Below are 111,296 nucleotides of genomic sequence, written 5' to 3' on the forward strand. Positions count from 1 at the left end.
AAAAATCAACATTATGTATGACACCGCTCATGGTTGAAACTCACTTGATCCATATGTTGTAAGTGTTGCCAAGAAGACTGGCACTAGAGACGAGTTGAAATAATAGAAACATATTTCTGTACAGTCAGGTGTATACAAATATAAAGTGTATGAGTAAAATTACATGTAATTGCACCAATATGGAAATTATAAAGATCAAAAATACTAATTCAAAATTGTATATACTTTCTGTTCGGTAATTTGTCTTAGTTTCAGCAAAAAGAAAAGAAAATATTGCAATCCCATCACTTTCCATCAATCTCCTAACTCGCGCTTTTATTTTGAAGTCGGGAAAACGGCGAAAAACCAAACCGGAAATATTCATGTTAGAAGATGTTGGTTATTGGAGCTCACGAAACATAGATATCCTTTCCCACGTCGACAGAAACGTTGCCAAAACCAATGAAGCAAGGGCTTCTGGGATTGTAGTTTTAAAAACAAAAATGGATGGTAGAAGCAGAACGAGCTCGCTTAATACTGTACACTGGATTTCCCATCGTATTTCTGGGTAAATGTGTATAATTTACTTAAAAGTACTGTAAAAGTGGCATAGATGTGCACTTGCATGATGTATTATGGTATGGTTGGTGATATGCTTGAGGATAAAGACTATTATTAACATCACAGGTGTATTCAATCAGTCTATTACAATCAGGTGCGTAATGCGTAGCCCCGGAGGGCGGGCTTAACAGGACTACGTCATAGTTTAACACAGAAAAAACATAATAGGTTCACACAGTGAAAGCATAGCAGACTCTCTATTGAGCATGTCACATACAGGCAGATAGAGCGGCATCAGACTCGTACATGACGGTGTCCTGTCAGATAGTGTTCCCTTGCGAGATAATGTTTCTCTCAGTTAAGAACATTTTTAATTTCCCATTCTATTTATAACAATCTGGCTTTAGACCTGGACATAGCACAATGTCAGCTGAATTATTGTGCTGCCTTATTCATAGACCTCTCCAAGGCTTTCAACACAGTCAATCATTACCTACTTATCCAGATGTTATCTGAGATAGGTCTCGACCAGGCTTCATGTAGATGGTTGGAAAACTCACGTATGCAATGTACAGTGCATTCGGAAAGTATTCAGACACCTTCACTTTTTCCACATTTTGTTATGCTACAGCCTTATTCACATTTACATAAGTAATCAGACCCTTTGCTATGACACTCGAAATTGAGCTCATGTGCATCCTATTTCCATTGATCATCCTTGAGATGTTTCTACGACTTGATTGGAGTCTACCTGTGGTAAATTCAATTAATTGGACATGATTTGGAATGGCACACACCTGTCTATATAAGGTCCCACAGTTGACAGTGCATGTCAGAGCAAAAATCAGGCCATGAGGTCGAAGGAATTGTCTGTAGACCTCCGAGACAGGATTGTGTCGAGGCACAGATCTGGGGAAGGGTACAAAAAAATGTCTGCAGTATTGAAGGTGCCCACGAATACAGTGGCCTCCATCATTCTTAAATGGAAGAAGTTTGGAACCACTAAGACTCTTCCTAGAGCTGGCCGTCTGGCCAAACTGAGCAATAGGGAGAGATGGGCCATCATCAGGGAGGTGACCAAGAACCCAATGGTCACTCTGACAGAGCTCCAGAGTTCCTCTATGGAGATGGGAGAACCTTCCAGAAGGACAACCATCTCTGCAGCACTCCACCAATCAGGCCTTTATGGCAGAGTGGCCAGACGGAAGCCACTCCTCAGTAAAAAAGCACATGACAGCCCGCTTGGAGTTTGCCAAAAGGCACCTAACCCTAACCCAAGATTGAAGTCTTTGGCCTGAATGCCAAGCGTCACGTTTGGAGAAAACCAGGCACTGCTCATCACCTGGGCAATACCATTCCTACGGTGAAGCATGGTGGTGGCAGCATCATGCTGTGGGGATGTTTTTCAGCGGCAGGGACTGGGAGACTAGTCAGGATCGAGGGAAAGATGAACAGAGCAAAGCACAGAGAGATCCTTGATGAAAACCTGCTCCAGAGCGCTCAGGACCTCAGACTGGGGCGAAGGTTGACCTTCCAACAGGACAACGACCCGAAGCACACAGCCAAGACAACGTGCCAAGATGATGATGTGGAGAGAGTCACTGTCCTCTTCACGCGACCTCCCCACTGGGGTCCCCCAGGGCTCCGTCCTAGGGCCCTTACTGTTCTCCCTTTATACCAAATCTCTTGGCTCTGTAATTTCCTCACATGGTTTCTCCTAACACTGCTACGTTGATGACACTTTCTCTCTTGTTGTTGGCAAGCCTAAGGTTTTGGATATTTTTATAATCGTTTCTTTATGATTTCTCAGCCCAATAATGGCTTCCTTGACTTGCAGTGACAACTCTTTGGTCTTCATGTTGACAGACACCAATAGCAGACTCCAAAGGAAAACGTGAAGGCTAGAATCAATACTAGATATTGACAGCTCTTTTATGCCTGGACAAATGATGTGACAGACACAGCTGACTAACCAGAAACACCTGTCAAGCCGATTTTCCAATACCATAACTTTCGGATTCAGATATTAAATCAAGATGTTTATTAAATGAAGCTTGTATTCATTCAGGCAAGACACTGAGTCGACCAGCGCAGCTGTCCGTCAAGTGACGGACCCTCAGGTGATAGACAGCTGATTCACACATATGCAAAACATCCATCACGTGTTGAGGGACAAGGTTTAAAAGTAGCCGTGTTACGCAACCCTCCACCATGGTTAAACAGTGTGACGCCACTGGCTATGAGAGTAATAGATGTCAGTCGTCCCATCCACCGCCCCCAGCCTCTACCTGCTCGTTCGCTCTGTATTTACCCTACCTATAGGGGCGGGGGTAATGTAAGCTACTCAATTTAGTGTGTATAAAGTGCATTGGCAACAGTAGACCTATGAAGTATGTCAAAGAAGATCCACAAGCCAGGTGTTTAGGCTACTGTAGATACAATAATGTATCCATCCCTGCTCTCCCAATTCACTTTGTTCCTCTAATGAGTTTTCCAGCAGAGCTCTCACCCATTGATAATTAAAGGATAAGGTCTCACCAAATATGTTCTGCCAATTAATTGCATCATTTGTAATTAGGGAATAGTCTATAGGTCAGGGCATGGTCAGCTCTAAAATGAAGTCAAAACAGCAATATTTTTGATAAAAGAAACTGTATTTACAATATGCTTTTTAATCACCATACACAAGTTATCAAATTCCCCACAGAAACTAAAACAAATAAGAATACCTTTTGTCCCTTATTTAAGCTAAATAGTTAATAGATCTTTTTTTCTGGAAAGGCCGTACAAGGATAAGACCAGTTTTATTTAAAAATAATTTGCAAAAATGATACATGTCTTGACAGTAATAAATTCATTCATGTAAAGTGCATGCAGAATCTAGGTGAAAATATTCAGTGAAATCATAACATTACCCAGAGTAGGTTGGGATGGAATAAAATCCCTATTCAATAGATCTTGCACTGGATGAATCATTTAAGGCACACACCCAAAAAAACACAGGTAGTGAATCAAACACATTAGAAACTTAACATTGCATGAGATCAGGGGGTTAAAAGAGATCCTCTCCCTCCCACACCCTGAAAGACTGACTGACAAACCAATAAACATGTGACAGAAACAGAACAGGAAGCGCTAGATAGTAATGTCACAAACATCCAGTAGGTGGAGCTACTCACTCTCGTGATATATTGTGCCCTGCATAAGTAAATGTGTATAGAATGCTGCTCGTCCTCAGCAGTTTGTCTTTTAGTGTGCAGAGCTTAAAGAAGAAGAAATGCTTAACTGTCCCATTACTTTCACAGGGCATACCTCTTCCTGGAAAATACCTTTTGTAACCCAGTGATAAATACAATTTACAATCAATTAGCACCAGCAAGACCTATACAATCTACCAAACATGGAATGTGCTTTACACTAACTGATGCTCTCCACTATAAGGCCAAAAATGCTTTATTTCAAATAAAAGAGACAAACCAGAGGTAAAAGTGACCTTTGAATAGAAGTGCCACAAACAGTACAAACAATGCCTTTGTAATATCATAAAATAAAATGTTAAAGCAGCAAACCTAATCAAAAACGGCATTGTACTGAATCTGATACATAAGTCAAAATCAAAAGCACTTTGAAGAATAATTTTAATATCACCTTAGGAACTAGTGTTTTGTCACAAGGTCTCACCTGTAAAATCCCATCAAAACAGACCAAAAGGAAGTGGTCCAATGCAATAACCTGTGGGTTTTAAGTTGGTTTCTATAAGCTATCCAAAATCAGTAACTGAACAGCTTCTGAAGTTATAACACTAAATCAACAGTCAATAACTTTAAATTAATCATTAAAAGTACAATTAATTCAATCAATATGCAACTGAACTGTACCGAGGAGACACAACTCAGATAGTGGTATTGCATTGAAAAAAAGGATTGCCTCAACAATTCCATGTTAAAATGACACGCATAGGTCAAGCTCTGGTTTCCTATGAATAACTTCAAACCCACAGTTCTGATTTCACTAGCTTCAAAATCACAGGAAACATCTTTGAATGTAATTGATTGTGGCGCAAGTCCCATTAGCCAAGCTCCAGTGCACAGGTAAGCATGCTGTTCATGTCCTGGCATCTTGTTGGTTTCGGGAGTCACCTTCGAAGGCCAGGTTGTCGTAATGGGGCTGGATCTCCACCTGGATTGACCCAGGGTCAGGGTGCTGAATCGCTGCAAAAAGAACATACAGATTGATAAGTAATTGGTACATACATTTTTGGACTTTCAAATGAATTATATATAGCCATTGATTCTTGAAGAATATAACTTATAAATGCACCCTGAGCTTAGTTCACCTGTCTTAACCTATCAGAACCCAAAAGTTGTTTTACTCTATTGTTGGAAAACAATGCAATTCTAAATTACAGATTACACCTTTGAGCTACAGCAACAGACACAGAAACTGTCACCATCAGTTTTTGATAAATATAGTAAAAAGACAAACTATAAGCTTGCATTAACTGCCTGACTGTCAATATTAACTAATTACTCATACAGAGGTCAATGGAAATAGGCATGTTAAACAGAAAAAATAAAGATTGAAAGAACATGCTACAGCACCAGCTATTAGTGATACTGGTTATCTGAGTAGACCTTAAATCAAGTAACCAAATAAGCCAAGCAAAAAATGATCTGAAGAAATTAGTAACAGGAATATCCAGCCACTAGGCCTACATTTCAGACAAGGACACCAGAATTTGTACAGTAGTTGCAGTGAGTTCCAAGCATATTATCAAGCTGATGGGATCTTCCCAAGTACCCGCAAAAGAGGCGACTAGATTGAGCTGAAGTAGCCTGTGGTCTCTTGTGTGAAGAATAGTGGTAGCTGCATCAAGCATGGGTATGTTTGTCACTGGCAGGGACTGGGGAGTTTGTCAGGATCAAGAGAAAGTTGTGAAATTTGCTCAGTTTGTAATGACAACCTGATTCACAGTGTGTAATTGATTCCTATGCAAATCAGAGACCCTATTAAAAAACATTATTAACATTAACAAGATATTAATTCCAAAATTCCATGAACTATTATCCTTGCATTAAGATGGACTCAATTCAACTTATTGTGTGATTTGTTGATGACATTTTTGCATTTTAGCTAATTTTAAGAGTGTCAGCAAAGGGTATTTCAATTTTAATAAATTTACTGAAACTTCAAAAAACGTGTTTTCGCTTTGTCATTCTGGGGTATTGTGTGTGGATTGATGGCAAATGCTTTTAATTTAATCCATTTTAAATTGAGTCTATAACACAACATGTGGAAAAAGTGAAGGGGTCTGAATACTTTCCGAAGGCACTGTAGAGTGCTGTATGTTGGTCTACTGTACTTCAAACAACATGTTCACCACTGGACAGGTTGCTTAGGATTCAAAGCTTCTCTCAAACAGATATATTTCTATTTATACACAAACCTAGGTTGGAATTTGTTTACAAGTTCTATCATCTACAAAAACATTCTGTACATAATAAACCACTAAACGTACACTGGCCGTCTCCAGGACTGTTTCCTGTATCTACTACATACTGATTATCTCCCAGATTGCTTCTTGTTATTTTCCTCCCGGCTTTGATGCGTGTGCGCAAAAGAGCCTTCCAATGGGGATGGAACAGAGGAACAGAGGAACAGTGGAAGAATGGAAGAGCGTTTACAGCGAGTCCCTTCCTTCCTCCCCTCCCCCCCCCCCCCCCCCTCTCTCTCTCTCTGTCTCTCTCTCTCACTCTCTTTCTTTCTCTCTCTGTATCAGTATTTCCCTCAGCTTTTTTTGGTTTTAAGCATTAGCGTGGAAGCCACCAAATCAGCATCCAGGATTGACTTTTAGGACCAACCAAGGTTTTAGGTGTGGTACATCAGATCTACACCAATGGAACAATGACCTGCATATTATTCTGTATGCAGCCTGACCTCCATAGGTTTGTATCATTACTCTGAAGAGTCTGAATTAGGCTTCTAATTACGAACAGTAGTAAACTACTATGTGGTGTGGCAGCACATTCATTACCTACTCACTCAGAGGTTGTCTAAAATAGGCCTGGATCAGGCTTCATGTAGCTGGTTTGAAAATTATTTATTTAAATGGGCAAAAGGCAGTGTGTATTTACAGGTGTTGTTAAATCGGGTTTTCTGGAAATAAAAAAGGTTGTCCCACAAGGATCAATTCTTGGTCTGGCCCTTTTTATTATTTACATTAACAATATTGTGTTATTGTAAATAATTGTAACCTGCACCTGTATACCCGATGACACTGTTGTATTTGCCATTGCCTCCACAATTGACCAGGCTCTTTGTGAGCTACAGTTTGCTTTTATTGTCCTACAGAAAGCATTTGTTGAACTGAAATTGGTACTTAATGCTGGAAAAACCAAGCATATGTTACTTTCCAAATCAAAGAAAAATGTATCTGATGATTTATGCATATACAGTGCCCTGCACAAGTAATGGAACAAGTGAAGCATTTTTTCTTCTTTTGGCTCCAAAAGTTTGGATTTCAAATCAAACCATTACTATGAGATTGTAAGCTTTTATTTATGGATATCTGTACATTGGTTTCACCACTCAGAAATTACACACTTTTTATACACAGTCCCCTCCACCCCCTATTTCAGGGCGCCAAAAGTAATGTTTAGTATTTGGTCAACAACCCTTTGCATGCAATAACTACCTGAAATCTGTTACCCATTGACCCCACCAGATGCTGGGTATTTTCTCCATACATTTTTGATTTTTCGGCCTTTCTTGAATTTCATCGACACCTCTTTGATCCTTATGTTGACAGGCACCAATAACAAACTCCAAAGGTAAAAGACAAAGATATCAACAGCTCTCTCATGCCTGCACAATACATATCTTTTTATAGCCAAAAGAAGAAAAAAATGCTTCACTGTCCCACTACACTATGTACATTGGGTGGTGCTCCCATTGAGCGTGTCCCACCTGGGCATTTGCTTAGACAAAGAGTTTACATTTAGAAAACATATGGAGGAGTAGTAAAAAGCTAAGATTTAAGGTGGGCTTCTTTCATAAGAATATATCTTGCTCCCCTCCTTCGCACCCTTCACTGGCTCCCGGTAGCAGCTTGCATCAGATTCAAGACCCTGGTGCTCGCGTACCGGGCGGCAAAGGGAACAGCCCCTCCCTACTTGCAAGCAATGGTCAGCCCCCAAACCCCTGCCTGATCACTCTGCTCTTCCACCTCGGCTGGCCGCCTGGCACTCTGTTCAGTCGCGCTACTTGGTCACTGCTTTTCACTGTCCTGGCGCCCCGCTGGTCGAACGAACTTCCCACTGCTGTCATGACTGCAAAGTCACTACCTACCTTCCGCCGTAGATTGAAGACCCATCTCTTAAGGCTACATCTTAACTGTCCCTCCTAAAGACCTCTTAATCGCCACTACCCCCCTGTACAAGTTTCTCTCCTGTAATTCTTCCTTCTTCTAGCATTGTGACTGCCAACAGCCCCTGGTCCTCCCATAGATTACTTTTTCTTATGATGACTGATTGGATAGATGATTTACTTACTGAAACAAATATTTGTTGTAAGTCACTTTGACTAAAGGCATCTGCAAAATGCCATATATGTAAATATACAGTGCCTATAGAAAGTCATCATACCCTGTGAAATCTTAACCTTTTGTCACATTACACCCTGGAAATTAAAATAAATCAAATTTTATTTATCTTTTTTGAGCTGTATGTACACATTATAACCCTCATCATCAAAGTGAAAATAAAAAAATAAAAAATTCTGGACAATTATTGAAAATTTGCTCAGGTGCAACCAATCAACTTCCAGATCAAACACCAGGCTAATTGCCCCCCACCTGACATCAATTGTAGTGGTTTTGATTACTTCAGAATAAAATATGCGATGGTTGGAAAAGTACTTTCAAAAGGCCTCAGGGATAAAGTCGTAGGAAGGCACAAGTTAGGTGAAGGCTACAAAAAGATTTCAAAGGCTTTAGCTATCCCTCTGAGTACCGTTCAGAGCATCATTAAGAAGTGGAAGGCATATGGCACCACCAACACCTTGCCTAGATCGAGCCAGGAGGACATTCATCAGAGAAGCTACCAAGAGGCCAAAGGCAACTTTGAAGGACTTACAAGTCTTTATGGCTGGGACTGGTCTGTCTGTGCATGTGACAACAATCTCACAAGCTTTACACAAAGCTGGCCTGTATGGCAGGGTAGCAAGAAAGAAGCCTTTTCTGAAAAAGTGCCACACTCAGTCTTGTTTGTGCTATGCAAAAACACACCTGGAAGATTCTGTTGCCATGTGGAAAAAGGTTTTATGGTCAGACGAGACTAAGATTGAACTTTTTGGACTGAACTCCAAGCACTATGTTTGGCGAAAACCAAACACAGCACACCCCCCAAAACACACCATACCTACTGTGAAGCATGGTGGTGGCAACATTATGTTGTGGGGATGTTTCTCTTCAGTGGGGACTGGGCAATTGGTCAGGATTGAAGGGAAAATGGATGCTGCCAAGTACACCCAAATTCTTAAGGACAACCTGCATCCCTCTGCTAGACAGCTGAAGATGAGCAGGTCATTCACCTTCCAACGCGACAACGATCCTAAACATACCGCCAAAAGAACAACGCAGTGGCTTAAGGATAGAAAGGTGAATGTCCTTGAGTGGCCAAGTCAGAGCCCTGACTTAAATCCGATAGAAAATCTGTGGATGGACTTGAAGAGAGCAGTCCATCGCCGCTCACCACGGAATTTTACTGAACTCTAACAATTCTGCAAGGAAGAATGGGCAAATATTCTCCAATCTAGGTGTGCAAAGCTAGTAGAGACATATCCAAACAGATTGATGGCTGTAATTGCAGCAAAAGGTGGCTCTACAAAAGTATTAAATCAGGGGACTGATGACTTTTCCAACCCTGTTATTCTTGTTTTTCATTTTTTATAAATTTTCAGAACTGTTGCCTTTTTTTCATTAGTTTGATGTTGTATGGCTAAATTTGTACATAAAGCTGGAAAAAGTTTTTTGTTTTTTTTAATGGGTTTTGATTTCAGGCTGTACGACAAATATAGTAACTATTTCAAAGGGGTATGATGATTTTCTATAGGCACTGTAAATATCTTGCCTTTCCCTGAACAGCAGAAAGTGGATTGTGTGATAAATCTTGATGCCAGTGCTTGATTATGGTGATACCTACCAAAATGGGTGAAGCCCACAGATCGCATCGCTCACCGGTCCCACAGATCGACTGGCCCATACAGCCCTGCAGCTAAATCTAAATTTTCGTTAAAACATGGAGTAAATAAAATACTGTAATGTAATCTTGTTTTGTGTACACTTTTTTAAATCATAATGTCATTGCCTATTTGGGAGGTGCTGTGAATCAAACGGAATTTGTTTAATGAAGAACTGTACTGTTCTAGGGGAGTGCGATCATTCCAATTGTTTTTCTCCAGTGGCTAGATAAATTGTCACACTTTTGTTTGTTAATGGGATGTGATTACGAATGCCAAATACGCTACAATCCGCCCCCCAATTCTATTGAAATGTATTTGAGAAGATTGGGCAGGCCTAATACAGTACATGTTCATATTTGGAGTTTGTAATTACAAGTATATGGGGGCTATAATAACAGTCATATAAAGAGTCAAGTCAAGTGAAAGTTTATTGGTCATCGCAACGTCGTCGCAGTAGTGGCTCGGCTCTAAACTTCGACCTACTGTACTTTATCAAAAGATCGGCTGGACCTCGTTAAAGTCCCGTAGATCTCTTTATTACTTCGTGTTTACAAAGCCCTAACCCTAACTCCCGTTTTACCTAACCTTGTTATTGAAATATAAGAACATAAATTAACCAACTCTGAGAACAAGTTAGGTAATTCCTGAGGTTCCTCGGTTTTCCGAATTGGGTAAATCAGCTTTTAGTTGTGGTGCACTTCACTGCTGGAACTATCTACGCAAGACATTACAGTTGGTTGTTCTGGTACCCCTCGGGCAATTTAAATGTTTACGTTGATAACGGTGTTGTGGTTTTATATGATGTATTGATTTTGTACTGTATTGTATATTTAATGTGTTGTTTTGAGATTGTATTTTTATTTTGGACAGGGTGCACCTGCAAAAGAGGTCTTGGTCTCAATGCGTGTCCCCTGTATAAATAAAGGTTCAATACATACAATTCAACAGCAGCCAGTCACAGCACTTGAATGCTAACGAACGTGAACGTTCTAAGCTGCTGCATCAAAACATTTAGTTTTTTAGTCTTCTCTGAGATTGTAAGAATGAATATCTGAACACAACGCAGGATCCTAACATTATATGGTCAGGGTGTGATTTGTGGAGTGGAAAAGTAGGGAAAGGTAGTGGAAAAGTAGAGGAAGGTATGGGGGGTCAGGGTTTTGAGCTTTATGGCAGGTGACCTTTTGTTAGGCAACTAGGTATCAGTTATATGGTCTCATAGGTTACTATCTCTCCCTGATATTCATTCATGGTGCAATACCTAAATGATGTGCCTGCCCTCTCAGCCAGGCAGCCGCATTGATCGTTTTGGTCCGTATTTATTCTTAAAAATGTCAGTGAGAACCAACCCCTGGTAGAGTCCCGTCGGATCCGAGCTTAATCAAAGCTGTACAGCCGGAGCACAGCCTCCCTTCACACATATCTTGCCCTGTTTATAATGTCTAGCCTATTGCATGAAATGTGTTTTCGAATAGGCCACTGTAAAACAATAAAAGGACAGTAACAACTTCTGTATTGAAGGAATCTTGTACTTGTGCATCAGGCAGCAGAGCAAGTCCCTGCTCCAGCTGTGTGGTCTGAGCCAAGAACTGAGCTTTCCCATCAGCTCTTGCAGTGTTTTATCCTTTGATGCATCACCCAGTCTGAAGCAGGATACAAAGCATTTACATCTTCATGTCATACCAACCCGTATGTTAATTGGTTTAATAGTTCTTGGTCACACTTAACCTGATCACTCACCATCACTAGTCTAAATCTTGCACCACATTGTGTCCCGTTTAATTCTTGAATTATAATAATGATTATTATTGTGCCACAAAGCCCAATTATTAAAGTAAACTAATTTCATTTAGATTTTTAGAAAGTGCAAAGAAAAGGCTACAAATCATTACCGTAACAGTTATTTCTGTTCATTTCATTCAATATACGTGTTTCCATTCTTTGTAGCCTTATTGCTGTGTTTCCCAGAGATCTACGTCTTGTCTGTTTCAAAAGTAGAAGTAATTCTTTAGACTATATTGGATATATGGTGGCTTGTTCGTTCTAGTAGCCTACAGTTGGCTATGGTGTATTTTGTGAGTTTTTGCAGTTGAAAATGCTCACTCCCATTTAACACTCCTTCTTGTCATTCTGCTCTGGAAAGTGTGTTGGTGACTCATACAGCATGTGGATGATAAATCCACTGGAGCTGATGGGGGTAGGCCTTCTGTATGACTAAAAATAGCTTTAATTTATATAGGCTTAGATGTGCACAAGTTATTTTACGTTAACAACAAAAGATAATTGCATTTTTATAATTAACATTACTTAATTTATGCTGTTAAGCAATTAGGCCTTTTCATATGAATGTGTGTGTTTCAGCATGTGAACAAGCCTAACCTTTATGGGGGTAGGTAGTTGTGTCAATATCATATCGATTGTTGATATCATTAATAAACAGATGTTATGCAAAGATTTATTTTCGTTTTTGTGGGGAGGGATGCCTTGGAAAATCACTGTAAAGGGGTGCCATGGTTTAGAAATGTTTGGGAATTGCTGTCTTAGATACGTGATTTGATAACACGTTCAGGGATGGAAATTTCAAATATTTGAAATGTCCTCAAATATTCAGTCAAGCAAGCGAGCAAGTTTAAAAAACAACAACTAGTGTCTCCTCCTCTCCTGGTGAACTGTGATCATGTGCCTTCGCCTGAATGTTCCATCCATGTTAATCTATTATTCTTCTTGTGAATTGAGAGATTTAAAAATGAAATCTCAAGATTAGGTTCAAATCTACACACCATAACCGAGTGAAATTTTAATGTAATTGAGATAAGACCTGTATTATGGACAGATTGACAAATATAACCTTATATTTTGTATCATATTGAATTAATATGAAAGCGTCTGTAGTCCGGACATCAAACATTTGGTCGTAGGACTTCGCCCATATTATTTGCCACGAGAGTTCTCTCATGTTATTGTTGTGGTTGCATATTTCCCCCCCTCTGCCGACGCGGAGGCAGCGTGAGAGACTATGTACGATGTTATCGCGAGGCTACAGACCCAGCACCCCAGTGAGACTACAGACCCAGCACCCCAGTGAGACTACAGACCCAGCACCCCAGTGAGACTACAGACCCAGCACCCCAGTGCATTCATTGTAATCTCCAGGGATTTTAACCATGTAACCCTGACAAAAACACGGGCAACGTTCTCCCAGTTTATGAAGTGCCCCACTAGGGAGAACAAAACACTGGACCCGTTATATGCTAATGTGAAGGACGCCTACATCTCTACAGCACTTCCCCCCCCCCCCCCCCGGGCAGATCGGACCACAACCTAGTTCACCTCAAGCTCATGTATGAGCCTCTAATCCAGCAGCACTCTGTGACCACTACGACTGTGAGGAGATGGACACAGGAGGCTGATGAGGCTCTGCAGGACTGTTTTGAGACAACAGACTGGGATGTTCTCTGTGAGTCACATGGGGAGGACATTGATGGTCTTTCACATTGCATCTCGGACTACATTAACTTCCGTGTGGCGAACACCATACCTACTAGGAGGGTGTGGTGTTTTCCCAACAACAAGCCTTGGGTTACAAGTGACTAAAAGCCCTTCTCAAGGACAAGAAGAGAGCCTTCAGGTCTGGTGACAAGGAAGAACTGAAGCGGGTGCAGAGGAAGCTCAAGGAGAAGCTGAAGGAGAGCAGGGACACCTACAAGATGGAGGACAGCCTGCAGGACAGCAACACAAGAGAGGTATGGAGCAGTGTGAGGAAGATCACCAGGTACAAGCAGGCTAACGACCAAGCGGTGGCTGGAGATCAGGACAGGGCCAACGAGTTGAACCAGTTCTTCAACAGGTTTGACTCAGGGGGCTCATTGTCTCCCCCTCACCCTAGCTCCACCAAGGACTCTCCACTCTGTCCTCCTTCTCCTCCCTCCAGCTCCTCCAGCCCTGCTCAGCTACCGGACCAGCCCCCCTCCCCTCCCCTGTCTGGACTCATTCACACCTCTCACCTACCTCTTTGTCTCATCCAGTACTCTCCCGTCCCTCTCCAGCCTCTCTGACTCCATTCACACCTCCCCTCCATTCCCCTCTTCCTCCAGCCCCACCATTTCCTCACTTCACAACTCTTCAGCACGCCCCATTATTTTGCCCCCCGACACCACTGCCACAGCCAACTCCCCCCCCCCCACCACCCCCCGCTCCAGTGTCCTGAACAGTACGGTTCACGTGAAGAGAGAGCTGAGGAAACGGAAGACATCAGGAAGGCTGAGGGCCCGAGCCCGAGGGTGCTCAAAGTCTGCGCGGACCAGCTGTGTGGAGTACTCCAGTACCTCTTTAACCTGAGCCTCAGTCTGGAAAAGGTCCCATCAATGTGGAAAACATCTTGCCTGGTACCGGTACCAAAGAAAAGAATCCCCAGTGTTCTGAATGACTATAGACCGGTAGCCTTGGCATCCCACATCATGAAGACCATGGAAAGACTGGTGCTAGCACACAAGGCCCCTGGTAAAGACATCCTTGGACCCCCTGCAGTTTGCCTACCAGGCAGACATTGGTGTGGATGATGTCATCATCTACCTGCTACACAGAGCTCACTCCCATTTAGATAAGGTTGACAGCACTGTGAGGGTCATGTTCTTTGACTTCTCCAGTGCATTTAAGGTGGTCCAGAGCTACAAGTACCTGGGGGTGCACCTGGACAATAAACATCTTCACCCCCACTACAAGTTTCTCTCCTGTTAATAATAATTTAAACAAAATATCTTCTAACATTGTGACTGCCAATGGCTCCTGGTCTAAGCATTGATTACTTTATCTTATGATGGCTGAAGTATAGATGATTCACTTACTTAAACAAATGTATCTGTTGTAAGTCGCTTTGGATAAAGGCGTCTGCTAAATACCATAAATGTAATGTAAATGTAACTGGACTGGACTGGTAACACAGATGTCCTGTAAAAGAGGGGCCAGAGCTGGCTTTATTTCCTGAGGAGGCTCAGGTCATTTGGCATGTGCAGGACTCTGCTGAACATGTTCTACCAGTCAGTGGTGGCCAGCACAGTGCTGTACGTGGTGGTATGCTGGGGGGGCAGCATCAAGGAAGGTGGCACCAAGAAGTTGAACAAGCTTATTAGGAAAGCTGGTTCTGTCCTCTGTGTCACCCTGGACACTGTGGAGGAGGTGGCCAATAGGAGGATGAGGACCAAACTCCTGGCCATCATGGACAATCCCTCCCATCCCCTACATGTCACTGTGGCAGAGCAGAGAAGCTCCTTTAGCAACAGATTATTACAACCACGTTGCACTAATAAGCGCTATACGAGATCTTTTCTGCCTGTCACAATGCCGCAAAGACAACTCCTCCTCCGGCTGGCTCTATCGGGGTGATCAGTCAGGCTGGGGGATGTTAAATCATACTGGACTGTTCTTATTGTATATAATGTTTCAGATGTCTATTTTATTCTAATATTCTATTATCACTTTATTTTATTGTTGTTGTTTGTGATGTGAGCTGCTGTAACGCCTTCATTTCCCCTAAAGTACCAATCTATCCATCTTATGTAAAAATTCATAGAATTATTTTGTGTTCACTCATTTGTTGTTCAGCATAGTATACTGATTCAAATATCAGCTATCAAATCTAATTCATCATTGATTCTATTTAATAAGATATTCTTTTACTTTAGCTGATGTTTTTTTGGTTGCCGTGTTATCGTTTAAAAATCGAAATCGTGATACTTAAGCTGGTATCAGTATCGAAGTCAAAATGTTGGTATCATGACAACACAAGACCACAGGGGTTGTTGCATCTTGGCCCAATTTGCATTTGATTCATCAGCAGCCCAATGGCAGTATTATTTGAAAGCAATCAATTAATGTTCATTTTTGTAAATCACACAATAACACATCAAATACATTTGAATAGAGGCATAAATGAGGACATTTGTTTTGTAAATACATCTGCGTGCGACAGTCGAAACATTCAAAGACACTCTTGCCTCCACCTGGTGGTGGTTTTCAGCAGCACTTCACACGTCTTCACAACGACTATCTGCCTCAGTAGCGGCATTGAGGTAGCCCACCGATGCAATGACAACATGCATATTTCAAACAGTGACCTACTGTAATTAGCCAATGGCCCAATAAAGGAGAAGCAGGTCTTACTCTGATATGTGGGGTTCTCCTCTGCCGGGCTGCTGTGCTCCTCGGTGCCCTGGACGGAGGCGTAGCCTGAGGAGGCCGTCTCACTGTGGGAGTCATCTGGGATGCTGGGGTACGACCCAAAGTCTGGAGGCATGGTCACCTGGTGACTGGGCTCCTCAATGTCAGGCTGCTGATCAGGGGGATACAGGGGAGGGGGATTAAGTAATGTGTGTTTGTGACTGGAAGCTAAAAGCATTTCTTGAGTGCATTATGCAAGGTATACATACCTCTACTCCCAGGGCTTTAAGGATGTCACATTTACACATTGGACAGGTCCTGTGCTCCAGAAGCCAGGGCTCAATACAGGTTTTGTGGAAGAAATGACTGGAAAGTAAAAAAAAAACACAAGTGTTATGACACTCACAAAACAAATAAACTAGAACTACTTCATTTGTTTTAAAAACAATTAGTTCTACAAGTTGTGTGTGTGTGGGACATACTTGCAGGTGAGAATGGACAATACGTCCCCAGGTTTGTAAGCATCAATACAGACTGCACAGGTGTCGGCATCAGGCCCAGTCTCCTGTTTTAAAAACAAACATCCGTGAGACACTGGTATATACAGTGCCTTCAGAAAGTATTCAGACCCCTTAACTTTTTCCACATTTTGTTGTGTTATAGACTCAATCTAAGCAAAGACCTACGTGGTGCACAATTACTATTAACACATCCATACATGATGAGAGGTGACAATGTAGTTTACCTGATCTCCTTGTTTCACGGTCCGAACCTGCAACTGACGAATGGCTTTTTTGGCCTCTGCTTTCAGCTGTTTCTGTTTGAGTAGAGAGAATGTGTTTATGATTAGATGGTGTCCAGGTTGGTATCTCAATCAAATTACATTATACTGCACATGTTCCTCTGAAAACACAAGAACATCAAAACACGTTCAGCAGATCACCAAAAAATAATAATAAAAAAAATGTCGGTAAAGAATGCAACGTAAACAATATCGGGAAAACACACCAACAATTTAATAATTTACCACAGAATCATAATCTTGGAACCCAGAATCTCAGATTCTGGGGGCACAGAAAGTAAATACTGGGACAGGAAGTTATTAGCATGTCTCACACACAACTGTACATGGAGTCAGCCAAATAGGTTTTCAATGCCATCATTTCACAGATGTAAATTGAATGCACAGGCTGAAATCCCCCGCCTCCATTTGAAGCACATACTCAACTCCTCTTTATTCGTCGATGGAATCAGTGGCGCTGGTCAAATTCACTGGATGCATCCAGTGATGTCTCCCCGCCCCACTTGCATTACAGTTTGCAATAAAATTTGGCCCCGTCTCAATTGTTAAACTCGATTCCTTGCGTCATTTACATTTACGGCATTTAGCAGACGCCTTTATCCAAAGCGACGTACAACAATACATTTGTTCAAGTAATCTCCTCCGTCCTCCACTCGCATCCTTCTCAAAATGCATTGGAGGAGAATATCCAAGTGGAGAACGGAGAAAAGGACTTGAGGAATCCAGTTTCTAAAAACTGAAAAAGAGCCTAATCATTTCATAGCATAGAGCGGGGACCAGGAAAATCATATGCAATGACGTCAAGTTTAAGACCTATTCCCTGTAAAGACATTGGTGATCTGGTAGAAGAGTGTTCAGTAGAGCAGTCCTCATGTGTGTAATTAAGCTTCTCCTCTGAGAACACATACTGGAAACACTATATCAGCTTATGTAGGATGTCAAAACACGAGATTTGCATTAGGGGATTTGGTATTGAGCATAACCCTGTGGACAGTGTGCTGGCTCTCTTCTACAACTACAATTTAAGATAAAAATCATGTTTTGGACATATACATGTACACAGCATTAGATCCTGCTCACACTTGAACATTGAAAATGCAACATTTGATGCTGCTCCTCTCAAACTCCCCCATGGCAACATTACAAAATAATATGCTCAAAGGTACACAGGAAGACAGGTTACGCAATGGGATTTAGGATACACAGGGAGACAACATTTGCTATTGGGACTCGCTGGAGAATAGCGTTTTCTGAGAGATACAAGGAGTTGTTTTTTTTGGATCTAAGACTATACTGTACATTGCACAGGTAGTTGGGTACAGATGTCTGAACAACAATTGTTGACTTCATGACCAGGAAAACAATGGTGTCTTCATGTTCAGTTGTGTGAAAGTTGTTAGTCCATTTTGTTTGTTGGCGATGCAGATTTGTGGGAGAAAGTGGCTGTCATTCAAATTAACAGTGGGAGCAGAGAGTGAGTTTTGCATATGATCACAGCTAGAACAATGGTGCCCTGTGCCCCTGGGCATAAGGTCCTCACTCAGTGGGCGAAGTCAGTTCTGCTATCACTGCTCAGCTACCCACTCAAAAACACTTTTCTGTGTCTGTCTGCCTCCCTGCAGCAAGCCTTGAAGAATCAGCCACACGTGAAGAGGCCCTTCAACCAACACCACAAAGCTTCACTACTGCAGTAATAATGAAGCACAGGAGATGAGGAAAACATTTGGCTCATTGTTAATAAGTTAACAGAGCACGCCCACAAGCCCTTTTCATTCCCTGTAGTCAAGGTTTTCCCCATTGCCGTAATAAACAGTGAAAACATTACTGTAAACTTGACAGTGGTTTGAACTTGCATAACCAACAAGAGATATAATCAGATAAAGTGGAAATACTGGTTACACAGCAAACCTGGCCCATAGCAAACATTACTCCATAATGTAGGCTAATAGTTAAGTTACACTCAACATTGGACCCAATGTCAAATTGTCTTTGTACAAACTTTTGACTCTCAAGAGGAATAAATATACTTCATTCTCTCTGAATTTTTATAGAAAGGGGACAAGAGGGAGAACATTTTAACAACGCGTTTGAATGACAGAATACCATGGCAAAGTGTGCAATCTGTCTCCATCTGACAGGATTCCATCACAAGTCAGGATTGTTACCGGTAACAACCTAAGACCCCAAAGGCAGCAGCATACAGCATTTAGTTTTCATCTGACTACCTCTGTGTACAACTCAGGAAACTTGACACACACCCAAAGCTTCTTCAGTGTTCTTTAATATAGCCAAATTCTTAGAACACACATGGAAGGTATGGTTGTGTACATTGTGTTCTATTATGGGACAAAAGTGGACCTGTTCAAAAGACATTCCATTCCTAAAGAACTGGTGTCACTGTCAAACAAGTCTTGCTAGAATGTCTTGAAGCGAAACTGTCTGGTTGTTTCGGTTTACCAGAAATAAAAACGAGTCATGACAACCATATCTCATACCAGCTTCCTCCATGATCTTGAATAGCAGAAGAATTCTGCAACAGGAATGTGTGTAACTGGTTTGACAAGTACTGTTTAACAGTGGAGTAAACAATTGGCATCTTTGTTCCACAGTGTGGAGGCTGACCTGTTTGCGATTTTGTAGGCGAACACTGTTGAGGCGACGGGCTGAGTAGAAGATGAAGTAGCCCACAGTGGCTGCTGTGACCACAAAGAAGGAGATGGACACAAAGAAGACAGAGTAGTGGCTCATCCAGGGACCATGCTGCTGTCCCACCTCGATGGTCATGGTGACAGAAACACCTTGCTTGACCAGGTTAACAATCTCCATGCCCCGTATGTGACCGATCATGATGGCAACCGTTTCCCCCGTTCCTGTAAACAGCAGGGAAAAAGCATGAGGAGAGACATCACACTAAACAGACAAATGTACAAGTTAGGCCTGAAAATGACCCTCTCAAAATGACTAATCAATCCATGTGTACATCCAATGGGAGAAGGAATATTATATTGTGATATCATTTTCTGGTATAGCAATGCAAAAGGTGTATAGCACATGTATACAGCAATTGTAAACAATACTCAATAGAAATACTCCATTACACATTGTTGACATGTAAGGGGTGCAATGCTTTGATTAACCAGTCTCAATATGTATCAGGTCTTCATGTCTTCCATAGACATGTTTACAACCACTTCCCTTCTGTTTAATCAAACTAGAAATTATTAATTTGCAACGAGAGCCAAATGATTATGTACTCTGCAGCTCACTAAAGGGCAAAATATTACAGGTTTAACTGCAGTTGGTGCAGTTAAACACGAAGCTCGTTTAATCTATTTCACTGGTGGGCAACTACTGTAGCTACTGCTAGTTTGAGGGGCTTGCTATTGATTGTCAACAAAATAATTACTTAATGTCTTTACTTAATGTAATTACTTAATGTAAATATGGGCAAGGGGGGAAGACCAGTAGACGATGTAGCCTACCTTTAAGATAAATGATACTAACATCCAGTATGGAGTTAACTGGAAATACATCATGGTTATTTGATGTAGGCTATTACTGGATATCAAAATGTTTGAGCAGTGGCCTAATAGATAGTAGATTTATTACTTTAATGAAAGTCATAGGCTACCATCTGAATAACTGAAATCTACTGATTCACTATAATATAAGTCAGTGTTCCACACAGGATAGTTATATTCAAATAACTTATCTTAACCACCATCAGTTTTTTCAAGCACAAAATCATGGTTGAAAACACACATGAACACATGTTGAGCCAGACGCTCTCTTGGCCTATTGCTCTGTAGAGCGAATAGTTATTTGTAGTTCAAAATACTGTACCTGGGTGGGACATTTGGATGAATCTATTTTCTGTACCAAGATCGTTAAAGATCACGACAGCAACAGCCCCATGACTTGTCGCAACATTGATCTTTTCCGAGAAAGTACATCCATGGCCTCGTTGAATTAAGGCGATCCACCCTGTTGACTCACTGGGCACGTCATAAAAGGTGTCGCTTTCGCAACTATAAAGAGGCTCAGGTAAATGCACTATCCCCTTCACCCTAACTTTAGGCGAATCTTGTCCATACAATCCGATTTCCTCTTGCCGCCATACAGTTTCGTTGTTGTCTGGGTCAACAAACGAGACATTCACGTAGGCTGTACATATATACGTCGCTTGTGCAAAATGTAAACTCGATACCTGAAGACTTGAAACAACAAACAGCCATGAGAACAGACACCGCTTCACTAAAGCTTCCATAGTCCTGCTAACGACGCGGCCGTGGGACCTCCGCGTCCAGCAACCGATACGAATATTAGATAGTAAGACTAAACAAATTAAAAAGTTGTAGCCTATTACTACATCGACTTTATAATGTTAATGTCGCTGACAGGTGAACTAGTTAGGACAGATTCTCTTCTTCAATGAGGTCAAATGGAGTAATACCCTCCCACCTCGTTCTTAAAGGAGAAGCACATCATTATGTTCCATGTCAACAAACGCCCCGACGCAGAGTAATGGTTTTCGTATACAGTAGGCCTACGAGGAAATTCAACACCCAAACGTTGACCAAACACGCTTGAAAGCCCATATCAAAGCCTCCTTAAAGGCATATATAATCTCTGCCCATATGCGCACAATTCGTGTCCTGCTTTTGTGTTCAAGCCTACAGGCCAAGAACCCTCTGGGCTGGGACACTGATTGGCATCAGTGGTGCGGACAATTAACCGGATGGCGCAAATCTGCTTTGTCATCAAAAACAAACAGTAAATATAGCTCCAAGCAGCGATGACCCGGGAGATGTTATGAGATATCTCGTTTTCGTAATAACTAGTGGAGTTGGAGACCGAACAAGTGTGCTCATAGAAACACACTCCTTGTAGACAGCAAAGATAGTACGTTGTCAAGCAGTGTGTGCGAGCAAGAGAAGTACTACTCTCTGTATGGGTACATACCTGCCGACAAAAGTCAACATGAATACAATTTGTGTTCAAATAGTTGTTGCGTGTTTATTACAATTCATTCACTGCCCTCGCGATTATCCTCTGGCGTTTAGGCTATGATGAGCGTCATGATCAGATTTAATCTAACAACAAACAGAGACTGTTCAACTTCAGAGTCCAAACAAAAGTATTATATTTTCACCTGCAGGGGGAGGTGTTCCCAACCATGATTGATTCTCTTGGAGTAGCTGGTGGAAGCTTGTGTTGGATGGTGTATAGAATGACTGTCAAAGATCACTAACATTTGATTCACACTCTACTGTGTCTCAGATGGAGGCAGATGATAGTTAATTTAGATAGTTTGAGCAGTCCTAACCCTAACCCCACTGAACCTGATAATATGATTCAGGTCTAAAATAACAATGCAATGTTATTATTAAAAATAATACAAATTCATTTTGTGATCAAAACCGGCAATTGTTGAGTTATATTCATAATTTCAGTGTTGAACATGTTACCTCAGTTTCAACCGCTAGTCGTCGCTGTTTCAAACCTGTCGTTCTACATATCCACTGTACTCAGTCTATCCAGAATAAATGGAAGAAAGAGAGAAGTCTGTGTCCTGGGCTTTCACTCCTGTACGGCTAGCTGATTACAACTTAACATTTGGTGATGATTAAGCATGTTGGAGAGAGGGTCATGATGAACAAGCGTGGAGCATGTGGAGACTCAGCACCAAAGTGACACGCCCTCAAGGGAAATTAATTTCATTCGAGCTCTTCCCCAGTTCCAAACTAATAACTTTTTGTTGTTGTACAAATATCACACAAACATGCCCTGCGTAATGGGACAGAGACAAATGTTTTCTTCTTTTGGCTCTATACTCCAAATGTTTGGATTTGAAATCAAACAATGACTATTTTAGGGTATGTGTACATGTTGGTTTCACCATTCAGAAATTACACTTTTTACACATAGTCCCCTTATTTCACCAAATGTAATGGGACAGATTCATATAATGTTAAAATTAAGCATTCATGTTTAATATTTCGTCAACAATCCTTTGCATGCAATAACTGCCTGAAGTCTGTGACCCATTGACCCCACCAGACGCTGGGTATCTACTCTGGTGATGCTCTGTCAAGCCAGTAATGCAGCCATCTTCAGTCGTTGTTTATTTTTAGGTATTTTTGCCAGGAAATGAAAAGCACGTTCAACAGGATTTAAATCTGATCTGATTGACTTGGCCAGTCACTTTTTGGCTCTAAAACACTTCCTAGTTGCTTTGGCAGGATGTTTTGGGTCATAGTCTTACTGTTATGAAGCACCATCCAATGAATTTGGAGGCATTTGCTAATACTCGAGCAGACAAGATGTTTCTGTACACCTCAGAATACAGTCTGCTGCTCAACTATGAGCTACTGAACTCAATAACTTAAGTTCTAGTGGCAGCAATACATGACCTAACATTAACACCCCCCACCATGTTTCACAGATGAGGTGGTATGCTGTAAATCTTAGAAGAAGAAGAATTCCTACAATTACATTATGGTTTCGACACTTTGGGCTTGAACCCCTAATAATGAATAGTTTACCTTTCAGAGTTTGGAGAACATAACAGAGAGAAAATCATCTCTCCAACAGGCAGCACATTCCTGATGCAATTAATGACAACAACAATCACTCTCCTTAATCACTAATCCTTAGTGACTTCACTATCCAGGATGCATATATTAGTTGCGATTATGCCTATTTTGTGAAGAATAACAAAAAGGAAAAGAAATAAGAAATTAAATTGTGTTACTTCTGCTGTGATTTAAAAGCAGAACACTTAGCACAACACAAGACTTCTACTTTGCATTCCATGTAAATAAAAACAAATCTTTCATACTCTCATATGCAGCTGGCCAGTGTGAACTAGTGCTACAGTACCTACTGTATTGTTAATATGCATGTATAGAAAGACCATAGCTGTAGTAGCAAAAAATAAGTAAATAGTTACCATGGTGACCCATGGGGGTAACATCATTGCCTGTGCCAGGAAGGTTGTAAATGACCACACCAGAAGCTCCACTTTCAGCGGCAGCTTTGATCTTCTCATAAAAGGTGCAGTTCCCCCTTTGAATAAGGGCTATCCATGGCTTTTCTGAACTGTTAATCCAAGTCTGGGGACCACAGGCCAGGGGATCCATCACAGGAAGAGCAACCTCTCCTGAGGTCCAGGTTACAGGAGAGTGGAGCCCATATAATCCACAATCACAACTCTGAGAAACTGTTCGGTTTTCATTCATGTTCCAGTAACTTGTTTCAACAGTAGCCGTCCAAAATAGTATGTTTGCCCCAGCAGGTTGAGCAATTATCAGGCAGAGAAATGTAAGAAAGCCGACGGCATGTATTCTTATATTTTCCATTTTCCTCTTACAACACACTCGCAACGCCCGTGGTTTGGAAATACGCAGTCTTCCTGGTTGAGAGCAGCCTAGAGAGCTGTACTGCAGGTAGTAAACTGACACCTCCCTTCTCAGTAACCTAAACCTACGTCAGTGCAGCCAGTCACTGTTATCTTAGTGGACCTTGCTCACTAGCTGAGAGTTTGTTTAACAGGTTTGCCTGAATGAGCCAGTCTTGGAAACCGATTACACCGCACACTATTGTTGACCTGACATATGATCAATGATGTTTGAGACATTGATGATGTATCTTTATTAGCTAAGCCCAGTGCTGTTAAAGGTGCCTTGAGGAAGGTTCTACCAGGATGTGAAAACAAGCATTGTCAACAAACACATCAGAAATGTTAATAACATTTTTACTGCCATAAAAGGTACAAGATAATGCACGATATGCTATAAAGTTACATTATGGAGGGATTTTGCCTCTGGGGGTGCTCTTAAGCCAAAAGGGGTCTTGGAAATCGACAGAAATAATAAAGGTTATATGAGGCGATAAAACATACACTCAAGCAAACATTTGATTTTTAAAGGTAGACTCCGGGATACAATGTCACGCCCGTGAAAACAGAAGACATTGTCGTGAACAAGAGCGAACGAGTGAGTGTCCACTTGTTTCACTCCCCTTTGTCCTGCCAATCTCATTCAACCCGACAGTGTGATCCTTTCCTCCCTTCTCTGAAATGTCTTTGGTTTGGATTTAGATTTTTAACAAAACAGTTAACAGTTGCAACATTCAGCTCCATTTCTCTAGTCTGTTGCATCTCTGCTTGTTTGAAAGCCTCTGGCAGCGTCGGCCCGCTGGTTTTTTCTAAGATGTCATATCCCAGAGATTGCTTTTAACAATTAGCAATTCAACTTCTATCATGTTTCTTTTACTCCAGATATGCGACATGCCTAAAATTCAACATTTTCCAAGCAAAATGTATATTGTTTTATTGTTAGTTGTGTTCAATACTAGTTCCCAGTCTATCAAACTAAACTAAACATCACAGTTTGTTTTTTTTAAAGACAAAATTTGCCTCCATACACTATCTTAAAAACTAAGTTTCAGTACCACATATTTTGTCTTTACATTACTTGAGTAAATTTGTCAGATTAATCATGTAACCAAAGAACAAATTCATTTCAGACTTGCAACATTTATACCAAAACAATGTCTGTCATTTTATACACCTTGTTAATGAGAACCTCCACTTTCTCTCCTCCCAGATGACAGCAGTCAAGGACGCACACAAAATGTGTGTCTTTCAGCTCTTCTGCGGTTCCTAAAATTTCCTCTGAAAGAACACAAATGAAAAGTCACTTTTTATTCACATCTATGTATCCACTTCTTAGTATTTCAGTTGGCTGAAATAAAAAACAAACATTATGAACACCTCCTAAAAGCAGTGTCTAGACCAGGGGTGCCCACACTTTTTCGGCTTGCGAGCTACTTTCAAAATGACCAGGTACATTAAAAAATGCTAAATATATATTGCGAAATATATACATGCGAATGCATGGTGACACGTGACCCGTAGAAGAGAAGCGATCTCAGACTGGCCGCATTGTACGTCAATCAAGTGGCGCACTCACACTGGCTCAATTGCCTCGTACCGTGCTGAAGCACAAATGTCCGTCGTAAAAATAAATAAATAAATAAATAATGTCACGCGATCGACCCGCACTACTCTCGCGATCGACCGGTCGATCGTAATCGACGTATTGGGCACCCCTGGTCTAGACTCTCAACCTCATCTCCCACTGAGAGATGAGACAACAGGGGAGTCTAATAGGGGAGTAAGAGATCAAGTTTGATTTGATCCGGTCCCCTTCACCACCGTGTGTTACCTGGTTCAGGGAGAGCCTCACTCTGGCCCAGAGGGTCGCTGAGGGGGCAGAGGAAGCCTGCCGACAGGCAGGACAGGAGTGTGTTGTCATGGGGGTCCTGAAGTAGACCTAAAGACCTGGGGTCCTCAGACGACAACACCGGGACAAACGCAGCATCTATAGCCAGTTTCTGGTTTATACCTGCCAGAGTAAGAGAAGGACAAGTGTGAGTGTGGCCATTGCAGGTGCTGTACAAATAATACAATAAGTAATACAAAAATTGCACATTAATTCTATTACTATTTAAACAAAAGAACATAGTGAGGGCAGTAAAATGAAATAAATCCAGAAGACAAGCATTGAAGAAACAACAACTTTTACCTAATATTGTGACTCTATAGTATCCTTGGCAGGGTACTGGTGAGTTGGTGTCTGCGGTGGGCTCTGGTATCCACCGGGCAGGATGGAGGTTACTCTGCTGCAGGAGACGGTTCCTGTCATCAAATGTGAATCTTTGAGAATGGCTCTCTGGGAACACACCACCTGAAAGCAGATGTTCTGACAGTTCCCGTCTCTGCACGGGCCAAGAGCTGCTTTCCCAAGATGATCCGTCACCGTCTGGAACTCTCTCTCCTGGAGCACTGTCGCTCTTCGGAGTATCTTGGAAATAAAAACATCACTCAATTGTCACTTGTGCTCTAACAAAAGTACTACAAGGATCTTAGCATCATAGAAGACGTGTACAGTGGAAGATAACAGTACATACAGTACTGTGGATCTTATGCACCATCCATTGTTTCAGCCATTGAAGAAATAAGATGGCATTTGTGGTGAGAGTGCGTTCATGTGGCATGGTGCTGTTACCTACCAGCGGAAACTTGCTTTTGAATGGATCTGGTTTGCTCCAAGTTTCCTTCAAGTGGGCCATCTTCCTCAGATTCAGAATCAATCTCCTCTTCTTGCTCCACTAGTTCATCTTCTGCATCGTGATGCCCAGCCATTCTGTGAACAGAGAGAGGTCCCCTCACTATATCCTGAGCTACTGGTTCCCTGGTGAGCACCAAGCTACGTTCTGTGATCATATGAGTCCCATTATCCATCAAATCTAACTCAACCCCTCTCAAGTGACAATGACCTGGGATGGTAGAACATTGGAAGTTCAGTCATTACCTTTTTGCTTGCATCCTAGCACGAGTGATGTAGTATCGCTTGACCTCCCTGAAGGAACAGTGAAGTAAAAATGTCATGAGTTTGTAAAACATGCACATATACAATTGCTAATGCGCTATATATTCAACGTTTTATGATTGTCTTCTTTCAAATTGAAGCATTCTCTATTTCACATCAGCTAAGAGGAGGTGAGCAAGTAGTACCAGGTGAAGGACACCACTCCTGTTGAGATAAAAACTCACCTCTCTTTGGGACGTTTCCTTTTGGGTCTGCGAGGCGAGCGCTCCTCACCGGAGGCCTCTATCATCTCTGCAGTGCTCTGATCCCTGACCGGGTCTGGCCCAGGAACAACAGTCATACCCACAGACGTCGCTGTCTGCTGCAGGGGAGAAATGATTACATTTCACACCCAAATTCACATCCTCATATACTTTGGAAAAGACATGTTGAAATAACATGAAGCTGTAGGCTACTTGTACTACTGTAAAGGTCGATTGATTCCCACCTGTTCCTGGTCCGACAGCTCCTCTTCTGGACATCTCAAGTACTGCACAGCCATGATCTGTCCTTGAATAGCCAACCGTTTATGCTCACGATAGTGCAAGGACTCCAGCTCCCTTTTCAGGTCATTTGCCGCAACTAGGGGAACTAGAGCTGAGAGATAAAAAAAAAAAAAAACATTTTAAAAAGTCTAACCATCTAACTCATGACTGCTTAACAAATAGGGTAGTATAAAAGTACAGGAAACCTTTAACCAGGTTCATTTCTCTCACCTGAGCCATCGGCCACTGACTGTGTGAAGATCTGAGGGGCATGAGGGAAGCAATAGTGGCCGCCAACAACAGTCTTTCTCAGCATGACACTTTCCTTTAGAGTCTTGGTCCACTGGATGAAGCTCTTCACCCTGGGGTCGGACACGTACGGCTGGCCTCTGTGAAACCCTGCGGACACATTGCTATAATAAAAACATGAATCATCTGTGTTTACTAATCTTACAGTGTGTTGCTTCATAGATCACTTTAATTACACAGTTTTGTAGTGTTTAACCCAAATGTCTTTGCATATGGTAGATGGATACTTGGAAAGCAAGTATAACAACAGCACTTACCTGTCGTGAATATCTGTGTTTCACAACTGCTGGTGAGGTAGGGCAGTGAGCCTTCAACCTGACACATTCTCATCTGAGTGCAAAGCAGGTATGTCACTGCGATGGGGAGAAGTGTGAGAGGGTGTATAAAAAAATAAAATAAAACAAAAAAGATTAGTATCCCAACTGATATTCTATTATATAAACCTGATCACAATTTCAGAAATAAAGCTTCAGTTTCAACAGTATCAGTTGATGAAAAGAAACACATTAGGTTTTCCACTTTGCTGGTAACCACGTAAATAGAGTGACCTCTTGTATTGTTTGAGGATATAATCAAAGGATTAGAGAATCATTTACTTGGGCATATCCCATTGAATATTTCTGGTTGTGACGAAGCAAAAATCTCCAAGACAAAAGGAAGGTTGGATGTTCCATCCACAGCGTGGACCCAGCGATAAGTCCAGTATTTTTCTGGGTCTGAAACAGAGGAACATGATGCCCAGTGATTCTACTGAGCTAACACAGTTGTTATTTATTAACCGTAGCCTAGCAAGTTGTTGCATATCAACAGTTGTTGCAGTTGATATTTTGTTGTTATCTGTTGGGCTTTGCACAATACTAATGAAGTCGGGTCCTATAATGTTTTTACTGAAGCATACAGTAGAGAAGGATGTTACATGTTTAGCATTTACATCTGTTCTACTTAATATAAATAACAGTGACAATGATTAAAATAATCATAATAATCCATTCCATTTTGGGCTCATCCAGATGTCCTTGGAGTCCTTTTAATCTGAAGTCTAGGTGTCATTTGAAGCCTTTGATTTGTTATGATAAGAACAGGACCTCTTACCCGTATTCCCTTTACTCTTAACTCTCTCAACACGACCAACGAAGGTCACCAATCCAATGACATCACAAGACGCATTGTTGGCCAAATTCTCCAACTCCGAGCTGGAAGGAAGAAATGCTGTAAGAAGCTAGTAATGAAAGAATAAGGCAGATGATAAATACTTATTTACTTAGCATACCAGCATATACTTAATGCTGGAAAGAAATTAGTTTTTCTATCAGGAAAACCCTATCATCAACTAAATGTGCTTGTGAATTTACCGGGTTGTGAACTGGTAGGAAACCTCAGGCAATCCCCACTGAGATGACACCCTCTTGGGTGGAACTACAGTAATGGCCGCAGTTGGATTCCTGGGATTCAGGCAGATTTCTGCAAGGTATTGCCAAATAAAAACTCAAAATGGCAAATTAAGTTTCACAAAGTAGTGCATAGTGAAACATTTGATCAAACATGGCTGTATACATACAGTACACAATCACCAGTTCTGAATAACTAGGTTCAGTTCAGTACCTACTGTGTGAAAGGTTTTCATCCTGTGGTCGTCCATACGAGGCCGAGACCTGTGTGGATAGCTGTGCTTGAGGGTGTAGTTCTGGAGGTAGAGCACTGTTCCAACACTTAGTCTCTGATACCACTCTGGACACAGCTCATTCCACAGAACGAGGGACATGGTGCCACTCTGGTCCGCTACCTCAAAGTATGCCTGCATGGGGTATGGGGCATTTAGGAATGGACATACGGAGGATCAATCCTGTCACTTCAAATACAGACACATTTTCGAAAAACAAGATTACATATATGGTGGTTGGGTTGAATAGTTTGATGGAAGTCAGGAGGAAGAACTTTAGTATTGGAAAAGTAGGCTGCACTGTTTAGGCTTAATAGAAAGTAGAAGGGGAGGCTTTCACCATCACCAACATATGTTGCAGTGTGTCAGCTGCATGCATTATGCTTAAGAGAATCACTCTTATGTTACGGGTATTATGGATGATATACTTATGCTTCACCTGGTAAGGGTAATCAATCTTGTGTCCAATTCTTCCATAATACCGTAACCTGGATTTATGCATTACCCTCACTAAGAGGGGGAGAGGTCGAAATGTGCTTCCGAATGATGACTCCAGGTCACACAGGAGGGCAATCTTTGACACTATTGAAGGAGGACAATATATTTGATAAATGTTTCAGTTGTAGTTTGAAGTAAACTAATCAAAATTAACAAATATAAATGGTAATCTTACCGTCCAGAACAACGTCTGCTGGGGGAATATCTGGTACCCAAAATGTCCCTTCAGGATCCTCATTATTCCAAAGAGACAGGTAGTGTTTTCGACCAGCGTGAAGGGGGACATCGTTTTGCAATGCCATGGCATTTCCAATGCTATCCTTTGAAAGAATAGGCAGAGATTCTAGGTCCTTTGCCTTCCGCAAAATATCAGATTCTACTCCTGAACCACAGTCAATGCTCTCGATGCAAACACAACCCTGGCCTAGTCTCATTTCATTGTAAACAAACGAGCACTGTCTTAGATGAATATCAATTCCACTCCGAAGAAGGTTCTTGTGGACCAGGTGGTTTAAACTACGATCGAGAATGCACTTGGCTTGACAGACCCCATCAGTCACTGTCAAGTCGTATCTATAGCTATTAACAACCTGCTGTTGTTGTCCAACAACATACTGATGCTCCAATAAGTATCTCTGAAGTGCAATGACAGCAACTGGATCAGCTTTGTCAATTTTAAGTTTAAGTTTTTTTTCCGCAAAAAATTGCTCCAGCGTAGAATGTAAAAACGAAGTCTGAGTACTTGGTGACAATGAACATGACGACATATTTAGTAGTACTACCGATCATAAATTACATGGCGCGCAACGTAAAGTACTTATTATTATTAGCTAGCTAGCTAGCTAGCTGTGTTCGGAGACAGAGAACGTTATATCTCAGCTAACTACTCACATTGGCGATTAATTAAAATGTCCTCTTACACATCGATTTACGAGGGATACAGCATCACATACTTTTGTCTTAATAATTTCTGATAGCCCATTTAGAAATCTACGAGAATCTTGCTAGTTCGCTATTCTTCCCGGGCTAGGATCCAGATTGATCTGTGTTCTCTGAGCTACAATAGTGGAACTCCGCCCATGTACATTTTTGTAAATGAGGATTTCTTCAAAATAAGAGCACCCAAATTAAACTTTATTTTGCATTTAAACATGGTGAATAGGGGTCAAGGAACCACAATAATAGGCTAATCATCTTAACAAATATATATAAATCATAACCATATAATATTTGGTATAGTATTCCCCCAGAAGGGTTTGTAATTATCCTAAATATTATATGCTAATGTGAAGGACGCCAACATCTCTACAGCACTCCACCCCCTGGGCAGATCGGACCACAACCTAGTCCAACTCAAGCCCATGTTTGAGCCTCTAGTCCAGCAGCACTCTGTGACCGCTAGGACTGTGAGGAGATGGACACAGGAGGCTGATGATGCTCTGCAGGACTGTTTTGAGGACTGGGAAGTTCTCTGTGAGTCACATGAGGAGGACATTGATGGTCTTTCACATTGCATCTTGGACTACTGTAATTTCTGTGTGGAGAACACCTACCTACTTGGAGGGGGCGGTGCTTTCCCAGCAAAAAGCCTTGGATTAGTGACCTTAAGTGACCTAAAGGCCCTCCTCAACGACAAGAAGAGAGCCTTCAAGTCTGGTGACAAGGAAGAACTGCAGAGGAAGCTCAAGGAGAAGCTGAAGGAGAGCAGGGACACCTACAGGCGGAAGATGGAGAACAGCTTGCAGGACAACAATACAATGGAGGTGTGGAGCAGCGAGAGGAAGATTACCGGCTACAAGCAGGCTAATGTCCCGCAAGTGGCTGGGGATCTGGACAAGGCCAACAAGTTGAACCAGTTCTTCAACAGGGTTACCTAACTTTACCTGTAGTGTAGTTGCTGTCCAGCCGAAAGCCTTCAGCAAAACGTCCATTCACTTAGAAAGAATAAACAATCAGAACTAAATAAAGTGGAAACTCATCTACTGTTGGGAAATCAGCACAGCCTAAACTTTTTCCCATGTAGACTCAGTGAAACCAATGATCTTAATAAACTGACAAAAATGTTACATACTTTATGGAACAAAACACCACATTCACACATGATGTTTGTTTAAACATTTTAGAGCATTTACTCACAAATCATTTTGCATTTATTCAAATATTTTTTACGAATACAAATCACAAGGCGTTTGTTTGTGGATAGTGAATTATAAGTACAAATCAAGAGGTGTTTGTTTGTGGATAGTGAATTCTATTTGTGCTTTGTGTTTTTTGTTCACAGATCATGGTACACATTTGTGAATTGTGCTCTATTTATTCACAGGTAAGGGTAAGACAATGGTCTGTGCAATTTGTACGCTGTTCTTGCCCGGGTTGACACACAGAATAAAGAACAAAGTCCATCAAATGTATATGTTTTTACAAATATGTATTTTCTAAGATAACACATGATAGATTTATTTATAAATAATTGAACTCAACTATAACAGAATGAATATCCAAGCAGTTTCAGAATGTAAACTTGTTTTTATTAATTTCTTTTAAACAATTTCAACAATATGTTAAAGCTTATTTTTGATGGTATATACAGAGAAAAAAAACAAGCCATACAATATCATTGACTGTGCAACACCAACTTGCTGAACTCCAAAAAAGAAAAGCTTCACCTCCCCCATTAAGACACTTCAATAATCTGTTACAAAATACTTCTGTTTGTTTAACTTTAAAAGCATTATATATATATATATATATTATATATATATATATATATATATATATATATATATATATATATATATTTACCATTTTATAAAATAAACAACTATATAATCTAAACATTTTTTTTACATTCTATAACACAATATTTTCAATGAGTTTTCTGCAATGCAATGGCAGAAATGGCCGTCATGTACCAGGTTTAGCTTTCGTTCACACTATACTGCAGCAAATGCTATTCAGTATCCATTGATTGTCCACCCAATATACTGCAAAAACACACACAAACCTTTAAAAGATCATAAATGCAGAAATGTCACATGATGCTTTCAAAAAGAAATGACACGATGGAAAGTCCATACACATAAAATAAAAAGAGTCTGAAAAGTGCATCATCTACTGCTGGGCCGACAGATCCAAGAGAGAAACAGTACCATTTGATCTAGCGTAGCAACCACAATTAACAAACACAAATACACCAAGAAACAACAACATTTGTAAAACTGAAGCAATACACAGCAAACACGCAATGGCTCTCCTCATGATTTAAAAATATTTTTAAAAATATCTGTGGATTAAGGACAATTGAGTTACCACCTCTGATTTAACATGGGAGAAGGCTCGTCTACAATAAAATCTTTATATAGCATTGGGGACTAAACCAAAGTCAGAGTTCTGATAACATGGATTAAAGTAATTCAATGAGCTTGAGAATTACATTTATACATGTTCCTTCTACCAGCTTCACAAGGCAGTTTACCACGATTGGGCATTGAGCACATTGGAACAAGGACCGACAACTTCTTTTTGAATGACACAGATTCGTGGAGGCCAAAACTAAGAGACATTTTTGCTGACAAATCAACAGCCAGGGTTAAAAAAATGATGCAATGTTGTGCACAAAAAACTGCATGAGGGCTTGAACAGAGGTCACTGTTGTGTATTTAAGGTAATCACAAACTCACACAACTGTGATGTTGAATCAATGTTTATATAATTTGAAAAAAGATGGTAAGATTGGTCTGACCTAGCAAGAGGACAACAGAAGAACTGTAGTACAGAATCTAAAATGGCCCCCTTTTTCTTAATGCCAGCCTTTAGAGTGGATGAATCATTCTAACAAAGTCTTTAGGAGATTTACCTCAGTAAAGATACTGCTGATATTCATGGTTGAAGGAATGTTAAAGATATTTCCATACAAAAATATTTCTATTGAATTCACATAGTACATTGGCTTATACAACTATATCTCTTCTGTACACGAGTAGATATCTGTCTAAAGACATAATTTAAACAGTATAAATTAACATTCTTATTCTTTTCAAAACTGACATTGCACATCGTAAAGGGTAAACCGGCACGTACTGTAAGTATTCTAGAACTTCAAAGCATCTCTTCAACCAATATGAACAGCACCAATCTTCATGAGAGTGACTGTGAAAGATGAAGTAGTAGCAACTTAACGTCCACTCCAGGGATCGCTACTGTAGGACATGAGAAAAGATTTTCATAAACGCTTTACAACTCAAACAAGTTTATAAATCACTGCAAAATGTATTGCAACATCCACTTCATGTCAATGGGCTCACTTATGTTTTTTTTATTAGAATTCCAATGTCTCGTTCCATTTTGTATGGCTAGAGACTGGGAGTCTTGTAGTGTAGAGGGAAATTAGACAAACTAAGGCCTGGTTGTTGGAAATTGTGCCGTGTTACACAGTAGCAATTTCCCATTCAAATATATTACAACGGCCAATGATCTTCAAATGGACGACTTAGGTGACTTAAGTTGGAAATATGTTCTACTGTTATTTTGGGAAAGCGTGTATAAGAGTGAATAGGGGAAATACTATTTGAAATGGTCAGTTTGATTGTCGTTTACATTCCAAAGTAATTTGTCTCTGGTTAGTATTTTGTTCATACACAGCATTCCTGAAGTCACTAGAGTGTAAGGAAACAATAACAAACACATGAATGCACGAGCCCAGAACAAAACAAGTTGTGCCGACCTGCAAAGTGACCTGCCTACTAAATAACAAAACTGTAACCAGCAAATGATGAACAACACGTTGTTACTGTAATACTGAGAAGATTGTTGCCACAAATAACCTGAGAATTTTTTTTATGAATGTATGACAATATATTAGATTAAATTATGTCTTCTTATTCATTGCAGCATCTGTTATACTTGATTAAAAAAAAAGTGTGCCATTCGCAGTTTATGCTTGAGAGCTAGTTAAGGCATTAAGACCTCCAGCTCACTGTTTTGTCTGTAAATGCCTGGATAAAAACATACATACCCAATACAACATCAAGACAAAACATTAATGACCACTACACTTAGTTTGAAATATATGGTAAACCAACATAAACATGCTTATATGGTCCTAAAAAGGTTTGTTCCAAGAACAAAATACATTGTCCTATGAGACACCATTACAGTGTAGATAACCAACATGACGTGATTTGTGCGAATTGAAAGTGAAAACTGACAAGTTACCCAATACAATCATTAAAGGTGTTTTGAATAATCAAATTGTCATATGTCTGCTAATTAATAACGTTCAGGCCTACCTAGAAAGAAGAAGAAAAAAAAAAGACCTGTACAAAAAGAATATTATGGTATGAGAACATGATCCAATTGCTCCATGACAGGCTTGAATATGAAAAAAACGTGTGTGTTTGTTTAGGAGTAACTATACTGTAGTGTTCAATGGAATGAACTGGCTATGGAGATGGCGATAGTTGAATATGTTTGATGACAATAACTACTGACCCATCTGGGTCTACAGGTTGGTCTATACTGGACTACTGTTGTGTGTTTCTATGTTTCAAAAGGGAATTGTATGGTTAATGCAAAACCTAAACCGTAATTCAGACAGAAGTATTCTCGTGAAATTAAGTGAAACAACGACGCAACCTCAAGGAAGTCAATGCACACTGCATTTTTGAAACAGGACAGATGGTAAGAATACTTTGCAGTCTGTGCACAAGTAGATTCACTGAAGGGAATAATCCATTTCTGTTGGTGAAACGCATCTGCATGAAAACACATAAAAGCACTTTTCTCCTGTCAGTTGTTAGGATCATATCTCGATCCAGCAGTCATGATGACACATGATGAGTAAGTATGGCCCGGGTGCACGAAGTGGGTAACTGATGGGAGTCCCAGCAGCCCTTCAGAACACTGACTCCTCTTCCGTTTCTGGGAGGGCTGTCACCTTGGAGGCTGCCTCTGCCTCTGCCTGTGGATCACTCTCGCATGGAGTACAAAAATCTTTCTGAAAAGGTAGCTCCTCATCAAAAGTAAGGTCACAACAGGCATATTCTAATTTTTCAAGGATTTTCTGCTGTGGAGACAAAGCCACTTTGGCTTCTTATACAGCAAAGAATGCAGCACAACACAATGTCCAATATGCCTCTCTGTCTTTTCTGTATCCCAGAAATTTCCACCAGCACTCTCTCTGAGTCTTCGGGCTACCGAGTGAGCATATTTCGGAAGTCTGAAAGGCTGCCAGTCTGATTTTGGGAATGGTGGTGTTGTTGTCGTTGTTGTTGTTGTTGTTGTTGTTGTTGTTGTTGTTGTGGTTGCTGCTGCTGCGTTTGCGGTTGCTGTTGGATATATCCCACAGTACTTTGATGTGGGACATTCGTGGTGTGGAAGAAAGTCTGAGTGGGTCCACTGTGTAAGAGTCCTTGGGGCTGCATCTATGAACACAAAGAGATTACAGTGTGAATGACAATTAATTCTACAGAGTGAGCCAAAACACCTAAGCCCAAGGACAAATCATCCCTGCTGTTACTAGAAGTACCTGAAAGAACTGCTGGGGCTGCTGCAGCTGTAGGGAGTGTTGGGAGGTCTGCTGCTGACTGTGGTAGGCCGGCTGGGCCTGGTGGGTAATAAAGCTGTTGTGGGGGATCATGATTGGGGATGTAAAAACGGGAGAGGGGACCAGGACAGCATTGCAGTTGACCTGCTGCATGGGGAACGAGGGGGTCATCATCTGCTGTGTATCCAGGGTGTATCTGGGTAGACGTGGACAAAATGAACAGGTCAAGTACGCAGAAACATTTCCTTCCCTGCTTCCATAACAGTGTCAAATATTTGGAACAGGCGTGAAGATGTGATTTGTGACAAAGAGTATAACGTGTAAAAGTAAATAAGTTCACGACAGTAATGAATGCAACCAAACTGTTAATGTATTTCACTGCACACACGACAGAGGTAAATAACAAGTAGAGAATAAACAGAGTGACAACATAAAATGCACAAAAACAGGCACTGGCTCACCCTCACCCACCCACACCCACACATACATACTTGGTTTGCTGGATGCTTGTGCTGCATTGGGAAGCCTGTGAGTTCACACTGCTATCGGATACGATGGTCTGCATCGGCTGGTTGAGCAGCATGCTGGCAGAAAATAAAAGTTATCTGTGACTCTCAGAGCTACAACTCCAACCTTTCTGAAAATGCCTTCTGAACCACGGGGCTGAGACCCCCATGACATATTCCTCTCCAAACAAAGTGGGATACAATGGACAGGACAGATTCTTTCATGACTCAAGGACACTATTCACTCTCCAATGTCATCCTAACCTTTTTTCTTCTTCAAATCTTGCAGTCTTTGATTTCCCTCTTTCAATTTAAATGCATTCCAAAATGTGTTGCTTCCAATCAGGCAAAACTTACAACACCTAAAGTTGTATTTGACAGCTCAGTGTTAAGCAGATACTGACTGAGGTAAAAGTGTTCTTCTCTCATAATGCATATTTATTACGCTTGTTGTTTCTTTTAGATTCACTGACTCAAGCACCATTTTGTGCCATTTAGTTCCAGATAGTTACAGTACAGTGGTGCTGAATTTATCACACAGTTACCACATACTGCGCCTCCATAATTATTGGAAAGAGGAAGTATTTTTTCTTCTTTTAGCTCAATACAAGAGTTTGGATTCGAAATAAACAATTACTATGGGGCCAAAGTAGAGATACTCAGCTGATCTGATTTTCAGATTGGGTTCACCATTTAGAAAGTACAACATTTTTAGAAAGTACAAACACACAATTTCAGGGCTCCAAAAGCATTGGAAAAAATCATATAAATGACTAAAGTACTCATGTTTAGTATTTGGTCGACAATGCTTTGTATACAATAACTGAAGTCTTTGACCCATTGACCGCACCAGACACTGGGTAAATTCTCTGTTGATGCTCTGCAAGGCCTGTGTCATCAGGAAAAGAAATGCATGTTAAATTGGATTTAAATCTGAAGATTGACTTGGCCAGTCAATAACTTGACCTGAAAACTCCCTAGTTGCTATGGTAGTATGTTTGGGGTGATTGTCTTACTGTATGATGAAATGCCATCCAATAAATTTGGAGGTATTTGCTTGCGCTCGAGCAGACAAGATGTTTCTGTACACTTCAGAATACATTCTGCTGCTGCTGTCAGCAGTAATATCATCATATTAAGACAAGTTAGCTAGTTCTTGTGGGACCTACACATGCCCAAACTATAGCACCCCTCCAACATGTTTCACAGATAAGGTGGTATGCTGTATGGTGCAATCACTCTGGTACATTATAATATTCTTCTTCTCCGTCCACAAGACCGTTTTCCAGGATCTCTGCAGGCTTTTTAGGTACTTTTTAGCAAACTGTAACCTGACCATCCTTTTTGAGCATAACTAGTGGTTTGCACCTTGCAGTGAAGCCTCTGTAGTTCTGCTGGTAACGTATTCTTTGGATGGTAGTCTCTAACACATTCACGCCTACCTCCTGCAGAGCGGTCTGTGGGACAGTTGTTTCGGGTTAGGGCATTATTCGGTCATCCACTGTAGAATCTTCCTTGGTATACCAGCCTGTTTGCTATTGCTGAACTCACCAGTGCTTTCTTTCTTTTTAAATTAGGGTTAGGGTTAGTTAAAACTGTTGATTTGATAAGTCTAAGGTTTTGGCTATGTTTCTGATTGATCTTTCTGGTATTTCAGCCTCATAATGGCTTCCTTGACTTTCATCGACTTCTCTTTGGTCCTCATGTTGACAGACATCAATAACAGACTCCAAAAGCAAATGCAAAGCTTAGAATCAATACTAGACAGCTCTTTAATGCCTGCACAAATGATGTGACGGAACACATCTGACTAACCAGAAACACCTGCCAAGCCAATTTTCCAATAGTTTTTGTGCCCTGACTGTATAAAATACTAAAAAATGGTTGTAATTGTATAAAATGTATGAAAAGAGTTGTAATTTCTAAATGGTGAAACCAATCTGAAAGAAGAAAATGAAATTAAATGAAAATGAATGAAATCTGATCATCTCTACTTCATAGTAATTGTATTGATTTCAAATCCAAACTGTTGGGAGTATAGAGCTAAAAGAAGACAACATGCTTCCTCTTTCCAAAACTTATGGAGGGCACCGTATTTACCTAGTTTTTAGCAAAATACTGGTTAAATACCAGCTGAAACAGGGCTGTAAATTAAAAAGGTTACCGGCCATGAAGAACAGACTTACTGTAAATCATATTCTCAAAAATGATTCTGTAACAAAATGTGCCACCAAAGATCAAACCGAGTGGTTTCCCCTAGGTCTCACCGTAGTTGTCCCTCTTGGTTGAACTCTGTGTCCGAGTGTCTTTGGTTTGCGTCCTGCATTGGCCGTGCGTTTGTCTGAGAGAACATCATGGGGTTGCTATAGAAGGGCATGGTCAGGCTTGTGTGAGTCTGCACTGGCAGGCTGACCGCCTGCATCTGGCCACTTCGGATGAGCCTCTGCTGGACCTAAAGCAACAACAGAGACATTAGCCCCAGGTGGATCACAGACATACAAAAAAATAATGCTTTGCATCCTATTAGGCAGGTAACACTATACAGGGTACAGGTCTTCCTTCTGCTAAGCAGTGCATAAGCAGAGCTGAGCTACTGTCCTGTCAGGGGGAGCTGGTGGAGGTAGAAATTTGAATGCACACGTTTGATACCATTCCATGCATTACAAATAAGCAACAATACTGATTTCGACCTCCACCAGTCTCCACTGTGTAGTGTTGTGTCCCTGAGGGGAGGCTGTGTAGTGTTGTGTCCCTAAGGGGAGGCTGTGTAGTGTTGTCTACCTGAGGGGAGGCTGTGCTGTGCTCTCTCATGAGAGAATGAGGGGAGGAGCTGTGGGTTCCACAGAGAGGCTGTTTGGAGTGACCCGAGGTCTGCCTGATCACCCCAGATTGGGACTGCTGGGCCGGCCTGCCTGGACCCTGCTGCTGGACCTGGACCTGGACCTGGGGCTGGGGCTGGGGCTGGGGCTGCTGGACCTGCTGGACCTGCCCAAAGTCACTGTGGATGGGCTGCTGTAACAACATCTACATAGACACACACACAAAGAGAAGTATGAGGCTATAGCCCTCCTCTCAGGCCAGGCTCAGACGGGTCTTTTCAGGGCTTCTGGTACCTGAAGGTTAGCCAGCTGCAGCTTCTCTTTAATGTCGTGCAGCTCCTGCTGCTGAGTTTTGATATCAGCCTGCAGCATGCGTGTCCTCTCCTCCAGCTGCTCCTTCAGCTGATTCATCACACCCAGCTGCGGCTGCTGGATCTGGTATATGGACTGCGGTTGTTGTTGCTGTTGTTGTTGTTGTTGTTGCTGTTGTTGTTGTTGCTGTTGTTGTTGTTGCTGCTGCTGCTGCTGCTGCTAGGAGCACAGGACCCAGAACCATCATTTGAGAGGTAGTTCACAATAACATGGGTCATGGTCTGGAACAAAGCAACACAGCCACAATCCCTAGAGCTAAGGAGGGCTCTAGACTAGTTTAATACAAGCCAAGGTCTTATAGAAATGATAAGTTAGGTACTTGAACAGGTTTGAAGCTGTGAGCAACATACAGTACAGCACACAATTCATTATAATCATTACAGCTAAATAAGCATATCAAACTCTTCTTGTTTCCACGACATGCAGATGAAGGAGGTGCTTTCAGTGGGCCATGTTAGGGGAACTAAATGATTGAGGTTTGTATATTTGGCTTTGCATAGATGTAAAATGTACATAATATAGATAGGCAACAGCGGATGGATCAAAGTTAAGGATAGGCCTAAAGCCATTGCCAAAGTGATTTGATAGAGATTTTGGTGAACTTTTTCTTCTTTGTCCAATTTCTTTCAGTTAAAGTAGCATTTGCATCCAAAATATGATCAACTCCATCTACATTGCTATAATGTGTGGTGTGTAATCATGTGGGATTGCATTCAAACAAATAAATGAAGAAGCAAGCAGGCAAGAGCGAGCTGTCATGCTAATGGGGGACTAGACAAACACTGAGCGGGCAGGTGACAGGGAGGAGAGGAAGATTAAACACCAACCATTGCGGAGTGCTGGCTGCAGGTAGGAGAAAGGGGGAGGCTCAGTTGGGGAGGGCGGTCAAAAGAGTTTTGCCTCCGTACCAAAGTCTACAAGGAAAAGGAAAAAAAACAAAAAACAGACTAGGAGTTCAGCAGGGTCCCTGGGTGATACGTTCAGGCTTTGGTGTTCCTAAAGATATTGTTTTTTAAGTGACTGGTTCAAAAGTGTAATGAGGTGAACTGACCTTTGAACTACTTGGTTGGAGTCTGGCCGAATTCTTCTCCGTCCCAATGGATGCCGAGTGCCGTGATGGTGTGCAACCCTCTGAGTACCTAACAGAGGAGTTTGCTGGGGGCAAAGAGAGTTGAACGGTTATTCAAAAGTTGGAATCTGATTGATAAAGTTAGTGTTGAGGTTGGCCTTAATAATTCTCCCTCTACAGCAAGGAGTCTGGTGAGAGTGGGTGGTGGTTTGTGTTAGGGGGAGAACATGTCATTAGAGGGTTGAGTGTATAGATTTGGTATTGATGTATCTGGGTTAATAGGAGGAAGAGAGTAGTGTGTGTGACTCACATGCAGAGTCGGACAAGGCAGTGTGGGAGGACTTCCGGGAGCTGTGAGAGGAGACTGAGTGTGCCCCACTGATTCTGTCCTGTGGGGGGTCGAGAGTGGGGCAGATGTCCAGGTACACCGCTTGAGCCTGTCACACAGAGCACAGAAGAGCAAGTCATACCCGGAATCTCACATCAGTGGATCAGATCTACTTTTACTACTCAGAGAGCACACCCAAATGCCTGACACCGGCTGCAAACATTAACACATCATCTGCATAACACTCATCTCACTCAGTTTTGATAAAAGTGGCCGTTTAAAAAATATAAGCGAAAATCAAAAGGAGCCAATTAATCCTACGCAACTATCAATTCAACTGTGCGAAATGACTATGCATTTTGATTAAACGTAATATCTTATTTGTAATATGTCTAATGATTGTTTCTCCACATTCTAACTTGTCCCCCGGAGTTCAGGATGATCTCCCAGTCTCCTTTTCCTACCTTTATGGAGGACGAGGCCATCTCGTGCGACGTCTCCGCCAAGCCAAACTCTCTCCTCCTCTCAGCTCGCACTTCAGCATAACTGCAGGTCAGCGAGGCAGAATGATGGAGAAAGAAAGAGAATTGTCAAATGACATCACCTAAAAAAGTCAACCTTTTTCATCCATCCTCCGTCTACAATATGAAATCACAGAAAGTGGATAATTAACTGACTTGGAGAGCAGATGAGGTTCAATAGAGCTACACTCGACAACAATGAGCCCCATTAATGGGGGTGTGAAGTAAACCTTCCTCGCCATTAGGGGGCGTCAGTATATAACAAGCGCATTGAAGAGGAGACAGGCTTACCTGACAACTGTATGCGTGCAGACAATGAACTCAGGCTTGGAGTTCCACTGGTGGTACGTAATGTAATAGTGTGTCTGCAGCCAGATCCACTGCTGACCCTTGGTCAAGAAGCGGTAGTAGCAGGATTTACCCTTTCCAAACTGCATTACTGTGAAGGGAACGCAGGAGGAAACTGTTCAACAGTGCCCTAGTTCATGCGACATGCTACGAGATGTTCATGACATCCTAAATATCAAGGCAAGGGATAACAGGCTTCATGCAGCCTCACAGATCCAGGCTTTTTATGCACACTGAAGTGGAAATAGAAATGTAACTACTGTATAGTGAGATGACCTATTTTTCTGAAATGGCTGCCTGTAGCTTGTGGTAGTGAGGAAGAGCAAGAGAGGGGTTGAGAGAGAGAGAGAGAGAGAAAGAAAGAGTGGAAAGTAGAGAGAGTTGCTTACATTGCTTATGACACTGTGCTATAAGCTCCAAGTCATCCACATGATAGTAATCATAGCCAGAAGTCCCAAGAACCTCAAAGGGCAAGTAACCTATGATTGGTGAAGCCCTGGAAGGAAAGAATGATCAACACATTAGACAATACTGCTTTAAAACAAGAGACTGGTTGAAATGGGACAACTGAGATTTTCAAAACCCCATTGATAAGTTGACCATGTCACCATGATTAAAAGAACCTGCCCATAAGGCCTCACCCTCACACTGACATGGAGTCGCATATCATATCCATACAGACAAAAAGACATACAGTAGGACATCATGAGACAAAATAGCACCTCACTAAACAGAGTAAAGCTGAGGCAAGGATGTTGCTCATGCCTTAAAAATGTGAAAACTTGGCTGTGAAAGCACCATTTGTTGTATAATTACAACTATGATTACGACATGAATTTGGCTCACTTGACACATGTTCATTCATCAATGCCATGCTAAATCCACTAAGCCTAGGCCCCCATAAGCCCAGTTCAGAATGGCATGCAGGTCACTTTCTGGAGGCAGCCATTCTTGAGACCCAGTACAGAGCAGTTTGGCACGGAGCTGTGAGAGTCCAATTATAGCTCAGCGGAGGACAGGACGTACCATTTCCTCCCCTGGTTCTACCTCCTTGCACAGTTACAGTGCACTGCATAAGTAATGGAACAGTGAAGTATGGCTCTATACTCAAAACAGTTGGATTTGAAATGAACCAATTACTATGACATTAAAGTAGAGATTCTCTGCTTGTATTCGAGGGTGTTTGTGTACATATTAGTTTCACCATTTATAAATGACACTTTTTATACATCGTCTCCCTATTTCAGGGCACCAAAAGTAATGGGACAGTTGGCTTGACAGGTGTTCATGATAAGTCAGGTGTGTTCCGTCACATCATTTGTGCAGGCATAAGAGTTTGCCTTTGGAGTCTGATATTGCTGTCTGTCAACATAAGGACTAAAGGGCTGTTAATGAAAGTCAAGGAAGCCATTTTTAGGCCGAAAAATCAGAAAAGAACTATCAGAAATAAAGTTAGGAATTTTCATGAGAGGAGATAGATTTAAGGATTTGGGGTTTCAGTGGGACTGTGAATGAATAAAAAAGTAGATGGGATTTTTTTTCCTCTCCCATGCCTCAACTTCATTGCTATGACAGAGATGCCTATGTAGTACATTGTTCATAGTGCGAAAAAAGTGTCTTGCAATTTTGAATTCCCCCTTCACCTTCCCCCACCCATTTGTTAACGATGGGGTGCGAACTGTCTAAAGGCCCGCTTCAGGTTTTCACCAGGTAATCAAGAGGAATACCAGAAATACAGCATTATATGCAGCTTCAAAGCCAATCTGGGGAGAAGCTGAAATTCCTAAAAGTTAACACTAGCCATGACTCTGAACATGTGTAGGCCATCGTCAATGAAGTAGTTTTCAATCAGGCTTGATGGCAGCCTGAGGGGAAGGAAAATGAATCATTCCTCAGCATCACTGACCTGTGGTCTAAAAACAGGAACTTCCATTCAAGGCTGTGTCTGGATGTGAACTCATCACAAGGATCTTCCACATTACACAAATCCTGGTCAAAGAGAAAAACAAAGGCACATTGAAGAAAAGGCACAAACATGTTATAAGTGAAATTATAAGTGAAACACCCAAACTGAACTAAAGTAACAAAAGGGTAATGTACAGAGGTCATGACCCTGTTTACACTTGACACTTAAAATCAGAGTTCTGTTATCCAAATACGATGATCACATCAGAGTCTGATGACGGTACATGAGTCCACACCTGGTATTAACAATTAAAAATGTGTCTCCTAATGGTCTCCGTGCCCACATTTAATAGGCTGTATGCGCTTTCCGTGGCTGGATTGCGTCCAGACTACGCAGAAATCAGAACACAATGTGAGGTGGTCAGCCAGATCCAAACAATATCAGAGCACAATGAGGACACAATGAGGACACAATGAGGACACAATGTGTCCTTTGTACGTCCATGGCTGTCATTTAAAAGCGAGCTCTGTGTTAGGATGACTTCGCTCGCATTTAAGTGAAGACAGGGCCCAAGATGCTAGACAAAGGCCGTGACCGAAAGCTCATACAGCCTACTGTTCACTAAAAGTATCTACTATACATACTACATACTATTTAGAGCCTACTGTTTAGTAAAATGTGTGCAGTAAGCGACACATTTCAACATACGGCACCTCATTCATACTGAGAAACCGTCACCTGTAGCTCAACCATGTAAATGGTAATTGGTTAAATTTCCTGAATAGTGTGCCGTGAATTAAGTATGACAACCTGGCATTTCATACATTTCAATTTCGATTAATTTTGCGTAATGCAAAACGTTCTGATCTTACATAGATTAGGAGACTATCTCCAAGAAGAATGTCATCACCATTTGGCCCGCTTTTTCAGGGTAATATCCCACAACATAAAACATCTGCATGAACTCAAATCAGCAAAGGTTCAGGGATGAATGTGAACTTACCTTTACAAACTGTGGAGTGACTAATCGTACTGTGGCAACAAGGCAGACCTGCTCTTCCAGTGATGACTGCAGGGTTCTTGGTAATGTCAGCTCAAACCCGTTACAAGAGGATGTAGGCACTGTGAGAGAGAAACAACAGTCACTCCAAATACCCGACCAGGAGATGGATGTAGGCATGTCAACCACAAATCAACAATATCCATTAACCTGGATTGCAATAGTATACAAGCAATATCTGGGAGTGATGATGAACAACCCCTCTATCTGCTACAAGACGATCTGTAAATAGTGTGAACCAGAGTCACAGTAGCCCTGATATGCCCTAGAGAAAATTACATATACTCTAGGCCATGCAACGATCAATTGAGCCAAGAAATCACAGTGCTCGCTGGAGCTAATATTGTGCCATGACCCACCAAACCTTTCTGGACTGCTAGCATCCTTAACTCTGTATCGTTATGGATGTTATCCAAAATGTTATTTTTTTTTATTTTGTCAACCACCTCTTCAAAAAAACTACTTTCCTTATTTTTTCCACACACACGTTGTGTGAAAGTATTTTATATACAGGATACAGTATATATATATATATTTATTTATATATACACACACACACACACACATATACACTCACCGGCCACTTTATTAGGTACACCTAACCCTAACCCTAACCTGTTCAACTGCTCGGTAACGCAAATATCTAATCAGCCAATCACATGGCAGCAACTCAATGCATTTAGGCATGTAGACATGGTCAAGACGACCTGCTGAAGTTCAAACCGAGTATCAGAATGGGGAAGGAAGGTGATTTAAGTGACTTTGAACGTGGCATGGTTGTTGGTGCCAGACGGGCTGGTCTGAGTATTTCAGAAACTGCTGATCTACTGGGATTTTCATGCACCACCATGTCTAGGGTTTACAGAGAATGGTCAGAAAAAGAGAAAATGTCCAGTGAGCGGCAGTTCTCTGGGCGAAAATGCCTTGTTGATGCCAGAGGTCAGAGGAGAATGGCCAGACCGGTTCGAGATGATAGAAAGACAACAGTAACTCAAATTACCACTCGTTACAACCAAGGTATGCAGAAGACCATCTCTGAATGCACAACACGTCGAACCTTGAAGCAGATGGGCTACAAAAGGGGTCCAACCCAGTACTAGCAAGGTGTACCTAATAAAGTGGCCAGTGAGTGTATATATACACATATATACATACACAGAGTATAAAAGACATAATATCACAACATTGCCATTTTTCCATCTATTGGGAGAGGCGGTCATTAAAACATGCATGAAAAGTTTGCCGTTAATGTTTTTATAATAACACCTATAACGATACAGAGTTGATGCTAGCAGTCCAAAAAGGTCAAGAACAGCGAGTCATTGCATAATATTAGCATAGCTAACCCTAACCCTAGCATGGCCGAGAGTATATGACATTTTCTCTAGGGGCATATCAGGGCGAGAGGTACAGGTGCTTGATCTTCAATCAGACTCATCCATTAGATTAGGCAGTCGGGCTGTCTACCTCTGGTCCCCAAGAGCTGCAGTCCCAGTGTCTGCTGTTTTTATCCATGCCCTTTAATCACAATCTAATTCAGAAGGAAGAATCAGCAGGACTACAGCCCTCGAGGTCTGGAGTTGTCCACTGCTTAAGGTCAATGGTCACCATGGTCACTGGTCATCAGAAACTACAACCTCTGGATGGCTGTAATAGGAGTGTCAAAGAACCTTACCTAACCTTTGCATCCCAACAGATTCTGGTGACATTATCTTACTGTTATCTTACTATGACATTATGGTATTAAAATGACTGGAAGTCCCTGATTTAAAGGCTACGGAAATAGAAGAGAAGAAGGAAACATTTCCTCATGCCTCATTTTCCAGTCAATTACCCTGATATTTGCAGTAATTAGTAATTCATGATAATGATAATGATCATGTAAAGTGTTACCTATGCGGTTCTGAAACAGGAACACCCTGTTTGATTCTGTCCCTTCAAAGTCCCTTCATATCTTTTTCAAACACACCATGTGTTTATGCCGAGACTGGCAGCGTCAATAGACACTGATAATCAAATGACATCACCAATATATCAACATATCACTAAGTTATGTTAGTCCAGGTGGTTGAATATGTATTCTCTGCCGTTTATATAACCTCTAAATGTCAAGGAAATGCGACATTCGAGAACTAAAACTCTGTATGGTGTTGTCTAACGTTTGCCACAACAGAATAGTGAGTTAGGGGAAGAAAAATCAAAACACTTACCATTGTTATGAAACTTGAAATCCCCAACAAATTTCACATATTCATATGTAGGGGGTTCCTTTGGGTCGATGTTTCCTCTGGCCAAGTGACAGCAGAACTCAATGTGCGTCTCACCTGAAAAAAATAACAGGTGAGTGTAAGTTGGCTTTTCCTCAACAAAACAGAAATCATCATGAGGAGAAGTTTTAAAGATGTACCGCCAAAGCAAATAACCCATTCACAGTGTGCATTTACACAATGCTCTACCGGCTCCTCTTTGTAATATATATAATCTTGAAGTCTTCATGGTGCACCATGATGAACTCACATACGTTGACATTTTACCCTTGGATGAAACTCTGACAGAGACAGTAAATCTTAGGTAAAAGAATGATGACAATAATTATTTTGCCATCACAACTTCTGCTCCTCACAACTGCTGACAGCTCAGACATGTTAGCCTTCATTCTATGGCCAGAAATCGACACACAGCTCCCAGTGAACGGCATTCAAACAGACGTACAATAGTTAGTCTTAGCTGTCATGGGACAGCTTGGCAGTGTTCTTCCTACTGAAGGGGATTCACTTGGCAGTGGAATGGGTACAGTGGGGGGATGAGGTGGGGAAAGCATGTCACTGTGCCATTAACATACTCTCACAAACTGCACTGATGTACCCAACATAGGGGCCCCAAGTCACAGGCACATACGGAAGAAAGTCTGAACAGAAAGTAATTGGAGTGTGTATGTCTGTTGCTTTGCTATACATGTTTATATAGCTATATATTATTATAAATATTGTTCCTTATTTTGTTCAAGAGAAAGCCTCCACTGTCACTGAACTAGCTTAACTGCATGCACAGCTAGGGACTGTGTCATTTTAATTTAAGCTTCCAAACCAAATGTGTTGCTCTCCATTAGACTGTGTTGTCAGGCATTGTCAGGAGGCTGTGAATATCAGTGGCCTGGTGCCATTCAGACTGATGAGAGCATGGGAGACATTTGTAGGATGGGACACACACAAAGGGAAAAAGCACTTCCTCATAAACCAGACTGTTAACTCTATTTGTACTGTTCCACTGCACCTGGGAATATTATGTATTTTCTTTAAGGTTCCTTTTGTGGGAAGCTCTGACTCAACTCAACTATGCGAGTTCCCTCATTCAAGAATAGCAGTGCACACAACCATGCACCTGACCTCCTGTATTCTTGAGCACTTGTTAAGTAACACTAAATGAACTAAACCTTGAGCAATGTTATGATCGCACTATCCATGAACCGAGTGCAGAACATTAACAGAAAGACTGGTTGCCAAGCATTAGCCTGCGTGTGTTGAGAGTGTTTTAAATATAAGAAGGAGGATGAAAGATAGGTGCAGAAATTGCCTGTTGCCTGTGCTTACAGATGAGATAGGATGATTATTCTAGACACAGCTTTGACAGTAGTTCTCTGATTTGTATTTGTAGTTCTAAACATAGACTATGATGCTAGCGAATCCACATCAGTCTCTTGCTCAGAAGAGCACAATTGTAGCATGGGATTAAGGTCAGTGTCTCGAGCCCTGAATAGTGCAGTGTTGGAGATTACTAAAGCTACCATAATACTGATTAAAACTTCTAATCATGCTGGGAGGGTAGATACTATTATTAGCTAAATGACTAATCATAGGACCACACTACATTTAAGGTCAGTTCCAGAACTGTAGAAGTAGTCAGAGGCACAGTATGAGCTCTTTCAACGTTGTGGTGAAAGCAGTGTAAATGCAAATGAATTTCAACACAGAGTCAGGCCTACTGTGCTGCTACTGGTGAAATAAAATGTCTGCCTGTGTTTGAGAACGTGGTGCGCTACTGGGCCATTGCATGGTTTGATGTATAATTCATGGGGATATCGTTCATAAAAGAAGTGAAATAGCCAACATCAAAAGAAAGAAAGGTCACTGCAGCCTTGTTCATTGCATTGAATAAAGTCAAACTGAGCAACGTTACATAAGGAAAAAGGAGGTTGGTACAAATTACTTGTACAGCAACAATAGAAGGACTATTAATAAAAGGACTATTCATTTTCCTTGAGCTTGCATAGATCTACAGTATAGACAAGCATCTAGTTTAGAGTGTAAAGTTTCTCAAATTTCTCCCACGCTGTATAACATAAAATCAAAACGATTTAACAAGGCGATACTCAGATTATGCCTGTACTTGAGGTGGACATCACCATGAGGCCAGGAGACAATGGACCAAACACAGTGGCCCGTATAAAATACACCCATCTCTATGCAGACATCACCTCCTGTGTATCCCTGATGGTGTCAGAAGCTTGAGGTAGTATAGGTTCAGCACTGAGGAGGCTGGTGTGCATGGAATGGAATGAGGAATGGTATTACAATGTGCTTGGTCCTCTGATTTCTTCCTCCACCAGCCTTCACTGGTACAGCACTGAGGGAGCGAAGAGGATACTCACCGTCTAGGAAGTCAGCAGCAATGGAGTCAGTCATCAGCATGTGGGATGATAGCAGCTTATACACCTCCCCGTGCTCACGCTCAGGAAGGAAGTTCAAGATATTTTGGTCCACCATATCTGACTGAAACAGAAAGCATGGATTTGTGACCGTCAGTTTCTATGGTCCATCACTGTCTGGTGTCAACGCAGCCATATCATATGTTCAATTTAATGTTGATTTAAAAATAATGGCCACTGAATGGTACCGTCAATGCCAAAAAGACAATAAAGCATGGTGTAACAAATCATAAAAGCCCCCATATAACAACACATCAAGTTGAAAAGTGTATACAGTTGGTATCGAAATCATGAGGCAATCTAATCTGACCCATACTAAGTTATAACTGTAAAATAAAGTCATTAAAAGATTGAGTGGTAAAGTGGAAGGTTAACGTTTAACCTGTGACACTTTCAGGAACTTTATGGTTTCAAACTTAAAACAAATCATTGTTTATGATGCAGCTATTCATATTAAGTTAAAATTACATTCCAGTCCAATTGGGGGGGAGGGGGGGGGGGTCAATAAAATGTCCTGTATGCTTTATTAATAGGAAAAAATGCGTCTTTGTGTAGCTGTCATGCCATCTGTTTTCAAGGGGATGATAACATATGAATGCTAATATCATGCTAATATCACTTACCGGTAAATGGCCAATAAGTGAAGACACGCTGTCGGACACATATATGATGTTTCCATCTGTAGTCAATGCTATGAGGAAACCATCTAGAGCCTGTGGAGGAAAACAGCGTTATTAGCACACTGGCTACTTCCATTGTTTAGAATATCATTTGTTCAAGGAGTGCTCCATGAGTGCACTGCTGGCATACATTATCTTACTGAGACTAACATCACAGGATATCTACAGACAAGAATCTTCCTTTAATTAAAATCATTATCTTATTGCGCCAACAGTCCAGGACCAGAGTTAGTAAAGGATGTCTTTGATTGATTTGGGAGGAAGTCAATGTGGCCCTGAGCCTTACCTCCAGCATCAGCTGGGTGAACTCCTCGTTACTGAGGAATGAAGGCTTCCAGTCCTGTCGGATCTCACACGAGTCTGTCTGTGCTGTGATCTCTGAAAAACAGACAAGAAGAAAGGGGCAGGAAGGGGTTAGATCTGAAGACACGGTGAATCAAGGGGATTTACTGCAACAGGCAACAGAAGGACCACTGACTCATATCTCAGATCAGGCTGCAATGGTCAAGAGGTCTCAAAGCACATGGCCTATAGCAGAAAAGGAGAAGGGGGTGAAGAAATATCATGTGGCAAACATTGAAAGCTGTGACTCTGATTCTGACAGGAGACAAGCTTTGTAGAGAATAACACTCTTGTTCAACAAGTATTAGACAGCTTATGTCCTCCACAGGGGAGGCTGGTGGCGGTAGAAATGGGAAGACGGGCTCCCACTGCTCCTCCACCCTCCTAGTACCTTCCTTCTATTTCCACTCTTTCTTGAAGCAGTGATGTTCTGTACACACACACACGCACACCCACACGCACACGTGCGCACACACGTTAGCTACAGGTCACTACTGTACATATCCCCCTACCTTTTTGCTTCTGCAAGAAGTCAATGGTTCTCTGTAGTATGGTGGACTTGTCCATCTTGCGCGGATGGCCTTGGCCCTGCAGCATGGTGCAAAGCTCCTTGATGAGCACATTGAATTGGTCTCTTCTTTTCTTTTCCGACTTATTACGAGATGCCCTTTAATAGAAAAGCAAACCAAGAAATAGGTTTTACGTGCCGGTGGTTTGCCAAATTAACAATATACAGTGTTTGTCAGATACAGATTCATCAAGCAGTGCTGCTTGCTCAACAATATTAGCTACTGCTTCATATGAATGAATCACAACCATGGCAATGAGTGACAGCTGCGTATGAAAAAACATCATCGCAACTCATTCATTCCTCGCCCACCATAGAGCAGCTTGCAGGCCGCAATGTGAAGGATGACAGTCCATAATCCCCCCCAAAAAGAACAACGGACTGATGAAATAATGGACATTGTGTACTAAAAGAAAAATGCGGAAAAGCTTTGTTATTTATCTAACTGATGGTTTGTTTGATTATTCTCCTCACACAAACCTTTGATAAAACTCCCACATAACCCTCAAAATGAGAACACACACAAACTAATGATTTGAAAGTCTATTTTCAGTGACATACATCAGTGGAATCTATCCAAGATTGGTGGATCTATTCAACCAGGTCAAGACACTTTGACTCACCAGTAATGATGCATAGTGCATAGTGCATAGTGCATAGTGCATCATTACTGGCGAGTCAAAGTGTCTTGACCTGGTTGGGTAGATCAAGGGGGGGTCTCCTCCATGACACATACATAAGACATCTGAATCTGTCCGGCCTTGAGGAAACACTTGTGCTGAGACTGTTGTGGTGAAAAGTGATTTCTAGACTTTTGAAGACATTCAACATTTGAATGAGTCTTGACATTGCCACCGCAGACAACCTCACAATGCAGAAGTACATCAAACTGGCTTGTTATTAACACTCTTTGTACTGATCCTTTATTTATACAGGGAGATCTGAGACCTAAGTCACTTTAACAGAAGGGTGTTGTCATTTCTAAATGGTGAAACCAATATGTACACAAATACCACCAAATAAAAGCTGAGAATCTCTACTTCAACCTCATAGTAATCAACATTTTAAGTATAGAGCCAAAAGAAGACAAAATGCTTCACTGTCCCATTACGTACGCAGGACACTGTAAATAGAAAAAAGGACCGGACCAAGAATCAAGCCTTGTGGAACACCCTTTGTTATATCTAGAAAACCTGACTTAACACCATCAGAAGATATACATTGCATTCTATCTGTTAAATAGTTGAAGGAGTGAAATACTCTTTGCTCTGTCGGCCTTCTCTCCCTTTCTCACACTCACTTAAACACACGCACACGCACACGCGCACACACACATACACACAGGAATACCTTTTTGCCCTGTCTTTCTCATCTTCATCCATCAAATCGTCCACGCAGCTGCTGGTGCTAGAGGGAGAGGGGATGTTGGAATGTTGGAATGTTGTTTCTCGGAATATTCACCAATGTCATCAACAGACAGACACAGACCAGATGGATTCTAATCCTCCCTCTTCCCTACATCATTATGATGACCTGATATCAATTTACACACAGTAATCGCATACAGTAAAAACAATCTTTAAAATGGCTAAGATATCTAATACGCTAGGGTCTAAAACCATGGTCCTAAAGAGGCAAACTGTTATGTTGACAGTCATCATTTGAATTTGAAAGAAAACAAGGTTAAGATTATTAGTTAGCTACTCTAGTGAATCAATAAAGGGCTGATTGGTGGCTCTCTTGGACCAACAGTGAGACACTTGCAATGGGTGTTTACACAATCAACGAGGGCTGTGAAGTATACTGTTTTTTGTTATACCGGTATGATCCACGCTGTGATATGGAATTTGACTATGCTGTGTTTGCTCCTCTCGTCATAACACATATCAGATCGTGTGCTGCAAAATATAATTAATTTCCATCGAGACAGGAGTCCGATTTTAGGTTACAGGGGGATTGAGACTGGAAAGGAAAATAATCGACTGTATCCAGGACAGGAAAAGATCATTTCCCTTGCCATGCCATCCTCTACTCTGAATGGTTGACAGACTTCATGGCTATGGTGACAGACAGGTAAGCCTATGCCTATCAAATTTGTGACTGTTTGAAGATTCACAATGACAGCTTAAGAGGCACAATTCTTCTTTAAAGGCTTAGGGGTATCCCCTGTATCTTTGGTGGTAATGTTTTGAAGAGAGCTATGCATTGAGTCAAGTTATGCATACTCATTAAACATATTTAGAACTTTAATTATTAACAAACAAAAAATACTGTCAAATACCGTCATACATTTTGAAAATACTGTTATATGATATTTAGGCAATATCGCCCAGCGTTAATCTACAACACACAAAGTATCTCCCTAGATAGCCTAAATTGTATGAATGTAAGTATTACTTCTGTATACACACACTTATGTAATAATTAACATTTACACAAGGACTGAGAAGCAAGCTGATGATTAAAATACATTTTCAAAAAGAGTAAAAAAAGCAGTGTTGATACTCACTCCCATTCTCTCCGGCTGGACGGACAAAGGCTGCCAAAGTCGGAAAGGTTGTCCATACTCACTCCCTCTCCCATCCAGGCCCTCTCTGAAGTCTGATGTATCCCATCAGCGCTAGCGGCACTGAAACCCCTGGGAAAATGCTACGGTACTGTTCACCTGCTGCCCACCTCCTCCTGAAGTCCACCAACAATCTGTAAAAGACAAGAAGAAAACATTGATGTAAATACATGTTAGGAATCTACTAACATGCTTTCCTGAGGCATATCTGTTACTCACACATCGGATAATTACACTAGCATTATCCATAGACAACTGCAGTATCAAGTGTCGATAATTTTTTACCATATGTAAAGATTGCTAGTGTAAAACATTATGGGTGCCGGTTACTTTTCTCCAATTCATACTTAAACAGTCTCAAAACTACATGAAAGTAAGCAGAAAAACTGTACAAATGTATCATACAAGTATGTTACTGTATGTATTGGTGATAATATACATAGGCTGACACAAGGAAACCTCTGATTAGTTTACCAAGACCCTATGCGTTTAGGCCTATCATAAGATTGAACAAATCAACAACAAAAACATCACACAATGAATTTGTGAGTGACGATTTGAAACAGCATCATGTCTTTAGCCTGATATCAGTCAAGATGATAGAAGAAAGGGAAGATGGTTAAACATCAACATATACCACCTGGGCACAGCAATTCAACACCAAGGAAGCATTATGTGCGGGAGGAGCTCCTCTGACCTAGAAAAATCCCAGAGGCAGAGACACCTCTTTTGATAATCCAGAATAACAAAGAGAGAGAAAGAGCCACCTCGTTCAACTCCTCACAGAACATAAAGGAAGCTTCACAACACAGAGCAAACACCTCTGGGAGCTCAAACAACCTCTATCTATTTGCAAATGTAGCCCTAACAGAAAGGTCATCCCACTTGGGCTACAACCAGGTGTCAGCCAGCCATTACATCTACTATAATACAAGAAGAACCATTAATTGGTTCATGTGTAGGAACATGCTGGTCGGGCATGGACCCTGAGGTCTTAAAGAATGATAATTAAGCTTTCATCTAAACTCTGTCTGTAATGTTTGCCCCACCAAAGCCTCAAAATCTGAGATACCCTTCTTCCCTTTGTCAGATGTGTGTTTACTGTAAACTACACAGTCCATCTATCAACATCCTTCTGGATCCAAATAAAAACTTATTCCAAACTATTACTTCATGCTGAAATGTTTCCAATCATCTAGCATGGGGGACAGACATAATTTTTTCCTTCCTTTTGTGGGCTGGAAATATTTTAGAAAAATGTATCTATCAATTATTTCTATGTAATTATGACAGTTGGTGGCCATTTTCCATTAATTACTGTTCTAGTCTGAGAATGGTGAGTCTGTGCCTGTTTTCACTGGGCAGAAACCCAGTTTTTATTCCATATGTCCACTGAGTGATATACAGGAGTGGCCAGCTTGGATATTACATTTCAAGTAACTCTCTTCATCTAAATGAAAGCGAGGAAGAGTAAAATAAATAGCCGTAAACTGAGTAAACTTATGCGCCATAAAAAGATTACATTTCCTCTAAAAACAAAACATTTGTCATACAAAATGTCAACACTAAACTAGGCCTACAGTATCTCCCTTTATGGTATTCATGGAATTTTCATTCACATGAAAATCGATTGGTGACTATGCTTGATCCTGACCCCACAATAATTCCTGAGCATTATAGCTCCCTGCATCACTGTTAGTGTTGATTTAACTCAAAGATTATATTTTTAGACACAATTGATACCTGCTACTTGATACTTTCTTTGACACAGGCATGCTACAGTATAATTGGATTGGCTTTCAGTCACTATGTTTTAGCAGCTGTTGAGGTGAAGTCGATAATTGAGTTGAAAACCCTTCAAACAAATAAGAAATAAGACAATGGGTAGAATGACAAAAGACCATGGCAAAGGATAAAAGCTGAAGTATAGAAAGACTTTATGGAGATTAGAACCAGGTTGAGATACTAAAGCAACAGCTTCAAATTAATCTCAACAGAGTAATGCTAGGCCTAGTCTTAGTTCCCTTGGGTGACATAGGATATCAGGATACCTCCCCACACCATTTTACTAACCATTAAATATCCATTACGTTATGTTAACACACAAACACAACAACAGTGGTTGGCATGAAAAACAGCACAACACAGTTAGTTCTGATGCTTGGTTAAGTTTGAGCTGACTTGCACCAAGGCAGTAGGCAACAACCTAGACCACAGACACTTAAATGTACCCTTTACAAAAGGACAGAGTGGTTACAGAGGGACAGAGGGTTCTACAAAACCACAAGAACACATTTTTAAAAGTCTAAAATGACAGCATGTTCCTTACAAAACTATGAATTGGTGAGAGACTATGAAACTATGAATATGGTGAGAGAACGTCTTTCAATTTGACAGATGTAGCCTCTACAGATATCACAGAAACTGATTCTGTGAAAAAAGGAAGTTGACTGCAGCAGGGGTTTGGAGGGTTCATGGGTGACTTTTTCACCATTGTTTGGATTCTTCATGTCTTAATCAGGTAGGACTTTGGTCCAAATCGGACTTGAGTTTGAATTTTATAGAAAATTATACAAATTCCAGAAAATGATAATCGCCATTTTGGGTACAATCAATATGCTTATTTCTCAGGGATGAAACAATATTTCTACAAAAATGATTCAGGAATACTTGCCTTATCTGTTTCTAGCTACATAAACCATTTTCAATCTGAGATGGTGGGTGTCATGGCTTGCTGATTTGACATGGAATGACCCAACAACAAGTCTTTTTCTGATAAAAAAAACAAACAATGAAATTAACAACTCATCAATTTCTAGTAGCCCACACCATAATACAGTGCCCTGCATAAGTAATGGGACATATCCAAGTTCAAGTTCATGACCAGCGCTGCACATATACACCACAAGAACAATGTAGAGGAATTGTCTCACTTACACTGGGAAGAACTGAGCTCATTGGACAGATGAGTTACTTTCCAGAACTCATCTGCTCATACTCAGAACCTCACTACACTAGGCCGGAGTTTAGAAGTTGGCCGCCGGTGTGACGATGTCGCAGGGGTACGGTGACGTCACTAGTGAGTTCTATTACAGGTCATTCAGCTCGGCAAAACAACCTCCAGGGGGCACCACTGAGCATAATGGATATGCTTACAGTGTGTTGTAGTGTGTTTACAAACATTGCCGCCTGATGAATTGTGTGAGAAGCATCTTATGAGTTGTTGTTTCAATTTGGAAAAGGCCAAATTACTGTCCTTGGATAAACCTTGGAATATGTGTGTCCACGAAATTACATATTATTAGCTCATAGTGATACAATGTTTCTCAGTTGATTCAGTGCATTTCAACAGTAAGCTATATGGACACAGCGTGCTCACAAAGCAAAGAGTGCAATTCATGTCAATAATTTCCAATCCAAATTAAGGACTTTCATATTGGTGTCATACAATCGCAGTAGCCTTGGACAGTTGTTGATATGTGTGACATGATCATGATCTGTAGGCTACACATTTTGATTCAGCTCCTGTGTGTGCGTGCATGCTTGAGCTCTGCTTACAACAAGGTCAAATCATTTCCCATTAAACAAAAGTGTGACAATTTATCTAACCACTAGAGAGATACATTTCGAATGATGAGCACAATCCACTCCTCCCCTAGAACAGTAAACTCTTCATTTAACCAATTCCTTTAGTTAATAGAAGATTGACATGCAAACATTGATTTTACTGTAGACTTTAATATTACATATTTTAGAGAACTGCGGCCACACCCCCTTCCAACATGCCTGGTTGTTATCATTAAAAACAATATGAATTTTGAATTTAGACTCATGTGTCATTGATTAGATATCAGCTTTTCAAGTGTGCATGGAGGCTATTGTGACGCTTAATGATAACAACCTATATAGGACAGCAGAAGATGACATCAGCCCACATTTGCTGACAAATTCGCTCACCTTCCCCCACTCCACACCTTCCCCCACTATATAGTAATACACTGCCCATCATGACCCACTTATTGCAGCAGAGATGTTCGTCATTGTTCTGTGATCTGTCTAATGTTAGCCTACGTATGTTGCCATGTTGTCATAGACAACATGTCTCAGTTGTCATAGAGAACATAAGAATTTACATCTCTCTTTCTTAACTCACTCCTTAATATACTGATAGCAACTTGCACTCTGGTAGTCTAGATATCACACTGGTTAGGCTACTCCTAAAGCCTATATGTGAACAATTTGTGGTGCGCGTTGGCATAGGCTCCTGCTAGATTGTAGTGCAGGTTTGGATGAGTTGGGATTGATATACTGACAAATATATGCAATGCCCCCTGACCAGAGCTGGTCCGGACGGGTGCACTCAGGTGAATCAGTTGTAGACCTTACCGGAGACCAGATCATTTCATGCGTTTCACTTGCACTAACCACTACGTTATTCTCTCATCAACCGTAATGTGATCAAGAACGTCAGTGTTGAATAAAAATCAAATAACAGCACAAACCAGCACATTGTGGCCATTGTTAACAAATGGGTGGGGGAAGGTTAAGGGGGAATTAAATGTCTGTGTGTGCTTGCTTGAGCTCCGCTTACAAGCTCAAATCTTTTCCAATTAACAAACATAAGCGTGAATTTATCAGCACACTCTCCCCCTTCAAACAATACCTCAAAAAGTGCTACACAAAATAAATTCATTATTATTATTACATTGTGTGAACAAGAGAAGACTGCCCTTGCTGAATATGTGGATGTTCGCACCCTATTATGACAGTTTTGTAGGCTACTCTATCCGGCCTCAATTCCACTGAAACCCAACATCCTTACTGTCTCGCATGAAAATTCCTAACTTTCTGTTATCAATACAATGAGAACATTATTTAAGCAAACTCGCATTTATTCATGTCAGACTGCGCTAAAACATTTCCCTGTTTCTCTGCGCTGTGAGAGATGTGCGTGACGATTGCTTGGTCCTCTTTAAAATAACCACATGTTTAAACCATTTCCACTCTTCATCTCTGCAATTCATGAGATGCTATAATAAACTTGATTTTGCCAATCTATCTGATAAGGCAAACTGATAAGGCAAACCGTTCTCTTTTCTACACTTTTCCTTCACAGCTCTTGTCACCACTTTGTGGTGGCTTTCGGCAGCACTTCACACCGTGTGTCTGCTGCAGCAGCACTGTTGAGGTATACCCCACTGTGATGTCGGTGTGGTCATACTAAACACAGGCCTATTGTACCTTTCATGTTCTTTGTGACAAAAAACCTGTTCTTTGCAAGAGGTGAAGAAACCTCTGTTTTGTTGATCTGTTGGATGTTTTAACTGCAGCTTTGTGGTTTTGTTACTGTGTCATTAGAAACAGTTTGTTAAACTAGGCTACGCTGCAATGTAGTAATACGTTAATACAATGTTGTTAGTGTTTACAGCATCCGTTACACAGGTACACAGCAACTTGGTTAAGTATGGCCCAAAGGTTGTAATGTTAATCTTCTCATTTGTTGAAATTAGTTGAAAATATAGGCCTCCAACAACAAGGATGTGGACTGGGCCCACTGGGCCCATTAAAAGGCCCAGTATGTAACATTCAAGTTTTCTAAAAGCTTCCTATTGGTTGTAATGACTATGTTTAATCAGTACCGATCAGGGAATGAGATCCCTTGAAAGAAATATTTCATTTACAAACACCGTTTTGGTCCCGAAAAAGTGGTTGCTAAAATGGAGTGTCCTACCCGACACTCAGTTTGCATACAAACATGTTCTTACTGCCAGGGGTGTTCTAGGGGAGGGGCCAGGGGTGTTCTAGGGGAGGTATTTCTGATTTCCTTTTCCAAAAAATATCCTCTTAGCTTTCATTTGTCACCCAATTTGATATGCTCTGATGAATTTGGATTTGGATCCTCACGGGCCCCTTTACATGGAACCGCCCATAGGCGTCTGTATCGTCATAGAAATCAGTGAATGACCGAGTGTTCTTCTTTTCTTAGTTCAGCTAAACATGTTTAGATCCAGTTATAAGCCAAACGTGCTTAAATCTTAAAACTTCAAAGTGAAACAAACAGAAGCTGTTATAGACTTTAGAGGCAGCAAAGTGTCGTCGTCCTGCGACTTTGGGATGTTTTATGAAAAGCGCTTTACAAATAAAATGTATTATCATTAACCTATTATTATCATCATTTGTATTCCATATTATGGATTTTTTTTTGTTACTAATTTACTTTACTAGGAGTTTTTTCCTTTAGTCTAAGAAAGTGAATTTCAACTGTGCATGAGAAGAAACTGACAGCCTTTGCATCAGATGCAAAAGCTTAGTAAATCTGGCCCTTTAGGTTGATATTTACTTATTTGACTAGCATATGCCCTTATGAAAAAACACAGATACAATAAGGAGGTGGTTACTTATGATATCTGTACACATTGCCAAAACACTTCACATTGCCAAAACACTTCAAAAAAAGATTTGTGATCAATTTAAATGTTACCTCTGCCAAACAGTGTATAGGTATCAAACCTATACCTATTTCTTTTCAAATGAAAATAACAAAAACATAACTTGATGAGGGTTTCTATTGGTTCACACATCCAAGGTTACAAACCAAAAACAATGATCAAACACAGCAAATGATTAATATTTGATTTGACACAATCAATGTGCCTGTCCTTGATTACACTAGTCAACTAACCACTGTAAAGGAAACAAGCTACACCGCCATTGGTTCCTTGAGCAAAACAATGGGAGGGAAATTAACATACTCAATAACCTCCTTCAACCAAGATCCACTGAGATGAAGAATGGTTGCATCAAAAAAAATCTGTGCATCCTTTACTTTTTCAAAATATATATTTCACAGCCAAATATTTGATTCATAGTATTTCATAAACTACATGGGTAACATGAGTAAGCCCTACTGGTGGAGGTAGCTGAACGAATCCTGAGAATCAAGTCAAATCAAAGCAACATAGTGTAGCAAGGTGATGTTCCATAAGTGTTGTGTAGCACTAGCATACATTGCTTCTCAAGATGCAGACCTAAATAGTGAACTAGACCAGAGCTTGCTGAAAGCCTGTTGTAATATTCATATTCTCCGATACTTAATTCAAAGAATTTCTAAATTCATCCCCATGACATTGTGAAAATTAGGCTATTTATTGACCTGGCATCATTACAAATTCTAAAAGCACGAAGCTGTCCTGGTGATGAGACCTTGCTGTGAGAGATACTGCACTGGCGTGGACTTCAAGAAAATGATTAACTACGTTGAGCAAATATAGCATGGATTCGTCCTTTTAATTTAAATACTTTGACAGCTTCAATCAATCAATCCAAAAATGAAGTATATTGCAAACCTACATCTGTACAAGCGTTATAAATGATCATTTAAGTGACATAAAAATGACATTACGTTTACATACCTTGAAAATCTGACTTGACTTCAGTTGACTTCAAGATCCTTATGTCACTTTTTTCCGTACTCATTTTCCGATCTACATACTGTGTGCAACTCACGCAGAGCCAATCCGCGAAAGGGACGTTTAATTTACTTACAAATGTTGCCTATGGTTAAAAACTCGATTAATAACCTCAGTAACACTCCCTAATTCTATCGGTATATAGATAATATAAAATTCCGTCAGTAATCGTTTTCGGGTTAAGGTTCGGTCTGTTTTCCCCTACCACACTCAACATCCTCCTTTGGCAGTCCCCTGTAAACAGCCTGAGCCGCTGCGAACAGGGAAAGTAGGTCAGTCGGTAGCTCAATACTTAGCTAACGACATCATTAGCAACCGGCTGTGCTACAACACACGACTAAGACTGTGTACATACAATGATGAAAACATAAAATTAAACTAAAGCTCGTGTAATACTAACACTGACATGGCATTGTATTCACGTATCCTTATTTCGAAGAGTCGTTGATTAATTTTACAGGCGAAACATATAGAAAACGGTGTTGAGCGAGGGGGCGTGTTATATCTACAGGGTCGAAAGGTTGCTCTAAATCTCTGTACATATGTCAATAACATGTTTTAATCGAGTCAATCTGATCAGCTCTATTACCTGTAACCAACGCATTGGGCTACCAAGGCGAATGTTTGTTTATGAACAACAGGAAGAAAAAAATGAGTTCTTAGAAAAAATGAGTTCTACCTCCCAAAAAGTGTTCTTCACTGTGAGAGAACCCTTGCATCTCTTGGGTCCCATCAGAGAGTTCTACATGGAACCCAAAAGGTTACACAACAGTAACTACAGAGAAACCCATTTGGAATCCTTTTTTCCAAGAATGAGGGCTTTGGTCATTACCTTTGTTATCAAAAACAACAGGATGACTGACATTGCAAAAGCCATTTTTGATGCCACATAGGGCCAATCCCCAGAAAATCAGTAGCCATTGCCTCATGCTGCTTAGTCCAGATGGTTGTTGATTGATTGACCAATCGTTGCCGAAATGTTTAGTACATATGTATTTTTTTTCTTCCACATCATCTCCATTTAGGCCTAAAATACTCTGAATCGTGTGCCCTACTCAATTAACATGCCCTTAATTCTCAGAGCACATCACATAAGTGTCATCACAATGTGACATCTTTACATTAGATTATAATGACATGAAAGATCACACATATTCCTATAACACTTGTTCAAATATGTCCTGCAATGGGCTACCAAGGCGAACTTTAACAATTGTTATTTCATGACTGTACAAATTATTTGAGTCATGCATAAGCATATGTATTTGATATATTTCTTAAACGTATGATTTGCATTTGTTTCAGGGTTACATATAAACGGCTAGTCCACAGCACAACAGATCAAGGCCACTAACTCACGAAAGGGAAAACATTTGAATGAGGAGGCCTCCCAAAGCCATTAGAGCCAAACATTTTAACTGGCAGCAATAAAGTGTTATTACTTTGTTTATCTGAAAAAATGAACTGAAACAGATTACACATATCTTGAGCACATTTCGACTTCAAACTTGTATGTTAATTAATAACTAGTTACAGACATTACTTCCTTCCCGGCATGTTCCTTCCTTCCATTACTTCCTTCCTGGGACTCTCTATTTCAATACCATTTCCATATCTTGTGGTCTAAGGAATCATGAAAACTTAGACACTCTAATCTTTCCTGTTCCTACCGTACGTGTGAGCTTCCTCTCTGTTGAATGAAGTGAAAAACACATGTGTGTAACCCACACAACTACTAATAACAACGCAAGGTAGAGGATGACTGTTAATGGGAAGAGAACGTGATATTGATCATAGATAATAGATTATAAATCTGTTCCATACCAAATACATTTGTCACAAATTCCAATAGCTCAGTCTGATGCAAAATTAAAATGAGACAAGACGAGACAAATTGTTGTGGTGTCAAAGACCATACTGGATAACGGTTATAGGAACATATGGTTTTTCCCTCTCCAAAACACATGCAAAAAACCTGTACAGCTTTTTTGTCATACAAATACATTTGCCACTATGTTTTCTGATTTACTGTTGTTGCTGGACCAGCTTCATCATCAGACTAATGTTCTTTGATAAAGCAGGTGAAAGCTGTCAGCTACAATGTATAATAAGTGTAAATACATTGGGTTTTATTGTATATGAGGAGAGGAGGAAAGTCACAAACTAATTAAACAATGTGGGAGCCTATAATTAAGGTGACCTATTTCTAATTTAAATCTTTGATTTAAATCTTTCACTTTTTTTTTTCTCAAAACATGCATTAATGATAACTCAATTAAATCAGAGGCTTGCAGGCAGTGAATAGCCTTTGTATTTTACAGCTATAATTTCTCCATATAATCTGCAAGTAGTGACAAAATGAATGACAGTTACCACTGCTTTTACAGGTCCATAACATAGCTGCTCAAGGACATAATTACATAATATAACTATCAGTGATACATGCCTAATTAATATCAAGGGTACATAATGAATTGCAATTATGTTCCAGTAATTACTGTACATTTTAGAGGTGAATGTTGTTTCATTATTCCTGAGAATTGTCTCCCAAAAATATGGCTGTTTTGCTTTGCTATCTTTGTGTACACTGTTATGCTCCAAATAGCATCACTAAACCAACTCATAAGTTACTACAAGATTTTATGGCGACGTGATGTTTGTACACATTCTGTATGTTCCAGATATTCCTAATATACCTGGAAAATGTAAGAACTTCATGTCCAGTGCTGCCAGCAGGAGTGATCCCTTTCACTTAACTAGCACTGGGAATAGTATTACGCTTGGGAAGTAAATACTGCCTTTGACATTAAGATAGGTTGCAGCAGTGGTAACTAGGAAGTGTTTGGGTCACTGCTGAATTTACATGTAACATTTGATTTAGCCTTTGGCTTTATCATAACACAGAAGGATATCATTGTTGTGCTCCATACCTCAACACACCCCAACACTCACCTTTTCACAAGGAAAAGACTGAGTCAGAATCTTGTGACACACCTGTTCTTCTGGGGGACCCCACCCTAGACGTGCAACTTTCCTGGGATCATTTAAGTCAATTAAACAGGATAGGTACTTTTAGTTTTTTTTTTACTTTATTACATTTTTGAGCATGGTTCTCTCAACTCTGAATCTGACCCTTAAATTCATGCCATTTGTAGTATGTTTACAGTGGCCTCATACCCTTATTGTTTTGATGCTAATGCTAAGCTGTGGGCAAGTAAACTAAGTCATACTGTATGTTTGGTTGCTGCCTCTAAGGATCTATAGATTACTCGTTAGGCATCCAAAGATTGAGACAAATTTTTCAGTACCCCGTTGAATTTTTATCTTTAGAAATAAGCATTTTCATGACCAACATCACAGGGTGTACCGTATACTGCATGTATGCAACATGACATAGGGGTAAACACACAACACACAGCATCAGTACAATTTAAATGAAGAGCATATTTTGATTGAAATACTGTTACAAACTCCCATTGACTCTTACAGTGTGCTTACTTGAGAAAAAAAAAAAAAAAAAGAATGCACTCACGGTCATCAAAACATAGTGCCATTAGTGGATGATGGTCACAGAGTAAAGGATTCCATGACGATGACGCTGTATCACTCTGAAAGAATATTGTTCCTATGCCAGCGGCCAACAAGTCTGAGGCATATATGATTCATAAAGATCTCCCACATTTTACTGCATTATTCACCATCCGCCTACGTACAGATTAGTTCCTCTCTGTTATCTAGGTCAGGCGATTGAATAATGGGATGACACTCCGTTTTCATAAACGATGTAATAAATGGACGAACTGTGACGTTTTTTTACTCTCCTATACGTAAGCTCAGCTGTTGCCTTTAGATCAAAGATTTCTTTTTTTTTTTTTCTTTTTTTTTTTTACATTGCTATCAATGAGATGTTGAGCCACATTGCCTCTAGCAGGCATCTGTGATGTCGGTGTCGGTGATGTCATCACAGTCCTCCTCTGAAGCACTGACTGTCATTAATCAGGCTGTGGTACTGCTGTTCTCTCCGTGTTCCCATGGAAACGTTATGTGGTGGAAATGCATGTGGTCCTCTTTTCCATCAGCAAAAGCAGTCCTGTCCTTCAACCCACTGACTCCAAGCAGTGTACCATAGGTCCAAAACCTACTGACTCAAAGCAGTGTACCACAGTTACAAACATAATTGGAAGGTAATCTCAGAATGGTTTTAAGACCTACACGACTAGGGATTTACTTTCTAGTGCTCTATGCAATCCAACTTGTAATCTAAACCTTGCTACACTGTTGAAGTTCAGGTTCTAAACAGGAACATATGTTGATATGAAATGTAAAAAATATGCTCACGGCTAATATATTGTCGATCAAAGCTTATCCTTTGCGTAAATACATCAACTCTTTAGGTCATGATCTGGCATATCAATTAGGTTGAATTGAAAAAAATCATCAATAAAGGTTTGAATGTTATCTAAACGCATTTTTTTTAGGAATAACTTTAAACATTATGGTACAGTACGCCCACATGCCGTACAGAGATGTAGGCATTGTTCTCTTCACATGAGACACCTTTGACCATTCTGAGAACAGGCATCATGCTAGTTGAGAGCAGCTGACAAGTCTAAAAAAATCACAAATCAAAATATGACAGTGCCTTAGAATTCACTTCATACCACAAAAACACAGATGAGTACAGTACATCATACAGAGACAACATACATTGACTTACGTTCACACATTCCAAGTCCAGATAAGGATATATAATGATTGTGATGGATAGTAGTTTCACTTACTTCAGACGAATGAACTAAGTCGCTCTGGATAAGAGCATCTGCTAAATGACTAAAATGTAAATATCATGCTGGTGTCATATACAGCTGCTGTAAATATAATAGAATGGAGTGCTTTGTTGTGACCTGACATGCGTGTCAACGGAATAGATAGAGTGCAAGCTCTGCTTAAAAAGAATCAATTTGTTTGCTATCTGCAAAATCATGACTGTCAACTACTATTCTTACAGTATGTCAAAGTAATGGACCATCATTAGGTGGCAAAAGATCCATGCCTAAAGGTGAGTCTGCAAACATTATCTCTCAGTAAGAGCAAAGCCATAGAGAACTAAGCAGGCTCATTTAGAATGTCACTATATTATAGGGCTTGTGGTCCATGATTGTATTCAATATTGCAGCCCCAACTCTTTGGAACACTCTCCTAAATATCACAGAATCCAGCATGCACGATCCCTCAAAACCCATCTTTTTAAACTTGCTGTTAATCTTTAACTATTTGTATTATTGGTCTCTCCATGGAATGTAGCATCTCTGAGTACTGAGAAAAGTGCTATACAAAATAAATGCATTATTATTATTGCTATTTTGATATGATCAATAAACACAAGTTTATATTCAACAGTGGTAAACACAAAAAACAGAGAGAGATGGTAATACAATCTCTATCAATTCTGTTCATATATTAATGAACACCAGGTAAATATTAACAACATGATTTTATTATGAAATGTGTCCAAAGCCAATGTCTGTTTCACGTTGATAAATGATCAATTACACTTGGAACAACCAGGGGCATAACAGATATATTCATTTGAACATTTAATGGACTCTGCTTTGTTGCATTCATAGAAAGGATATGAAATATGGAAGTGACTGTCAGAACTCTTTTTGAAAGCCAAGAAGAAAAACATTTTGATTATTATTTAAATATTGATTTACTGCTTTGCAATTACATTAATGGAGTTCAGTGGTTTTTGAAAACACAGAAGTGGAAATAACAACAGTCCCTATTCTACTTTAATAATTACAAAACCACATAACTCCATTTCATGGGATACTCCATTTCATGGGAACTAAATGCTATCATTTTTTACTGTTTAATTGTTATTAAATTGTTAAATGTAATTCTTTATGTGGAAAAAAAGAGTAAAATGGCACGATACAGTCACTCAACACTTTATTAGGAACACTAATACTGGGTAGGGCCTCCCTTTACTCTTTATTAGGAACACTAATACTGGGTAGGGCCTCCCTTTACTCTTTATTAGGAACACTAATACTGGGTAGGGCCTCCCTTTACTCTTTATTAGGAACACTAATACTGGGTAGGGCCTCCCTTTGCTCTCAAAACAGCCTCAATTCTTCGTGGCATTGATTGGAAACATTCCTTTGAGATTCTGGTCCATGATGGCATGATTGCATCACGCAATTCCTCCAGATTTTTCAGGTGCACTTTCAAGCTGTGAATCTCCCATTCTACCACATCCCAAAGGTGTTCTATTGGATTCAGATCCGGTGACTGGGAAGGCCACTGAACTCATCTGTTACGGATGGGGTCGCACTTCCCAGTTTGTTCGATCACCTGAGAAAAGTAAGCCTTTGATATTTACGAGTTTGAGTTACGAGACGTAGCTCTCTCTCTTTATTTTTCGAGTTTAATCCGTTGGCTTTTGTTATCTACTATTTCCGTTTTGGAGACTTTGCTTTCTCCCACTTTATTTTCATGTAAGTTCGTGTTTGTATCCTGTGTTACTTTTTTCAAGTAAAGAAACTTTTATTTTTGTATCGTTGCCTTTCATCTGCTTCTTTATATGCACCGCACCTGGGTCCGTTCATCCAACACAAAACCATACAATCATCATCATCAACCATATAGGTCAAAATAACAGACCCACTGTGAGGATAAAGCCAGCCATCCCCTCTAACTGTGCAGCTGATACAGTTGGAAGTGAAGTATATTGGAATAACTTTGAGAGGGAGAACAAACTATCCATGGAAAATATGATCTTATGTCTCATTCCCTGTCAGTTGCTACCTCGTTTTCCTTATTGTGTAAGTTCAACACTGCTCCCTGTCCTCCCAACGGTCTGTGGAATCCACTGCTCTACAGTGAAAACTGTTGAAGCTGTACTTCCCTGCGTAAGTAATGGGACGGTGAAGCATTTTTTCTTCTTTTGGCTCTATACTCCAAAAGTTTGGATTTGAAATATCAAAACACTATGAAGGTTAAAGTATAGATTTTCTGCTTTTATTTGATATGTACTTGTGTACATATTGGTTTCACCATTTAGAAATGATAACACTTTTTACAGTATGCATAGTCCCCATATTTCAGAGTACCAACAATAATGGGACAACTGGCTTGACAGGGGTTTCTGGTTAGTCAGGTGTGTTCCGTTACATCATTTGTGCAGGCATAAGAGAGCCGTCAATGACGAGTATTGATTCTAGGCTTGCATTTGCCTTTGGAGTCTGTTATATTGATGTCTGTCAACATGAGGACCGAAGAAGTGTCAACAAATGTCAAGGAAGCCATTATTAGGTTGAAAATCAGAAAAAAAGCTTAGGCTTGCCACAATCAACAGTTTAGAATATCATTAAAATGAAGAAGAAAGCACTGGTGAGCTCAGCAATCTCAAACGGGCTGGTAGGCCAAGGAAGACTTTTCTACAGTAGATGACCAAAGAATGTTCACCATAATTAAGAAAACCCCCAAAACAACTGTCCCACAGATCAAGATCACTCTCCAGGAGGTAGGCGTGAATGTGACAGAGACTACCATCTGCAGAATACATCACTAGCTGAACTACAGAGGCTTCACTGCAAGGTGCAAACTACTACAGTAGTTATCTTCATAAAGGATGGTCAGGTTACAGTTTGCTAAAAAGTACCTAAAGCCTGCAGACTTCTTGAGAAAGGTCTTGTGGACAGATAAGACCAATATATCCTGTACCAGAGTGATTGCAAGGGGACAGTCTGGAAAAAAGAATTCCCATGATTTACAGCATCACCTCATCTGTGAAACATGGTGGAGGGGGTGTTAGGATTGGGCATAGCTGCCACTAAAACTGGCTAACCTGTCTTAATTAGTGATGTAACTGCTGACAGCAGCAGCAGAATGTATTCTGAAGTGTACAGAAACATCTTGTCTGCTCGAGTACAAGGAAATGCCTCCAAATTCATCAGACATCATACAGTAAGAGAATGACCCAAAATACTGCCATAGCAAATAGGGAGTTTTTCAGGGCTGTTCTTGACCGACCAAATACATTTTCAGATTTAAATCCAATTGGACATGCATTTCATTTCCTGATAAGATTTTAGGCAAAAAGACCTAAAAAATAACAACAACTGAAGGTGGTTGCACTACAGGCCTGGCAAAACATCACCAGAGAAGATACCCAGCGTCGATGGGTTGCAGACTTCAGGCAGTTATCGCATGCATGCATTATGAATCTGTCCCATTACTTTTGGTGCCCTGAAATAGGGGGACTATGTATAAAAATAAATAAAAAGTGTAATTTCTGAAAGATTAAACCAACATGTTCAACAATGAAAGAAAAGCTGACAATCTATACTTTAACATCATAGTCATTATTTGATTTACTTCACTGTAATTCCCTCGTGACACAGTGTATGAGAAAGAACATGTCTGTGCTGAAAAAAAAAGTGAGTCTTTGAAAAAAGGGAAAGCCATCATAAATAGGCTTCATTCCAGAGGACACACAATGTTAAGAGTAGAATCACGTGGGTTAACAACACAATCCACTTACAGCATTTGTTTTGTATGTGGTTATGGGGATTGGACTATAATATCAAAACCCCCAAAGTTTTGTATTTATTTAACTAGCCTAATGATGCGATGTGATGTTGCATTATTTGTTGCAGAGGTAGATACCTTTGTCTCTGTAATTCTCTTTAACAACTTTGGTATGTCAGATCTCAAATATGTTGCCCATATGTTGACATGACTAACATATCTAAAATTGTCACAACAACTTGTGAACCAACAAATATTCACCAAAATGATTGTGTTACAGAATTCCCACATCATTGCACAACTCACATGAAGATAAAACGCAATAGTCTGTATCTAGTTAAGTTGTTATTGACACAGATGATAAAGACCTGTCTTCTAGTTCACTGAGGAGCTATTAGATATAGACCCTATACTCTACAGTGACTTAGAATCACACATTCTTGCACAATTGAACACATTCAAGGAGAGCTTCAGAGGAACCACTGGCTGTGTGTATTCTGTAGTATTCCACAACATAAACAAACAATCGTGTCAGTAACAGACGCACGGCCAACACCCTCAGCACAAGATCTGAATCACATCTAGGTCATTCACAAAAGGGCTGGGCCCTCTCAGATTGTGAAACCAAATGTTCTTCCTCTGAGAGCACTTGTGTGACCACGCCCAATCCTTGACTGTGACCTTTTGCCTTGGGAGACTCAGATCAAGTCTGAACCGTTGGGATTATCAACTAGCTATAAGAATAGACACATCCAGAAATAAAGAGAGCAAGAATAGCACAGATATACAGAAGGCATCCCTGTCTGCCACACGGTTAGTGATTTAAATAACGTAGATTGAAGTATATATTCACCTCACACTTAACTGGACTCATTTATGTGGGTGGGCTCCTCCTTCAAATGAACCAGCTGCACTAAATACAGACACTCTACCCCTAACCCTAACTGAGGTGGAAATGCTGGTGTGTGTGTGTGTGTGTGGTGCATATTTGGACATATTTGGAAAATGCTTTAAAAAAACTAGATGTTTTAGTATGTGCCTTTGGAAACATCGGGCCATTTCGCAAACAAAAATAATTTCAATGGATCCTTCTATGTAGCTACATGCTGACATGAGTCTCATTTGAACCCCAGAAGAAAGGAACATAAAAGGAAAAAGCAATTAAGTGTCTTAATCATGCCCTAGTAGGTCTGTGCCTGTAGCTAGTGAGTACAAAGACAGTGTGCTGTGGACCAAGAGAAGAGCGACATCAGCAGAGAGGCCAATGACGTCTGTACTGGCAGTTATATAACTGGAGCTGAACATTTTGTCTGTCACAGTTAGAAGGTTAAAGAGGGTGACATGAATACCAGACATACTCTCAAGAGTCATGTGCAACATAGTTCCTCTGGGCAAATGAAGCCATTGCCAAGCACACCAAGGAATGTTACAGTACCAGTACAGAACAGCACACAGATCATGAAGATTCTCCGCGTTATGACATAAACTGAACTGACTAACATAAGGGTCATCATGTCAGGCATTTCTATCTCACATTTTTTAGAGCTAGATTTACCCATAAATGTAATGCCAGATGTATGTTAGTTGTACAATAGCAAATATTTCTCTTTTTCTTTCTTTTCTTTTCATGGTAAACATGGGATAGTGCTGTGTCATGCCTGTAGTTTGGTCTGTCATGCCTATTCAACTGGGGTAATTGGCAGCACTTGAACTTTGATCTGACCATTGCTAGACTAAATTAAAACACATGCAAAGACAATCTTATTTCCCCACCACTGAAAGAAGCAGAGGTGCCATGACCAAATCTCAAATAAAACTTAGGTGGTTGTGAAATTCTAAGCCATGTAATTACATTGGGATAGGCCTACTCTAATCCAACAAGCTGTCAGATCACCTCAATTCACCTCAAGGAATCCACCAAGAATGACTGGAAATTAAATTAGAATAAATTGTAAACATAGGCATTTTTCACAGGAGGTCTCAAGTGGAACAAAAAGTTTAAACACTTCTGACACATGGAGCTTGAGCCTGTTGACTGAGAAAATGAGGAGGGAGTGATTATAAATCAATAATTGTTGGCATTCTGACTGTGATTCATGCATCTCAACCGATCTCAGCAGAGGACTCTAAAATAACAAGAACATTATTTGACATTCTGAATCTTTATGAATACAATTTAGGCTAGTCGTATTATTCTGTTTGCAGATTAGGTTCACACTAGAATATAACTTCAGAACGGTTCATTCAGAACATGTAAATGTTAATTACTGCTCTTTTTAAATGTATTCTGCTCATAAGAGGCTTGTTAATTGTAGCTTCAGTGGGGCATAGCTACCCTCTTCAATAATGAATGAAACGAACACGCTTTTTACTATAAACCTACTTTTCAGGAAATAAGCCCCCAGTGTTTATTTTCATTAATTGTATTGTCCTTGCCTGTGGACATAAGAGGTACGAAACTAACAATCGAATGCATGATGTTAGTGATGGGAGGCCTGGTTGTGTCTAACGTGGAGCAGCTCATGTGACATGCCATTGCATGTGTCCCAAAAAGCCATGCATCCACCAGGTGACACGTCTGAAGGGTCTGCTACTTGGCACTGCTTCTAAATGTTGATATCAATTTCTAGTGGACGATTAGCATGTCAATTTGTCAGTTTGTGATAAGGACATTCAGGTTGTGATAAGGTTGTAATAATAGTTAAATATCTGTTAAGACTCTGATTCCAACAATATTCTCTCTCTCATCTGGATGATAGAAATCAATGTATTACATATACCTTTATTCTACATGGCATAGTCTGATAATTATTCTGAATTATCCAGAACTCTATGGCCAGAACCGAAAGAAACTGAAGTCATATACAGTAGCCTTAATTTTTTAAAGCTGCACTTGCCAGATTCAACCACTGCATACTACCTGTAAAGCAATGCTTGTCCCTGCTCCTTCTCATCTCACAAACCTCCTGTTTCCAATCGGTTAGACCATTCAGGACTACTGGTACCGGCATTTCTGCACCCCAATATCAAACCATTTACCCAGAGTAGCACCCAGGACCTGGGTGAAAAACTGATATTTCAATCCAAATCATTTTGGGTTTAGTGGACGTCATATAACTTGATGATATTACCTAAAATCAGGACAAAGCTATTTTTTTTGCCACGCCAATTTACTGCAGTGCCGATTTGGTTGTATTCTGTCTTGGGATGCTGCTAGGCCAAATTCACTGCTTAAGAAGAGCCACTGATGTAGGTCACTTTCAGATGGCTAGACATCTGGTGGCTGCTGAACTCTAAGTAAAGAACTTGTGACCCCTAAACTCAGAGGGCAGACAGTTAGAGGCTGACTCAATGAAGTTTGAATGACTTTTGTTGAATTTTGGGATACATTGAGATAGGAAGAGAGGGGGGGGGGGGCTCTCTTTTTTCACAAACACTAATGCTGCATTCATGACATGTCGGAAACTCGGAAATACGAGCCTCAGAGTGGGAATAATCCATTTAAACAGCCCTCCTCCCACTCGTAATTACAAGTGGGAAACTCGGCTATTATCCCTGTGCTCCGAGTTTCCGACTTCTAGTTCTCTGACGTCATGTCAACAACAAAGTAACCGTGTCCATGGCAGGATTTTTCAGACATGTACGCTAATGGGAAGCAGAAATGTAACAACAATGTTTTTCTAAGCTGTTGAATACACACTGAAGTCTGTTTTCATGCATGAGATGTGTTTTGGAAAGTTATATTTGTTATGACTGGCTAATGTTAGCCGTCACATGTGGGCATCCATGTTGTTTGGAGTTTCCGACCTCACTTGAATGCGCCAAACTTGGGAGGTCCGAGGTCATAGGTGGGAAGTTGGTAATGAATGCACCCTAAATACTCACTGATGTCCAAGAATTTACCTTGGTAGAGGAGTTCCCATGGTCACAATGTTTAGTGGTCATGATAAACAAAATGCAAATTTTCTGGGACGTCAAAGCAATTGGAATAACATTAATAATAGCAGTAGAACAAAAAGAAGAACGAAAGACATGCCTTTTCATCCTTTATGTTATGAGAAGATACCACTGGATCAGTAACACAGGAAAAATTATCTATATGACCATTACTACTCCTCCAAGCCTAGGTCGAAGACTAAAGTGAATTCACTGCTCATCTCCAGATGCCTATTAACCTGTTGTCATGTTTAACCCATTCCTTGTGAGGTTGAACATTCACCAAAGCTCTATGGAGAGCCACTCTCTTTCTTAAAGGGGCAGAGTACAGAAAAGATGCATTTCCCATTGGACGGACCTGCTCCATTTGTGCATGCCTAGTCACAGTAAGCAGCTCCGGTGATATTCTGACTGTGTTCAGTTTAAGCTTGCAGGACATGGCCCAGTAACCTACTTTCCCTCCAGCAGGCTCCATAACATCAGAGACTAGGCTGCGTGTCATCAGTTACCTAACGTTCACACAGCATCTTTTCAGGCAAAGAGAAGTGAAAACCCTTTCCACCCTAAGGAGGGGGCAGAGATCCCCAGTTCCTCTGTGAATGCACAGCCGATGAAAAGAAGTGTCCATGAGATAAATAACAAGTGATACAGATATAACCTGAGATAATGCATTTGGAAAAGGCAAGAGAATTTGATTACTGGAAACCAGCAGAGAATACAGAGAATAACTTGTTTAATGTCTCGTCTAAGAGGCTTACATCGTCTCTGCTCTGGTTTTTGGCAGTTTGTAACTCACCTCATCATTACTTCAACTCACTTTGGCTCAGCCACATCACAAAACACATTCAAAAGAATGAACCAAATAATGACATACCAAACAAACCAGCCTCCCAGGAACTTTATCAGGACCATTGAGAGCCGAAAACCAACACATTATCTGCATGAATTGCATCATACACGTCAATAATATACGTACAAACAAGCATTGATGATTTTTATGTTATCACGTGCTGCACTAAAGAAATGACCACAAAGCTTTTCCCATCACATACAAAATGGGGTTACATTTTCAAAGGGGACCCAGAAATGTTGCTCTACTGAAGAGAGCAAACCCTAAGCGTGTTTAGGACCACCTACATCTCTGCTGTGTGAAACTACAGTGCCCTCAGGGTACAGGTATAGTCTACAGTATCTGCCTGCGTCGCAAGAAAACCCAGATCAGTTGGAACTTTAGCAGCCTAGTCAATGACAGAAATGGTCTACTCTTTCTGTTTTGGTCTACTATTAGCCTACATGTTCATATTCCTATTTCTATTTCTGATGCATGTTCTGTGGATGTGTGCTTCAGTAACTTGTGTATTCGTCTGTGCCACTTATTGCCTCACTGAGGGATGATATGGTGTTACGTTTTCTATCCTTATCTACAGTAGTCTACTGTATTTTATTTCCTAAACCTGCTTGACAAATGTGGGTCCAAGGTGCCATCCTCCCTGGGAATGGATTGCCTGCAGTCTAACTGGTGTTACTGACAGAACATTCTGGTTGCTTTTGTTGGCCTGATCATCACAGAGGGTGGTTATATTGTGTGTATTTTTAATACTACCAACCATGAGTTGGCCTGGGTGGGTTTCTTGCCATTGTAACAGAAAAAACTCATACAGCAGGTTAAAAAGCACCTGCTCTATCCGGCTACGGTTGCTATGTCTGGACAACGTCACATGATTCTCTGACATTTTTCAATGACCTAGCAGGGTTTTCAATGACTTACCAGGGCATTTAATTAACTTATCCTTTTGAAATGTAAGTAGGCTAAACTTCCCTGCTCTGATTAAGATAATCTAACACTTAATTACCATGTAGCCTAACCTTGAATACCTCAAACATATGTTGATTGATTCACAAGCCAACTAGTAGCAGTCAGTCATAGGCTGCAGTCGGCTTCCCAGAATTATCAGCTTTCATTGCGCCACAATGATGCTTATGCCCAAATCCAGCAGTGCAGAAGTGAGAGTTGGATAATTGTATCTTCTTTATTGATAAAGCCAGGTCGTGGCGTCACTGCAACCGGCTCATAATTGTTCTGGAGTCATGCGTTACATAACACTGTATTTTCAAAATAAGCTTAATTTGATTTTCGTTACTCTCCCTCTCCATGACTGTCTAAAACTGGGACTAAAACAATGATCCATTAAAACATGTGAACAGAACAGCTGGTGTTGTACCACAGCCCGTTTCTATAGGACCTCTGCTACAACTGCGACATGTTTTAATTAATAATCCACCCTCACATTGTTACAGTCCAAGATGTAGGTTTCCTATAGCCTCTTTCGACTGTGGGCTGCATGAGAAGCATAGGCATCAATCACTGCATTACCTGGCAGCCCCACTTTCCAAACAAATGCATAATGAAACAAAAAAGACCGAAGCCTTTTCTCATGAAACAATATTTGCTAGACTTTAACACCACATAATGGGGTGACACCGGCGTTTCACAGGACTTCAACCTTCGATCAAGTGGCAAATCTTCCACTACCACAATTCAATGTGGTAGCCTATAATAAAAACTTACAGCAAGTCAAGTAAAACTAATGCATAAACTTACCTAATGTAAACCAACAGCGAGAAGACGATTCCAATATGAAGGGAAATACAAAAAGGCTTTGCTCTCCTCTTCTTACCACGAAATAGCGTTATATAACTGGCACAGTTTTTGTGAGCAATGAGTGACTTAGAAGTATTTTCTTTGCTGATGTTCATTTTCCAACCCACACACCTCACCATTTACATCATCAGCCGTCGTCGCACCTTAAAAGGAGTGACAGGGAGTGGCCAAACCAGTGACCAACCCAAGCGCGTCGTATCCGGGTTCGCTATAGAGATCTACGGTCTTTGGTACGGGATGGGGAGGGAGACACCGCCGGTGAATGTTTGCGCATATCCTCACAGTGTAGCCTGAAAATGTAGGCTAATTGCTGAAAATGAAGGGCAACCTATCACAAGCAATTATTTATTGATCGAAACGAGTTTGCACTACAGTGTCATTTCGCGTCTTTTTCATTCAAGAACTGCGTTTGTCAGTCTCATAGTCTGGCTACCCATTTTGCAATGGTCCAAGTTGCATGACTTTTTTATTTTATTTTTTACACAAAAGCCATTGTTTCATTAATTTACAATACTACCTTTTTTATTTTCATTAGGCCTACATGCTACAGAATCACCTCATGTCTTGTTCAAGAAACAGCAATATCCGCTCAACCGGGCTGTGTTGTTCTATGTATCCGTAATTGGATTAAACAGGTGGGCTAAACTGGGTCATACAGGAGGCTACAGTATTGCCATCTGGTGACGGCCATGATCATTGGCAAAATATTACTTTTCAAGTCATCAAAAAAAATTGTGCTTATTAAAAATAGTTATGAATTTCGTTTTTGGATAATCATACCATAGTATTGCCTGCGAATTTTATTTTATTTTTTAAGATTTTCTAATATATCTCATAAAATGAGTTTTAGATTTTAAACGTTCTATTAGTGTTGCAGACAGCAAAGGTATGCATAAGTAAAGTATACAGTAGTTGTTGAATTTGGTAATCAGGTTAAGAATTAGTAAAGTATTTTATCAACATGTTAGTCACTTTTGGGCAAATATGTTTTCTCCACACAACATACAATCATACAACATCAAATGAAATGAAAAGTCTAACACATCATTCAAACACTTAATTTATTCGAGTAAGCAATCAAATAATGAATACAATATGTCTGCACTAGACATATCTCCAAGGTTGTCATAGCGCTATGGCAAGGATTCATGGAGCAATGACTAGTAAAGGAAATTACCTGTGTTATAACACTCTTATTTACCTTGCAGCCTGTGGATGTGCCACCTGGGTGAGACAGACACACACAAGACACACACTGCCATGAGTTGCAGCTGCCCATACACTGACCATGTGTATGTGATCACTGATCAATAAACAAACAATGAAATCTAATGGCCTACGATATAATGTTGTTCATAGTAATTAACAGTTCGGAAATCAATATCATAGCAATTCATACAATCACAACCAGATTTATTTATTAGTCATAGACACTGTGAACAAACAGGCATGCAATTAGTCACATAAAACGGAGCGGGTCTCTGTATTATCAGTTTGTCTATACCTGGAAGAAATGGTGACAGCATTTACGCAAAGAATGTGCTGCTGTAATTGGTTATCTGTTTCAGTCGGGAGGAAAAATATTTCCATCTTTCATTCAGTCCACTGGGACAGTTATGCAACCATCCTATTCCTGACCTCAAACACATGGCTGTCTGCTGTAGACATGTTTTGTTCTCTGTGTGCTTGTTTAGTGTTTCTGGTTGCCAAGTGCTGCTTATTGAACGTTTGTGTCGTGAATCTGAGGTTTTATAAGAAAAAAAAAGAGTGTGACTCTGCCAGCAGTCTCCTTCCCAGGGGTGTGCCTTAAGACACTTACACTCACCGGCCACTTTATTAGGTACACCTTGCTAGTACCGGGTGGACCCCCTTTTGCCTTCAGAACTGCCTTAATTCTTTGTGGCATAGATTCAATAACGTGCTGGAAACATTCCTCAGAGATTTTGGTCCATATAGACATGATAGCATCACGCAGTTGCTGCAGATTTGTCGGCTGCACATCCATGATGCGAATCTCCCGTTCCACCACATCCCAAAGGTGCTCTATTGGATTGAGATCTGGTAACTGCGGAGGACATTGGAGTACAGTGAACTCATTGTCATGTTAAAGAAACCAGTTTGAGGTAATTTGAGCTTTGTGACATGGCGCGTTATCCTGCTGGAAGTAGCCATCAGAAGATGGGTACACTGTGGTCATAAAGGGATGGACATGGTCAGCAACAATACTCAGGTAGGCTGTGGCATTTAAACAATGCTCAATTGGAGGGGCCGAAAGTGTGCCAAGAAAATATCCCCCACACCATTACACCACCAGCACCAGTCTGAATCGTTGATACAAGGCAGGATGGATCCATGCTTTCATGTTGTTTACGCCAAATTCTGACCCAACCATCTGAATGTCGCAGCAGAAATCGAGACTCATCAGACCAGGCAACGTTTTTCTAATCTTCTATTGTCCAATTTTGGTGAGCCCGTGCGAATTGTAGCCTCAGTTTCCTGTTCTTAGGTGAGGAGTGGCACCCGGTGTGGTCTTCTGCTGCTGTAGCCCATCTGCTTCAAAGTTCGACGTGTTGTGCGTTCAGAGATGGTCTTCTGCATACCTTGGTTGTAACGACTGGTTATTTGAGTTACTGTTGCCTTTCTATCATCTCGAACCAGTCTGGCCATTCTCCTCTGACCTCTGGCATCAACAAGGCATTTTCGCCCAGAGAACTGCCGCTCACTGGATATTTTCTCTTTTTCGGACCATTCTCTGTAAACCCTAGAGATGGTTGTGCGTGAAAATCTCAGTAGATCAGCAGTTTCTGAAATACTCAGACCAGCCCGTCTGGCACCAACAACCATGCCATGTTCAAAGTCACTTAAATCATCTTTCTTCCCCATTCTGATGCTCGGTTTGAACTTCAGCAAGTCATCTTGACCATGTCTACATGCCTAAATGTATTGAGTTGCTGCCATGTGATTGGCTGATTAGATATTTGCGTTAACGAGCTGTTGAACAGGTGTACCTAATAAAGTGGCCGGTGAGTGTATAGTTCCCTGGCAAACGATAGGACTGAGAATGAACAACATTGGTCAAAGTAAGTGCTATAGTACAAGCCTCAAATAATATAGCTACATGGTACATTTAAATTAATTGTTGGCCAATTACTAAATGCAAGATTCAAGTCAACTAGCAGAAGTAGCTCTGTCACTCCAATTTTGCATTTGTGTAAGATGCTTAGGGCCCCAATTTGCATGTGCAAAAGATTGGGGCAAAGTTGGCCATATTTACTGTAATATTTCTAATAGACGCAATGAGAAACTGCATCTTGCGTTTCCATGATATGCAATGCGTTTTCAGACTGTTTACAAAAACTCTGATTGAATAATTACAGTTTTCGGAAAACCATAGTTAAAATCAAGGTACAATAAAAAGTATGCAGTAGTGAGTAGTTTGACTTGTAAGGTTGTTTTTTTTCAAATCAAATTGGGGTCCTTAGTGTTTATTTGAGGGAAATGGTAGACATATGAATCATTGGACATGGAAATTACTAGGTTGGTCAAACACCATGGTCTTTGTCTCCAGCTTTCCCTGAGTCAGAACTCAGTTCTCAAGGTTTCAATGAATGTCTCAGTTTTCCATGCTTCTTAAGTATTAGTTTGCTACTTTTGATCCATGAGGTTAAGACCTTAGCTCTTTTGATTAGGTTACTTTCAAAACATTCAGTATTATTGTGTGAATTAACAATGTTTGCTTCTGTTTGTGAATAAAGAGACATTATTTATTATAGAGCACTGTACATGCATATTTGATTTTAAAAAAACGACAACTATCTCACCCCATTTTTTTGTCTACCTGTAAATACTCCTTTTTAACTAGTTCAGCAAAATACTGTATCCACAGATGTCCATGTAGTGCTTTTTAAATGGGAGTGAAATGTCATAAATACCAGTCGCAGAACAAATCTGATGACAAGGGATACTGTTGCAAGTAATTGCCACACTTACTGTATAATTCAACACCAGCATCAGGATGTGCCTCTCAGTGAATTCAGTTTGTAGTTAGTTTATCAGTTTGAAAATATAAAAACGTATACGCTGCTTAGCAAGAGCAAAGTTCAGAATGGTAAAGTGCAATTAATTGGTGGATCTTTCTTCAGGTGTCAAGTAAAAAACACATTAAGCATTTAATGAATAAAGACAGCAAAAGAAGCCCGAATAAATGCATGAACAACAAAGACAAAACGCCATGGATACTTCATTTATCATTATGAATGTATCAAATCAATTGAGAACACAACAGGACTATAAGACAGCTGGATGTCCATAATGTTACAGATCACATTCTACAAAACATAAAAACAAAAACATTTCATATTAGAATAAACAACTCTACAATTTACCATGAACATGAATAATTCAAATAGATTCGTGATGTTATCATTATCAGGCATTATCCTATTCATTTATTTAATCTAACACCCTACAGTATGATGCAATACGACAGCTGTTGATATCAGGTTGATACAAACCAATGATGACTGATGAATTAACATAAAAACACAAGGCCCATACCTAAATAAACATGGCAAAAAAACATGTTTTCACTTGTCCCAAAATCCAGTCATCAATTTCGATTGAATAGGGCCTCATGTATTTCAATAACTGTTGGCCCTAATTTTCATAACTGGTCAAACTGGACAAACTCAAAGAGCCATTGCTCTTCATTCTTACCACACTGACCACCACATTATGCATAACCACTAACACCTCCATGCCTATCCCAATGCATAATCCCTGATTATTGTGGGCTCAGGGCTGGTTGTGGGCTCAGGGCTCATTGCTCCAGCATAGCCTCACTTGCTTCTCTGTGTGTGGTGATGTTGATATGGTCTTCCCTTCCTAGTACCCACACACAGCTGGCTCCTCCTAGTCTTGCTTGCCCTCCCTTGTCTGATGCGAGCCCTCATTCCATGCAACGTACACAAAAAGGCCCAAGATCACATGGACAGCCACCACTGCCACAATGGCAGCATAGAAATAACTGTCATTGCTGGAATACCCCATAGAAGCTGGGAACATAAAGAAAGAAAAACTTAGTCACATAACGTGTAATCTATAGAACTGCCCTATGCTCATGATGGCATACAGTTCTGTATTTAGAAAATTACAACAGTGTATATATTGTTCCTCTTAACACCATGACAAGACGCTTACCCTCTTATTCAAGGAAGTTGAAAAACTAGATTTTTAGTAGGTAAGCAATTGGCTATGCCTTTGCAGTTAGTAATCAATCTTACCTTCAAATAAATATGCTTTAGAAGTCAAATATAACCCTATTGGCAGGGTTATCATCAGAATTGTGAAAAACAGCAATGTTTTCAGTACAGACAGTAATGATCCATCATTCCTGTAAGAGAAAAACCCAGAAAAGACATGCATAAACATCCATGACAAAAAAAAGCATTCAATACTTTGGTGGTGATCCAATCTTGTGGTAGGTCCCCCATTATATTAATAATAAAACTTTGTTTATATGGTAGCGACTACCAAACTCATGATGTCGTTAGATAAATAGATACAGTGCCTTCATAAGTAATGGGACAGTAAAGCATTTTTTCTTCTTTTTGCTCTATACTCCAAACGTTTGATTTGAAATCAAACAATTACTCTGAAGTTGCTTTTATTTAATGGTATTTGTGTACATATTGGTTTCACCATTTAGAAAAGACAACACTTGTTATACATAGTTACCCTATTTAAGGTCACCATAAGTAATGGGACAGATGTATCCCATCCCCCCCCCCCCCCCCCCCCATTATGTTCATACATGGCAAAGTGTCGGACTCTATCTGTCCATAGGACTGCATAGAGGTGGATGCTATCCGGCTATCCAGGGTTCTCACCAAAGAATGTAGAGTGGCGCTGTGCCACGGTGTGAACATTTCAAGGCAAATTAAACTCTATATTGAGTAATGATAGAGTAACTATCTTTGATCACCAACGACATCGTAAAAACGCGGAAGTGAAAGCATTATGATGTTCCTTAGTGAATTCAGCGGTGTTTTTGCGCATTTTGACTTGAATAAACGCGAGTCGGGTTTTGATAATATAATCCAGCGCTAAAGTTTAAAAAATCCTGGGGAGAACCCTGCCATCTGTCTATATGACTGCATAGAGGAGGGCGCTATCAAGCTATATGTTAGCAACTACCCCCAATTTGTGACGAGACGTACTACTTTTCACATGTGGATGTTGTAGACGTCAACAACATCCAAATGTAAACAGTAATAAATCTAGTCCCAAATTGGGGCTAGGTAGCAACTAACCTCGTTCCCAGGCTATTACGCACAGTACATATAAACCTAGCTTTAGTGGGAGTTAATTTACTGAGTAAAATATGTTTAATTTACGAGAATCACATGACTCGGAACTACGCATCACAACAAGACTAGGGTCGCATTAGCAACCAATCCCATGGAGGTGTGCGATCAAAAACAGAGTTTGTCACCGACCACTGTGCTGTAGCATATACCCTTACTTGCTGAGGTACACTAACTCTAAGTAGGCAAACAAAAAAGCCCACTTTCTCTGTCATTTCATTGCCCTGCAGTGTGTTCTTGGCTAACTAGCATATTCGTGCCGATTTACCCTCTGAAATCTGGACCAGGACCAGGAATTGAGTTCAAAGACTGCTTATCATAGTACTCCATGTTCGTTTACTTCAAACGCCACAAGACGATCTTTCAGGAGAAGATTACAACGTAAAGGTACTCCGTGTTCTCCGCCCAACTACTTCCGGTCAATGTAACTGTCTGTCAATGAAGATTACTTCAAAATAAGAGCGAAAATAAGAACCACAAACAGTATGCTAATCATCTTAACAAATATATAGCAATCATAAACATAGAATATTTGGGATAGTATTGCCCCAGAAGGGTTTGTAATTGTTCCTATATCCTAATTACCCTGATGAAATGGTTAGAATGGTTCAGGTGACATGATGAAATGCACGCGTTATATTTTAATCATCCATCACACAGTGCTGTACTTTTAAGAAGGGTAAAACTGCGCCTCCTGGGCTGTCATTCCTAATTTGACAATTTGGCCTAAACTGTCAAATTAGGAATGACAACTGGTAGAATCTTGCTAGGCAACTGGTTGCATGGCAACTAGGCATCTCGCCAGTCGCGATGACGCGGGAAATTACAATCTGTTTCTGTCAGCTATACGTTAGCTAGCGATATTAGTCATTGCCATTTTTGCAAGATCGAAAGTTAGTTAGTTAACGTTAGTTAGGTTGATTCGTTGTGGAAGCTGGAGATGGAGGAGCTGGGGCCATCGTGCAAAAAACGTTGTGTCAGTGAGGAGAAAAGGAAGTTTCAGGAGAGATAGAGCAACGCTTACTTCGTTGTACCTCCTGGGTCGGATAAAGTCATGTGCCTAATCTGCAAGCAGGTGAATGCAATGCTGAAGGAGTTCAACATAAAACACCATTATGACACCAATCATAAAATCTTCGACAAGTTCGCGGGCGAGGAGCGCACAACCAAGCTTAAACAATGTCAAAGAGGTTTAACTGCCCAGCAGTCAGTGTTCACAAATCTAGCAAAATCCGGCGAAGCTGTAACACAGGCTAGGTACATGGTAGCTCAAGAAATTGCCAGGCGGAGCGAGCCGTTCAGTGACGGAGAATTCGTGCGAGACTGCATGTTGAAAGTGGTTAAAAATTGTATTATAGTTAGTCTGTGTGTCTATGTTTGCAGGGCACTTTTGAGACAACCGAATGTTTTCATGAATCTTAAACTGACCTCTTGAACGACTCTTGTAAAGACGTTTTTGTGATCACTGGTATGTATGATTGGTTAGGGTTAGCTCATAAAGACATGATTTATTTTTTTCTTGGGTGGCCCTCAATCCAATGTTGGGTCCCTAGATTTTGTTTGGTTTTGAGTTTGGTGCTGGTAAAACTCGGCTTTGCACTGACTTCGGGGGACAATCTGTAAGCATTCAGAACTAGCAAGCATATCCTCTGAGGGGGAGGGGCTGTTTGAGGGTGTGAAAACCCATTGCTGGGATAGCACATCCCCCACAAAAACACCAGCCGCGAGGGATTCCTCAGACGAGCTCCTCCCGAAAGAGGACTTGGACTCCACTTTTGCCATTAAATCAAACTACAAAAGTCAGTATTCCCACAATGACTTCCTTGGTGCTCTCGTCAAGGTGGGTTTGGGAGTCACATCCAGCCCTAAGTGGCTGGGAACACTCCCTCAGAGAGGGGGTCTCTACGTCCTCAGAGCTGACCTCCTGTCGGGGCTCCTTGACGGGTGATGACGTAATCACATCTGCTCCACCGGTGGCAGAGCCCGTGTTGAAGAACTCTGCAGGTTGCTGTAGAGCCTCAATGTGGCAGAGTAGACCCTCTGCCTCCTGCTAGAACGTCCACCGGGCTGGTCGATGGAGGACGCAGCGTTGTGATCTGTGCCTCCAGCCTGTACTGTGCTGTCCCCTGCCTCCACGGCCTGCGCTGTCACGTCCTTCACGTCTGCCACAAACGTATCAACGATCTTGTTCGCCTCAGCTTCACAATCAGCGTCAAAAGCATTAGTGGCAGATGGTGAGGTGACTTGAGAGCCATGCACGTGGTTTAGACTGCGAGAAGCACTGGCAGGCCGGGATGACCGCACAGAGCCGCTCTGAGAAGATCCACTTCTTTTCCGGAGAATTCCACTGACTTTTTCAGCATGACAAATAGTTACATCTGATGTCCCTTCATTACCTTCTGGGAGTGAAATCCACAGACACAACTCTGGCCTACCAAACAGCGATGTCTGGCCGCGTGTCTGCACTGGACATTTCTCAATCTGTAACCCAATGATATGCTCAATGTCATGGCATATACAACCTAGCCTATATCTGTTTACTCTGTTGGTGTATTTCACAGACAAATGTTACCTTCTGGTAGACAGCATACCACCTCTTCTGACTGGGGTCTGGCCTGTCCCCTACATCAGATGGCCAAACCCCAGTGGTGGCAAAGGTCTTGAGGCGAGACAGCCACTCACTGTCCTGTCCCCCATGGCCCTGTGCTTCTTGGTCGCCATCTAAGGCCAACAAGAAGAAGAATGTCAATCTGTCATGGGACTAGTAGCAATATTTTATGATCAATGAAATCTGTCATCAATCATAAGCCTTTATCACCATACACTTCATTGTCAATAAAAATGGTTATGAATCAAATCAATCTATCTAGAATGGATCACTCTCTGCACTTAACGGTAAAATGACACGACACAGCCAGCAAACAAGTGACAACCACATATTTCATCATCGGAGATCTTATCTTAGTGATTCAACTCATATAAGGAAGTTATTCAAGTTGGTTTTAGTGACTTGACACAGATTTTCAGCGATGTAAAGCTAGCTTACCTTAGGTAGCACTCGCACTCGCTCGTATCCGTCTCTCGTTAACAGCGAACTTATAGTGTGTTGTTATAAACTGATTAAACAACAGAGTATTAATTCAGCATAACATTTCCATTGATCAAATCAATATATCATTGAATCAAGTTTTCAGCGAACATAGAACTAGCGTCTGTCTCTCGTCAACAAACAACGAGAGCTGCAAGTGTGTTGCTATGAACTGATAAGACAAGAAAGTATTCATCTATATAAACAGTTCCATTGATCAAATCAATACATCAAGCAAGGTTATCGGTGTGATCTGAGCAGTGTGACGAAAACCGACAGTTAGCTAAACGTCACCAGCCCACAAAATGGCGCACTAATGGAATGGAGCGCTGCGATTGGCTCTGCTAATGGACACTAATGGAGCACTAATGGAATGGGGCGCTGCGATTGGCTCTGCTAATGGACACTAATGGACCACTAATGGAATGGGGCGCTGCGATTGGCTCTGCTAATGGGGCTAATGGAAAATTTAACAGCCTTACGTGCTCTAGCTGGCTGCTAAATTACATTGTTACTTACAGTTCTCTGAGTTACATATTGAAATATGTAAGGGCCATGGCCTGACAGGAAAGAAAATCCCAAAGGAATTGGGAACCACATTTGTGTTTACGCCATAACTTCAACCTCTAATCCTACTATTGCAGCTCAACAAATCATTTTTTTCAGAATGTCAGGTTTCCAATGGTGGGCCGACATCGTTGTCCCTCAGTTTGTAAGTCACTTCTTGACATGTGAAAGGGACAGGACCTTACAGGAAAAGGGTTTGAAACGAAATCCCAAAGGCACTGTTTGGTTTTACACCAAAACCTTTATTCTGCAACCCACACTGGTTAACCTCTTAATTGTTTTGTCTTTCTATACCTCCCCTCTCTCATCTATCCATCCTCTCTTTCATCCATCCAATCAACCAACCAAGCCAACCCTGATAAACTAGTCCCATGTCTAGTCCCATCCGACATGACGGTTTTGCCCCAATATTAACAACGTTTTTAAGTTATATATTTAAAGTAAATATTTAGTCATTTACTTGTATTTTTCCACAAAGTTTAGGTTTGTAAATATTACAGATTTTTTATTAGATAAATATTACAGATCATAATTGAACTCATGCCTTTCTGTTAGTACATTCACCCTGAACTGACTGTGGACATTTCACCCCAAGGTTAACAAAGTTTTCAAGCTAAATATTTAAAGTCAATATTTAGTCATTGACAGCTTCAACTGCTGCCCATACCCAAAAATTATGAGTGTGAGTGTCTCCAGTTGCATTCACCAAGGTCTACATTCTGCAGTTGCAGTATGGACTTTCATAGTGTATATATGAACAATGATGTAATTAGTGGGCTTGTGGGCAAGTCAAACAATTGTTATTGCTCATACTTATTCTTATTAGAGGGCTTGCTTCAGCAAGTCCAACTATTGTTATTGCTCATACATATTAGTGGGCTTGCTTCAGCATGTCCAACTATTGTTCTTCAACATACTTATTAATATTCAAATTCTTCCACCTGCTGCTCCTCCTACAGTTTTTAAGCTATTCACACTAATCCAACCCCTGGCTCATCCTATCTGCCTATCTATCCAACATTCCATCCATTCAACCAACCGACCAACCAACCAAACCATCTCTAACTTTATCCGCTACCATAGTAAGACTATCTCGCTTTCTTTCAACTACCCAGAAAATCTATCTATCGAAACATCTTTAAATCTCTTCCACTACCAAAATAAGACTTTGCAAGCCCACAACGTTTCTTCTGGAACTTATTTTCCTAGTTTACAGATTGTATTTGTATAAATATTGGTTTCACCATTTAGAAACAATAACACTTATTATACAGACCTCTATTTCGGGGCACCAAGCGTATTTGGACACTTGGCTTGACGGGTGTTCCTGGTCAGTCAGGTGGGTTCTATTGCATCAGAGTTGTCAATGTCTTATCTTGATTCTCGCCTTTGTAGTCTTCTATACACAGTCTTCCCCTGGTCTGAGCATTGATTACTTACTGATGACTGATGGATAGATGATTCACTTACTTAAACAAATGTATTTGTTGTAAGTCGCTTCGTCTGCTAAATGCCATAAACGTAATACACGGGGGAGGGGGAAAGTCACTGGACGCACCGACACAAGCAGGCATCGCTGTACCACTGACATATTTGGCTGTCAAACTTGATCCCACCGTAATAAAACTGACTAGTGTTCATTATTTCGCTTTTCCCATCATCCCAGAAACAAAGACATTGTGAAAAACTGCAAGTCAGAAGATTTATTTTCAGAATCGGTTTTGAGCTATATTAGCGACTCCCCATGTTAGCCACGTTACTTGAACAAAGTACACGTTTCGAATATGAAATACAAATATTTAATCACACTCAAAGATAGCTTTATTTACTATATTCTAATCATTGTCTTAGGTCAGGTATCGTAATTCTTCGACTGAACTATGGTGACACTGTTTTGTAGCCACAGAAGTATCGTTGACCAATCTATGTTGGTTTTGTCGTCCTCTTTGACAAACTTAATAAATACTGAACACTCAACTCCTTCGCTTGTCACACAGTCATGTAACTAAGAAATGTGTTAAGTAGGAACGTCTGAAGAACCAAATGACGGCACACAGAGAGGGTTGATGTGTAAAGCCCGAAGGCGTATTTTAATAATAATAAATAGGGAGAGGGGTAGGGGAGAGAAGGATAATCCAAGGGGGTCGTCGGGGTCCGGTCCAGGGTTCGTTAACAGGGAGTCCAGTAGCAGAGAGGGGTAGGTCCGTGGAAGGGATAAACGAGGGAGTCGAAGGTAGACGAGGGTTCTGGAAGGAGACAGGAGAACAAGGTGAGTCACAAGGAACAACTAGGAAACTCAGGAGGGCTGGAAGCGTCTGCGGGTCCCGTGGAAAGGTTTACCGTCAATCACAGTACGATCTGGCCCTGGAGTGAAGGCTGGGCAGGGTTCTTATAGGGAGGTGATTGCCGATGGGTTGCAGGTGTGCTGATTGGGAATAGGGAACAGGTGCGCTGTCGACGATGATCGCCGGGGCCTCAAGGTGGTGCCAGAGGGTTGGTTAGTAGGAGGGACCGTAACAAAATTCGCTGGAAAGAAACTTGAAAATCATTTCTGGATGTTTGTTTTGTTGAACAGTCGTGACTGGTTTGAGGCAGAAAAGTTCGTCTGTCCCAATGTAACCATGGGAACGGTTTGACAGCGCATGTTACATTTACAGTTATGGCATTTAGCAGACGCCTTTATCCAAAGCGACTTACAACAAATACATTGTCTGTTTCAGCCGGGCTGTTGTTTCCCATAAGGGCTCTCGAGTTATCAGACAGACCAGTGTGGACGAAGTTGCTCTTCCTGTTGTAAGACAATGGAACAACATGGGTGTCAATGAATATCTAGGAAGCCATTATGAGGCTGAAAAATCTGAAAAAAAATCTGTCAGAGAGAAAGAGAGAGAGAGACATCCCAGTAGAAACAGTGGCTGCTGTTTTGATCTGTGCTGTCATCTAGTGGTGGTTTATGACACTGCAGCACAACATAAGAGACTAGACAGGCCTGTTTCTTATCAATAATTCCTTTAATGGGGAGGAGGTCGTTGTATCTCTGTACAAATAGATACATCACTAACATTTGAGTCTTCAGGGGGTTGTCCTGCGTCTCCAGGGGTTGACCTTTGACCTGTGTCTCCAGGGGTTTGACCTTTGACCTGCATCTCCAGGGAGCTGACCTGCATGTGTCCAGTTGTACATCAGTAATAACAGCTTCTGAACCGTCTGCTCTGTCCACTATAGCAGGGTGGGTGTTTGGGTTAAACAGTCTGCCCCCTCCCCCCAGGGCAGGGTGTGGGGGTATTCGACAGGAGGCCTCCTGGTTTGGGCGGGGGTGTGTGTGTGTGTGGGGGGGGGGGGTACGGAGGTTGCATGCAGAGATCACTGTTACATCAAGCACACACACTCTGGATGAGTACAGTACAGTACAGTTGAGTAGAGTACAGTACAGTACAGTTGAGTAGAGTACAGTAGAGTACAGTACAGTACAGTAGAGTACAGTAGAGTTGAGTAGAGTAGAGTACAGTAGAGTACAGTAGAGTAGAGTTGAGCAGAGTACAGTACAGTAGATTACAGTAGAGTACAGTACAGTAGATTACAGTAGAGTACAGTAGAGTAGAGTTGTACACTCTGTATGTATCATCTGCAGGAGTTGATGTTTATAATGTCTCTATGTAGGTTCTATGAAGGCTCTATGAAGGCTCTATGAAAGCATTGCCAAGCTTGTGTGTTCCCAAGGTGATCTCTGCTGAGGGTGTGGCTTAAGCGAAAGGCGGTGGAACCCCAACTGTCTCTATTTACAACATTTACAAGTTGTGACATCACAACTCCTCCAAGACACTCGCTGGGGGAGGAGAGAGATGGGGGGGGGGGGGGGGTATTGGGAGAAATACAGTTGGCTGTCATCAAATGTCCTTGTGGTTAAACAAAGCAGATGTATGAGTGTGACGTGAGGAGGAGACCCTAACCCTAACCCTGTTCTAAAGCTCAACCCTAGTACAGCTGTCCCTGTTCTAAAGCTCAACCCTAGTACATCTGCCCCTGTTTATAATGTTGTTGAAGGAGATGAGGGAGGGAGGGGGGGAGATGAGGGGGGGAGATGGGGGGGGTGAGGGGGGGAGATGAGGGAGGGCTGACAGGGAAAAGCAATGGAGTAGAGAGAACAGCTTTCTGAAGAGCCATGTTGCCTGTGTGATTCTGATGGACTGGGTGGGCAGAGAGGTGAGATGGTGGGCAGAATCAGACGGTCGGCAACAATGAAGCAAACAGCAGTAAAACCTACAAGTCAGACATGTCACAGTGCTCCTTCTACACTCCTTCACACCGTCCCTGTAGATCCTCAGCAAGACAGACAGACAGGCAGACAGACAGACAGGCAGGCAGGCAGACAGACAGTCAGGCAGGCAGACAGACAGACAGACTGACAGACTGACAGGCAGACAGACAGGCAAACAGATTGGCAGACAGGCAGACAGACAGGCAGACAGACAGATAGACTGGCAGACAGACTTTGGTTCAATCTATGGGCAATAGGATAAGAGCATTGCTGCTATTGTATTAGAGACGTCTTATTGGATAAATAAATTAACATAATAAATAAAATGCACTGTGCTGTTGTTGTTGTTGTTGGTTGTTGTAGTTTATCTGCCTTCATGGTGCCATCAGTCTCACACAGACAAAGGAGGTCTGGACCGCATTACCCACGTGTTCCGGCAGTGGCTCTGCAACACATGCTTCCCAGAGTGCATTGCATCTGAGACAGGATTGTTGTGTGTGTGTGTGTGTGTGTGTGTATGTGTCTGTGTGTGTGTATGTGTATGTGTCTGTGCGTGTGTGTGTGTGTGCGTGTGTGTGTGTGTGTGTGTGTGCGTGCGTATGTGTGTGTGCGTGTGTGTGTGTTTGTGCCTGTGTGTGTGTGTGTTGGTGCGTGTGCGTGTGTGTGTGCATGTTTGTGCCTGTGTGTGCGTGTGTGTGTGTGTATGTTTGTGCCTGTGTGTGCGTGTGCGTGTGCGTGCGTGCGTGTGTGTGTGTGTGTGGTGGTCAGCCGGGACGTGTTCAGCAGAGACAGCGGCGGTCTCCCTTGGCGACCTCCTCGGAGGAGTGGACCACGCTGGGGACCAGGCCGCTCTTCACGCCCTCCCAGCCCTCCTCCATGGTGATGTCACCGCTCCTCACCAGCTGGAAGATGTCCTTGGTCAGCTCCGTGAACGCCTGCTCCACGTTGATGGCGTCCCGCGCCGACGTCTCCACGTAGCGCATCCCGAACGCCGCCGCCAGCTTCTCCGCCTCCTGCTGGGTCACCTGACGCTGTGGCTCCAGGTCGCACTTGTGGCCGACCAATAGGAAGACGATGCCGTGCGGCTGCACGTGGCCGCGCGCCTCCTCCAGCCAATCGTGGACGTTCTGGAAGGAGCGGCGGTTGGTGATGTCGAACAGGAGGAGCCCGCCCACCGAGTTACGGTAGTACGCCCTGGTAATGGACCTGGAGAGGGGGGGGGGGGGGGGAGAGAGAGAGAGAGAGAGAGAGAGAGAGAGAGAGGACAGAAGGGGCAGAGGAGAGAGAGGGGGGAGAGGAGACAGAGAGAGAGGGGAGAGGGGGGAGGGAGGATGGAGGAAGGGGGGAGAGGAGACAGAGAGAGGGGAGAGAGGGAGGAAGGGGGGAGAGGAGACAGAGGGGGGGGAGAGGGGGGAGGGAGGAAGGGGGGAGAGGAGACAGAGAGAGGGGGGAGAGGGAGGATGGAGGAAGGGGGGAGAGGAGACAGAGAGAGGCATTGCAGCACATAAAGAATACATGAATTACACATTTCCATGGCAACAGAGCAGAGTAGAGTAGAACAGTAGAGTAGAACAGCAGAGGAGAGTAGAGCAGCAGAGTAGAGTAGAACAGCAGAGGAGAGTAGAACAGCAGAGTAGAACAGCAGAGTAGAGTAAAACAGCAGAGTAGAGTAGAACAGCAGAGGAAAGTAGAACAGCAGAGTAGAACAGCAGAGTTGAGTAGAACAGCAGAGTAGAGTAGAACAGCAGAGGAAAAGTTCACCTGAAGCGCTCCTGCCCTGCCGTGTCCCAGATCTGCAGCTTGATGCGTTTCCCCGGCTCAATCTCCACCAGCCGCGAGAAGAAGTCCACGCCCACGGTCGGGTCTGACACCTGGGCGAACCGGCCCTCGGTGAACCGCCGGATTAGACACGACTTGCCGACAGTTGAGTCCCCGATGACGATGAGTCTGAACTGGTAAAGCCATATGGCCTCCATGTCTCTCGGAATCTAGGACAAAAACCATGTTGAACGACCTGTAGGCCTGAATCATGCCAAACACCTTATCAGTAAGGAAGGGATATCCTCCTTCTTCACCCTGGACCAGCTAGGGACAGCCTCCTAGGGTCTGGACCAGCTAGGGACATCCTCCTAGGGTCTGGACCAGCTAGGGACAGCCTCCTAGGGTCTGGACCAGCTAGGGACATCCTCCTAGGGTCTGGACCAGCTAGGGACATCCTCCTAGGGTCTGGACCAGCTAGGGACAGCCTCCTAGGGTCTGGACCAGCTAGGGACATCCTCCTAGGGTCTGGACCAGCTAGGGACATCCTTACCATAGACACCTAGTCATAGCCTAGGCCTATGTGCATTCTTTTCATTGCCTAGTCTTAGGATGAGGATTATGCCCATAGCAGAAGAGTAGGCTACATCATAGCTATTATCCTAATGTTTAATAGCCTATAACATCTGTGTAATGTAACTTGTGATGTAGGCTAATGTAGGCCCGGCCTAGGAGAGGCCGCTCCTTAACCGCCTAGCCTGCTGCCTGCTCAGGCGGGAGAGACACCCCCGTGTTGGGACCCCATGTGGGTTGATCACCTTTGCAAAGCTGACAGGTGCAAACAACATAAAGTTGCATTATGTGCCACCAAATTAATAAAACAAACAAATAAACATGAGGCCAAAAGTACACCTTCACAATTATTTTACCTACAGACAGACACGCTACATCAAATTGTTTGATGTGGCAATACCATTCTTATGATCGCACAGAGCGGTAGCCTACCTTGCGTGAAAAGAGCAATCAGCGTCTAGCAAGATGCGCAAACCCCATGATATTGAGAAAGCTTTTCTCTCGTAGGTCCGGTCTGAAACAGGCTTGTCCCTGCAGCCGTAAACACAGTCCCTCTACGGGGAGCGATCCGCTGGCCTTGTCCTCGCTAGCCCTTCTGCTGGAGCCAACAGAACTGGTCAGGAGAGGCGGGCTATGATGTGAAATAAACTAGCAAAACGTCCGTGTCACTTGTCGATAGTTTAACCTCATAGTAGTTTCATGTTGAAAGACGGTGAGATGTTTGTGCGGATCCTGGATGAAATGGCCTCACCCCGCATCAGCACCACTACCGTAACACCGTGGACAGCAGCGCAGCGAAATCACATACCCTGCCTCATTCCGCATCAGTACCACTACCGTAACACCGCGGACAGCAGCACAGCGACATCACGTACCCTGCCTCACCCCGCATCAGCACCACTGCCGTAACACCGCGGACAGCAGCGCAGCGAAATCACATACCCTGCCTCACCCCGCATCAGCACCACTGCCGTAACACCGCGGACAGCAGCGAAGCGACATTACAGCTCTCCCAATGATGACGCGCTTTGCTCACCAGGGGCCGCTAGAGAGACGCACTGAAACTTCAGAAAGTCGTTAAAAGACGGTTATAATAGAACGTGGAGTAAAGATTGAACAGAGGCACAGTCGAAGTAGGCCTGTCGTTAAACTGTAGTCCAATGGATTATGTAAAACCGTAGAGAAACTGCTAAATCACACTGGAAGTGGTCTACTGCAGGACTGCGTGGGTGTGGGTGTGGCTGCGGTCAGAGGAGCCCACAAATGTCTCACGGTATCGTGACATTACAGCAGCCTGACGATCTAGGGCGATCTCAGAGGGAGAGGCTGGAGGCGGAGGAGCAAGCTGCTAAACTGTGGACTATAGAGCTGTTCTTTGGTAATATTTCACTTTTTAGCAACACGTTTTCAGGACAACTGAAGAGTTTTCGGCTTTTGTTGTAGACAAAAAAAAAAAGGTTGGTGAGATGAACAGCTGGACATAATCTATCGCTTCCTAAAGGCGTCGCCGTCGGCTGACAGCGTCAGTCTGAACCCGCACCATGCAGAGGGAGCATCTGTTCAAGGTGCTGGTCATCGGGGACCTCGGAGTCGGTAAAACGTCCATCATCAAACGGTACGTCCACCAGATTTTCTCCCAACATTACCGGGCCACCATCGGTGTGGACTTCGCTCTGAAGGTTCTGCATTGGGACAGCGACACCGTCATCCGTCTGCAGCTGTGGGACATCGCCGGTAAGGTCAAATTATTCCGTTATTCGTTCTCTCCGAAAGTTTATTCGTCTACAAAAGTTGTATCAATTCATTAAACAGCAGGGGATGGTTTGATTTGAAGGTGAAGAATAAACACACACAGTTTAATAAACTCAGGAATAAACTTTAAAACATCGTCAATATTGTAATCTGTGTCGTTTACTGGCGTAACTATTTGGTATGGTCACGTTAGCAGTTGTTGTGATGTGTAATGTTAGACTGTGTACTCCTCCTGTCTCCTGTTTAGAGCGATGTCAGTCTTGTGTTTGGCTCAGCTGGTCTCATGCTCAAACGAGTAGAGTCACATGAGGGCTATAGTTAGTGCCAGGAGTCACTCTCCCTCTCTCTACCTCTCCCTCTCTCTCTAACCCTCTTTATCTCACGCACTCTCTCTCTCTGTCTCTCTCTCTCTCTCTCTAACCCTCTCTCTCCCTCTCTCTCTAATCCTCTCTCCCTCTATCTCTAACCCTCTTCTTCCCCCCCTCTCTCTCTCCCTCGCTCTCTAACTCTCTCCCTCGCTCTCTAACTCTCTCCCTCTCTCTCTAACCCTCTCCCTCTCTCACTCCCTCTCTCTCTTGACCCCCCCCCCCCTTCTCTCTCTCACCCCCTTACAACAATGCTAATGAATATTGACCCTTTCTGCAGTCTGGCTAGTGGCAGGCCTATAGGAGAATAAGGTTGGTAGACAAAAGAGTGTTATGCCTCTGACCCTACTTTGTGCTTCTGTGTGTGTGTGTGTGTGTGTGTGTGTGTGTGTGTGTGTGTGTGTGTGTGTGTGTGTGTGTGTGTGTGTGTGTGTGAACATACGTGTGTGTGTGTGTGTGTGTGTGTGTGTGTGTGTGTGTGTGTGTGTGTGTGTGTGTGTGTGCGTGTCCCAGGGCAGGAGCGCTATGGCAACATGACCCGTGTGTATTACCGGGAGGCGGTGGGGGCGTTGGTGGTGTTTGACGTGACGCGCGCCTCGACGTTCGACGCCGTTCTGAAGTGGAAGGACGACCTGGACGCCAAGGTGACGCTGAGCCACGGGAAACCTGTACCTGCTGTCCTATTGGCCAACAAGGCTGACCAGGTGTCCAATCAGCTGCCCAAACTGGACACCTTCTGCCGGGAGAACGGATTTGTGGGATGGTTCGAGACCTCAGCAAAGGTGTGTGTGTGTGTGTGTGTGTGTGTGTGTGTGTGTGTGTGTGGGCGGGAGGGGGCTGTAGCAGATGGTTTGAGACCTCAGCAAAGGTGTGTGTGTGTGTGTGTGTGGAGGGGGGGGATGTAGCAGAGGCTAGTGTGACCAGGCCAGGCTAGTGTGACCAGGCCGGGCTAGTGTGACCAGGCTAGCGTGACCAGGCCAGGCTAGTGTGACCAGGCCAGGCTAGTGTGACCAGGCTAGTGTGACAAGGCCAGGCTAGTGTGACCAGGCTAGCGTGACCAGGCCAGGCTAGTGTGACCAGGCCAGGCTAGTGTGACCAGGCTAGTGTGACAAGGCCAGGCTAGTGTGACAAGGCCAGGCTAGTGTGACCAGGCTAGTGTGACCAGGCCAGGCTAGCGTGACCAGGCCAGGCTAGCGTGACCAGGCCAGGCTAGCGTGACCAGGCCAGGCTAGCGTGACCAGGCCAGGTTAGCGTGACCAGGCCAGGCTAGCGTGACCAGGCCAGGTTAGTGTGACCAGGCTAGCGTGACCAGGCCAGGCTAGTGTGACCAGGCCAGGCTAGTGTGACCAGGCTAGTGTGACCAGGCCAGGCTAGTGTGACCAGGCCAGGCTAGTGTGACCAGGCCAGGCTAGCGTGACCAGGCCAGGCTAGTGTGACCAGGCTAGTGTGACCAGGCTAGTGTGACCAGGCCAGGCTAGTGTGACCAGGCTAGTGTGACCAGGCCAGGCTAGTGTGACCAGGCTAGTGTGACCAGGCCAGGCTAGTGTGACCAGGCCAGGCTAGTGTGACCAGGCCAGGCTAGTGTGACCAGGCTAGTGTGACCAGGCCAGGCTAGTGTGACCAGGCCAGGCTAGTGTGACCAGGCTGGAGGACAGCCAGCCAGGAGAGGAATGTTGACAGGAGGGTGTGAGATGGCCTGTCTCCTCACACACTCCACCTCACAGTCTCTATCTAATGAGATGGCCAATACAATGTGTGTGTGTGTGTGTGTGTGTGTGTGTGTGTGTGTGTGTGTGTGTGTGTGTGTGTGTGTGTGTGTGTGTGTGTGTGTGTGAATCATCTATATAGCCTATACTGTGTGAATATAGATCAGCTAGCCTCTATACACTCCAATCTAACATACAGTACAATACATACTGTCTGTCTGTCTGTCCGTCTGCCTGTCTGTCTGTCTGCCTGTCTGTCTGTCTCTCTGTCTGTCTGTCTGTCCGTCTGCCTGTCTGTCTGTCTGTCTGCCTGTCTGTCTGTCTCTCTGTCTGTCTGTCTGTCCGTCTGCCTGTCTGTCTGTCTGTCTGCCTGTCTGTCTGTCTCTCTGTCTGTCTGTCTGTCTGCCTGTCTGTCTCTCTGTCTGTCTGTCTGTCTGCCTGTCTGTCTGTCTCTCCATCTGTCTGTCTGCCCGTCTGTCTGTCTATCCGTCTGTCTGTCTCTCCGTCTGTCTGTCTGTTTTTCCGTCTTTCCGTCAGGAGAACAGCAACATCGAGGCGGCGGCCAGATGCCTGGTGGAACAGATCCTGGCCAATGAGGAGCCGGCATGTGGCGAGTCGGACGCAGACGTGCTGGTGCATCCTGGGTTCACCGCCAGCACCAAAGAGAAGCTCCGCTGCGCATCGTGTGCCAAGTTCTGACCCATTAGGGACGAGCGGGATGGAGTCTGCCCGTCTGTGTCATACGAGAGACAATGTGTGGTGTGTCTCTCTACGTGGACCGACAGCATGAGGACGTCTGTGTGAGAAATGGTGTTAGTAATGACGAATGGAAACATTCTGTGTTGCCATGGAAACCTGGAGTGGACAAAGCTGCATCAGTCCTGCACAGTCAGAGCGAGGCTCTCCTTCAGACAACCTGGACGAGACGAGCATCACAGCGGCCTGCCTGCAGCCATGACATTGACGTGACCCATGACCTCTACATGACCTCTACATGACCCTTACCCTCTACATGACCTCTCCATGACCCTCACCCTCTACATGACAAAGGACACAGTCCAATATAGGATCATCATTCATCCTCCTCTGTCCTCTGTCCTCCTCTCCTCTCCACTCCCCTCCCCTCCTCTGTCCTCTCCTCCTCTCCTCTCCTCTCCTCTCCTCTCCTCTCCTCTCCTCTCCTCTCCTCTCCTCTCCTCTCCTCCCCTCTGGTTGCTGCTGCAGTGACCTACCTGGTGCATTAAGAGTGACCCTCACACATCAGACTGATCCACTGCAGTGAGGATGGGCTTCAACAAGCAGTGCCTTAGAGTCTCTAAAGAACCATCTACTGTACATGACTCTGGGTTCAACTAGCAGTGCCTTAGTGTCTCTCAGTACTATCTACTGTACATCACTCTGGGTTCAACTAACAGTGCCTTAGTGTCTCTCAGATCCTTATACACTGTATAGGCTTACAGATGTCTAGTGTCTCTGAACCATTCCCTTGTTCATTCCTCTGTTGTCTTCTCTTCATTCCTCTCCTCTGTCTCTGGACCATTCCCCTCTTCATTCCTCTCTTCTGTCCATTCCACTCCTCTGTCCTCTGTTCATTCCTCTCTTCCGCCCGAGCTCTCTCTCCCCCTGCCGACCTCTCTGCTCTCCATACTGTAGTCATGTCACGTGCCTCAGTCTGTCCATCAGTGTCATGGCCTGCGATACACCCTGTTCCTCATTAAAGCAGCTTGTACATGGGGCTCTCTGCAACTGTCTTGTCTGATACACCAGATCATATGTTAACTAAGGTGGTTGTCCAGGAAGAAATGTTCCATTTTTTAAAACCACACTCTGTATCTTTTGTTTGCGCTGAAGAACATCCAGAACGATGAATGTTAGGTACAAGGTCAAGCAATGACAACGGATCATGAGGGTCATATTCCCATCACCCCTTGCAGTAGGCCAGGTCAGCTGATCCCTGCCAGGTGTACTGATCTGCCAGGTCAGCTGATCTGCCAGGTGAGCTGATCTCTCTGCCAGGTGAGCTGATCTGCCAGGTGCACTGATCTGCCAGGTGAGCTGATCTCCCTGTGAGGTGAGCTGATCTCCCTGTCAGGTGAGCTGATCTCTCTGTCAGGTGAGCTGATCTCTCTGTCAGGTGAGCTGATCTGCCAGATAAGCTGATCTGTCAGGTGAGCTGATCTCCCTGTGAGGTGAGCTGATCTCTCTGTCAGGTGAGCTGATCTCTCTGCCAGGTGAGCTGATCTCTCTGTCAGGTGAGCTGATCTCTCTGCCAGGTGGGCTGATCTCTCTGTCAGGTGAGCTGATCTGCCAGGTGTAAGGACTGAGACCATCATGTAGGAGTTTCTAGGGAAGGTTATTGATCTCGAAAGGCATTTATTTGCCATTAATTTGTTATTTAAGTCTGTTTCCTTAATTGTTTCCTCTACATCCTGTATTGTGTCAAATAGAGGGCTTACTACTTATCACTGTTACATACAGGGATAACTAATTATCACTGCTACAGGACACATCCACTCCTAGAGAAGGTGAACAGAAAACTGATGCTGATCTATTATTACTCCAGAACCCAGTACACTGTCAATCTGACGCTGTTATGAAGACTGTTATTACTCAGTGGTAACACCGATATAACAACAATGCCATGGTAACCCTGTGGTGTGTCTGTATCTGATTGGACCGTGCTGCAGTCCTAGAGGAGTTGGAGACAGATCCCATCCCCTGCACATCTATGAGCTGCAGCTGCTTAGCGAAGCCTCGGCTACGGCAGGGTTGGCGCTTTAAGACGCCCTCCCCGGACCCTCTCTGCCACCCCCCCTCCTCTCTCCCAGTCACCTGATCCACACACTGCCATTTTACACACTAGTTTGAGTGAAAAAAGGGAATAATCGGCTACCCGAGAAAAAAAAACCGTTGTAAAAGGACTGAATGCCTTCATGTTAGACCGTATGGAGCTGGGCAGTTAGACCGTATGGATCAGTGGGAGGAGTCATCTACGAGACACCCGCGCCACCGCAGAAAAGGGAACAGATAACAATGTGCTGTTTTATAACGTTTTTAAAAGCCGTCCAGCTGTGATCAATCACCGCCTAGCGAGAGTGAACGTCGCGACGCCTCTGATAATCTCGACGGAGCCGCTGTCTGATCAACGCTCCGCCGCTGAATTGTATTAATGTGTGTCTGCGCGCTACCCGGCATCTCACCCTTGGCAACCCGGTAGCGTCTCGACCTCCGAGCGGATCGTTTATTAGCGGGGGGACGTTTTCATAGGGAATATTTTTTGCATTTGTATGTGCGGGTCATTCCGTTATCGTTAGGCAGATGGTTTACTGAAAGTAACCGTCGATTATATTTGGTCGCCGCATGAATTCTCTCATCGGATTCGCGTCAGTCTACGTTTTTGTTGTCAGACGGGCAATTTGCGGGGCACATTCCGTGTCGTCTCTAAAGACATTTTGATATCTTGACTCCCCCGGTTCCCCACCGTCGGAATATGTCGGGACAGTCGATCACGGACCGGATCGCCGCGGCTCAGCACAGCATGACCGGGTCCGCGATCAGCAAAGCCGTGTGCAAGGCCACGACGCACGAAGTCAGCGGCCCCAAGAAGAAGCACCTTGACTGTAGGTTAAGATACCCGCTACCCCGCCGCTTTCTCACATTAGCAACAAAACCATACACACATTGAATGTAAAAAAAAAAAAAAAAACTAGGCTATTTGTAATTGTTTTAATGATGTTGCCCATTGATTTTAATTGCCAGTTTTTTTTGATACGTTATTCACCAGAATAATGAATAATTGCGCAGCCAGCAACGGAATTGCGAGTCATTACAGTAGCCTATGAATACGATAAGGCAAGATAGCCTAGTGGTTATCAGTGAGACGCACAGGTTGTGCTCATAAATACCGAAACAGAACATCCATCCGTTATGATGTGACATGATCATGCAGTCAGGTATCCTTTTATAGGTCATTCATTACATGTAAGCTACATGTCCCTGACGGCTCAGGCATACGGGGGCAGGTAGAGCCCGTCTTAGCCGTTGTGAACCGTGTAGCACCGTGTTCCAGAGGTGAGGTGTAGCACCTCAGTAACAGAAGGCTGCAGCAGCAGCAGCAGCAGCCTGCCTGTGAATGTCATCGCCCCGACCCGTTACTGTGACCAGGGGACACGGATGGTAGAGTGGCGGTGGTGTCATAGATTGGCCATCCATGATCTCAACGTGTCCATGAAAGTGCCTGTGTGTGTGTGTGTGTGTGTGTGTGTGTGTGTGTGTGTGTGTGTGTGTGTGTGTGAGAGAGAGAGAGAGAGAGAGAGAGAGAGAGAAGAGAGACAGAGAGAAAGAGTGTTTGTGTGTGCGAGAGAGAGGGGGAGAGAGAGAGAGAGAGAAAGAGAGAGATAGTGTGTGTGTGTGTATGAATGTGGAACTGCAGTCATTATCGACTACAGTCTCTTCTCCTGGTTCTAACTACTGACTATTAGGTTAGCTGGCTTTCTATCCAAATGATTACTTGACACAATCAATGATGTGGCCAGTCAGTCAATGCAATGACACACACACACACACACACACACACACACACACACACCACACACTGCTACACACACGCACATTCCCAAGGCCACTACCTTCGATCAATCAAATTCCAATTCCAATTTATTTGTATGCACCAGGTGCTTCACCTCTAGCCCATTGGGTCCTGCCTGCCTGCCTGCCTGCCTGCCTGCCTGCCTGTCTGTCTGTCTGTCTGCCTGTCTGTCTGTCTGTCTGTCTGTCTGTCTGCCTGCCTGTCTGTCTGTCTGCCTGCCTGTCTGTCTGTCTGTCTGCCTGCCTGCCTGCCTGCCTGCCTGCCTGCCTGCCTGCCTGTCTGTCTGCCTGTCTATCTGCCTGCCTGTCTGTCTGTCCTCTGAGTGGAGTGGCTGTGTGTAAGAGTTCTAGCCGTGAGCTATATTACCCAGAGTGCCGTCCTGCCGTGACCTTCCTGCCTCACTGACAGATGTAGCCTCACCTCAACATTCTCACCATCACTTTCTCAGTGATCTGTTATTGATGTCTGATCACCAGACCAGCAGGTTAGCAGAGTGGCATCTAGGGGAGGAGTTAGCAGAGTGGCAGGTAGGGGAGGAGTTAGCAGAGTGGCAGATAGGGGAGGAGTTAGCAGAGTGGCAAGTAGGGGAGGAGTTGATGATTCCTTGTGTCTTCTCATTGGAGGAGAAGATCTAGGTTCCTTCCCTTTGAAGCGAGTGGAGGACACGGAGGAAAGGACGCAAGGAATCCAGTTTCTTTTCAGTTCATTCTCTCTCTCTGTCTCTCTCTTTCTTTCTTTCTCTCTCTTCCTCTCTCTCTCTCTCTCTCTCTCTTTCTTTCTCTCTATTTCTCTCTCTCCCTCTCCTGTTTGATGATGTCATCCACGTAATCTTGTTGAAACAATTAACCCTAGTTATTATGCTCCAACGTCATTGGACGTACGTAGGCACGCACGCACACACACGCGCACACACACACACACACACACACACAGTTTTCTTCCTGTTACTGTAGGTCAGATTGTAGACGTTTATACGTAAAGAGGGAAATCAACGTTTAAGTGTTGAATTCGTTACAGACCTTTTCTAGAATAATCCAGTTAAGCACATTTGAGTCACATTAGCATCATCTTGAATGACGTTAAAGTAATTTGTTGTTCTTGTGAAAAATGTCCAGTTCTGTTGTGAGAAGGCTTGGTGGAGGCGGGCTACTGCAGCTGTTCTATATTGAGGGTTAGGGTTAGGGTTAGAGCTAGGGTTGGGGTTAGAGCTAGGGTTAGGGGTAGAGCTAGGGTTAGAGCTAGGGTTAGGGTTAGAGCTAGGTTTAGGGTTAGGGTTAGAGCTAGGGTTAGGGTTAGAGCTAGGTTTAGGGTTAGGGTTAGAGCTAGGGTTAGGGTTAGAGCTAGGGTTATGGTTAGGGTTAGAGTTAGGGCTAGAGTTAGGGTTTGGGTTAGAGTTAGGGCTAGAGTTAGGGTTAGAGTTAGGGTCAGAGTTAGGGTTAGAGTTCAGGTTAGAGAGTGTAGAGAAGATTAACCTGCAGCCTCCTAGTTCACATTTCACTCTCCAGGAAGACAGGAAATCATCCAGGAAGAATTCATGGCATTTAGAAGCAGTCTGGATTAAAACTCCCTCCTCACAGAACCACTTAGACTCTTAAATGAAGGTTTTAGATGAACATTTTTATAGACAGCTTTTTTTATCAGAATATAAATGTTTGAAATGTCAAACATCAGTTTCTTCACTGGTCTAATAAAGTAGAGTATGTTAGTGGAAGTCTGTCTCGATCAGATCTCTATCAATCAACTGACAGAGGTGATGACACTGTACCAATGGGCTGTGTGTGTGTGTGTGTGTATGCATGCCTGTGTGTGTGTGTGTGTGTGTGTGTGTGTGTGTGTGTGTGTGTGTGTGTGTGCGTGTGCGTGTGCGTGTGCGTGTGTGTGTGTGTCTGCAGACCTGATCCACTGCACCAACGAGCTGAATGTGAGTGTCCCTCACCTGGCCGACACCCTCCTGGAGAGGACCGCCTCCAACAGCTGGGTGGTCGTCTTCAAAGCCCTCATCACCACACACCACCTCATGATGTATGGCAACGAGGTCAGTGTCACACACACACACACACACACACACACATACACACAGAGAAGCACACACACACACACACCTTCATCACTTCATGCATTGACAAGGTGAGAACACACATTTGTGCGCGCACGCACACACACACACACACACACACACACACACACACACACACACACACACACACACACACACACACACACACACACCACCTCATGATTTAATTATTGTCTCTCCAAACACTCTAACCCTAACCCTCCTCCTCCTCTCCCTCCCTCCTCCTCCTCTCTCTCTCTCCTGTCTTCCCTCCACCAGAGGTTGATCCAGTACCTGGCGTCCAGAAACTCCACCTTTAACCTCAACAACTTCCTGGACAAGGCAGCGTTACAAGGTACTGTTTCATTGGTCAACTCTAACCATTACATCATTACAAGGTACGATGACTGGAGCCAGCCTATCACAGCACCATGGGGACATACTGTAGAATAAAACCTTCAGCCTTACTGTATGCTGAATGTTACCAAGACAACAGTAGTTCAACTCTCCCTGATGAACCATCAGTATGTTTATAGACACTATCCATAAAGACACATCACAGACTCAGTGGCCTGGTGGTTAGAGTGTCTGCCCTATGTGTACGTGTGTGTGTGTGTGTGTGTGTGTGTGTGTGTGTGTGTGTGTGTGTACCTTCAGTCCCAGTGTCCAAACGCCTCTCTGCTTGCCTCTCTGCTTGTCACTGCCTCACAGACACACCAGGCAGTCTGCTGCCCTGTGGGCTGCTCTGGCTGCTCCGACACACAGCACTTAGTTGATCTGTAGACGCACTGCAGGGTTCTCCCCAGGAGGTCTGAGCAGCGTGTATATGAGCGTGTATATGTATATGACCTTAGATGGTACTATATGACCTCAACCCTAGGCCTTATATGGTACTATATGACCTTATATGGTACTATATGACCTTAACCCTAGGCCTTATATGGCACTATATGACCTTATATGGTACTATATGACCATATATGGTACTCTATGACCTTATATGGTACTCTATGACCTTATATGGTACTATATGACCTTATATGGTACTATATGTCCTTATATAGTACTATATGACCTTATATGGTACTACATGACCTAATATGGTACTATATGACCTTAACCCTGAGCCTTATATGGTACTATATGATCTTATATGGTACTATATGACCTTATGTGGTACTATATGTCCTTATATGGTACTATATGTCCTTATATGGTAGCGTATGACCTTATATGGTACTATATGTCCTTATATGGTACTATATGTCCTTATATGGTAGTGTATGACCTTATATGGTAGTGTATGACCTGTGAGTGTTGACTTTCCTCTGCTCTCTTCAGGTTATGATATGTCCACGTTCATCAGACGCTACAGCCGCTACCTGAATGAGAAGGCCCTGGCCTACAGGCTGGTGGCAGTGGACCTCACCAAGATGAAGAGAGGGTAGGACACACACACACAAGCACGCACACACACAAGCACGCACACACACAAGCACGCACACACACACACACACACACACACACACACACACACACACACACACACACACACACACACACACACACACACACTGATCTCTACAGTCGAGAACAGTTAGATCTCTACTGTCGTGTTGTTGCTAGGGCCGACGGTGTGATGCGGACGATGACCACAGAGAAGCTGATCAAGACCATCCCCATCATCCAGAACCAGCTGGACGCACTGCTGGACTTTCAGGTAACACACACGCACACACACACGCACACACGCACACACGCACGCACACACGCACACACACACACACACGCACACCACACACACACACACACACACACACACACAAGAGCACACACACACAGAAGCGTACACACACACACAAGAGCACACATACACAGAAGCACACACACACACACACAGAAACACACACGCACACACACACACACACACACACACACCACACACACACACACCATGCTGACCTGTCTCTGCTCCTACCAGGCCAACTCTAACGAGCTGACCAACGGGGTGATAAATGCTGCCTTCATGCTGCTGTTTAAAGACTCCATCCGTCTGTTCGCTGCTTACAATGAAGGAGTCATCAATATGCTGGGTAGGACCTGTGTGTGTGTGTGTGTGTGTGTGCATGCGTATGTGTGTGTGTGTGTGGGACTCATAAAATGTCTTATAAAGGAGAAGGAGTCCGGTTCTGACCCGTCCACCTGTCTGTCTGTCCTCCTGTCTGTCTGTCCTCCTGTCTGTCTGTCCTCCTGTCTGTCTGTCCACCTGTCTGTCTGTCCTCCTGTCTGTCTGTCCTCCTGTCTGTCGGACCTCCTGTCTGTCTGTCCTCCTGTCTGTCTGACCACATGTCTGTCTGTCCTCCTGTCTGACTGACCTCCTGTCTGTCTGTCCGTCCTCCTTTCTGTCTCTCCGGTTCTGACCCCTCCTGTCTCTCTCTCCGGTTCTGACCCCTCCTGTGTCTCTCCGGTTCTGACCCGTCCTGTCTGTCTGCCCTGTAGAGAAGTACTTTGACATGAAGAAGAATCAGTGTAAAGAAGCTTTGGAGATCTACAAGACCTTCCTCAACAGGATGACGCGGCTCTCCGACTTCCTCCGCGTTGCCGAGGTAACCTCCCCCGTCCTCAACCTGCTCCCATCGTCACGACTACAGCTGAGGGGAGGAACCAACCCTAGAGACACAAGGATTGGTTCCTGCACCTCAGATTCTCCTCTCTCCCTCAGTCCCAAATCAACCCTGAAACCCTAGACCCTAGACCATACACCCTAGACCCTACACCCTACACCCTGGACCCTAGAACCAGACACCCTAGACCATACACCCTACACCCTAGACCCTAGATCCTACACCCTAGACCCTACACCATACACCCTACACCCTACACCCTAGACTCTAGATCCTACACCCTACACCCTACATCCTAGACCCTAGACCCTACACCCTACACCCTAAATCCTATACCCTAGACCCTACACCATACACCCTAGACCCTAGATCCTACACCCTACACGCTACGCCCTACACCCTCACCCCTAGGCACTACTGTAGATCTGAGAGGATTGGATAGGTTGTATGCAAAGATTTCACCCAGCCTATCAGAGAGAAAGGTGAAGCTATTACCATGTAGCTATTCTCTCAGATCATCACTAGTGACTAGGGTGTAGGGTCTAGGGTGTAGTGCCTAGGGTGTAGTTCCTAAGGTGTAGCAGCTAGGGTATACTGGATAGGGTGTAGGGGCTAGGGTGTAGTGCCTATAGAGAATAGGGGCGAGGGTATCATGCCTAGGGTGTAGGGACTAGGGTGTAGGGGCTAGGGTGTAGAGGCTAGGGTGTAATGCCTAGGATGTAGGGGCTAGGGTGTAGGGGCTAGGGTATACGGGCTAGGGTGTAGGGGCTATAGGGTGTAGGGGCTAGGGTGTAGGGGCTAGGGTGTAGGGGTTAGAGTATAGGGGCTAGAGTATAGGAGCTAGGGTATAGGGCCTGGGGTATAGGGGCTAGGGTGTAGGGCCCAGGGTGTAGGGGCTAGGGTGTAGTGCCTAGGATGTGGGGCTAGGGTGTAGGGGCTAGGGTTTGGTTTGGGACAGGGCCCCTCTTTCTCTGTGTCCTCTCTGTTGCCGTGTGGTGGACCAATCACAGAGCTCCCAGTGAAGGACCTCTCTTTGTGCTGCCTGTTCAGATGCCTGCTGCATGTCTTAGCAAGATGTTCTCTCTCTCTCTCTCTCTCTCTCTCTCCTCCCCCTGTCTTCCCCCCCTTCTCTTTCACTCTTTCTCTCTTCCCCTCTTTCTCTTTCTCTCTCCCTGTTCTCTAATGATGAATGTCTGCTGTCGGTAGAGAAAGGCCTTCCAGCTCAAACCAACAGTATTTCTCTGTAGTCGTATGATCCCCCGTCCGTCCGTAACGCTCTATCCAAACACAGGCTAACGTTGACTTAAAGGGCTCATCTCATTGGCCTGTCTAACCGTGTGTCTGTCACCTCATTGGCCTGTCTAACTGTCTGTCATCTGCCTCTTCTCTCTGTGTTCTAAGTCAACATTAGTTGTTGTTGTTTGTTTTGGATGTCTCCCATCTGTCACATGACTACTCTGGCCCCGCCCGCCCCATCTGACGCATCACTCATCTCAGACCGGTCTCCAGACTGTGTGTGTGCGTGTGTGCGCATGTGTGTGTGTGCGTGTGCAGGTGCGTGTGTGTGTGCGTGTGTGTGTGTGTGTGCGTGTGTGTGTGCGTGTGTGTGAGTGTGCGTGTGTGTGCAGCCACTGCATGTAGTAATGTATCCTTTGGTTTGATTCTTCTTCCTCCCTTCTCCACACATCTCCCCCTTTACTCTGTGCTCGTGTTGCTTTATTGGTTTGTTTGTTTCTTGGTTTGTTTATTGTTTGCCCCCCTCCCTCCCCCCCCCCCCCTCCCTCCCCCTCCCCTCTCCTTTTTTGTGACACAGCAAGTTGGAGTTGATCAGGGTGACAGCCCAGATCTCTCTCAGGTCAGTGGTGCATTTCATCTCAATATTACCCATAATGCTCCATTCTAAACTCCTTCCATTCCCTACTCACCCTACAGGCCCTGCCCCTTGCCCTCCCTGAGGCCCCTACCCCCCCTTAACAGCGCTAGCGACTAGCTAGGAGAGGCCACTAGGCTAGTGACTAGCTAGGAGGGACCGCTAGGCTAAGGACTAGCTAGGAGGGACCGCTAGGCTAAGGACTAGCTAGGAGGGACCGCTAGGCTAGCGACTAGCTAGGAGGGACCACTAGGCTAAGGACTAGCTAGCAGGGACCACTAGGCTAAGGACTAGCTAGGAGGGACCACGAGGCTAAGGACTAGCTAGGAGGGACCGCTAGGCTAAGGACTAGCTAGGAGGAACCACTAGGCTAAGGACTAGCTAGGAGGGACCACTAGGCTAAGGACTAGCTAGCAGGGACCACTAGGCTAAGGACTAGCTAGCAGGGACCACTAGGCTAAGGACTAGCTAGGAGGGACCACTAGGCTAAGGACTAGCTAGGAGGGACCACTAGGCTAAGGACTAGCTAGGAGGGACCACTAGGCTAAGGACTAGCTAGGAGGGACCACTAGGCTAAGGACCGCTAGGCTAAGGACTAGCTAGCAGGGACCACTAGGCTAAGGACTAGCTAGGAGGGACCACTAGGCTAAGGACTAGCTAGGAGGGACCACTAGGCTAAGGACTAGCTAGGAGGGACCACTAGGCTAAGGACTAGCTAGCAGGGACCACTAGGCTAAGGACTAGCTAGGAGGGACCACTAGGCTAAGGACTAGCTAGCAGGGACCACTAGGCTAAGGACTAGCTAGCAGGGACCACTAGGCTAAGGACTAGCTAGGAGGGACCACTAGGCTAAGGACTAGCTAGGAGAGGCCACTAGGCTAAGGACTAGCTAGGAGGGACCGCTAGGCTAAGGACTAGCTAGGAGGGACCGCTAGGCTAAGGACTAGCTAGGAGGGACCGATAGGCTAGCGACTAGCTAGGAGGGACCGCTAGGCTAAGGACTAGCTAGGAGGGACCGCTAGGCTAAGGACTAGCTAGGAGGGACCGCTAGGCTAAGGACTAGCTAGGAGGAACCACTAGGCTAAGGACTAGCTAGGAGGGACCGCTAGGCTAAGGACTAGCTAGGAGGGACCGCTAGGCTAAGGACTAGCTAGGAGGAACCACTAGGCTAAGGACTAGCTAGGAGGGACCGCTAGGCTAAGGACTAGCTAGGAGGGACCGATAGGCTAAGGACTAGCTAGGAGGAACCACTAGGCTAAGGACTAGCTAGGAGGGACCACTAGGCTAAGGACCGCTAGGCTAAGGACCGCTAGGCTAAGGACCGCTAGGCTAAGGATTGCTAGGCTAAGGACCGCTAGGCTCGTGAGTAGGAAGGAGGGACTGACACGCTGCTGTTCAAGAGGCCATTTACTAATCATGTAAACCACGCAAAACAAAACACGTCCTCCTGGTCGTCCATATGTGGCAGTTTAGGTGGAGGGGGCGTATCTGTGAGGTGTATCTATCTTTGTAATCAAAGTTAAATCACCAAGTTAGTTCTCTTAAGTTAGATCGTTTAGTCTGTCATGGCACTGACTGGCACTGACTCCAGCCCCAGAGGCAGGTCATTGGTCCTCCAGCCCCCGAGGCAGGTCATTGGTCCTCCAGCCCTGAGGCAGGTCATTGGTCCTCCAGCCCAGAGGCAGGTCATTGGTCCTTCAGTCTCAGAGGCAGGTCATTGGTCCTCCAGTCTCAGAGGCAGGTCATTGGTCCTCCAACCCCGAGGCAGGTCATTGGTCTGGAGACCCAGATGAAGCTCCTGAACTGAAGCACACCTCCAGTGCGGAGAGGCCATGGGGAGGTCAGTTCAGACCAGGACGACAGGCTTCATCTGTGTCCAGAAACCTGCCCCCAGCTGTCAAGGCATACGGTGGCCCTACCAGGCCAATCCAGACCCTAACCCTCCCTGAGATTACATCATCTGAGGAATCAGATGTAGATTGTTCACAGTTCAGCGTATAGGGACGTAGCCTCCAAACCAACTCTGTCCAGGTCTATCACTGAGTTCCCTCCAAATCAACTCTGTCCAGGTCTATCACTGAACTCCCTCCAAACCAACTCTGTCCAGGTCTATCACTGAACTCCCTCCAAACCAACTCTGTCCAGGTCTATCACTGAGTTCCCTCCAAACCAACTCTGTCCAGGTCTATCACTGAGTTCCCTCCAAACCAACTCTGTCCTGAAGAGACAGCCTATGCTACTATCTGTGGGGAGAGCAGCGAATGGTTCCTACCTAATAGGTCTCTGCAAATGTGACTTGAAATGGTGTACACAAAGCCCTCATAAGCACTGCATGACAACCGTGTTAAAGCCGTCACAGACGAACAAACACATCAGGGATGGCTGAAGACAAAAGATGAATGTTTTATATACTTTCTCAAGTCTGTAGTGCTTATGAAGGCCTTGTCTATCCCTCTTCAACTCCATCCAACCCATGTCTTTACTGAGGCCCGCACTGTTTTCTCTTTACGTTGAACTTCTAGAACGTTCTAGATTTCTCTGAAGAAACAAATCCAGATTCTCATTGCTCTCTCTTTTCCCCCTAAAACATAAGTATCTGAAAAATCTTGTTTTTGCCGGTTGTTGTTGCATGATTCCGTTCCTCATCTGGAATGCAAGGTC

At 42.7% G+C, this 111,296-nt stretch overlaps 7 protein-coding genes across 14 annotated transcripts in view; 2 read left to right on the forward strand and 5 right to left on the reverse strand.

Annotated features, from left to right (window-relative positions):
- Positions 1–3,277: 3,277 nt before the first annotated feature.
- On the reverse strand, positions 3,278–24,141 carry rnf128a (ring finger protein 128a). 4 transcript variants are annotated; one of them, XM_083687701.1, is made up of 8 exons: positions 20,582–21,156; positions 19,361–19,608; positions 16,682–16,753; positions 16,419–16,501; positions 16,206–16,302; positions 15,940–16,108; positions 9,741–9,818; positions 3,278–4,751 (listed from the first exon to the last, which is right to left on the reverse strand). In XM_083687701.1, the coding sequence occupies exons 1-7, from the start codon at positions 21,003–21,005 to the stop codon at positions 9,772–9,774; spliced, it is 1,140 nt and encodes a 379-aa protein (XP_083543827.1). In that variant the 5' UTR covers positions 21,006–21,156; the 3' UTR covers positions 3,278–4,751; positions 9,741–9,771. The 4 variants fall into 4 exon arrangements, with proteins under 4 accessions (XP_083543827.1, XP_083543826.1, XP_083543825.1 ...); XM_083687700.1 differs by lacking the exons at positions 9,741–9,818; positions 20,582–21,156 and adding an exon at positions 23,691–24,141; XM_083687699.1 differs by lacking the exon at positions 9,741–9,818 and having other exon boundaries at positions 15,940–16,105.
- Positions 24,142–24,398: 257 nt separating this feature from the next.
- radx (RPA1 related single stranded DNA binding protein) lies at positions 24,399–31,171 on the reverse strand. Of its 2 annotated transcripts, none has more exons than XM_083690193.1 (15): positions 30,302–31,171; positions 30,068–30,210; positions 29,571–29,763; positions 29,321–29,429; positions 29,061–29,161; positions 28,565–28,684; positions 28,226–28,321; positions 27,891–28,058; positions 27,623–27,771; positions 27,360–27,496; positions 27,118–27,165; positions 26,816–26,949; positions 26,329–26,607; positions 25,969–26,148; positions 24,399–25,415 (listed from the first exon to the last, which is right to left on the reverse strand). In XM_083690193.1, exons 1-15 carry the CDS (start codon positions 30,891–30,893, stop codon positions 25,279–25,281), a joined length of 2,586 nt encoding a protein of 861 aa, XP_083546319.1. In that variant the 5' UTR covers positions 30,894–31,171; the 3' UTR covers positions 24,399–25,278. The 2 variants fall into 2 exon arrangements, with proteins under 2 accessions (XP_083546319.1, XP_083546318.1); XM_083690192.1 differs by having other exon boundaries at positions 26,816–26,997.
- A 1,762-nt stretch (positions 31,172–32,933) lies between these two features.
- npas2 (neuronal PAS domain protein 2) lies at positions 32,934–77,113 on the reverse strand. 4 transcript variants are annotated; one of them, XM_083665430.1, is made up of 22 exons: positions 77,006–77,113; positions 54,404–54,594; positions 53,245–53,301; positions 51,839–51,993; positions 51,271–51,362; positions 50,928–51,017; positions 50,248–50,368; positions 47,810–47,923; positions 45,543–45,661; positions 44,540–44,622; positions 43,023–43,129; positions 42,577–42,724; positions 42,229–42,310; positions 41,747–41,873; positions 41,419–41,522; positions 41,195–41,281; positions 40,290–40,523; positions 39,958–40,200; positions 39,444–39,628; positions 37,162–37,254; positions 36,653–36,866; positions 32,934–36,548 (listed from the first exon to the last, which is right to left on the reverse strand). In XM_083665430.1, the coding sequence occupies exons 2-22, from the start codon at positions 54,475–54,477 to the stop codon at positions 36,318–36,320; spliced, it is 2,760 nt and encodes a 919-aa protein (XP_083521556.1). In that variant the 5' UTR covers positions 54,478–54,594; positions 77,006–77,113; the 3' UTR covers positions 32,934–36,317. The 4 variants fall into 4 exon arrangements, with proteins under 4 accessions (XP_083521556.1, XP_083521554.1, XP_083521555.1 ...); XM_083665428.1 differs by having other exon boundaries at positions 40,290–40,526; XM_083665429.1 differs by lacking the exon at positions 77,006–77,113 and adding an exon at positions 61,873–62,100 and having other exon boundaries at positions 40,290–40,526.
- A 4,179-nt stretch (positions 77,114–81,292) lies between these two features.
- On the reverse strand, positions 81,293–83,832 carry vma21 (vacuolar ATPase assembly factor VMA21). The gene is made up of 3 exons (XM_083696534.1): positions 83,699–83,832; positions 82,348–82,457; positions 81,293–82,119 (listed from the first exon to the last, which is right to left on the reverse strand). Exons 1-3 carry the CDS (start codon positions 83,758–83,760, stop codon positions 81,977–81,979), a joined length of 315 nt encoding a protein of 104 aa, XP_083552660.1. The 5' UTR covers positions 83,761–83,832; the 3' UTR covers positions 81,293–81,976.
- An 8,290-nt stretch (positions 83,833–92,122) lies between these two features.
- Positions 92,123–93,319, reverse strand: LOC310801462 (ras-related protein Rab-39B-like; the record flags this gene model as incomplete). Its single annotated transcript, XM_083665503.1, has 2 exons — positions 92,123–92,549; positions 93,105–93,319. 2 exons carry the CDS (start codon positions 93,317–93,319, stop codon positions 92,123–92,125), a joined length of 642 nt encoding a protein of 213 aa, XP_083521629.1.
- A 1,896-nt stretch (positions 93,320–95,215) lies between these two features.
- On the forward strand, positions 95,216–98,196 carry rab38c (RAB38c, member of RAS oncogene family; the record flags this gene model as incomplete). Its single annotated transcript, XM_083665312.1, has 3 exons — positions 95,216–95,408; positions 96,305–96,573; positions 98,035–98,196. The coding sequence occupies 3 exons, from the start codon at positions 95,216–95,218 to the stop codon at positions 98,194–98,196; spliced, it is 624 nt and encodes a 207-aa protein (XP_083521438.1).
- A 2,791-nt stretch (positions 98,197–100,987) lies between these two features.
- Positions 100,988–111,296, forward strand: part of LOC310815763 (phosphatidylinositol-binding clathrin assembly protein-like) — a gene marked incomplete at its 5' end in the record, with an annotated part of 16,664 nt that continues 6,355 nt past the window's right edge. Inside the window, 8 exons of the mRNA XM_083685681.1 lie at positions 100,988–101,117; positions 103,978–104,120; positions 104,421–104,496; positions 105,483–105,585; positions 105,768–105,861; positions 106,123–106,234; positions 106,641–106,747; positions 108,579–108,620. Of these exons, the coding sequence (XP_083541807.1) occupies positions 100,988–101,117; positions 103,978–104,120; positions 104,421–104,496; positions 105,483–105,585; positions 105,768–105,861; positions 106,123–106,234; positions 106,641–106,747; positions 108,579–108,620 (807 nt within the window). The remainder of the gene's footprint in view (positions 101,118–103,977; positions 104,121–104,420; positions 104,497–105,482; positions 105,586–105,767; positions 105,862–106,122; positions 106,235–106,640; positions 106,748–108,578; positions 108,621–111,296) is intronic.

This window comes from Argentina silus (assembly GCF_951799395.1).
Source record: "Argentina silus genome assembly, chromosome: 2".
Taxonomy (NCBI): domain Eukaryota; kingdom Metazoa; phylum Chordata; class Actinopteri; order Argentiniformes; family Argentinidae; genus Argentina; species Argentina silus.

Excerpts from the sequence above, each read along its gene's own strand:
- npas2 (XM_083665428.1), bottom strand. The coding sequence starts at position 54,477 with ATGGGAGAGGGAGTGAGTATGGACAACCTTTCCGACTTTGGCAGCCTT. Across the intron at positions 50,369-50,927 it reads CACTTATTGGCCATTTACCG|TCAGATATGGTGGACCAAAA; the intron begins GTAAGTGATATT and ends TTTCTGTTTCAG. Across the intron at positions 47,924-50,247 it reads TGCTGCTGACTTCCTAGACG|GTGAGACGCACATTGAGTTC; the intron begins GTGAGTATCCTC and ends TATTTTTTTCAG.
- rnf128a (XM_083687698.1), bottom strand. The coding sequence starts at position 21,005 with ATGGAAGCTTTAGTGAAGCGGTGTCTGTTCTCATGGCTGTTTGTTGTT. Across the intron at positions 16,502-16,681 it reads CCGTGAAACAAGGAGATCAG|GAGACTGGGCCTGATGCCGA; the intron begins GTAAACTACATT and ends TTTTTAAAACAG. Across the intron at positions 16,303-16,418 it reads TTGTCCATTCTCACCTGCAA|TCATTTCTTCCACAAAACCT; the intron begins GTATGTCCCACA and ends TTTACTTTCCAG.
- radx (XM_083690192.1), bottom strand. The coding sequence starts at position 30,893 with ATGTCGTCATGTTCATTGTCACCAAGTACTCAGACTTCGTTTTTACAT. Across the intron at positions 30,211-30,301 it reads AGCAGACGTTGTTCTGGACG|TGTCAAAGATTGCCCTCCTG; the intron begins GTAAGATTACCA and ends CTCCTTCAATAG. Across the intron at positions 29,162-29,320 it reads TCCTACCAGTTCACAACCCG|CTCGGAGTTGGAGAATTTGG; the intron begins GTAAATTCACAA and ends TCTTCCTTCCAG.
- vma21 (XM_083696534.1), bottom strand. The coding sequence starts at position 83,760 with ATGGAGTACTATGATAAGCAGTCTTTGAACTCAATTCCTGGTCCTGGT. Across the intron at positions 82,458-83,698 it reads CCTGGTCCAGATTTCAGAGG|GAATGATGGATCATTACTGT; the intron begins GTAAATCGGCAC and ends TTTCTCTTACAG. Across the intron at positions 82,120-82,347 it reads TAAAGCATATTTATTTGAAG|CTTCTATGGGGTATTCCAGC; the intron begins GTAAGATTGATT and ends TTATGTTCCCAG.